The sequence below is a fragment of the Eulemur rufifrons genome, chromosome 3, assembly GCF_041146395.1.
Source record: "Eulemur rufifrons isolate Redbay chromosome 3, OSU_ERuf_1, whole genome shotgun sequence".
Taxonomy (NCBI): domain Eukaryota; kingdom Metazoa; phylum Chordata; class Mammalia; order Primates; family Lemuridae; genus Eulemur; species Eulemur rufifrons.
In genome coordinates this window covers 59335164-59444347 of record NC_090985.1, presented here as the reverse complement: position 1 = coordinate 59444347, position 109184 = coordinate 59335164, and the positions used below count along the sequence as shown (strand labels likewise).

Here is a 109184-nt window from a genome sequence, read left to right as displayed (position 1 = left end):
ATCGTTGCTGGCTGCTAGGTAGATTTCTATAGAACCCAAATTGACGTATTAGTAACAGCAACTAATGGCTGAATGCTCTAATTCTATTAGTAATATGACCCTGCATTTATATTTTTTCGAAAACGGGTTGAATATTTACATTCCACTTTGTAGGATTCCTTGACTTCTTGCAACATGTGTACAGCCAGAACTAAAAATGTGGTGGAAAGTTGATTTACTGGAAACATTCCTTCATACAAAACCTTTTTTTTTTTTTAGTTTACCAATTCCAGTTCTACAGCCAAGACGACTTCCCCTGCACAGTGAGGGTCCCTCCTCTAAATTCCAGCACCACTCTCCCAGCCAAACCCCCTCTAGGTGTCTCCTGCCCATCCCGTCAAGGACCATCTACTCTACTCCGTCTGACAGTTTGTTCTTGGTAGTGTTATGTAAATATTTAAGATGATTGCCAAATTTGAGGAACTCTCTATCAAATTTCTTTCATATTAGAATTATAAGCTCTCAGGGCATTTCACATTTTCTTGTGCAGTGACTAACAAATATTGCTCTTTGAATTGATGTCCTCCTTGTGGTTGTGTATTAAGTTTATATAATAATATTTTCATTGCAGCCTGTAAATTGTGTCAAATCAGCAAGGAATTGAAACCTTTCCCCGACATATTCATAATGATTTACTCCTCTTCATTAATTGGCTTATCAAACCATCTGAGAGCCTATTCATTACTTCTCTTCAAATTTTTCTCTTCTTCTTCATGAATTACTGCTTTTGTCCAGTCTGTATGTAGGGACTGTGAACACAGTTTGCTTCAAGTGTCCTCCTGCCTCAGTCTTCCAAGTAGCTGGAACTACAGGAGATTACCACTGAGCCTAGTTTAAGATAGCTTTTTATTTTCTTTTTCGTGGTGAGATTAAGGGAGTAAATTACATGCTGCACATGTAGTTCTATGTCACCACACCTGGGGACTTTGACACAACAGGTATTAGGAGTATTCCTGGAAGCCATTCCTACACTCCAGCAATAACTTAATACTGCATGAACCACACGAATATATCCCACTAAACACATACCTAAGTATCTCCCAACTGCATTTCTGCTTAGCCAGAGCCCAAAAGTGCCTATAGGCCCTGCAATTTAGTCAACCAGGAGAAGTCTGCGTGGAAAGAGAAAGCAGTCTTAATCAATTGTAGTTACTTTATTCTTTTTTCCTTTTCATTTGTACAAATTTAATTGATGGGGTACATGTACAATTTTGTTATATGCATAGATTTCGTAGTGGTCAAGTCAGGCCTTTTAACTGAATTATACACATTATACCCATTTGTAGTTAAAGTATTTTCATTTTGCAAACTTTGCAAAAACAAGACCATGTGAACATATTTCCAGACTGTCTCTCAGGGTCTTGGAAGGGGCCTGTACAGGGGTGGAGTGTATATTAGTTTCCTATTATCACTGTAACAAATTACCATAAATTTAATGACTTAAAACAACACTAATTATCTTACAGTTCAGGAAGTCAGAAGGTCGAAATTAGTTTCACTAAGCTAAAATCAAACTGTAGGCAGGGCCATATTCCTTCTGGAGGCTCTCTGGAGAATCCATTTCCATGCCTTTTCCAGCTTCTAGAGGCTGCCTACATTCCCTGGCTCGTGGCCCCTTCCTCCATCCTCAAAGCTAGCAGTGTAGCATTTTTTCTCTCCTCTGACCTCCATTTCCATCCTTGCATTTTCTCTATGACTCTCCTGCCTCCTTATAAGGACCCTTGTGCTTACACTGGGCACATTTGGATAACCCAGAATGATCTCCCCATCTCAAGATCTTCAACTTAATCACATTTGCAAAGTCCCTTTCACCATGCAAGGTAACATATTCATAGGTTCTGGGGATTAGGAGATGGACATCTTTGAGGAATTGTTAGCCAGCGTACCACAGGGCTCTGAAGCTTACACTTCATTCTATTAGGTACATCTGCTGCTTCTTCCTCGTTACCAAAATCTATTCGGTCCTGAGTTCTGATTGTGAGAGTTCCAATGGGGTTAGGGATAGAGGGGATACCTGTAATTACAACTGAAATAAGTGTTGCAAAGGAAAGAGGAAAGATACTATGAGGGCAAACAATATGGGACCTAATTTAGATAGAAGGGCAACAATGTTTTTGAATAAGTGATATTTAATCTGAGACTCAAAGCATGAAGTTACTTAGGCAATGAACAACAGAAGTGTTCTAGACAGAGGGGAAAGCATGTGTGGCCTATGAATGGTGAGGACAAGTCAGTGTGGCTGAATTGTACCTCTACCATTGATTCCTTAGCATTGATTCCTGGCACATAGGAATATTAGCTTTGTAGTTCTCAACCCTGGCAGCTCATTGCAATCACTGCAGAAACTTAAAAAAACACTGTAACCAGACCCTAGCCAAGATTGAGTCAGAATTGCTTGGAAGTAGGGCCTAGGCATCAGTATTTTTAAAAGCTGCTCAGGAAATTCTAATGTGCAGCCCAGGTTGAATCGAGAACCACTGTCTTAGATATGACAGAGAGAGTGAATGAATGAATTAATTAATAAATGAAATGAATCATTTGCTTTGGGTAGGGTTTTCTCTTAGGAGGTTTTCTTCTTTTAGGGAAAAGAAAGGTTTTGGCTACATTGTTTATGTGTTCCTATCCAGTCTTAAAAAATGCAGAAAGACTTTCAAAAACATTATAATTGAATGCTTATCAGAGGAGACTCAAAGTGATATAGCAATCACCCCAGTGTAACTACTCTTTGTGGAAAAGAGATGTGGTCAGAATACGGAGGTGTTTAAAAAATATATCATATCTACAAAATAAGAGGAATTTCTTGGTTTTGAGCTCTACTCTGTTCCAGTGTTTTGGGTTTTTGTAGTACTAATGAATGACCGTGAGAGGGAGACACACTCCTGAAAAGCATGGCTTCCACAGGTCTCCCAGCTGGCAGGCCAGACTAGCATGACCCAGGTGTTTTAGATTACACTGCGGGTTCCCAGGCCTAACAACTCAATGAGTGAACCACGGATATGAGACAAGTAGCACATATTTATCTATACCAGAGTTAGATTCATTTCAACCCCCCAATAGTTTTAAACATTTAAACCACCAGAAAAAATGAAGTGTGTATGTGTGCCAGACATATTTGCAAAACCATTTGAGGAAAAATTTGAAACTAAGAAAATCGTTTCCTTGGCTGGGCGTGGTGGCTCATGCCTGTAATCCTACCACTCTGGGAGGCTAAGGCGGGAGGATCACCTGGGATCAGGAGTTTGAGACCAGCCTGAGCAAGAGCAAGACACCGTCTCTACTAAAAATAGAAAAATTAGCTGGGCGTTGTGGTATGCATCTGTAATCCCAGCTACTCAGGAGGCTGAGGCAGGAGGATTGCTTGAGCTCAGGAGTTTGAGGTTGCTGTGAGCTAGACTCTCTAGCCCGGGGGACAGAGCAACACTCCTCAAAAAAAAAAAAAAAAAAAAAAAATCATTTCCTTCAGCCACTGGCACAGTTAGAAAATATGCAAGCAAATCTTTCAGAAATGGATCTCTCTCCTTTTGTTAACTGCAAAGTAAACATCTTAGATGTCCTTGAATTTCTGGAGTTACTAAAAGTTGGACCCCTGGAAAGAAAAAGGGTTTAGCTCCTTGCTGCAGCACCCATTTGTTGTTTTTCTTTGCATTTACCTACACATGCCAGAACCACACAGATTTTCACATATACATTGGATGAAATAATGTATGTGACAGGAATGTATATAGTGTCTATCCCTGATTAACCTTCCCTCTCAAACGTTAAGCAGCTGAACATTAGTAAGGTGACATCTTTTGCAAAGGTTTAAGCAAATGCTGTGCAAAGCCTATAAAGGTGACTGGTGGAATGCCGGGTTTGGTCAGAAGCAGAACTACTGCGAGTGTTATAGGACAACAGATTTACTCTAGGAATTCCACTTACACAATGGTGGCAGGAGTCCAGAAGTGAAGGTTTGGATGGGAGTACTGGAAGATCAGGTAAACAGTCACAAACTACTCTGAGAATTCTGGGAAACCAAGCACTTGGGTCCCGCTGAAGTGGGACCACGGAGAAGGAGCTGTTGCCTCTGTGGAGCTACTGCTGCTCTGAATCCTCCACGGGACAGCTGGTGTCTGGCCTGGGGCTCTGGTGGAAGCAGAGCCCGTGATCAGGAAGGGCTGGCTATGGAGTGGAGGGCTCAAGGACAGGCCAGAAAGTGCAGGCACCTCTGCATCTGCACATCGCTGCATCCGATTGTGGAAAAACCGTCAGAGGGTAGTAGTCATTCCCTTACTGCCTCCCAACTCTCATGCCAGGGCTTCCATGGGCTAATTCTAAACGGGAACACACAGGAGAAGGGATTCTGAGAAACACAGTCCACAACTTAGTCAAATTGACAAAAAACAAACAAAAATAATCCAGCACACACATAGGCTATTACAACTAATTTTGCAGATGAGAAAACTGAGGCCCATATAAATTAGGGTTATTTGCCGAAATGCACAGTGATAACTAGAGGCAGAAGCAAGCTCAGAATTCAGGTCAGAGAAATCATCTTCCACCTTTCTTTCTTTTCTTTCTTTTTTTTTTTTTTTTTGAGACAGAGTCTTGCTCTGTTGCCCGGGCTAGAGTGCTGTGGCATCAGCCTGGCTCACAGCAACCTCAAACTCCTGAGCTCAAGCAATCCTTCTGCCTCAGCCTCCCGAGTAGCTGGGACTACAGGCATGCACTACCATGCCTGGCTACATTTTTCTATGTATTTTTAGTTGTCCAGCTAATTTCTCTCTATTTTTTAGTAGAGACGGGGTCTCGATCTTGCTCAGGCTGGTCTCGGCCTGCTGAGCTCAAACGATCCTCCCACCTCGGCCTCCCAGGGTGCTAGGATTTCAGGTGTGAGCCACCGTGCCCTGCCACCTTTCTATCATGCTTCTCATCTTCTGTGGAACTTAAACACAAGTATTTCAAGGAGAAATTGTAGAAATATTTTATGCATCACTTCTGAGTTTCCTTTCTAGGCTAAGAATCGTCTATGGGTGTACCATCACCATGCATAAATGACACTATCTTGATTCTGTCATCTCTGGGCACCTGGGTTACAGGGGTTCTTTAGTGAGAAGTTATGCTTGTGACCACAGAACTCAAAATAACCGGGTAATGAGATATGAGCTGTTAGGCATTTGAAAGTAGTACACTACTTCCCCCTTATCCATGTGGGAGGTGTTCCATGACCCCCAGTGGATGACTGAAACCTCAGTACCAAACCCTATATATACACCATGTTTTTTCCTGTATAGACATACCTATAATAAAGCTTAATTTATAAATTAGGCACAGTAAGAAATTAACAATAAAATAGAACAATTACAGCACTATACCATAATAACAGTTATGGGAGTGTGGTATCTCTCTCTCTCTCAAAATATCTTATTGTACTGTACTTACCTGTTTTCAGACCAAAGTCAACCTTGGGTAACTAAAACCGTGGAAAGCAAAACTGTGGGCAGACAACTGTATCTTATTTGGGATGCAGAATATATGAGAACTTGGATTCCAAAGTTCCTAAGAAATGAATACCAAAGAGTACTGTTGCATATCATCAAAAAAGTCAATAACAACTCTTCAAAGTGTATAAGAAGTGACGATGTCCACATAGTTGGTCATTTATTTTATACTTCAAAACAAACACCAGAAACTCTTGAAGTTAATGGCTGTCTTAGTCCATTTTGTGTTGCTATAACAGAATACCCAAGACTGGGTGGTTTATGAAAAACAGGGATTTATTTCTTACAGTTCTGGAGGCTGGAAGTCCATTATCCAGGTGCTGGGGAGGGCCTTCTTGCCGCATCACCCCATGGTGAAGGCCAAAGGGCGAGAGAGGGTGAAATAAGAACAAAAGGTAGAACTCAAGCCTCATCAAGCACCTATCTATTCCTGAGGGTGCAACCCCCGTGACCCAACCCAGGGGTGGGGAACCTGAGGCCTTAAGGCCACGTGTGGCCTTCTAGGTCCTTAAGTGCAGCCTTTTGACTGAATTCAAATTTTACAGAACAAATATTTTTATTAATACATTTTTGTTAATCTTTCATCTTATTTTATTTTTTAAATGAATGTATTTATAATACCACAATATAAAGTAAGTTTCAATGAAATAATCCTCCCAGATTGACCAGCACAATTAGAACATTAGGAAGCCATAAGGGCTAAACCGACGGCTGCTATGCTCATGATTTAGTTCTAACTCCCCCCACCTGATTAGCACGACTACCACAGAAGTCTGGTTGAGAGTTTATGGGGGTCGAGTATGCCAGTCTGCCATCAGCTTTTGACAGTGGTGCACTGTGTTTCTTTCTGAAGTGGAATTTGTAAATAGTTGTACGGCTCAACAGTATTTTTAAATTCTGTCTGCTTAACAGCTCATCATGTCAAAGAAGATCAGGAGAATGCTAAAGGAAGAAAACAGATTTTTTAATGAGAATTGGGAATTGCAATATTGTTTCCGGTAAAGATAGATTATTTGCTTGCTTTGTGATACTGCAATATCAATACTAAAGAAATTCAATGCTCAGTAGCATTATAACACTCACAAGGACCCCAAATATTTTAAATTAGAAAGAGAGGCATGAAAGGTTGTATTGCAGAAATTAAAAGATGAAAAGGAAAAGCAAAGACAGTTCTTTCAAGCAGCAATAAGACTTGGAAACAATGCCACTAAAGCTACTTATATTGTAGCTTATATACCCCGAGAAAAGGGGAAGCCATTCAGTAGAAACTGTGAAAGAATGCATTGTCAAAGTTGTAGGATGCTTAGACCCTGATAACATTTCAAAGTACAAACAACTGCCTCTTTCAAGGAGGACCATAACTGATTGGCAGCATGAATTAGCCTTCAACCTAACAGAACAACTTCATGCAATATTTCAAGAGGAAAATATATATTATTCAATTGCTTTGGATGAATCGATTTATACTACTGACTAGGTGCAGGTTTTATACTTCATTTGGGTCATAACAGAAGATTTTCTTTGCTATGAACAGTTACTTCCTTTGGGCACTCTTGCAAATAGAACATGGGGAATAGATAGCTTCAAAAACTTTCAAGATAAATGTGAAGTTGGATTGAATTTGGTAAATTTAGTGAGTGTACGTACAGACAGTGCACCTTCCATGACAGGAAACATGAAGGGTTTATTGCACAGATAAAAGAAGTATTAACAGATCCAGATGACCTCATATTTTTTCATTGTATCTTGCATCAGCAAAATCTCTGTGCTAAAGTTACTTTTAAGTGACACTTTATAACAAGTTATAAGTATTGTTAACTATATTAGGTGCAAATGCAACATGACATTGTTAGTTGCCTAACATGCTAAAGCTGAAGGATGAGGTATTCAGTGTGGATTTGCCATATCATTTTTAAAGTGCATTGGCTATCACAGGGACAGGTGGTAGCCAAAATTTTATCTCTGTGAGAATAGATAGCTAAATTTTTATGAAGAATAAAATCAGCAATATGAATTACTAAAAGAAGATTTCTATAAGAATGCAGCATTTTCGTGTGACATCATGTCAAATCAAAACGACTTGAATATTTCTTTGCAAGGTAAAACTAAATCTCTATATCATATGTGGCAAAAAATCCAAGCATTTCAGAAAAAGCTATCTTTTTAAAAAACACTTCTTCTTCAAAAGGAAATTTCAGATGAACATTTTCCCCAGTTAGCAAAGGTCATTGATGAGTAGGATGATATATGCAAATCATTTGAAGAATACACAGCTTTTATAGACCTAGTAATTGGAGAATACAATGAAAGGTTCACTGACTTTGAGAATTATGACATCATACTCAAATTAGCATTTTGGCCTTACCTAGTTGATACTACCAAGGCACCTAAAGAACTACAGATGGAATTGATTGAGTTCTCATTAGATGACATTTTAAAGTCATTGTTTGATGCTAATAAAGATCCAGTTGAAATATGGAAAAATGCAGTAGAATGCCCAGGCGTTCAGCAACATGCCCAAAAAATGCTTTCTTGCTTTTCAAACATTTATTGCTGTGATTCTACATTCTCCTACCTGCCCCAAATCAAGACGCCCTTAAGGTCACAAATGACTGATACCCATCTAGAGGATCAGCTGAAATTGCAGACTTCCATGCTGCAACAAAATATTCAAATGCTTTCCAACAGAAAGCAGACACAACAAAGTCATTAAAAGGTTAGTTAACTTTAAAATTAACAAATAGTTTTCATGTTTTAAAATTATTAAGTACAGAGTAGTTAGATTTTTACAAAATAATGTACATTTTTAAGTATATCTAATTGAAGTTTCTTGAATGCAGCCTTATCTGAGTACAGCTAAATTAATACAACCTTCCAATGTGAAAAGGTTACCTACCCCTGATCTAAACACTTCCCATTAGGCCCCACCTCCCAATCCTGCTACACTAGGGATTAAGTTTCCAACACATGCTTTTTGGGGAGCACATTCAAACCACAGCAATAGCTTTGTAAATTCTCTCAGAAGCAGGCAAGGAAAGTCAACAGAAGATAATATCAGGAAAGCTCATAGTCCAGGCTAGTCTTGCCTTTCCTCCGTTCCTCTCTGGCCCTACGTTTCCTTTGTAATCTTTTAATATTCCCACTCCTTGAGACCAGGCTAGTTCAGGGCTTGTTAAGTATGGGCAAAGATAAAGCTAAGGCTTCATGCTGGTCCCAAAGGCCCTGGGATGTCTGCTCAGTTCAGATAATGGGCAGATGTGAAGATTCCAGCAATCTGTGTTGGTAAAGGGTTTACTTCAACCCTAGAATGGAGCTTAGCTCACCCTAGGGACTCAAACTGAACTGAAATTTTAGGCTTAGAAGAACCTTAACTCTCACATTAATCTCAAAAACAAATTCCTGGTGATCGTTCAGACAGAAGCAAAGCAAATCTCCTTCTCAGTCTTGGAACATATTCCAGGAACTATATCAGACCTGCCTCAAAACACTGATCCTGTGGTTTCATTTCCACCTTTACAAAATTGTGATGCCAATGACAGGGTAAAGCCTGAGGCTATTCTACTCTGACTTTTGAGGATATAGCCATACTCTGACAACTATTTTCTGCAAATATGACTAGACTAATACATCTTTTGACCTTACACTCCTGTCTTAGTCTGTTCGTACTGCTGTAACAAAGTACCACAGACTGTGGGTAATTTATAAATAATAGAAATTTATTTCTCACAGTTCTGGAGGCTGGCAAGCCCAAGATCAAGGCACTAGTAGTTCAGTGTCTGGTAAGGGCTTGCTCGCAGCAAGATGGTGCCTTCTTGCTGCGTCCTCATATGGCAGGAGGCGGAAGGACAAAAGACAATAGGCTGTTCCCCTTCAACCTCTTTTATAAGAGCACTGATCCATTCATGAAGGTGGAGCCCTCTGACTTAATCACTTGCCCAAAGCCCCCACCTCTTAAGACCATCACCTTGGGGTTTAAGTTCCAACATATGAGTTTTTGATGTGTGTGGAACACATATATCAAAACCATAGCAATTCCTAGGCCAGGCACAGTGGCTCATGCCTGTAATCCCAGCACTTTGGGAGGCCAAGGCAGGAAGATCTCTTGAGGCCAGGAGTTCGATACCAGCTTGAGAAACATAGTGAACCCCTGTCTCTACAAAACATTTGAACAATTAGCCAGGAGTGATGACATATGCCTGTAGTCCCAGCTACTAGTGAGGCTGAGGCAGGAGGATGGCTTGAGCCCAGGATTCTGAGGTTATAGTGAGCTATGAGGATGCCACTGCACTCCAGTCTGGGTGACACTGAATGAGACCCTGTCTCTAAAGCATAAAAATAAAAAAGGAAGAAAGAAAAGAAACCATAGCAACTCTTGACCAGTAAGAAAGGAAAATTTGTTAATATTTTTATAAGAAAATAAAAAGGTGGGTAAGTAATGCAAATTGCTCTTAGCCTGTGTATTTATTCTAAGGCAAACAGAATGAGGAAAGACTCTCAATGACTGCAAATGATTTTTATTTTGTAAAACCTAAAAAGTGAATTTTACATGTCTTCCAGCTCACAAGATACATTTTTTTTAAAAAATGGAGTTTGTTGTTTTTTTGTGTTTGTTTTGTTTTGTTAATCCAGCAGGATTTAAAAAAACAATCCCAGGTAAAGGAGTATGCAACAGGGCAGTTAGGTTTCAGGATTTTTCTGCAGTGAATTCATTGACTAAGATCTCAGACTATCTTCATTATGAACCCCCGACTGCATGCCACCTCTGTTTTAATTTTGAAAAATGAAAAGGGAAAATAGATGAGGTAAGAAAAAAGAGGATAAAGAACATCTATGACACAAACCCATAGTTAATTGCAGAAAAGTAACTCGTGCTTACAGTACATAGTTGATAGACACCCAGTTACCTATAAGAATCTTAGGTTTAACCACTGTGATTCATATTCAGTCCATACTTGAAAATAAACCTTAGTCTACAATCTTACTATTTTCTTCCTTAACATGGTGTTATACAAGGTGTGGAGAGTGGAATCATTTTCCCTTTGTGCATAAGTAGGTGTGCTTCTTGGCATATGTGCCTCCGGAGAATGCCATGCTCCACTAGCTATTGTGAGGCAATATCTAGGAGTCAACTCAATAGTTGATTTTTAAATAGAACTTGTCTCCAGGTGGTTGGCTTTTGCAACATATTTAAGAAGTTTAATAACTGCCATTTTACTTGTTTTACTTATCATTTTTGTTTTGTAGAAAATCAAGTTCTGAACTTCCCTTGATTTGGACCCAGATACAGATTTCCATTATCTCTTTCTCTGCGCACTAGACCCAATTACAAAGGGGGAGCTCCCCAGAAATTCTGCCAGGACCAGTTCCAACGAGAATAGAGCATGCATTTCCACAGCAAAGCCAAATCACAGTGGCCAGTTTTGGCATGCTCCTCCAAGTGCCTCCACTCCAGACAACTGCTGCAGCCTAGAACCCATCAAACAGTACGTGCTCATGTGGACAGATGGAAAACGCATTAGGAAGTATAGCCAACAGTGTGTTCCCACATTTCCAGGAAAGAAACAACATTTAGTGCCGGAGCAGTGCAAAATCACTAGGGCCAGCGGCCTTTAAATCAACTGAATGTCTAACCTCCTTCAAGATATCACACAAATAAAGCCCATCTGGTTAGTTAAAGACTTGCCCTACAGAAAAGCACATGGGTTAGGGCTAAAGACCGAAGCCCACCAACGACATCATGTGCTTTTCCATAGCTCTAATTTTTCTTACCTGGAAAATTGTTATGCAAACAACTTACTTATAAGAATACAACTATTAGCAGTCACAAAGTTACTTATAAGCCAAATACAATTATCCCTCAATAAAGTAGGGGGAAAGTACAATTGTAAGGCTTAAAAGCCATCTTGTATGGAATAACTGGTTAGCCATAGTTTTTCTAAGTTAACTCAGCATGTCTTATTTTTGTGTGGCAGCAAAACATACCTGCCTTCTTGGATTACTGATGAGAGATAGGACAGCACGCTCTGAAGGAGGGACATACTCTCCGCTGCCGTGCACAGCCCGGGGCCACTCCCGGAGGCCTGCCTGGTGGGCTGCCGCACACACACTGCAGGAGGAGGGACAACTAAACAGCATCCGGGAAAGTAGACTTGATCTATGGCTGAAGTTTTCTTTTGTACTTTTCCTTTTCTGTGTATCTTAGGATCAATTTGGCCACTATTTTCCCACCAAAGCTTGAAACCTATTTGGTTTTTCCACAAATTAGGGTCACTTAACTCTTCTCAAATTTACTTTGAGGGTGGTCTTAAGGTAATGTCTAACTGAAATATTTAACCTAAAATTTGCTTTATTGTGTACAAGGGGATGTGTGCAAGCTGCAAGCTCACCACACACTGACCTAGGACTGTGACCCCGCTCTGGGGAGGACATCAGCTCTTCAGACAAGTCTGCTCGTGCTTCCCTGCAGAGGGCCCAAAGGGGCTCAGATAACTTCATCAGCTCTCCCTCTTTTCGTATTATTATTTGTGTGACATTTTCAAACTCACATGTATTTGTCTGTGGGCAAGTTGTTTAAGCTAGTAATTTTAGGAGCATAGACAGCAGTAAAAACACTGCGCACATCTAGAAGGGGCGGGATTGATGTTGGTGACTGTAGATATAACAGGAGAAAATGTGGCTGGCTGGGAACCGTTTTTGCAGGCATTTGAGGAGTGCATGCATAGATGAACACCTACGCTGGTAATTTCCAAAGCCACGCCACACCCCTTAGGAGTTGCTAAGGATATCGACAGTGGCCTACCTGGTCTTCTCTAGTGCCCAGTGGCTGTGCTGGAGGGAGGGGCTGCCATCCAGGAGGTCATCACCTCCAGGAGTGCTGGGGGTCTCGTTCGCCATCTTCTCCCAGGCCCTGTAGCTGGGAAGCCCACTCTGGCAGTTGGAGCTCAGGCCTCTTACCCAATGATCAAGTGTTTTGATCCCGAAGTGACAAACTCCTACACTCCTTCTAGATAAAAATAGGCCCAGTAATTCCAAAAGGGACTATATATACATATCTATTATAAAGCTGCTTCTCTCACATAACTACTAAGGAATGTGTCATTTGACAAAGTAAGTTTTGAATTTTGTTCCCTACTATCCCAGTTGCTTTATTCTTCATGTTGTATACCATGGAATATGTGTCATCATGTGTATTTTTCTTCTTATATTCTAATACTGATGATAATCTCAATGTTTTGAAAAAAACCTATTAAATACAATGCTTCTGTTTTTGTCATCCTCAGTGAAGGATAAACTTCTGTATATATTTGGGGGATACTGCATTAGCATACGCATGTAACCTGATCCTTCTCACTTCTTTTCTTATCACCTAACTACTCCCTTAACCTAAAACTTTGCTAGCACAGAGCAGGGTTGCTCGCTGTTTCCTACACACCACACTTATTCTCCCATCTGGCTATCCTGCCCTTTCTCTAGAGTCCCCCCACTTTTGCCCCTACATAGCTCTACTCTTTCTTCAAAGTCCTCTTCCCCTCAGGGCTTTCCTGAGGGCCCCCAACTTCCTTTGACACAGAGGTCCACACTACACTTTGACACCAACTACATGTTGTCTGGGATTACTCATTCCTGCATATCTAGTTGAAACATATAAAAGTGACCACATTAAACTAGTTTTAACCTACAAAGATAGCAGTCACAGATGGTTCAATTTAATATATGCATCTTCTTACCCCAAATATGCATTCTTCTTGCATTCCTAGTGTCTATATAGCCACTTGCATTGTGTAGGTGTTTGCTATTAAAAAAAGATAGACCATGGCTATTCTTAAATTGGCAAAATAGTAGATAAGCTTCCATTTTAATCTGAAGACGATCCTAATCCAGCTAAACACTCACTATGGATGATTTGGGATATTTGTGATTCCCTCTGCAAAAATATTCTACTATAGCCTAAAATGCAAAACTTTAAGGTACTTGAAGACATAGCTATAGGCATTGGTTTATAAATATTATAGGGTCTTAATAGATTCTACATTTCAAAAAGATCACTCATAGAATTTTTGTCAGTAAATTCTACACTCACTAGAATATATTTCATATTTATTATATAATTAATAACATAACCCAGTTAGAAAAGAACATTAGAATATTGCATTTTCTAATTACATTATATAGATTCCTCTATCCCTCTTGTTTACTGTGGTCTTAATTTGCTACATAATTACATTAATTACCATGAGATAACTGAAACTGGATAGGAAAAAAATCTAGTGAGAAAGTATACACATTTTTAAAGCTAAGAGACTTATAAAGTATCTTATATGAAGTGCAGGGCCTTATTGCTTTCCAAAATAAAAACATCCAGAATAGCATGTTGATTATTGAACTGAATCCAGGAGCCTAAGGACAGAGTACAATGACAGCAATGGAGGAACACAGAGCTGGCAGCCTATTCCCCTGAGGCCCTCCATACTGGTAGGCTCAGGATTATGTAAGGAAACAAATCAGTATTTCATCACCTTCTTGCTCTAGTCCTGTGCAGATGGATCAGAGAAACCCATGTTTCTTTTCCTGTGATGCCACTTCTTAGAGCCATATTTCCCTCAGCTGAGGAGTCACGTCTTTAGAACTTGACCCCAAATGTATTTGTAATATTTTGTAATGAGTCTTTCATTCATGTAACTTCAGAACATACCATGTAAATATCTATTTTAGGGGGAAAAACAGAACGAGTTTCATATTAGTTGATTCAAACTTGCCATTTATGAGCCATTAAAAAACCTCTAACTTTGGTTCCTATTTCTTGCTAATCTTGATATTTACATGGACTGCTGAGGCATACTTGATGAATACAGTCTATTTTGATGCCAAAAAATGGGAAGAGGTCACATTTCTTCCACGGACGACAGGAAGCCCACCTCAACCCCCAGGTTCTTTCACTGTCTTAAAATAGCATGAGAGGACAATTTAAAATATGAGACTTTTCTTCAAAGATCTTCTTCCTTTATGGTCCCAAAAACACGGTCATCTTTAGCTATCTTAATCTTGCTTGTTCTTGGTAGAAAACTAGAATAGTCTTTCTGCTGTGAAGTAAACAGAGAAGTCAGAAATGTAAATGAGAGGAAATAATTTCCACAACAATAACAATAAAAAAAGTCAAGGTTGAAGCTGTATTAAAAGGGCAACAGGAAGGTTACATTTATTTAAGCAATAGTTACTTTAAATGGTTGGATCCTGTAGAAGCTTTATTTGGGGGTAGGTGTAGGTACACCTGTTAGGGCAAGAAAAGCACCCCTGCTGGTTTGCTGAGATAGATGTGTCCTGAGTGTCTTTCTGGGCCCTGGGATGTCACCCAGGTAATACTGAATTCTGCCTGTCCTGTCCTTTTCTCCTCCCTTAAAGCCATGTGACTTTCGATTTTGAACTTTGCCCAAAATCTTTGTTGTACACCCCACACAAATACAAACTGTAAAAAGGTATTATGCTTCTTTTAAAACATCTTAAGAAGTCATGTCACTTCAGTGAGTAGTTTGCCTTCAGTATTTATGAAATCTCCAAGACAGGGACATGGAGAGTAGAGAGTGAAAAAAAGTGTAGGCACCTCCACAAGCAGATAGGCTAAACATTTTTCTCTATGAGAGATTTGTTTCAATAGAGAGGCTCCATCACAAAGTGGTTAAAGGAGCAAATTCTATTTGTAAACAACAAATAAAGACTGCTTGGGTTCAAAAATTGCCTCCACTATTGTACTGGCTGTGTGACCTTGGGCAAGTTACTTAACCTCTCTGTGTTTCAGTTCCCTAGGCAGTGAACCAAGGATAATAATAGTTCTTAGGTTGCTATGGGGATGAAATGAGTTCTACATGGAAAGTAATTATAGCAGTGCCTGGCTCAGGATAGGCTCTGTATGACGGTTTGCTAAATAAATTGACATTCAATATAGTTGGACACCAGGCCCCCTGCTGACACGCTGGTCCTGCTGGGAGCATGAGGCAGGTGTGCCTGTGTGAGAGTTACTACTCACCTGAGAGGACAACTGAATGGATCGCAGTTGTGTCTCCCGTTGTGTTGTCCGTTGTTCTAGGACAGTGGCTCTCAAACTTGAAAATGCATCAGATTTATCCCACAGGCTTGTTAAACGCAGATTGCCTGGGCCCTCTCCTAGAGCCTCCGATCCACTAGGTTTGGGGCCTGAGAATTTGCATTTCTTTTTTCATTTTTTTTTTTTTTTGTTATTATTGTTTTTCAGACCCAATTTCTAATAAGTGATGCTGATACTGTGGTCCAGGTACCACACATTGAGAACCACTGTTCTAGGATAATGGTTTCAATCCTGATTGTATATTAGAACCACCTGGGGAGCTTTTAAAAATTCTATTACCCAGGCCCCTCAGACCAATTAAATCAATGTCTGAGGGTGGGGCCCAGCCATCAGTTTTTACATCTCCCCAGGTGATTCCAACATGCAGCCAAGGTTGAGAACCAGGGCTCTATTGCTGCATGCTGCCAAAATGGATGAATTTAAATGATGAAGTGATTCTCATCTGCATTTTGCAGATAACGAAATTGAAGTATGGTGCAGTGCGTCTCATTGGGGTGCTTGTTATAAATGCTGATTTTCCAAAGCCCCCATCCCAGATCGACGGCATTGATATTTGGGGATGAGGCCCAGGAATCTGTCTTTTAAGAAGCACTTCGGGAGTCCCTAAAGATGTGCAGCTAGTAAATGGTGGAGTTCCTATCTCCTCTCTCAGACCTAACCAGCCTGAAGTGTTGTTATTAAGAAAGAGAAAGCTTTGCTTTTGTTTTTACTTTTACCTTTCCCCCTGAGCTCATTCACTCAGGAAAGGACCGTATATACTTACATATTTATAAATACTGTACTTATGTACTAAGGACCTTTCTATACATACTAGACACTGTGACAGGTGCTGAATCCATAATAAATCCCATTCAAATGCTACTTAGAAGTCAACTTTATTTCACTCACCTACACTAGGATTTGGACATAGAAAGGAAGAGTTAGTAAGGTAGTTAAGGGCACGGTTCTGGGGTGAGACTGGCTGCTTCCTTCCACTATTGATTACTGCGCAAACTTGGGCAAGTCACTTAACCTCTCTGTGCCCTAGTTTCCTCAACCTATTTATAGGGTTGTGGAGGAATGTGTTAATTCACATAAAAGTGCTTATAACAGTACCTGGCACAAATAAGGGCACAAAAATGTTGTCTGTTTTGCTTTTTCTCTATTATTATCTGTACGGCAGACCTAAATGCACAAAACAATATTCTATAAACTTAAAAGTTGTTTTATACAGAGTACACTGCAGAAAACCTGTGAAACTAAAATATAGTATACTAAAATATACAAAGTAGAAAGAGAATTTTAAAAAAAAAATTCATGGGGTATAGAAGAAAATCCAAAGAATTTTGTGTTCCTCTTGGAAATTTTCTGTATAAAAATTCTCTTAGCCCTGCTGGGAGCTACAATAAAAACTACTATACTTCATGTCAGCCCTCCAACTGGCCCAACCTACATAGAAGAGCTTCTGAGAAACGGAATTCTGGCTTATTCTTGGAAGTAGAATGACTTTGGTTAAGGGGGGAAAAAAGGGCAGATTTATCAAAATTATAATGTATTGATTACATAATTTTACTCACAGACCTGGCTTTGATGAATGTGGTATTTGTTACTTTTGCCTTGTTCCGGAACTTCAATCTGCTAAATAGATTAGTAAAATGTCAGTGCAGCCCAGAGAAGCAAGCACACAAATAACCTATTTAACTAGCACATTTTCCCTTCCACAATAATCCTCTTAACGGTCCCACAGGCTGCCAGTCAGCAGGTACACCGACCTGTCATCTGTGCCCTCCTCCTTCACTCGCCGGGGTCTTGTTACAGAAATGGCGTCCCCAAAAGTCAAGTGACGTGTAATGTTTTACATTAGTGGTTACCTATGAGTTTTGTGACTTAAGAATGCTTTTTAAAAGAACTTCATATGAGATAAAATGTTCTTCTAAATTCTTAAATAATCCACGGAGCTCCAATCCATATACTGAATCAAAGCCAAATGGGGCTTTGGTTAATCAAAAGGAACCATTAATCAAATGAAGAATCAGAGTGAAGTTCAAGACGCTTGAATATACTTCATGTGCATAAGGTAAACTTAATACACCAGCAGGGTCCCAGCGGGAAACAGATGGTGCATTCCTGGGGTCAGTGAGGAGAGTTTTAGAAAGGAACCATTTAACTATTTAATGGAGGTGTGGGCAGGATTAAAGTAAATCAATGAAGGGATGGTGGGGCCTCTAGGGGCTGGCAATGAGGGGGCTTGGAGGACATTGTTACTACCTCTAGCCCCGAAGAGGCAAGGGGAACAGCCGTTACTGGAACCTGAGAGTAGAGGTAGCTATAACGAAGAGAGGTTGCCTGACAGGAGCCATAGCCTCCAGTGGAGGGATCCAGCAACCACAGGGACCCAGCAGAGATGGAGACGGAGAAATCCACACCCAATCTCCCTTTTCCCTCACCCTCCAATCTCCTGCTGGGTTTCCCAATGAGTCCCCTCCTATAGAGCAAGGTCGCCGCAGAGCAGGGTGAGGAGCAGGGTGGAGAGTGCATCTGGAGGGCACCCCTAGTAAACCTAGTAGACCCAGCTAGGTCTTCGGGGAAAGAGCTCTGAGAATTTTCTTAATGGGAAAGAAAAGAACTACTATTAAACAACTGTGCAGTTTGTGCATATCTCATACAGGGCACAGTGCTTAGCCCTCTACAATTATAAATGTCTCTGTACTAATCGCCTTCCGCAGCCAACAAATAAGCTCCCTGACAGAATGAAGGGGTGAATTAAGTTGTTTACTATTGCTTACTATAGAATGGACTATTTCAAAATATGTGGGATAAATAACTGCAAAAGAGCATCACCTTTTAATGATGATTAACTTTGTTATAAAATACATTGTTTTAAAGAGGTGTGCATAAAACTTCCTTTAGGTTAGTATTCTTAATACGAGTGTTCATATATTTGAAGCTATCTCAATAATTTTTAAAAAGTCAGTTAAGTCACATAAATGAGAAATTAATGCTCTGATGTCTTATGTTTTATGACTATTATTATTTAACAATATTACATTATAGTTGTCAATAGTCTTGTGCCATGAAATATAGAACTTCGGGGGGAAATGCTCAGCATTTTTCTCTCTTATTCTTCTTCCCTTCCCCTTCCCTATGCCAAAAGAAATAAAATAGAACCCACTACACATCTTAAGCAGTTTCTTATGTAATCAGTTTCCCTGACTTACTACAATAAGGCCTTAAATATTTTACATACTAGGAGGGATAAAGTTGGGGGGAAAAGTAAATCTTTTTTCATAATGCAATATTCCTGTACTTCCTCTTTCATTAATAGTTTCTGTTAATAATATAATCACATATTTCTGTACAGCAATTTTCCCCTGGCTCTCTAAAACTTTGTCCTTCTGCTATACTCAGACCATTCTCATGACTGCTGTCTATAGTTTTTCCATTTTCTGGACTGGACCAGCTTTTCAAAATGCTAACATTCCTGAGACATCAAATACTGCTGCCTTTGGTGTTTCTCCTCCTCACCTTATAATGGATACACATTTAAAAGTACCAGTTGCCTTATAAATGGTCTTACCTTGCCCAAAATGAAAGAAAAATGGAGAGAAAAATACATATGGTGATGGTAGCTGGGGATGGAGTGAGAGGTATAAGGTAAGCAGAAATTAGCCATCTCATTCCACCATTTTTTGAGAAAACTAATTTAGACGTCAGACCTACTTTTAAGAAAATTGAAGGAAAAATAAACAAACTAGGTATAGATTAATAGAAATATAAATTGTTTTTTAATTCAGAAAATTATTCACCAGCATATTCCTGAAGTACCTTTCATGTATTCAGATTATGGTTCAATAAACAAAATATTACACTTTCAGAAACTCCTCAGAAACACATCAATTGCATAAAATACAGCTACTTTCTTTCCTTGGTGGCTTTTAAAATTCTTTAAATGGTAGAGATTGTTGGTTGTCTACTCTATTATCCATTCTGCCCTTCTTCCTTAGTAATAACACCTAGTCTTATTTGGAGAGACAACACGCCCTACTATAATAAAAGACTACATTTACCAGACTCCCTTGCAGCTAGGTGTGGGCTTGTGTTGTGATTAGTTCTTGACTGATGAGCTGTAGGCAGAAATTGTGTGTGAAACTTCTGAGACTCCTCCTTAAAGAAAAGACATGAACCCTTGTTCATATGTTCTTCATACTTGCTGCCTGGAATGTGGATATAATGATGGGTGCTCCAGCAGCCATTTGGAGCAAAGCCACACACTGAAGATAGCTCAGCAGAAAGGTCTCTGGTGACATTATGGAACCACCATCCCAGCACTAGATTGCCTACCTCTGGACTTCTTTTAGGTGAGGGAGAAACAAACTTCTATTTTGTCTAAGACACTTGTTTTGTCTTGTTTTGTTTTCTGTCATATGTAGTTAAACCTGATCCTAACCAATACACTTTATTTTAAAATAAAACAACCCTTTATAATTCTGCTCCAGTTAAAGGCAACAAATATTAACAAAATTGATTTAGGTTTTTGTGTAGAGGCAAAGCTTTAAGAAAAATATTATACATTTTTTTCTTCTGGTTTATGGTTAATATTGCCTTTAAGAATTTAACATGATTTCTTCATAAACAGTTCAAGTCTTACCTTTCAAAACATTGCCTAAAACTAATGAAGCTAATTAACTTTAAGTTAGCAATAAATTTCTTCTTTCCCTCATTCCATCTTCCTAGGAGAAAACCAGTATGATTTAATCTGCTTCTAGGGACCATCTGCTTTAATATAGGGGGCTCATTTGGGTTATAGTTTCCTCAATTTCTCCCTCCTGCTTCAGATTCTTCAAGATTATAAAAATCTTGGACTCAGAATCTGCCTTGCAAAATAGAAACCTCTGTGTCCTAGCCCATACAAGCCTCTACAAGTGCTGTGTGTCAGTTCAGACTTTGTGTATTTACCCAGAAAACAAGAGACTGTCACAGTATACATTTATATGGTTACTTTAAGCCACTTTAAGTTGACTTTAGTCAACTGTACTCTATGAGGAGGCCCAGCATTCGGTATAAGTTCACACGGCTGAACTGTGGGTCCATTCTACCCAAAGCTTTGTGATGAAATTCCAGATTGAAATGTGGGCTATGCCTTCAACATCCACTTGAAAGCTCAAATTTTTAAGAGGAAGGGTCTGAATTTTTCTTTCTGAGAACCAAAATGAGTAAAGAAAGAAAGAGTTTTTAGAAATAAAACTTGTTGACTATTTGGATAAGGCAATACAAGAGTATTGACTAATATGCTGATTTTGCTATCTGTCAGAGATAAATCATGGTTTTCGATCTGCATGCAAATCTAAAGAATGCAGTGCTGTTGCTTTTCTTGAAAACTTGAAATAGATTGCTACCTTCTCCATTCTACTGAGTTCACTACTTAGCCATTCATTGCACAAGTATTTCCTGAATCAAGTAGCTTACGTTTTATTCATCCACATTTAAAGGCACTTCTCCCTTTTAATGAGATTACTTCAGTTAATTACTTTTCTCTTTATTCTCCTTTTTATATATATAATAATCAGAACCTAAGAGGCTCCATCCTGCCTAAGAGGTTGGATTTTATTACTCTTTTTTAAAAGAGTCTCCTTGATTTCTTTATTGCTTTGATTTACTACTGTCTAGTACATTTTGAATTGTGCAATCACTGAGAGGCAGTAAATTTATTTTCCCTGGAAAAATATTTTCAGTTCTAGAAGAAAGAGAAATAAGTATAAAGTACAATTATTTTCTTAGGAAAAAGCTGTAAAGATCAATGTTAACTAAAGATGCCATCCATCTCTTATAAAAGACTAAATTTAAATGAAAACATTAGAGAAGTTTCCAAATGTTTTCCATTGTATTTTTAAAGATCAGCATAACAGTCTACAAGAATTAAGTTTACAGATGTCAACCAGGCATTAGCATTTGTAATCATTTTAAAAGATCAAATTGTACTGTCTTATTTGGGACATGCTTAAATCATGATGATGACAGGCTATCTAAAAAGTTTAAAAATCTCAGTAATTTTTTTAACAGCCTGCCCACCCACCCTTTCAATGAGCTACTAGTCCTTTAATGAGTAAATGCAGACTAGAAAAATAAAGTTTAATTTTACGTTGAGAAAAAATTATAGCCGTTAGAGTTTCTTTGACTTGATGGCTTCCTCCAACTGCTAAAGGCGTTTTCAGTTGGCACAATGGAAGTATCAAGAGGCTGTGGATTCTTTCTAGAGACAAACTCTAGACCCTATTTACGATTATCCTTACCTCTCAAGATCCTGACTTCATGATGTAGCTTTTATGATAAATCTGAAAGCCTCCACGTGGGGGAAGGCAGAAATGAAATGATACAAAGTAGAGGATTAAAGAGTTCCCAGTAATTCAAAGATGCCTTCTCACTGGAAAACGGCTTGAGTGCTAAAGACAGGCTTCCTTCCCCCATGCCATTCTGAGTCCTGAGCTACCAGAGGGGACGAGGAGCTCGCTTCTGTGTGGTTAGGATTTCTCCCTTGAGGACCAGACCTGCTGGCCCAGGGAATTTATGAGTGTAGTTTGCTCTCCAAGTGTTAGCTGATGGTGGGAACTTAAAGTGAAAAACATACACAGCCAAGAGCACTTACCATTTCTGGATTCTCAGCAGCTAGTTTTACCATCTTTTCTGAGATCATCTTTTTCAAGCAGCTACTCAGCAAAAAAGCCTAAGAAATCCAGAAATAAAGAACTCTCAGCTAGAGAGATCTCCATTCTCTTCTTTCCCCCCTCATAGAACAAAGCAGAGTTTGAGCTCTGCCCTCCAATAGCATGCTTTCAAGAATTTAGATCTTTTTAACTTCTAGAAATTTGCATAAGCTGCAGTTAGCAAGTAACCATACATTTTCTCAATTACATAGACATATGTATGGTAAATTTAAAAAGGACAGATGAAAAATGGCCAGGATCTCTTTATTAATCTTTTCCCTCTTAAAACTCCCCCCTTGCATCCCATGTTTTCTAGTATTTCATAAGCAGATCATGTTTTATGAAAAACAAACAAAACTACTTATTATTGTCATCAAATAAACTGGTGATAGTCAATCCTATATTTAGTTATATACATAATTGAGACCTATTATTAGGCATAAATAGTAACCAGCTTGAAAGAATATATTAGCACCTTATTGCTTTTATTGAACTTAAAAAAACCAAATTCACTATTTTTCTTCACTTTCTTATTTTTCCAGTATCTTTAATCACTCTTTCAAGACTGGCAGTTGACTCCACTATCCCCTGTGGCTTAATCATCGTTGTGAGCACCAAGACGCACATAGCTGCACATCTTGTACACAAAGGCTGGGCTTTCTTGTGCCAGGCTCTTCATCTGTATGCCAAATTTTCCTATGATTTTCCCATTTGCTCTGTCCCCACTAATCCTTTTTGTCTCATCCTGCTCTTAGTTATTGACTTGCTGTTTTCTCCTTTGGTCCTACTCAGGTTTGTGATGACTGCAGCTCAAAGTTGAGGCTGCAGAGCCTTAGCACAGGCTATGCTCAGGGATGGCCACCATGCTGAAGGGGATGATGGAGAGGAGGAAGAAGAGAGAGAGCAAACCTGTCTGGGGTGGTACCCCAAGTAGAAAGCTCATAGAGGGGAGGACACAGAAAGCAGAATTAGAGGGAGAAAGGGCTACATACAGGCCTCAACATCTTGCAGGGCTGTAGAGCATGATAGGAATTAATTTTATTTAAGGGGAAAGGAGAGAAGAGAAAAAAGGAGCTGCCACCAATAAGGGAAAGAGTAACAGATGTGGAGTTTATACATAAATTCTGACTTCCTAGCTTTGCTAAGAACTAGGCCTGTTTATCTGTGCATAAATGTAACCCACACAAAACTAGAGAATGAAATAGTTAAACAACAAAACCCCGAGCTAATGCAGCTAGGCAGGATGTTTAATGGTGTTAAACAAGATGCAGACAGATTCCATATTCCTGCACAATGTACACAAATATGTAGGCTAGAACTCTGCTATAAACCAGGTCAGGTTTATTAAATACAAAAGGACTGAGCTTTTGTTTAAAGGGACTAGAAAAGATTTGGGCCCAAGCCCTCGTGTGTGCTTGCAAGGCATACAAGTCACATTGCTGCCTTTTGCAAAAGTAGCTCTTGGGTATGCATCAATAAAACTCACACTCCAAAGGAAATAAGACTTTACTAGGAATCCTTTGAAAGAATGTTTATTGTACTTCTTTATAGTGGCTTAAACTCATTTGCCACTGACTAGATTAAAAAACCATAATAAAATTCAATGGCACTTAGCATTCTGAGGAGGGGGGTGGCTGGGGGTGGTGTTACTTCCCAAATCTTTTTATGTCTGCACAAGTGACTGCAAATCTTGCTTCAGCAGACCTTCCTACCATTTTCCTAAGGATGTTTCATATTTAAGGTGAACCTGAGGACCCATGTCTTTAACCCAAGGATTTTAGTTTAGTACTTCATGTTTTTCAGAGGATGTTGATATCATGACCACAACTGTACTAGAAATATATTGAAAGAGGGTGTTCATTGACTGAAACCAGAATGCTCCATAGATTTCATCGTGATCACCAGGGACTCAAATTGAATATAATGTCAATGCAAATATTACTTTAATATTTTGATTCCATCTTAGACCATCTGTAGTTTTGATTCCAATTTGAAATAGCTTACTTCAGTAAAAAGAATTTCTCAATTGGATTTGGTGTTTAGAAAATTAGATTTTTTTTTTTTTTAGGATTTCTACTCCAATTTTAGTTATAAGCTTATGGCAGACATGGATTGTTGGCTACCCAACAGCCATTGCCCCTTCTTGTCTCCTACGAGACCCTGGTTTTGTTTGGGATGATAAAATGCTCAGCCCCAGGCAATGACTCATGCTTACTCTCAGCCAGTCATGAATCCTATTCCTCTTTGCTAGATGCTTGATTTGTAGATGCCCATGTAGCTAGAAGTGGTCATATGACCCAGTTTTGGCCAATGAGACATAACAGAAAGTCTACTGGGGGGTTTCTGGGGCCAAGCTTTTGCTTTCCAAATAAGAGAGATACAGGTTGAGCATCCCTAACACAAAAGCTGGAACTTCTGGAGTACTGACATGACACCACAAGTGGAAAATTCCACACCTGACCTCATGTGACTGGTAACAGTCAAAATACAGGCACACAATGCAGTTTGTCATTGCTGTTGTTTAACAGCTGGTACAGGTATTCTGGTGAGGCTACTGTGCTGCTGTTACCCTGAACACATAGTTTTTTCACTGTATTTATGGCCTGCTATATTTTCTACTGTTAAGTACTTATGTGTAAATAAATGTAAGAAAATGATTGCTTATTGGTAGCATATAAATTCAGAGTTGGGAATGATGGTGATACCAAATAACCATAGATTGTCCACATAGGTAGCTGAGATAGTGACACCTTTGCTTTCTGATGATTCAATGTATACAAGCTTTATTTCATGCATGAAATTATTAAAAATATAAAATAACCTTCAGACTATGCATATAAGGTATATATGAAACAAATTTCATGTTTAGACTTGGGTCTCATCTTCAAGATAACTCATTATGTACTGCTGTGGTCCCCAACCCCTGGGCCACGGATTGGTACCTGTCCATGTGTGGCCTGTTAGGAACCAGGCTGCATAGCAGGCAGTGAGCAGTGTTGGAACACGAACGAAGATTCATCTGTATTTACAGCTGCTCCCCATCGTTGGCATCACCGCCTGAGCTCCACCTCCACCCACCATCCGCCTCCCATACCCCCTGCGTCCATGGAAAAATTGTCTTCCATGAAACTGGTCCCTGGTGCCAAAAAGGTTGGGGACTACTGAGTATAACCATACATCACTTAATGACAGGGATACATTCTGAGAATTGCATTGCTGGACAATTTTGTCATCGTGTGAACAGCTTAGAGTATACTCACGCAAACCTAGATGGTATAGCCTACTACACTCCTAGGCTACAAACCTGTGCAGCATGTTACTGTACTGAATACTATAGGTAACTATAACACAATGATAAGTATTTGTGTATCTAAACATAGAAAAGGTACAGCAAAAATACAATATTATAATCTTATGGGACTATGCCATATATGTGATCTATTGTTGACTGAAATGTCATTACGCAGCACATGACTCTATATACAAATATTTCAAAATCCAAAAAAATCCAAAATCCAAAACACTTCTGGTCCCAAGCATTCTGGATAAGGGATACTCGACTTGTAGCTTTTTATCTGCTTGGAAAACGCCCTGAATAAAAAAAGAGTAATAGGAATGCCAATCTTTACTTCCAGTATTATTAATATTAAGTGAGATAATAAAATATGTATTGTCTAAGCCAGAGGTAAGCAAAGAAATCCAGCCCACCACCTGTTTTTGTAAGTAACGCTCTACTGGAACATAGCCAAAGCCATTTGTTCATGTACTGTCTATAGCTGCTCCTAACTGAGTTGAGCAGTTGCAACAGAGACCATATGGACCTCAAATCCTAAAGTATTTACCACCTGCTCCTTTAAGAAAAAGTTTGCAGACACCTGGTCTAAGCCACTGTTAGTTGCGTCTTCCATTACTTGATAACTAAATTCATTTCTAACTGATGTGAAGGCCATGGTGACTGGTAAACTACAATGAAACAAAAAGCAAAATAAAAGGTACTACAGTCCGAAAAGAGAGTGTGTGGCACACTCTGGTGCCCTACTCTAGTTGGGCTAGGGTAATGTGCCTTGTCCCCCCCAGCAAGCAAGACAGCATTTCAGCACAGAAGGTTTTCATGCTGCGCCCTGAGAACTTACCTGTTTGGTGTAAATAACAAACCACTGCCAGCGACTCTCCTCACTGTACTGAAATCTGAGCTCTAGGTTCTGGTTGAGAGTTCTCTGGGGCCCATCCAAATCCAGCAGGGTCCCCTACAGAGGAAAAGATATTACTTGATATTCAATAGAAATTCCAGTGCCTGTTAATGTGCCAGGTAAAATATCAAAATGAGTGAAACTGTCCTTATTCCTAAGAAGCTATCAATCTATTGAGGAGCCATGAAAGTAAATCACCACAGTTAGAGGCAGTAATGCTATAAAGGAAGCAGATATAGGTCTATGGAATTAAACAGAAGGGCCCTAACCCAGGGTAAAGGGAGGCTGGCTGGAGGGAGGGCCATCCGAGCAAAGTAGAAACCATCCAAGTTTGTTGTGGTGGTTCTGTTTTGGGGGGCGGGAGGGAAGGTGAGAGGTGGTTCCTGGTAGAAGAAATAGCAAGTGCAAATTCATGGAGGAATAAGGGAGCCTGGCATGTTGGAGACACTGCCAGGGATGTCGTGTGGCTGCAGCAGGGCTCCAGGCACGGAGGCTGGTGTGAGAAGAGGTTCAGAGAGGCAGGGTAGCACCAGATCCTGAAAGCTGGCTCGGGAACATCAGTGATATTGCTACACAGCATCTATTGCTCTTTTTCCTAGTAATGGAGTCTCAAATTCTCTTGGGAAAACCATCTCTCTCTCACTGTAGTTCGTCTATGTAGTACTGTCAGGGAATGATAAGTCAGAGGGTGACATATGATACAAGGTTAGGTCAATTGGACAAATAATTCTCTCATTTGATTCCAGAGGAGAGAGACCCAAAGAACAGGTCCTGATAGAAAGTTCCTGTTTCCTATACACCTTAAGCTCTTTTGGTTCCTGACCTTCTTAAGCTTCAGCTTTTCCTTTGAATCTGTAGGTTACTCTGAATCATTCCAACAAATCCCTTTTTCACTAGTGTTGGTTTCCATTGCTTGCCACCAAAGAGCCCTAACTCTTACAGGTTTTATAAGCTAAGTTAAGGATCTTTTCCCTACAGAGGGCAACAGAAATTCATTAAGAGATTTTAGCTGGACATGGTGGTGTGCACCTATAATCCCAGCTACTCAAGAGGCTGAGGCAGGAGGATTCCTTGAGCCCAGGAGTTTGAGAACAGCATGGCAACATAACAAGACCTTGTCTCAAAAAAAAAAAAAAAAAAAAAAAAAAAAAAAAAAAAAAAAAAAGATATTTTTGAAAGGTGGAAAATACTACAATTTGATTTATATTTTTAGAATATTGGTCTGACAGCATCAGTGTAAACAATGAATTGGAAAACAGCTGTTTTCAGACATTGAACAACAGATAATGCAGGACTGTCAACCCAGAGAGAAAGAAAACAAGTGAAGTGAGCCCCACAATTATCCCAGCTTACTGCCGGAAGGGGTTTTCAGGGTGTAGCACAAGGACCGGGAACCCAAACGGAGCCCAGAGGTCTTGCCGAGTTGAGGAGAAAGAGAAAAACCTATAAAGAAGTTGAAGTTAGAATTTACTGGGCAGAATACCAAGGAGTACAGCTTTATACATAGAGAGAGTTCCTCTCAGATATTTGGCTGAATAATTATCTGTGCATGTGTAGAGTAAAACCCCATAAGGCCAGAGAAAGAACCACTGGAAAGCAGTAAATTGAATAATTCCAGGAGCTCAAAAACAGTGCTGCAGAGTTCAGAGTTCATGTTTCCATTAGTCAGAATAGAGCGACAAGGCCAAGATGCTGGGTAGAGTCCTAAGAATGATAGCTAACGTGTAAAGGACTAAATTAGCTCTGAAGACTACTCTGGACTTTAAGAAAACTTAAAAGCAAACCTCAAAAAAGTAAAACTAATCCCAAGTAACTTAACTGCATGTCAGAACAAAGTCTAAAGGAATTCAATAAAATCCAGCATTCAACAATGGAAAATTCACAATGGTTAGCATACCACAAAAAATTACATGGCATGAAAAGGAGCAGGAAAATATGATGCAAACAGGAGAAAAATCAGTCAGTAAAAACAGATCCAGAAATGACAGAGTGATGGAATTAGTAGGCAAAAATATTGAAACAGTTATTTAAAATACACACCACACACTAAAGAATCTGGGAAAAATAGAAGCATGATAAGGAGAGAAAGGGAAGACATAAAAAAGACTTAAACTTCTAGAGATGAAAAACACAATTTTAGAAGTAAAAATGCATGGGATGGGATAAACAGCAATGTTAGATATTACATAAGAAAATATCAATAATCTTGAAGCCATAGCAGTAGAAACTACCCAAAATAAAGCAGACAGAGAAAAAAATGCTGAAATAAATAAAACCACAATGAGATACCACTTCACACCCATTACGTTGGCTGTAATAAAAAAAATCAGATAATAACAAGTACTGGCAAGGATGTGGAAAAACAAGAAGTCTCACATGCTGCTAGTGGGGCTATAAAATTGGGCAGCCACTTTAGAAAGCAGGCTAGCAGTTCCTCAAAGAGTTAAACATAGAATTATCATTTGATCCAGTAATTCCACTCCTAGGTATATACCCAAGGGAACTGAAAACATATGTCCACACAACAGCTTGTGCACACATGTTCATAGCAGCATAACTCATAACAGCCAAAAGGTAGAAACAACCCTAATGTCCCATCAATGGATGAATGGATAAATAAAATGTGGTACAACTATATAGTGGAATATTACTTGGCCATAAAAAGAATAAAGTGCTGATAATATGCTATAACAAGGATAAACCTTGGAAACATGCCAAGTAAAAAGCTAGTCACAAAGACCACATATTACATGATTCCATTAATATGAAATGTCCAGAATAGATTAATCCACAAAGACAGAAAGTAGATTAGTGGTTTTCCTGGGCTGAGGGGATAGAGAGGTAATAGCTAAAGAGTTTGGGTTTCTTCTTGAGATGATAAAAGTGTTCTGAAATTGATTGTGATGGTGGTTGCCCAACTCTGTGAATATACTAAATACCATTGAATTGTATACTTCATATGGGTGAATTGTATGGTACATGAGTTAGAACTCAATAAAACTGTTACAAAGAAAGACAATGATTATGTGGTATAGGTGAAGGAATATACACACAGATCAGCAAAACAGAACAGAAAACCAGAAATAAATCCACACAAATGTGCCCAGCTGATTTTTGACAAAGATGTAAAAACAATTCAATTGAGGAAAAGATAGCCATTTCAACAAATGGTGCCAGAGCAATTGGAATTCCATAGGCAAAAATGGGAAACTTATCCTAAGTTTCATACCCTAAATAAAAAATTAACTCAAAATGGATCAGGGACTTACATATAAAACCTATAACTATAAAACTTTTAGGGAAAAAATATCACAGGAAAACTTCAGGATCTAGGGTTTGGCAGAGTTCTTGGACTTGATACTAAAAGCACAATCCATAAAATGAAAAATTGATGAGTTAGGGTTCATTGAAACTATCTGCCAAAGACCCTTTTTAAGAGGACGAAAAACTATAGAGTAAGAGAAAATATCTGCAAGCCAGATGGCCAAGAAAGGATTAGTATCTAGAATACATAAAGAACTCTCAAAATTCAACAGTAAAAAGCCAGATAATCCCAATTAGAAAATGAATAAAAGGTACGAGGAGACATTTCACTGAAAAAGATATACACATGGCAAATAAGCACGTGAAAAGATGCTCAACAGCATAAGCCAGGAGGGAAATGCAAATTTAAATCACAGTGAAACACCATTACACACCTATCAGAATGACTATAATAAAAAACAGCGAGACCACCAAATGCTGCTGAGGATGCAGAGACTGGATCATTCATACATTGCTGGTAAGAAGGTAAAATGGTACAACCATTCTGGGAAATAGTTTAACAGTGTCTAAAAAAAAGTAAACACACAGGCTGGGTGTGGTGGCTCATGCTTGTAATCCTAGCACTCTGGGAGCCCAAGGCAGGAGGATCACTTGAGGTCAGGAGTTTGAGACCAGCCTGAACAAAAGCAAGACCCCATCTCTACTAAAAGTAGAAAAAATTAGCCGGGTGTTGAGCACCTGTAGTCCCAGCTACTCGGGAGGCTGAGGCAGGAGGATTGCTTGAGCCCAGGAGTTTGAGGTTGCTGTGAGCTACGCTGACGCCACGGCACTCTAGCCTGAGCAACAGAGCGAGACTCTGTCTCAAAAAAAAAAAAGTAAACATGCAATACCAGATGACCCTGCAATTCCTGCAATTGCCCTTCTGGATATTTATGCCAGAGAAATGAAGACTTGTGGAAAGACAAAAACCTGAACATGAATATTTAGAGCAGCTCTATTCATAATAGCTAAAAACTGGAAACAATCAGATGTGCTTCAGTGAGTAAAGGGTTAAACAAACTTTGGCATGTCCATATCATGCCTTACTGCTTAGCAATAAAAAGAGACAAACTATTGATACATTCAACAACCTGGATGAACTTCCAAAGAATTATGCTGAGCAAAAAAAAAGAAAAAAAAAAAAAAACACAGTCAATCCCTAAAGTAATTGACATTTTTAGAATACTCCAGAAAATAGCAGAAAGCACATTCTTTTTAAGTACATATGGAACATGTACCAAGAAAGATCCAATTTGTGGCCTATAGCAAGTTTCCATACATTTAAAAGGACTGAAATCACACAATGTATTTTCTCTGACCCTGCAAGGGGGCAAGAGTGGGGCAGGGAGAAGGGTTAGGAAGCTGCTCTGTCCACTCACGCAGGGAACGTTGAGACTGAGCTGTGAGCGTGGAAACAAAGGGAGATCTTTGAGGCATAACAAGGTCGGCCTCCATCAGCACTTACACGTGCAGGGTAAGAGTGAGGAGAAAACAGAGACGGTTTCAAGATTCCTGGTTTGGCAGCTGGGGGGTGGTGGGGGAAGCCCCACTTACCGAGACAGGGAACTCAGGAGGAAGGACTCCATGACTGGCACGAAAAGGGAGGACGAGTCTGCCTTTGGCAAAGGTTGTGTTTGAGACGTCCGTGAGACACCCAGTGACAATGTCTAGAGGGAGTAAGACACACTGGGCCTTTGATAGGGACCTGGCAATTGATTTCAGAGGATATGTAGGGGGAAGATGCTAGAACAGGCACCCCTGGAAACACTAGCATTTCGACAATGCTCAGAGAGGGAAGCGGCCCACAGCAATAGGGGAGGAAGGAGAGGGGGTTTTGAGAAGGGATAGCTGACAGTGTCAAATGCCACAGAGAGGGCAAGTGCTAGACCAGCTAAAAAGTCCCCAGGGAGCCCATGGATTTAACAGGTGGGCATCATAGTTGCTCTATTAGCTTTTGCCCTCTACTAGTTAACCTCGGTTTCCTGTGTAAAGAGGATGATCCCACTTAGCTCAGTGAGCTCCAGTGAGAATGTAATAATAGACGTGGCGGTGGCCAGCATCGCACCCGGTACAACGTAGCACTCCATAAATCTGACAAGGGTTTCTCTTGCAAGGAGCTGGCGATGCAAACATGATGCCAGGGCTCCCTAAGAAGAGCTCTGCTGGTCAGTGGCCAGTTTTGAAGGGTAGAGATCGTATCAGGACTGAGCACACAGTAAGTGCTCAATAAATGGTAGCTGTTATTACCACAGCCACCTTTCAAGCAGTAGAGAGGTCTGCCCTTGGAAGGTGGGAAGATTGGTGTCTCTGCTGCTCCAGAGGGGGAACCCATACCAGACTCCAGATAGGTTTTACTACTAGATGAAGTGTAACGTGGCTTAGATGCCACTCCACTCAGGGTACTGATTCAAACTGCAAACCTGTCTCCCTAGTGCCAACTTAGTCACCCAAGAGCAATAGGATTTTTTAAATCACACATGGAGACTTTAAATCATGGGCAAAGCAAGGTGCCAAGATACTCACAAGGAAAGTGACCTGCCAGCACTTCACCCTGTTCATCTGGAAAACGACGTCCTGGGTCCGGTCACCAGGCAGGGTGATGCAGCAGCTGATCTCGTTGTTGCCAACAGAGAGCACGGCTCCGCAGCCCGGTTCTGGGTAGTCACACGTGCAGGGATCCAGCTGCACATGTCCATAGTGTCGCACCTCCCAGGACAGCTCCAGAAACTGTTCCAAAAGCAGGGCAGGGTGAGGGGTAGAAGGAAGCAAAAGACCACTTGAAGCAGACGATAACCTCACGTCAGAAGCGACTGCCATCCTAGTAGAACACACGGAATCGAGTCACAGGGAAAGTGCCTTTTCTTCTGGACCATAAGAAAGAAGACAGCGCCCCTTGTGCCGACACTAAGCCCCGGGATGTTCACGGTGTGTCCTTCCAGGGCAGCGGCCACACCTGCCTCCTTCACCATCGTGCCCCTGCTCCTGTTACGGTGCTTGGCACATGGTGGTACTAACAATTTTTGACGAGTGAATGAAGAATGAAGAAAAGAGTGGAGTGAATAACTGAATGAGCAGACGTGATTCCATCACAGCGGATTATGAGAGCCAGGAAACAAAAAGTGGACATTTAAAATGTCGTCTTTTAAAAAATGAAGCCGAGATCTACGTAGGAGGAAAAGTAGCTCATTTTTACAGGCTGTTTTATGTGATGGTGGTATTGTCAGAGAAAGAGATTTTGGGAATGGCAATGAAATGAGAGCATGAGCAGGTCTGCTTTTTAGGTAGAATTCCAGAGAGCCCCCAAATGCCAAGGGAACACTTTTATGTTAGTTTTAAATTTTAATTCTTCCCGCTGCTTCTGAAGTAACCTAAGAACAGAGGACAGTTGCAGCTCACACCTGTAGTCCTGGCATCTTGTCCTGTTAATGTCTATTCAGAGCTCTTCATTTTTTAACAAAGTAGCATTACTATTGATTGCATTTAAATAAGCTGATACTGGTTTGGTGACCTCCACCTTGTTTTTCCAGCTTTCACCACAGATGGGCCTGGCCTAATGGCGTGTGAGAGGTGTGTGCAGAAAACAGTTCTCACTTTAGTAAGTGGTTAAATTGGAAAGAAGACCAGCCAGTGACAGCCTCTTTCCCGATCCTTTCCTGGAGCAAGGTAACTTACACCTCCTTTTCAAAGACTCCATGAAGCATCCTCTGATAACGTGAACCATGCCAAGACCTAAGTGGGGAGGGATGGCAGACTCTGGACCTTATGCTGGTGGGAGAAATATCCAAAGCTACTGTCTCTCTCAGCCCCGTGGGCCAGCTCCCTGCACTATGGCTTGGGCTTCAGCTTGGGCGATGCAGTAAGGTGCCCGGCCTCCCGTTGGGTCAGTGAGAAACACCAGAAATGACAGGTCGTAAGTACAGGGTACCTGTGTAGGGGTAGGGCAGCGGCTGAGTTATCTTGTCCCAAGAATATAGAGAGTAGCTTCGTCTCTTGCCACAATACTAACTTATTATATGGAATAAATTTGTTTATTTTATTGTTTGATAACATTTTTAAAAATCGTAATAACCTCTTGACTGCAATGAGCTAAAAGAAATGAAAGTGTTTAATTAAAACTGAAGCTATCTTTTGCAAAAGAGTTGATGATGAATAAGTAACTTATTTAAAATAATTGTTGGCATTTGCCATTCAACAAAGGGGTGTTGTGATATCACTAACTATATGAAAATCAGAAGACGGAAATCTGCAAGGATTATCTGCTTGAAAAATTAAGAAGAAATAAGAAGACTGTACCTGAAAAAGACAACTTAACATATATAGCTGCAGAAAGTATGTTTACATATTTTCATTTAGATTGGGGTTGGCAAACTTTTATGTAAAGAGCCATATTTTAAGCTTCATAGGCATAGGGTCTCTATTGCAACTACTCACCTCTGCCACTGTAGCAGAAAAGCAACCTTTGACAATACATGAATGAGCATGACTATGTGTCAATAAAACTTTATTTATAAAAACAGTGGCCCATGGGCCATAGTTAGCCTAACTCTAATTTAGATCAGATGACTCGTCTTTAAATTAATTTATTTTCAATTAATTATTAATTTATTTTCAATTAAATTAATTTATTTTCAATTCCAAGTTTTATTGTACATGTACATAAAGTAATAGCTATTAATGTGTTTGCTCCCTTAGCAGGAGAAGAATTTCACAAACAAATAATGCTGGATATATACCAGTACGCTCAGATGCTTTCAGAAAAAGTAAGCTAATTTCATAATGATTTAACTTTTTTCACCTAATTCATGTATTCAAGTAAAGTTTTAAGAAGAGCATTATAATGAATAATATAAATTTAGGTAAAACATTTATCACAGAAGATAAAATTTGTTTTGTGGAAAAAATACAAATACACATTTAGGGAAAGCATGGTAAAAATAATATTCTTACCAAATTAAGAAGTTTACAAGGCAGATTATGTGCTCAGAACTGGTTGTGGTATACACAGTTTGTAACTATGCCTGAAGTAGCAGCAATATTCTACCCATCAAAATAGAAGCTGTAATTGTAAAAATTTACAAATATACAGAAAAACTGAACTCCAAAGTTTTTGTGACAAAGCTGAGGTAGAACACCAGGGAGGGAAAGTATTCAATAATGGCAGTGTGTGCCTTTTTCCTTTTCCTTTTCTTTTTCTTTTCTCGTGGCCCATCAATAAAAATCTCAAAAGGTAAAAGGAGCCTTTGAAGAATTACTTTCTATGTCAACGTAAGTATAAATAAGTCCTCTAAATATTAGTTGTATGTTGTTCAAAATCAATGCTATAGTTGTGAACACTGGCAAAGTCAAAAGAATTTTAAAAAGACAACACAAAGAAGCCAAGGCTATTTCTTCTATTAACATGTCTTGTTTGTCAGACTCATATTCACTGCTTGGGGGCAGGAGGTGTGTGAGTTGGGACCACCCTTATGGAAGCTTTAAAAATGGATGTTTAGAAATATATCCTGAGGAATAACAGAAACACATACTCAAAGACAGCATGTTGGCTGCAGTGTGCAGGGACGTCAGCCAGGAACTGTACCAGGTGCTGTGACTGCACAGTGTGTATAAATTAGACACAGTCCTGGGCCCCATGGTGCTCTCTGCCAAAGTGATTTATAGCAGCAACAGCTAGAAACAACCTGACTTCCAATAATAGAAAAATGGTTCACCAAACGATAACACAACCATGAAATGGAATACTCTGTAGTCACTAAAAATTACGCTGAGGATCTATATTAATTAACTCAGGAAAGGACTCACTATATAATGATTGTATTTTTTAGAATCTTTAAACAATAAGCTTTTATTAATTCTATAATCAGAAAAATCAATGAAAATATTCTTATTTTTAAAGACTCTCACTTTCAGTGCTTGGTGGGTTTATAAATTATAGAAACAGCTCAAATCTAATGTTTCTTTAACTCCCTTGGTACAACGTTTGATTCACCTTTGTTGGATTGTCTTCTTTCTGCAGAGCCTCTAATTTCTGCCTCTGCACCTGTGTGGGTTTGGCCCATCCTTTTTCAATGTCCTGCATTGCCTTAAAACAACACAAATTGTAAAATTAGCAACCTTGGCAGAAATTAATTAATCTGACAAAAACATAGTTGTGTATGAAGGGCTATAAAAACAGATCCAAGTAGACATATATGTAAGGACTTAACATGTCAGAAAGGTTACTTTTTAAATTAGTGGGTTAGGAAGAACAACTAATTTGAGGACAATTGGCAACATTTGGCAAAGAAAGTAAACTTAGCTTTTTCCCCACACTACCCAATCAAGTAAATTCAGGACAGATCAAAGATTTAAATGTAAAAAGCCATAAAAGAACTAGAAAAAAATATTTTTATCTGATCTTGAGATAGGGAATATCTTTTTAAGATATAAAGACCAAAATGTCATAATGAAGGAATAGTAATATATGATTACCTGAAAATGTAAAACTTCTGCACATAAAGACCACCAAGAATAAAACTAAATGAAATGTCAAACCAGGGAAAATAACTGCATCATATATGGCAAAGAGTTAATCTTTGTATAAAGCAATAGGAAAAAATGTAAGCATTTGCAATAGGAAAATGGACAAAAGATATGTATTGGCAATTAACAAAAAGACCCCAAATGACAAATATATTTGAATCATAAACATTGATGTGGGAAAAAATTATTGATAAGGCCATAACTGTTATTGTTTATGCTAATGAAAAATTGTCAACTTATTGATAGTGGCAGACACATATATTATGTTTATTATGCATTTGGCAGTGTTCTAAGTGCTCCAAAACAAGTCAGTCCTTCCAGCCACTCTGTGAGGTAGGAGCTGTTATGATATGCCCAAAAATAGGTAAATGAGTTTGGGTATAAACAAATAATAGGCTATACTATCATTAAAAATTACATAGACTATTTAACCACATGGCAAAAGTCTGTGAATTATTGATAAAAAAATCAAGTTACAAAATAGGAGTATAGTAGTAGACCTTGTATTTTTATAAAACAAAAAATAAATATAAAACAACAACAACAAAAACCTTGTATGCATACTTATGAGTCAAGACAATGGATGTGCTTATAAATGAAATATATATGAAATAAACACGTCAACAAAGTTAACAGTTTGTGTGTATGGTTAAGATTTGGGGTGACATTTCATTTTTTGAGCTCTTCCAGATTTGCAAATTTTTTATAAGATGAAAACAAATTTTATAATTTTTTAAAAAATTAAAATGGAATATATTGTTGGGCCCTGTCTGGTCAGCTTTTGGTAACGGCCAAGTGTTCCCAAACTCCAAATCCTTAATGGGTTTCTCAGTTGTTTCCTAATCCATTACAGGTTTAAGCAGAACAACACTGGGCTCAAAGGCAGAAAGCGCCTGGAAGACAACTGCCCCCTGTGGAAGCTCATCAGAGTTGTGCTGGAGCGAAATGAAACATGGACATGACAAAGGCTGCCTGCAGCCTGCCTTCCCTGCTGTAGGCCCTCTTCCTGCGCTCTTCCCCTCACCTGCAGGCACCCAGCGCCCTTCCCCTTTAGCCGGCCTGGCCCCGGGGCAGCTCTGGCATCAGCGGTACATCTCGGCTGCATACACGCAGCCTGTGCTACTGTGACTTATCAAGATGGAACAGAATTGGCCATTGTTCCTCAGTTGGACTGTCAGTCCCTCAAGGTAAGACCCTGTGCCCTTCGCCTCAGTGAATCTTGTCCAGTGTCCTAACATACAGCAAACACTCAATAATTCTTTGCCAATTATCAGGTGCTTATTTACACCTTAGTCTGCAAGTAAGTCTATGTGGTACGTCCCTTAGTGATATTGGTAGGTTATGCTTTATCTCCGAGAGAAGAGACTACTCAAGAAGCTAAATACATTTTGGATACTGCTGTTCAGGTTGGGGGAAAAGGATTTAGAGAGAAGAAAAATAACTAATATTTGTTGAGAACTTGTTTTAGGTAGATTTTCTCACTGACTTTTTTCCAACTACAGTCGTGCCTATCCTTGGGGATACCTTCCAAGACCCACAGTGGATACCTGAAACCGCAAATGGTACCAAACTCTTTATATACTATGTGTTTTCCTCTATATACATGACTTCAATAAAGTTCAACTTATAAATTAGGAACAAATACTCTTGCACTTTGGGGCCATTAGGAAGTAAAAGCAGGATTACTTGAACACTACCAGGGCGATACCAAGACAGTCAATCTGATAACTGAGATGGCTCCAAAGTGACTAACAGGTGGGCAGCATATACATATACATAGTGGATACGCGGGACAGAGGGAGGATTCACGTCCTGGGTGGGATGGAGTGGGATGGCACGAAATTTCATCACACTACTCAGAACAGTGCACAGCTTAAAAGTTATAAACTGTTTATTTCTGGAATTTTCCATTTAATATTTCTGGACCATGGTGGACCACAAGTAACTCAAACCAGGGAAAGCGAGACTTCAGATAAGGGAAGACTACTATATTCAGTGGGATAGTAAAAATTACCACCAGTTTCTAGATGGGTAAATTGAGGTTCAAAGAAGTTATGACGTTTGAGATGATCCAGCAAGCAAGTGGCAGGAGTTAGATTAAATCAGCTCTGAGCACTAACCCCAAGCCACTGAATTCCTACCAGGCAGGCAGTACCAGCCCAAGGCTTTCTCCTTGCCACCACTGTTTCAGAACACACCACCGTAGAAAGGAATCATCAGCATGGGCATGAAGAACTAAACACCTTTTCTCTCCTGAACTCTACTTGATGTCAGAACCCTGTAAGGACTGTTAGCACAGGGCAACGGTCAGAAAGAAGGCACGGCTAAACAGGACTCATGGCGGTAAGTACTAACCGAAGACACGTCAGTCATCTTTAGGAGACCAGGATCCTCAAACACAGAGATTTAAATGTCTTACAGCACAGGTAACACAATTGTTTTTATGTCACTACCTTTGAAAAGAGTTGACCCTGATTATGGGTTCACAAGTCATCACTCAAATGCATTATATTTAGCACCTTGCTCCAAGTTGGCCCAGACACTGAGTCAAGTCTAGAAGAATGTCTCTACTTAGTTAAATGGCTCCTTCCCTGAAGACTGGCTGACAGGGTCTTACACAGAACCTAAGTTTAAAAATCAAGTGAAATAACATAAGCCATGGTTTTCATGAGCTTCAATCACACACTGCAGTGGCCTCCACAGAGGGCACAGTGGTGAGAAATGGGGAACATGTGCTTATCAAAGAAAGGCATTGGCCACTTGGTCTGGCTGGTTGGAGCGTAGCAGAGGAAGGCCAGGGACAAATGTGCCTGCACAGGGGCACTAGGCCACGGGCGTGTTAGGAGGCTAAAGGTCAGCCTCACTGCCCTCACCAAGCCACGAGCCCCAGTGTGGGGCTCAGCACCCCGGGAGGAAGAGGCACATTTTTCTAATTTGTACAAAGTCACCGTATGGGCCAGCAGTGGCCCTGCTGAAATGCAGGCCCAGAATTGACTGAGCCTCCAAATTTTTAGAGAAAACCCAGAAATGTATACTTTTAGATGCAATTTCTCATTTTGTTAATGTCACTCAATTTAAAAAAGGAGATGCTTGTGTAAATTTAACATCATGTTAAAAAAGAGAGAGAGAAGATAGGAAAAATGTTGGGGGAATCCAGTGACTCCTTGGACATCATCAGGCACATCGGCTTTTAGAAAATCAAAGGGTATCTTCTAATAGTTAATTATAATGACTCCATTATTTATCAGAATTCATAAGAGCTTTTTGTGTTAACTTTTTAAAAGGGTGGCTCCTTCTCAGTCATTCACGTATCCTTCAGGACACAGGAGGAGGGAGACACAGACTCTGTCCTTGGCCATTCAGAGTCTGGTTGGGGAGAAAGGTGCGTGAACCGTGAACTGGTATTAACAAGGCTGGGGGAGAAGTGCTGAGCAAAACACCACAGGCGCAGGGAGGGAGGGAGGAAGGCACTGTCTTCTGAGGAGAGCCAAGGAGGGCTTCCCGAAGGAGGCAGCAATTGTGGCCCTGACTCTCCCACAGAGCTTGGCCGCCTTTGGACTTCTCAGCACCTCCACTCAGGTTCAGGGAATAATCATCAGGATGGTGATGATAATGGTAAAGATTATTATGACAGCAGCTACAGTATTTTGAAGATTTTGCCAGGCAAAGAGCCAAGGTTTGAATAATAGTCTATTAAAGCTGGGAGAAACTTAGAGACTATTAGTTCAACCTCATCACTTAACAGGGAGACATCATGGTTCAGAAGGACGAAGTGGCTGGCCCAAGACCACACAGAGAGAGGGCTAGTGACAGAGCAGGGGACAGACTTCATTTCTGAAACTGCGATTCAGTGAGCTTTCTATGAAGCCACCCTTTTTCCAGCTGTGAAAAGAGGAAATACCATCGTCTATTTCTCTCTGGTTTACAACTCCTTAATGAAGACAGATTAAAAAGTCACAGCAAGTGTTACAGCTCTTTTAGAGTTTGTCTAGCAGGTTTTCCGGTCCTCACGGAAAACCTCCATTAAAAAAAGAAAAAAAAAAAAAGTCACAGCATGGGGCTGGCAGTTCTGACCTCGCATCACAATGAGAACCGGAGGCTGTGCCATCAAGACTGTATTCCCCACAGGAACAATGTCAGAATTAGGTGCTGTATTCTCAACCAAGGATGTGACGTGAAATAAACCAGACACAATGAATAATGTATCATAATGGCAAGGACACCATGGAGATGAGCTTTGGTGAACATTTAAAACGGTAAATTCTGCTCCAACTCACATAACATGGGTACACCAAACATGATTATGTACAGATCAAAGTGTAATGTGAAATGAACTCATGCTATATTCTGGCCATAAAAATATAATAGTGAATATTAAACAATCATTAAGTGATATTTTGATTTGCCTCTTTAGAATTTAGAAGAGCTTTGTGGTCTTGGTCTCTTAAAAAGTCCCCTAAGGAAGTGTGCGCTGGGGTTCTTTTCTCTGCTTTCTAGTAAGCCACAGCACCAAAATCCACCCACTGACCGTTTTGTTATACCCAAACTACTGCAGTAGGTGGTGTTGGTACCTTGTGCCCTTGAAAAGCTCATTAAAAGTAACGACTGACCCACCATCTCTCCCCTCTCTTCAAAATTCTCCCTCCTGAGTTGGAGGTAGCCTTGGCGGAGCTGTGACCTGCAGCCCTGCCTGCTGCTCGAGAACTGAGTGTGGGATGTTCTGAGGCAGCTCCCCGAAAGAAGTTTCTGAGCCTCCCTCCCAGAAGTGTCAGGCTGGGCCTGGGAAGCATCAGTCTCTGAGGATGCCAACGTGGTGAGCGTGAACACCCGGGGCAGCTGGGGAAGCAGGTGGAGAACTGCGGTGGGGTAACGTGGTGGGTGTGTCATGGTGTATCATTTCACCACTAGGCAGAACCTTCGCCACACCAGGCAGGGGAGGGGAACGGAGGCCAAGGTCTAAATTTATCTTTTTAGAGGCTGGAGGGTAGTGGTAGGCAGGACCAACTACATAATGTGCAGGGCCTACCTGTGAAAAATGAAAATGTGGGATTCCTGTTCAAAAATAATTAAGAATTTCAAGACGGTGACAGCAGAGCATTAAATAAGCACAGGGCCCTACGCAACTGCACAGGCCACGGACCCACGAAGGCGGCCCCCGGGGCAGGTATGGTGTGTGTTGGCTCAGGGAAAAGAGGATTATGCTAGTGTGAAATTCAGGGATCATGTGTGACTTTAAAAGATCAGGGATATCCTTTCTAGGTTCACATCAAATTAGCCTAAATAATAGACTTTCAGCTTCAATTCAGAGAGTGATTGTTAAAATAGAGGTAGAATTATTTTTTACCCCTCTCTCTAAATTCCTCTACTTCTTTTCTTTTGTTTGTTTTAATCATGGTAAGATATACGCAACATAACATTTACCACTTTGATTATTCGTGAGTGTACAGATCAGTGGCATTATATACATTCACAAAATTTTCCATCAGCACCCAACAAAAACTTATACCGATTAAATAATAACTTCTCCTTCCTGCGTCACCTCAGCCCTTGGTAACCTCTATTCTACTTTCTGTCTCTTGAATTTGCCTGTTCAAGGTATGGAGATAGAATCATCAACTACCACAATTTTTTTTAATGATTCCAAACCAAAATGGCCTGTATGCATGGTCTTCTGAGAATTCTTGGTGACACTCACCTGCATGTAGAGCAAGTCTACGGCCACTCTGCAGTCCGTCAGCATGGCGTCGAGGGATGGATCCATATACCTGCATCATTCAGGAGCGTTAGATTAATTCGCATGACATGGAAATGGGCACTCCTGGAAGTGAGTGCTTTCGAAAGCAGAGGCCCTCTCCCCTACGGAGCAGGGCCGCCTTTCTAACAAAGTCACACCCATATCTATACTTGCCCACCTTCCAGGTGTCCCTCCACCTCTTTTCTTTCCTAATTTCTTTATACTGTCAGCTCTTGCCTGGTGGGCTCTGAGAATAAAGATGCAAACAAAAAGAAGCTTTAGGGGAATAGTCCTCATCCCTGTTCACACTCAGCCTCCCTCTTGGCCTCCAGGTCCTGGATTCCCTTTCCCCTCCCCCAATACCTGGCAGAGTCATCTGCCCCATGTGGACCCACCCCCACATTCACCACCCTGCACCCAGGCTACCCTCACCGCCTGAGCTGCTCTGGTAACCTCCTCCTCAGGCTTTCTGCCTCAGTAGTGTGTCCTCAACCTCACACTCCACATCCTAACCGCAGTGGTCTCTCCCGAGTAACCCTTGAGCCTCTCACAGCCCCAGAGTTAGATCATTAGCCCTGCCTGCTTCCATGACCCTTTGACCCTTCGCAGGACAGCTCCTGTTCTCACTTCCAGTCCCCTCTCTCACCATCCGCACTCCCAGCACTGCCTTCCAACCATGCTTCCTCTCCTCTCTCCCTGCCTGGAAGACCACTGCCCGCTCCGACCTCCTTCCCTGACTGATCTGCCTTTCTCTGCAAACCTCACACAATGGCCGCTCCTCTGGTCCCTACTCCCCAGGGCTGTGTTAGCCATCCATCCTCTGTGCTTTCTCAGCACCCCGAGTTTATCCCAACCACTGCTCTGATCAAGTGTTCTTGACACCGGATGTGAAGACCCCTGAGCCCAGGGGCTGGGTCCTAACCCGAGTTGCCCCTCTGCATCTTGGCAGAGTGACTTGCAAATAGCAGGGGCTCCATGTCTGTCCAGTGGATCCAGAATCACCAGGATGAACTGAAATCAGTCACTACATAAGCATGGTAGCATGTTAGGAAGAGAGAGAAACTGTCAGGAAGGGTGCGCTATGGCTGATCTATAGCCAACCAGAAGGCAGAGGTAAGCGGAGTCACTACCCTCAGAAGTGTAGGGTGAATAGGCTGATGGGGTTGGCTTAGACCAGGAAAATCAGAGTTCCACACTGCATTCCGTTTAGCTATGTACTCACACATCTCAGAGGCCCCTGTATGCAGAGAATAGCAACTGTTGCACCAGAGAGTTAGAAAGCCCCCAGACCCATCCCATACTGGGTCTGAGAGGACAGGGCAGGCACCCTCTGGTCTGGAAGTAACCACATCATCCCTGGAGAAATGTACCCAGAGAATTCTCAAAGAAAAATCCTTAAGACTCCAACTAGACCTTACTGTGAGGCCTCACCTGCTGGGAGTCATGTAGCTTTTGGAGCTAAACCCCTTGCTCCCACCCAGCAAGGCCTCCCTCTGGAAAGAGGGCCAGGCACTTGCGAGATCCTACCCTGGTTCTTCTCTTCGAGGGTCCTGGTCCTCAGCTCTAACACAGAAGTTCCCACGAGCACAGACGATCTGCCTGGATCTGAGATGCTGGCTTATGATTGGGTAGATGTTTTACCTTGCACTTATCATATAGAATTTACCTATTTAATGAAGACATAGGCAAAGCCTAATTTCTTATTCAAGCTGCAAGGTAAGGAACAGAATCCTCATCTGTCCTTTGATCTCAGTTTTCAGGAAAGCTCATGAGCAAAAAAAAAATCTAAGCCCCAGGAATTTTCTTTGCTTACTATAATCATCATTATCAGCAAGATGACAGTAACAAACATGACCAAAACCTATTGGGCATATGGGATTACTTTATTTAACCGTCACAATAATCCTATGATGTAAACACTATTATTCCCATTTTATAGATACAGGAACTGAGGCCTAGAGAGCTTGAACAACTTGGCTAAGTTTATACAGCTAAAACTGAGAGAGCTGGGACTTAGATGCATATACTCTGATCCCAGGAACAAGCGTGCTCAGCCATCACCTTAGTGTAAGCAGCTTCCAGAACAGTATTGTCTAAACATTAAATGGAACTGAGTCCTTTTGTCTTTCTCAGGGTTCCATGCCACAACAGTACTCTGTCTATTTCTCAGAGTACTTCTGAACAATAATATATGAACTTCTACCTTGCTGGGAACATCCTTCCAAAATTCAAAGCCACAAACTGGGGCTCCAGCAAGGCCAAGTTAACTACTATTCCTAGATTTCAAAATGCCTTTTATTAAAGCTTCTGTACTCTGAGTACAGAATAACTGGTCTGGGTGGGAGTGAACCTAAGCAGCAATGTAATATAGCCAAGGTAATAAATGCTGGGGACTGCAGATTACAGGACTAGGGGTGGGTAAGTGTCCTTGTTCTCCACAGGACCCCTATTTCTGGGGGAAATGATAGTATTTTCTGCAGAGAGACACTTGTGTCCTAGGAATATGGGTGGCCCTGGTCCATAGCCTTCAGGAACGTAAGCCCAATACTTAGAGTTTAAATTCACTGCAAATTGGCTGAATCCACCCTTTGCCTTCAGAGAATGCCGCACTTCAACAGATGAATCACATCTGCTTGTAATAACCAACAAATTGATTCCATTAATGCAGTCAGTAATCCATTCCAAAGCAAACCCATGGCCAGCAATTCATTGCCATTACCTGCTTCGATCCATGCCCCCGGCCTGCCCCTGTTTTTTCAAGCCTTACGGTCCTGATTGCCTCTCAGTAGAGAAGTAGAATAGATGGCCACCATCCTCATTTTAATACCCTTGGAGCATTCACCTGAGACTGGGGAAAGTCCTCAACATCCTATTCTGTAGGACAAGCATGCTGGTTCATTTCACCCTCTCGTCTTCATTGCTTTCCCCATGACATTCCCCAAGTCTCTGGTCTCCAGCTGTTGGGCCACGGGCAGGATGTGGCGAGATGTCCTCAAAGGCCTTCTGTACTCAAGTATCTACTCACCATTTTCTGAGTCCAACTTTACAGTTCTCCACTTCAGAACTTCGGAGACTAGCATAAGGGAGTTCAAAGTCCGCCAATTTTTTCACAACTAGAGAAGGGGGAAAGGCAGTCTTACTGCTTGAAAAGCAAAAAGAGTTTACATGCAGAAGCTTTCAGATGAGAAAATAAAACATTATTGGAAAGAATAAAATCATGATAACAATATCCTCTTGCATTTGGATGTAATTTTTAACTTTCTGAAGTTCATTCAAAGAATAAATATTATTTGATCCTCATAAAATACCGGCCCTTCAAGGGGGCGATATGTCACACCATGCTATAGATGAAGAAATAGGTCCAGGGACATCCAGTGCTTTCGCCAGCACACCATAGCGCCTAGGGGGCGAGCCACTACCCAACCCTTTAATGTCCAGCTCAGAATCACCTCCCCACAGCTTGCTGAGGACATATGTAAACTACTTTAATATTCCTGATACCATTTCACAACTAAAAAAAAAAAAACTTGTAACATCTAGAAACACACTGTAGGGAAAAGCAAAATCTATGTGAATTGGAATATTTTTTTACACTATCTCATTACAACTTTTTTAAAAGAATCTAAGAATTTATTTCTATCATCTATTTTATAACAAATATTCCTTAACAAGGAGAAATCATGCTGTGGTGGGAGGTCCTGACACCTGGAGTCTAGCACTCCATCCCCAGGATGGTGTGGCATGGCTCGTGCCAGTGGCCAGGCCCAGGGTAAAGGTGAGAGGGACACCAGGATTGGGACTGGGGGTGCAGAGGAAATGCAGTTACTGGAATGGCTTGAGGTCTTGCTCAGGATCATGCTACCTTTCTGGAGCTGCTTGGCCCCAGCTCTCCCTGAACAAGGATGCAACCTCTCATTCCCCAAGCCTTTGCCCCAGGGGTGGAGAACAGTAGTAGGGACCACATTCAGGGAGATGACCAGCCCCTGCTGTGACTCCCCTACCTCCTGGGCCAACCCCCTGCTCACCCCTGCACACCCATCTCCTGGCTGCCCTCATTCCTTCTTTGATTCTTACCAGAGAGCTTGCCCTCCTTGCAAAACCGAATGAGAAAGAGGCCAAAGTAGCCCAAGAGCTCCCGACACAGTCCAATTTTGTGTGCCACCACCTTTAACCAAAGACAAGCAAAAGGGGAGAAGGTTAGGAGTATCCACTGTGCTTCTTGATATGCAGAATTGGAAATTGTTTGTGCACATCAATAAAAAGTGCTCTCATGGGTTAGTAGCACTCAAAGAAAGCTTTTTGGAATGTAAAAATGGTTCATACTTATTTTAGAAAATTTAGAAATATAAAAAATTAGATCAAGGAAAATAAAAATCAGTCCCACCACAATGGACAGAGACTGGTTGTCCCACCTTGGATGTGAACACATCTCCTGGGTCATTTTGGTCTTTATTGTCCCATGGAGGGCAGCAGTCTTCAGCAGCCATTCCCCATGAACATCTGTCCTGTGGTATCTACCCCAGAGCATGCATACTAATTTGCCCAGCTGTGGGCTGGATTAGAAGACATTCAGGAAAGGGCCACTGCACTGCCCAGCTGGCATACCAACGTGCACCTGCTACTGCCCACCTCTGACACTCCAGGCCTGCTTCTCTTTGATGCTTCCTGCGACGGTCAAGGGTAATTTACTATGACGTTTGCTCCATGAAAACCTCAGATGCCAGGCACGGGCTGCCTGCATTTCGCTTTCCTCTTTGACCTTTACATCAAACAGCTTTCATTTCGACACCAGTGGTTTCATTTTTACCATTTGGTCTTCAGGATGTAAACTTCACAATGTTGTACATCCATTCAGCTTCCCTTAGCAGGAACTTCCACACAACCACAGGCTATCATCTCCCTGCCACCCACCCAGTCTGGCCCCTCTTTAAGACTAGAATCTGGTAATTTCCTTGCACTCCCAGTCCTAACCTGCTAAATCACCTCTATAACACGCAAGGATCCGCCTCCCCAGCACTGTACAGGAGCGATGATGCTCTGACCACAGCTCCCAGCTCTCTAGGTGGCAAATACCAGGCTCAAAGGGGTACTTTTCTTGTCAGAGATCTGCAAATTACCCTGGAAGGCAGTCTGATTAGCTGGCTGGTATGAATGGGTGTTCTCAGCATAGCTTTGAAAATAAAGGTCCAGAAATAGTTTCACAGCTTTCACTCGACACGATTCCCATTCCCCTTCTTGCTATCTCACTTCCCCTCCACGCCCTTGCAAAACACCCAAAAGCAAAAGGCAGGGCTCTTCTGTGTGTGTGGGTGACTGTGTGGGGTAGGTAACAGCGCAGGAAAGACATCTTTCCTACAGTAAATCTGACCCCTGTCCACTCCAATCAGAGCTCTCTCTTTTCCATTTGATGAAAATAACAAGCTTACGTGCCAAGGCAGACAGAGAAGAGTAGGGACAAAAAGGAGGACAGAGAAGCCTTTTGGATTATAAAGATGTAAATACAAACACTTCCTTTTGAGAGCAGTGAGCGTCAGCAAAAGAGAGAATAATATTTTCTCTCTTAGCAAACGTTAGAGATGATTCAAAACACAAGCACCACCAGCAACACTACAGTAGCGCTATAGTTTAGCCTGTTGCTGGCCCTAATGAGCCTATTAAAAGGTAACAGGCAGGATGGGGGTGAGGCGAACTAGAAGAAGGAAGGTGAGCATGGCGGCGAGTATGCTTAAGATGCAGAAGATGATTTTTAATTAGAAAATTTAAATTATGGTTTTATGCAAGCTAGAGAATTTCCCAGCCCCTGCAAGGGACTTCACATCTGTGCCTGGCCAAGTGCTCACTTTACCTTTTATGGAAACTACCACTTCTAGGAGAGGATCTCCAGTTAAACTCACCTGAATTGTTGATGTCTGTGTCTTGGGTTTGAGTTTCTCACAAGCCAACGCGATTGGAAGAGGGAAAGCTTGTTTTTCTAAGACCACAAGTGTGCTCATCAAGTGCATGCTATCAATTTCAAGGGAAATGGACAAAACAGATGGTACTCTAGAGGTACTGCCCCACTCACCACTTATTCAGCACTGCCTCTGATTTCAACAACAATACCAATAATGATCAATAACCATATTATGGAACTTGAACTATTTTTATAATATTTAGACACTGTTGTAAAGGTAAAGTAACTTACCCAAACTCACACAGCTACTATGTGGCAGTACTATAGAATCCTGCGTCACTGAACTACAGGAATATGTTCTGAGAAATGCATGTTTAGGCCATTTCATTGTTGTGTGAACATCGTAGAGTGAACTTACACAAACCTAGATGTCTAGCCTACCACACACCCAGGCTATATGGTATAGCCTATTGCTAAACCTGTACAATGTGTTACTGTACTAATGTAGGCAATTGTAACACAATGGTGAGTATTTATGTATCTAAACATGTCTAAACACAGAAAAGGTACTGTAAAAACACAACACTATAATCTTATGGGGCCATAATTGTACATGAAGTCCAACATAGACCGAAACATCCTTGCATGGTGTATGTCTGTAATCTGAATCCAGGATTCATCCTAAACCCAGCAGATAGGAGACCCTAAACGACCACCACCACCATCCTCGCCTGCAGGTGTGTCTAGTTTGGCCAGCGAGCCCATTGTGAAAACATGACAACTAGGATGCCTTCAGGCAGGGCGGGAGCTCTCCAGTTCTGGGCAGTCCCAGCCATTTCCAAGTTATCTTCCATCCTGCAGCTGCACCGCTGAGCTACCTGCCTGGCCCTAGATGCATCTGAGTGTGTGGACCCCACGCTCCTCCTCCTTCATTTATGTGTCTGTCTCCTACTTTGTAGGTCCTGGGCAATCTAGGGAACTGTGTTTTTGTGGTTTTTATGTTGAGTGCTAACTCCATCGAGTATCAAGGGCCTTTGATGCTTTTTAGAAAATAATTTTTAGAAAAATTATTCTGGAAATCAGTATAGAAGATTAGCAAGACTGGAAGCAGGGAGACTAGTATAGGGGCAGCTGTAAAAATATAGGTAAGAAATGACAAGGATGGAGCTGAGATCGGGGCCTGGGCATGGAGAGGAAGAAAGGGAGAGGTGATGAGTATGAGAGGTTTGGGATCAGCAGGATTGGAGGATGGATGAGGAGGAGCCTAGCACTTCAATGAATGGCCTCAGCAATGAGGTGCTGCATTCACCATTCAACCACATGGGGAATACAGAAGCCAAGAAAAGTTGGGGCAGGGTATGCATGATGACTTTAGGAAGAAAGGACCAAAATAGTCATCCTTGGGCCGGACTAAGATCTAGCAAAAGGGTGTTTCCTAATCTGGAGATGCAAACTGCTCCGTTGAGGCCAGGAGGGCACGGGCAGGCTTGAACCTCCAGGCTGGAAGGAGGAGACAGACGCTTAGGCAAAGGCAGGCCTGGGAGTGCAGCACCCACGTGGGAGTGCTTCCGTCTCCCAGCTAGGAAGGGTCAGATACCACAACCCCAGCACGAGAACCTTCTGTCCTTGGAAAAGTCCTAGAAACTTTCCAACTTCTTCATGTTTATAACTTTTTATTCTCTCTTGTATGTTGTGCTGGAGGGTTAGAACTAAAATCCTCCAAAGGAAATGGGCCTGGGAGCCGGATGTGGGTGTGACAGATGGTTCCCCTCCACGGCACAGGGTCTTGACTTAGTCCTCAGGGAGCTGACGAAAACTCAGGCCTGGCCCTGTGCACCAGAATTAGACCCAGAGAGGCATTGGTTTCAGGGGGTTTTTTTCTGTGGGAGAAGAGAGGCCTTCAAGAAACCCCCTGTCACCCTCTGCCAGGAACTGTCACCAGCCCACCTGGGTAGGGCCTGTTTCAGACTCAGCCAGGCTCGCACCACTTCCTGCTCCCAACCACGGGACATCCCATAATAAAGCATGTTGCACATTCCCAGGCCCTATCCCTGGCTAAGTTCCAGGGAGGTGACAGCAGCTGTGGGACGGACCTAAGAGATCTCTGGGAAACTGGTGCCCACAGGGAGGGTAAAAGCAAAGAGCCCCTGGGGGACTGGCTGTCTCTCAGGGTCCTCAATAGGTCTCCCGGGAGATGCCAGCGCCTCTGCATCCACAGGACAAAACAACAGGCAGGAAGCTTCTGGAAGGTAACCATATCCTAGGTCTTGTTTTCCAAACAAAATTATTCCTAAATTCAGTTCTGGAGCTGGAGTTTAAACACAGTTTACCTCTAAGACTCTTTCAGCAGTATCTGATGTTAGAATTTCAACTTTAGTACTCCTTCCATTGGGCAGAAATACATCCAGAGGCATTTTCTTGGTAGCAATGTTAAACGTGTTCTGTAAGCAAAAGGAAAGCAAAATAAACTTCCATACCATCCTCCAAAGCTGCACACACCGCCATGAGTGACAGTCAGCAGTGGGGGTTTATTTGGGAGGGCAGAGTGGGGGTGAAGGGGGGCCAAAGCAAAACAATGACATGAAGTTTAAATAATTTTCAAATAAACAATAGAGTGTCCATTTTGGAGAAAAGGGTTTTGATAAAATCATGCACATACTTAAGTTTCAGAATTAATGCTCTCAGTTTTGAATAAAAGTCCGTATCTCAGATCCTTTCTGACACTAAACATCTGAGGCTTTTCCTCATGGCCCAGTTCTCCAATTCTTGGACAACAAGTGGGTGTCCAACAATTCAATTCAATTCTGACACGATTTACCTGGAGTTAGCATCTGATCCCACAATTTAAAGGGCTCAGTTCCATGAGGCTGGCCCTCTTCAGACACCAGCTGCAAGTGGGGTACCTGGGCCACCCACATTTCTGCCCAACCAAGTACAAATTCAGGGATTCCCATGACCCCTTCTCAGGTTCAGTAATTTGCTAGAACGACTCAGAACTCAGGGAAACAGTTTACTTATGACTACTGGCTTATTATAAAGGATACAGCTCAGGGACAGCCCGGTGGAAGAAGTGCACAGGGTGAGGGGGCGTGGAGCATCCATGTCCTCTCTGGCCACAGCACCCTCCCAGCACCTCCACGTGTTCACCCAACTGGGGCTCCCCAAAACCCACAGCTTAGGGGTGTTTGTGGGGGTTCCGTTATGTGGGCATGTTTGATCACATCACTGGCATTGGTGACCGAACTCAACCTCCAGCCGCCTCCCCTCCCCAGGTTGAGGGTGGGTGTAGGGCTAAAAGTTCCAACCTGCTAATCCTATCCTGGTCTTTCAGGGGACCAGTCCCCATCCTGAAGCTTCCCAGGAGCCCCCCAGCCAAAAATCATCTCATTTGCATAAACTCAGGTAAGGTTGAAAGGTATTTGTTAGGACTAACGAAAGATACTCCTATCACTAAGGAAACTCCTAGGGTTTTAGGAGCTCTGTGCCGGGAACTGGGGGTAAAGAGCAAGTGTGTTTTTATCATACCGCACCATGATATGCAGTAATTTATGATTCCGTTACAGCAAAAATCTGAACTGCACAAACTATGAGGCCAGCGCCGGGAAGCAAGTTTGAGTCGTCATCTGGTGAATGGGTGTCCAGCTGGGGGCCCGACACCCCAGGCCCACACAGCTATGCCCGGGCTCCGAATTCTGTTAGGGAAGGACAGGCCCTAGAGCAGTAGCAAATCTGGGGACCTGCACATTTCTTGGGATGGAGTACTCTGTACTGCTGACAGGCTAGAGAACTGTAAGGCCATCAGAGTTCAGAGAAGCCTGGGGCTGAGACGCTCCAGTTACCCCAGGGCGAGGGATCCCGGAGGAGGCGTGGCCTAGAGAGGCCAGTGGCTGCCCGAAAGGGGGGCCTCGCAAGGTGGTGGCATCTGGGGGTGGACAGTTCTCAGCATCTCCCAAACAGGATCCTGTCAGTCCACAGACTTGCTTCATCTTGGCTGATTAAGGTCACAGCCCTTCTCATCCCAGGTTCCCTGAGAGGATTAAAGCCTAATGCCCCACGGCATCCATTGTATGCCATGAGTTAACTTCTCTCCTAGGCATTTAGAACGGTACTAGTCATGTGACATCGAGGGAGAAGGGGGAGAGCAGCGAAATCATTTTCTGTGTTAGACTGCTACAGAGGCCAGAATACTAGTAACGCAGTGGGGGTGGGGGAGGGTGTCTCTTCACTGACCAGACTATTTGCACCCAGCCCAGGTCACCTCCTTCTGGTGTCAGGTTGGGGGAGGGAAGATCCAAATGGCCAATCAGAGGATTGTTTGGGGACCATGGAGTTGGGGCTCAGGTAAGCTGACTAGGTGCCTTCCCCCTCCACAGGCAACAGCTCCCCTCCCGCGGCCCTCCTGACCCCTCACAGACACAACAGATTAGGCCTTGGGCTTTGTAGGGACCAGGGGGTTCCAGCAACACAGTCCCCTTGCTCAGGCACCTCAGGACACTGATCACATTAGTGACAGGCTTATTTTTCCTAATTTTGTTATCAAAGGGCAAGCTTTGACTTTAAAATTGAATCCCCCCACATACATACAGTGACTAAGTTTCTACAATTCTGAATCTAAGTACTTCAGAAGAGAAAATCTAGATTGCGATGTTTGTAGCTCTCGAATAGTCCTCTGGCTTCTTGCTTGGGCTCCAAATCAGCAGACGAGGGACCCCCTGCCAGGTGTTCCCTTCACGCACCCAGTGCTAGGACAACTCACTACCTAGTGGCCTTTGAGAACCACTGGGAGCCCTTCAACAAAACGTCCAGGCTGCTGGCTTCCCTCCCCCATAGCCAGGCCCTGGGCCCCACGCAGCCTCAGGCCACACTTCCTTCACATCTTCACTTCTACTTAGAGCTTCCTGGGGCAGTTTTAAAAGATTTCCCTAGTTCTCCTGCAAACATGGTAACTGACCGGTGGGCCCCCAAGCTGAGACACAGGTAGTCAGGGGCAAGGAGTTTCCCCAGAGCGACTGTTCCACACGGGCCCTTTCCAGGGACATTGTTGCCTAGGTCTCGGGTCTTTAAAGGTTTTGGCCTGGACTCACAGACATCTGTCACCTCAGGGGAAAAATTCAAAATTAATGGGAAGAATGGTGTTGCTTCGTGATAAGATTCTAAAGGAGAGCCTGGCATTAATTTATGTTATAAAATCTCAATGCAGCTCCCAATCCAAACCATATTATATGCAGACTGATAAAATATCTAAGTTATAGAAATAGTTAAAAATGACATAAATGCATATATTTGCTAAATTCTTCTGCAAAAGAAAAGTGAGGAAGCAGATCGGACTGGCTGAGTGGGTCAGATTGCAGATGGCCCTGAAATCAGAGACTGGAGGATTTGATTAAAGAAGCAAAAGAGAGCCAGGGTGGTTCTGGATCCGGGACATGGAAGAATAGAAATGAAGTTATAGGAAGATCTGTTCGGCAGTGTGGTGCAAACAGACTAGGAGAGAGACTGAAGGAGGGGGAGACCCCAGAGAAGTTGGCAGCTGCCATCCACGCATGAGGTACTGGGCTAGGAACACACGACCCGCAGGGCAGACTGCTTGGGCTCCGTCACTCACTGCACGTGACCTTGTATGAACAGGTCACTTCCCCTCTCTCTACCTCGGTCCTTTGGCTCCAACCTAAGGGTGATAACAATGCCTACTTCCTTGGGCCGAGGTGAGAAGTCAAGGAGATGATGAGTGTGGAACTTAGAGCAGCACTCATCACAAACACTCAAAATGGTAGCCACACCATTCTGTTGTTGTTAGCAGTAGGAATGGGGAGGAAATGACGTGTCTTCGATTTGGCTTAGTGGCAACAGCTAAGAAAGAAAGGAGTCTAGAAAATATTCAGGAAAATATTCACATCCGATCACGTTCTGAGTCCTGCGTGCTTCACATCCTAAACTGTCTCAAGTCCCCCTACTTCCCTCCATCTGCCACCAGCACCTGAGACCCGGCGGACGTCTCCTCTGTCCTGGACTCGCGCGATGGCCTCCTAGGGGTCTCCCTGCTCCCATTCTTCCCCCTACTGAGCACTCCCCACACAGCAGCCAGAGAAATTTTTTTTTTTTTTTTTTTTGAGACAGAGTCTCACTCTGTTGCCCGGGCTAGAGTGAGTGCCGTGGCGTCAGCCTAGCTCACAGCAACCTCAGACTCCTGGGCTCAAGCAATCCTCCTGCCTCAGCCTCCCGAGTAGCTGGGACTACAGGCATGCGCCACCATGCCCGGCTAATTTTTTCTATATAGATTTTTAGCTGTCCATATAATTTCTTTCTATTTTTAGTAGAGATGGGGTCTCGCTCTTGCTCAGGCTGGTCTCGAACTCCTGAGCTCAAACAATCCGCCCACCTCGGCCTCCCAGAGTGCTAGGATTACAGGCGTGAGCCACCGCACCTGGCCTAGAAATATTTTTAAAACACAAACCTAAAAATGTCCCTCTCATGCTTAAAACCTTCCGATGTCCTTACTCTGCTCATGGGACACCCAACTCTTTGCCATCGGGCAGGGTGAGACAAATCGGTGGTCTCTGCCCCTCACTTTCCTCCCTTCTCCTCTTTGGTGCATCCTACAGGTTGCCTGGTCCAGTAGCATCTTCCCTCCCTTAGAGAGGGGGAGGGAGGAAGGGTGGGGTACTCGCCCTCAGCTGAGACTGCTAATCTTAAGGCAAATGGCCATTTTTACCACAACATGGAGAGCAGCATAAAGAATGAGTTGACAGAGAGGAAAGCTGGGCTGGGGACAGGGGTGAGAAGAAGGAGCCACCTAAACTCCACGACCTTTTTGTTAAGTGAGTAAATCTCCTTGTGATTTTGTCCTTCGCAATTGAAAAAGGCCTGACTCGTATGGAAGGAGTTGAGCTCCACCGTATCCACTCTAAGTGTTTATTTGTCGAATGTTCTTGGCTTTTTTATACTTAATTTGCTTAAAGCCAGGTTAGATGGCTGCTTAGATGCTAAACTCTTTCAGAGTAGGATTATGTGGTGAATTTATTTTGAAGAGTGCCCTGCACAAATCACATTTAATAATCTTCGTGCCATATTTCTCAAAATAACCCAAGTGAGCTGATAAAAATAATCAGCATAGTGACATCTAAAACAGAGCATCTAAAAATGGATCATTGATACATACAACCTCCGTCTCTAGCTCACCACTGCATACTTATCCTACAGATATTTTAGAAGAGCACATTAAGGTTAAAGTCTCCAATGTTCTGTTTTGGCATCGCCACACTGGTTTTGGTTGGGGTAACCTCCTCTCGGTGAAGAACCTCCACAAGAGAGGCAAAACGTTAAAGGGCCATCAACTCTTCACCGTTGCTTAGGGTGAGACAAATCGATTAGCAACTGGTCCTCACTTTCTTTCCTTCTTCTCTCTTGCACGTCCTACAGGTTGCCTCACCCAGTGGAATTCTGACTCACATTCTGTTTCAGCCTTCTCCACTTTCCCCAAGACTCCACCACGCCTACCGCCTCCCTCACTCCCACCCGTTAACCTCACCTCCCATAAGCCACAGAGAAAACATCAAGTGGGAACTCACTCTACTTCTGCTCAGGGTCCAAGCGTGGACCATGCCTGCAGCCTCGCCCAATCTTTTCCTTTGTCTTATATTCAATTTAGGAGGTGCCTTTTCCCCACTGCATCCCAGATCAAGTCCCACCCTCTCCTTTCTCAAGGACTTGGAGCCATTGGTTACCAAGGTCTCTCCTGCCCACCAGCAGGCAAACATAGTCAAGTCTCTCTCATCCTAAATAGCAGAAAGACAGAGACTTTGGGTGCACCATCTCAAAGAAAAGAAATCTGACCTGACTATAGGGAAAATTCTGTTTTCAGCACTGTTATAGGCACAGAAAGAGTTAGTCATATATATTTTAGAACAACTGGGCATATTTTTTTTTGTAAGTGATGCAGTTTTAACGCAAGGAAAAAAACAGGGATTCAAGAAAGTAAAGATAATCATGGATATTATTTGCTTCTGCAGTAAAAAATATTCCCATATTATATTAATATAACATATAGTAACTAAGGATTTAATTTTTAAAAATTGTGGCATTAACAAAGTTGGGGAGAAGGGAGGAGTAGAAGAGGTGATACAAGAAAGCTGAAATCATCATCCCCCATAACAGTCAGTGGATAGTATTTAAAAATTGAAGAATAATAGCCATGTGCTATGGCACATGCCTGTGGACCCAGCTACTTGGGAGGCTGAGGCAGGAGGATCGCTTGAGCCCAGGAGTTTGAGTCCAGCCTGGGTAACATAGCAAGACCCCATCCCTAGAAAAAAAATAAAGAATAAGAGATAGTCATAGATGCACACAATTAACTTCAATATTTTTAAGTATCTGAAGAAAAAGCTAAAAGATTTGAAAGTTCTTGCCTCAGGAGGGCCAAGGACTGTTATAATTCTTTTTAGCACTATTTTACTTTTAAAACAATGCATTTTGCTTTAATAAAAAAAATAGTAAAATATTGTCAAGAGGAGTAACAATGCCATCAAAAGATGTTTATGTGATGAGATAAAAGCAAGTACAAAACAGATAAAACATAGGTTTGGAGTGGTAATCAAAGAGGAAGTTGGCTCTATTTGCAATATTTGAATTTTACTAGAATGTTTTACTGTATTACTTATATAATTAACAAAATGTAAAAGCAATGTAAAAACACAATTAGGCTGGGCACAGTGGCTCACACCTGTAATTCCAGCACTTTGGGAAGCCAAAGTAGGAGGATCCCTTGAGCCCAGGAGTTGGAGGCTGCAGTGAGCTATGATCGTGCCGCTGCACTCCAGCCTGGGCAATAGAGCGAGACTCGGTCTCTTAAAAAAAAAAAAAAAAAAAAAAACCTCAAAACTAAAACCAAAAAAATACCAACTAGAGGGAAAAAGTTAACTTGGTAGAGATGGGTTATATAAAAAACAAAACATTAAATAAGCTGCCATCTTGATCTATGGTGCATCAGGAAGAAAAAGCACAATTCACTCTAGAACATTGAGAAAATTACATTTATTTTCAAGAAACTTCAAAATCCTCCAATACCATGGGTCGCCTGAACATATTTTAAAACATGTGCTCATTTCAAATTGAATTTAACCACCAGAGAAATGTTTTCACCTCTCAAGGAGATCAGTGTGCTTTGGCAATATTCTGCTCTGAGATGGAGGAACGCCTGACAGCCCTGGCGTTTATTCCTGAGGTTTCTTACCCCGGAAAACCCATGCGTGCACTCAACAACCGCTAAACTCCCATCACACGCGATGACAAGCCCTAATCATTTCTCTGCAAGGGGAATGGGAAACATTCTTAAGAGGAAATGGGGAAACAGTTACTTCCCAGAGCTCCCAAACATAGACACAGTTTTGCAAAACTTCCTAAATAAGTAAGTTGCCCCTAACTTCCCAGGTGCACAAAAGCCACTCCAAGTGCCTTCTCAGTCTTCTTCTCAAACATGTAGCTTCACATGGGCCCTAGAACACTGCAGTTGAAGAACCAGGAATATAAAAAGGTCTTTAGTCTAGACTTTGATTTTGCCTTTTCAAAAGTCTCTTTATCTCTAAGGTGATCACAGAACAAAAATCCAGAGCGGAGTAAGTCAGAGGAGGTCCAGATACACCAACAAGAGGGATCGGGTGAGCTACCCCCACTCTAGAAATATCTCCCACCATCCATGGAGCAGGGGGCTGAGTCCAAGCTCCCAAGCTAATTAGATGTGTGTCCTTGGGCAAATTGCTTAACCTAAAAAAGGGATAATAGTACATCCCTTAATAAGTTGTGAGGAATAAATGAGATACTGTGCCTGAAACACTGGGCCTTATATAGATTAAAAGCCCCGTTAGAGGCCCGGTGCGGTGGCTCACACCTGTAATCCTAGCACTCTGGGAGGCCAAGGCGGGAGGATTGCTTGAGCTCAGCAGTTCGAGACTAGCCTGAGCAAGAGCGAGACCCCATCTCTACTAAAAATAGAAAGAAATTAGCGAAACAACTAAAAATAGAAAAAAATTAGCTGGGCATGGTGTCGTATACCTGTAGTCCCAGCTACTCGAGAGGCTGAGGCAGGAGGATTGCTTGAGCCCAGGAGTTTGAGGTTGCTGTGAGCTAGGCTGATGCCATGGCACTCTAGCCCAGGCAAGAGAATGAGACTCTGTCTCAAAAAAAAAAAAAAAGGTTCCAGAAATACAACAGACAGATTCAACTGACTCAATTCCTGTCCCTCCCAACACCGCAGGCAGCAAGCAGCTAGCTTGCAAACACTGCCCATTCCCAGCTGAAAGGATGACCTGAAAGAACTGGCAAGAAAGGAGGAAAGAAACATGACCAATGAAAGGCAAAAAATATATACCTGAAAAACTGTGTCACTAGGCAGATGAAAATAAAGGATGTATTAATAAAAACATGGCTTCTCTGAACAAAGACCTCAAAGAACAAAGACCTCAAGAAACAGGCAAGATAACAAAGGCTAAAAACGTGAGCTGGCAAAGTTCATGGAACAAATAAAAGAGAAAAATAATACCATTACAAAAGTGAAAATCACATCAGGAGAGGCCAGGCGCCGTGGCTCACACTTGTAATCCTAGCACTTTGGGAGGCTGAGGGAGGAGGACCACTTGAGGCCAGGAGTTCAAGACCAGACAGCAACATATTGAGACCCTGTCTCTACAAATAATAATAATTAAAAAATTAGAAAATAAAAAAAAAGAGACATTGCAAAACGCAGCTGGGGACATAAAGCTTCGTATGAAGTTATAGTAAGAGGCAAAATATTAAGGGAACTAAAATCAGGTAAAAACCTTTCAAATTATCAGGAAAAAATATACAGAAAAATGAAGCTCCAAAACATTTATACCCCATGAGTGATTTTAAAAGCACTGAAAGCAAAACCCATGGTGAACCCCCAAAAGATGATAGAACTAAAGTCAACTTACCTTTATATGTACAGATATAGAATGATCTGCAAGATGTAAGTTTTAAAAAGCACTTAATCCTCAAAGCAACGCTAAGAGACAGGAGCACTTCTCCCCGTTTTACAGATGGGGAAACTGTGATGTGTGTTGAGTATGTGCCTATGCATGTCGAATGATGACACTTCTGTCAACAACATACTACATATATGATGGTGGTGCCATAAGATTATACCATATTTTTACCGTACCTTTTCTGTGTTTAGGTACACAAATATTTCCCATTGTGTTACAATTGCCTACAGTATTCAGTACAGTAACATGCTGTATAGGTGTGTAGCCTAGGAGCGATAGGCTATGCCATATAACCTAGGTGTGTAGTAGGCTAGACCTCTAGGTTTGCGTAAGTGCACTCCATCATGTTCACATAACAATGAAATAGCCTATTGATGCATTTCTCAGAATGTATCCCCATTGTTAAGCGAGACGTGACTCTGTGTGTGTGTATATATATATATATGTATGTTTGTATGTGCACGAAAATGTGTAGAAAGAGAATACATTAAATTGAAACAATCATTGTCACAGAGGAGGGGGACCATGGGGAAGGAAAAGTTACTTTTCATTGTATACACTTTTGTGCTCTTCAAATTTTACTACCATCACACCTCAACAACAAACTTTTCAAAGAAAAAGAAAGTATGTGTATATGTCAACCACCAAGTGTATGTGGAAATTGAAGCACTACACAACAGAAGACTCTAGGGCCATTCTCAGATTGAATAGACCAGTAAATATATCAACAGACTTTCACAAATCTGATCGCGGTATCATTCCTCCCCTCAATAAGGACCTAATTCAATAGTATATTATTGTGCAACTTCAATCTTTTCAGAGCTTTGCCACTCAGTCAAGTGCATACATGCAGGCATAAAAATGTTTCCATATATATAATTAGAATAAGTGATGTGCAAAACAAACGTACTTAGCAAAGTTTCAGCTTGGGGGAAGTGTCCAGTGGTTGTTCAGAGCAGCAAATGAAAGGCAGTTGCTGTATGTTATTCTGCTCATGCTGAATTTCCTCCATTACCCACTTACGATAAAGTTAGGAGCAGAAAACATACAAATAATAGGTGCGTATGGCCCAGAGTTCTGATGTCTACACCATGTCACACTTGGAAATCTCAGCTACAGAAACAAGATCACAGACTTGTCGTGGGATTGATCCTTTAGCAAGAAAAGCTGCAGTTCTTTTACTGTTACATATTCTCAGGTTCTCTTCCTCAGGGCCAGTTTTGAGATGTATGATTCTTAGGCTATAGAAAAAGGTATCTATACCTTACTCAGGATAATGGCAAAAAAATAAAAAAAAGAAAGAAAAAGAAAAGAAAAAGGTCTTTGCCTAATAAAATGAGCCAAAGGTCAAGTGACATACTTCATTTTCCATCTAGAATCTAAACCCCCAAATGAACAAAATAGGAACCACCCTTCAATCTACTCGAAATGAATATATTTTATCCGAGTCCAGGCTCTGTGGTGCTGTTGGCCACAGCACACACCTTGCTTGTGCACGCACGTATGATCAACAAAGACAGATGTCCTGCAGAGGAACAGTGGCCTCAGCAAAGAAGGGCAGGCTTACCAGCTGTACTAGTTTTAAAAACTCAACGAAGACGTCACTTCTCCACACGTTTGGGTCCGCGGTTACTGAAAAACAAGGACAGCAAGCTGGGTTAGCGCAAGCGGGGCTGAGCCTTGCCTATTCGTTGCCCTGTCCTCCAGAGATCCCGCCACACCTTGCCCGTGCACTGTCGCCTACCTGAAGGCAACGGAGGTTGTGGCCTCTCAGATATTGGAAAATCCACAAAGCTCGCCGTTTCCAGGCAGTCTTGACAACAATGTGAGCCCATTACAACCCATTCCAGTGTTCCCAGGAGTCTCACCTCATTCCCGCACACCCTGACTGCTCAGCACCCATCTTTGCTGCCTTAGCAGGATAACAAAGTTATTATGAAGAAGCAAAAAGATCCTAAAGCTTGTCTAGACTCCCAGCTTAGCAAGACACACTGTCATTTGAAAAATTTAAATCAACTGAGAAACAGCAATGGAAAGCACCTGTCTTTGAATGACAGGAGCTCTCAAGAGGTTACAAAAAAAAAAAAAAAAAGAAAGAAAGCGACGATGAGGCAGAGAGATTTAAAGTGTTTCATTCTTCTATACTTACAAAAATATTTTCGTCTTTAGTTTTAAAACTACTGACCCCAACAGCCAGGTGCTGAGGCCAGAGCAGAGCGGCCCACACTCCCACGTGAGAACTGCACACTCACAGGTCACCGCCCAGCCTGTGTCACCCCTCTTCCCGCGGGTCCTCCCCGAGACCCCCGCACTTTAGCTTAACTTACATACCTACTAAATGCTGTTACATTTCTTTCTTTCGTCTTTTCTTTTTGTTGTTGTTTTATTGATTTCATCGAATAACCTCTGCCGGCATTCAAAACTATCACTGACCGACTTGTTCACAGGTTGTACCTTTCCCGAACAATGCCATGTTTTGCAAAATAAACTAAGAAAGTGTCTGCGCCATGAGAAACTCTTTATAAAAGGCATTCCCTCTTTCTGTGGGGTAATTTCAGGGGGGGAAAGCCCTTGCTTTATTTTCTGCAATATCTGTGGCATATAGGCAAACTAACCTTATGGAATCTAGGGGATGGGGAGAGCTGTGAGGAAAAGTATTCACCCAACTAGTATTTACCGTGTGAGTATTAAGTTCCAGGTACTGGGCTAAGCACTTCATATATCTTAGCTTATTTTATCTTCATGACAAACCCCGAGGTAAATATTTTACAGATAAAGAAACAGAGGCTCAGAGCAGATAAGTATCTTACCGAGGCTCAGAACAGGTAGGCATCTCGCCCAAGGTCACACAGCCAGTGAAGAACAAAAATGGGGTTTGACCCCAGCTCTGATTTTAGGGCCTGTGCTCTCAGCCCTGATGCTAAACCACACTATCTCTTTACTTGACCTTGTCCAAGAGGGTACACAAGACATCCTGATGATACGGATAAAGAAGAGGCCTGGAAAAGTGATCCCTTAAGCTCTGTGATCATTTGTGATAAGGCCAGGTATTGAAGGAGGATTTTGCTAAGACATGAGCAAACGAACCAAGAGAGAATGAAAATTTAAAAGATACTACATTTTGAGCTTGAAAGAGCTTATTCAACAAGTCTAAAATGAGGTATAGTCTCCATTATAAGAAACGACGGGAAATGGATGGCTTCTTACCACGTTTAAAAAAATATGCAGCCATGAGAAATAATGAGATACATCTATAATTGCTGATATAGAATGATCTCTAATATATATATTTTAAGAGGAAAAAGTCAACATACAGAAGAAAAAACGTTTTTCTTTGGCTATGAAGGACATTAGTGTGATAGTTGGTAAAGTTTGAATAAGGTCTCTGGATAACATTATTGTACCAATGTTGACTTCCTGATTTTGATAACTATACTGTGATTATATAAGAGAGTATCCTTGATCTTAGGAAATACACAGAGAAATATTTAAGGATAAAATGGCCTAGGTGTGTAACACTCAAGCGTTTCAAAAACATTCATAAATACATTCATAATATATACATACACACAGGAAAGAGAATGAGAGAGCAAGTATAAAATGCTAACATTCAGGAAATCTGAGTGAAGAACATACAAAAATCCTTTGCATAATGTTTGAAACTTTTCTGTAAATCAAACTTTCAGAATAAAAGTTTTTAAAAAATCAGGTAGAGAAAAACCTGTAAACTTCAATTTGTGTTAAACAAAAAGGGATCTACATACACACTAGTGTGCACACAGATCGCTTCTGGGGAATACACAAACTGCCTGGGGGTCTGGGGTGGAAGGGAGACTACCTTTCATTGTATATTCTTTTATACAGTTTATATTTTTAAAAACATTATGTGTATAGACTTTTCTAATTTTAAAAACTTTAAAAGTAATTGTCAATTTTGCTATTTTTCCTCAACCCCCTCTTGTCTCTGAGAGCTTAATCTTGCCAACCATAGTTTTGCTGTGCACAGCATTTTCAGGACCCAGGCCACGGGCGAGGCTGTTGTACTGTAAGCCCCACGGAGGCCGGGGCAGGCCGCTGAGCATCCTTGGTACCTTAGCGTGGCTTCCTGGTAAGAACTGAGATGAGGTACCATCTCCGGCACTGCTAATAAAGACCTCTGATAGCTCCTGAGGGCTCTCCTGTAAACAGCTCATCTCATCCGTTTGTTCACTCTTACTCAGATAACCCATTTCTTTGACTTCCACAATCAAAGCCAAAATTCAGCACTCAAAGATGCTAAACAAAGCATTTTAAAAACCAAACACAAAGAACACATATTGTGTGATTCCATATATATGAAATGTCCAGAATAGGCAAATCTTTAGAGATAGAAACTAGAGAGTAGTGGTTCCCAGGGCCTGGCGGGGGGGAGGGGAATAGGGAGTGACTGCTAATGGGTACAAAGTTTCTTTTTGGGGTGATGACAATATTTGAAAATTAGATTATGGTGGTCGTTGCAAAATTACATAAATGTAGTAAAAGGCATTGATTTGTACACTTTAAGCAGGTGAATTTTGTGTTGTATAACTTATATTATAATAAATCTGTAAAAAAAAAATCCAAATACATACGATTCTGCAAATATTGTTCCAACTGGTCCCTCCTCTCATCAGCCATGGATGTGGTCATTGCCAGATAGTACTTTGGTGGAAAGGGTGGCAGGCAGTTTCCAAAGACCCGCCTCAGCTGAGAGATACAAAAACACACAGTTAAGGCAAGTAAGCCTCCAGTTCAAGGTTGATGAGATACTAAAGCCTCCTCTTAGGGCAAGTCTCATCCTAGCACTTTATTTAACCCTTCCTGGTGGTAAAAAGGAGAAAAAGAGGATAATTTGATTTTCTTAAGAAGGAATTTATATTTCAATATATGTTCTGGAGATGCGACATACCACAGACTGACAACTCCAGCCTAAATTTGGTAGAGTTGGGATGTATTTTTAATTTTCATTTGTTTTACAAGACTATCCCATTCACATCATACACTAGTTCCTTAATTCATTCCACAATAGTATCTGATATCAATGATGATAATTAGGAATTTGATTCCTCAACCCCACCTCCACCAGATCGGAACTTGACAAATGTTAACAGCTGTGCTATCTTAAGGTGGCCTTTAGCCACCTGTGGCTAATAAGCACTTGAAATGTGGCTAGTCTGAATTGAGATGTGCTGTAAGCATAAAATACAGCCCAGATTTCAAAGAAAAGAGAATGAAATATCTCACTGATAATTTTTATATTGATTACATGTCAAAATAATATTTTGGATATATTGAATTAAATAAAGTATACTAAAATTAATTCCATCATTTTTTTTTTTTTGAGATAGGGTCTTACTCTGTCACCCTGGCTAGAGTGTAGTAGCTCATAGCAGTCTCGAACTCTTAGGTTCAAGAGATTCTCATGCCTCAGCCTCCCCAATAGCTGGGACTACAGGCGTGCACCACTATGCCAGGCTAATTTTTCTATTTTTTCTAGAGATGGGGGTGGGAGGGGTCTCACTCTTGCTCAGGCTGGTCTTGAACTCCAGGTCTCAATCAATCTTCTCACCTCAGCCTTCCAGAGTGCTACAGGAGTAATCCTACAGGAGTGAGCCACTGCACCTTACCTCCATCTGTTTCTTTTTACTCTTTTTAATGTGGCTACTAGAAAATTTTAAATTACATAGGTGACTCACATTACACTTCTACTGGACAGTGCTGGTTACACAATTCCTATAGGCCGACATATGATCCCAATAGAAACCAGGTCAGGCCCTTCCCTCCCACCCATACATGATCCATGACCATGGTGGTAATTATTTTTATGGAACCTAAACAATGGATGCATAAAAAATAATTTTTAAGGTAAGAACCAACACTCTGTCTTCTTTATTCCAGCCCTACACTTACTTGCAGTGGCAGCTTGAAGGTAACAGCATTATGCTCTTTAAAAAAGGAGAAAGGAAACCACTTGGAAACCCAGTCAGGTTTTAACATGGTACCTTCAGAGCAGGAAGGCTGAAATCTTATTACTATAGTCGGGGGCTTAAAGAAAATGAAAGCAGGTATACGAGACATGAGGCTGCAAACAGACAAGAATTTTAATTCCATGGCCTTTGTCACAAATACTGTATATTTGCCAAATACTTACCTTATATAGGCCCTAATTTTAAAGTACATCCAGAATCTGACCACTTCTCTCCACCCCTACTCCCATTACTCTGGGCCAAGCCACTGTCATCTCTTTTCTAGATTATTGCAGCAGACTTCCAAATAATCTCTCCGCTTCCACCTTTGACTCCTTCAGTCTAATCCTAACGCAGCATCTAAGGCAATACTTTTTTTAAAAAAAGTTGAGTCAGATCATTCCACTGCTCAAAGTCCTCTGTGGCTTCCCATTTCACTCAAGTAAAAGCAAAAATTCTTATAATGACCTAGAACTGCACCATGCGATATGGTGGCCATTAGCCACCTGTGAGTAAATTTAAACGTAATTAAAATAAAATTTTAAAATTCAGTCCTTCAGTCTTATGAGCCACATTTCAAGTGCTCAATAGCCACATGAAATGTTGTAAATTGCTATTGAATTGGACATAGCAGATATGCAGCATTTCCGACAGCACAGATAGTTCTATTGCACAGTATTGGTCTAACATCTAGAAAGGTTATTAACTGCCTGCCTGTGGGCAAAATACAGCTTCATGATGCATTTTATGTGGCTGTTATTTGTTTGATTTTTAGAGAATTTGAATTAGATGCCAACACTTTTTTTTGTGATATAAAATTTTAAAAACTTAGGGAGGGAATACAAAATAGCACAGCCATTTTGGAAACATTTGGCAATTTCCTACAAAGCTAACCATAATCTTACTATATAATACAGCAATAAGTACTCACCCAACTGATCTGAAAAGCAATTCTACACAAAAACCTGGATGTGAAGGTTTATAGCAGCTTTATTCATAACCCCCCCAAACTGAAAGCAACAAAGATTTCCTTCAATATGTGGATGGATAAACAAACTGTGATATATCCATACAATGGAATATTATTCAACAATAAAAGGAAGTGAGCTATCAAATCACAGAAAGACATGAATGAGCCTTAAATACATATTGCTAAGTGACAGAAGCCAGTCTGAAAAAGCTACATACTGTATGACTTCAATTATATGACATTCTGGAAAAGGCAAAAGTATAGAGACTTTATAAGAAGATCAACAGCCCCAGGATTTTGGGGTAGGAAGGTATTGAATAGGTGAAGCACATGAAATTTTTTAGGGCAATAAAACTATTCTGTACGATACTATCTTTGTGGGTGCATGACACTGTGCATTAGTCAAAACCCATTGAACTTTACAACAGAAGCTTAAAATATTCAGATATTTTAAAAAATAATTTAGGAGGTTGGGGGAATCCCAGGATAGAATGCAGAATTTTACAAAACTATATTACAAATGTATGAAACCACCTCACTGAAAAGCATGGAGAAAAAAGGTGCTGACCTTAAGTAACTTTGGAAATGAATGGAGTCTGTAAAACTAAAGGCATAAGTACTGTACTCTAGTTGATAATGTTGTTTCCCTTGGGAGTATGGGAATGAACAATTCTAACGCTCTTATTTATGCATATAGAATTGAACAATTAAGTAAGTGAATGGCAGACAGTGGAAGTCAGGTTTCTCACTGTTGTAGTGGGAGTTTACAGATACTGGAAAGAGGCTAGAATGATCCCTGTAGCAATGCATTAGAGTTAGATACATTAATATGACCTACGTTTACCTTAATATGGACACAGATGGTTACATATAGAAATATTTACCAATATGCCTGTATGCAAGCATTAGTATACACATATATTTCCTTGCCTTGTTGGCTAAGGGGACCTAGAAGCTGCAACACTGCAGTAGCAATGAGCACAGCTAGTGCACAGAGCCTGGTTTCTAACACCGTCCTACAATAGAAGCAACCAGGGATCCATGGAGAAATGGCATCTTGTAGTTCCAGAAAGTAAGGAAGCACTCAAAACAACAACAAAAAAAATCAACAATGGGAGGATGTCACAGAGGCACGGGAGCAAACTGAAAGATCTCCCAAGGGCCAAAGATGGAGCAGTCTGAACAACAAAATAAAATAGCATTGAAGTATAACCCAAAACATAAAGTAAATATCCATGAGTCCTTACGGATATGATTATTGAAAGTAGGAAGGAATAGACAAATCTCCTGTGCAGAAGGACACCAGATAATGTACGTAGATACTCATTCCTCAGGGAGGGGGAGCATAAATCTCCACTCCTTAAGTGTGGGCTGCACATAGTGACTTCCCTCCAAAGAGGGCGCTATGGAGGGTAGGACATAATAACTTTACAGTAGAGAAACCTGAAAAACACTACTTCACCCAGGTGATGGAGGCCAACATCTAGAGTGATAAGTCTACTGGTTGGTGGCAGGTACCCTTGATATGATGTTACTAGAATGGCCCTTAACTTCTGGGGTCTTCATCCCCACATCCCATAACTCCCGTCTAATCATGTGAAAAACATAGGACAAATTTCAACAGAGGGACATCCTACAAAATATCTCAACAGTACTTCTCAAAACTGTCAAGGTCATTTTTAAAAATAAGGAAAGGCTAAGAAACTGTCACAGTCAAGAGGAGTCTAAGGAGACATGACAACTACATGTAATGTTGTACCTTGGCTAGGCTCCTGGAACAGAAACAAGGCATTAGGTAAAAAACTAAGGAAGTTTGAATAAACTATGAACCATAGTTAATAATAATAATGTACCATCACTGTAATAACATATCAATATGAGGCTGGGCGTGGTGGGTCGCACCTGTGTTCCCAGTGCTTTGGGAGGCTGAGGTAGGAGGATTGCTTGAGGCCAGGAGTTCAAGACCAGCCTGGGCAACATAGCAAGACCCCTGTCTCTACCAAAAAAAAATTGTTTAATAATAAAAAAAATGTATTAATACTGCTCCATTAACTGTAACAAATGCACCATACTAATGGAAAATCTTAACAATAAATAGGGTGTGGACTATGTGGGAACTCTCTGTATTATCTTTTCTGTAAACTAAAACTGTTCCCAAAAAGTAAAGTTTATTTTTTTAAAAAACCCTGATGTTCTGGCTTCTCTTGAAACAAATCCAAAGATCTGGAATGCATGGGTTCACACTCCCTGAGGCAACAATCTGTTAGAGAAGGCATAAGCAGTTCCACCACGCCCCACTATCCTTCTCCTGCTCCTCATCTCACTTATTTGCCTGACTTCGTGACATAAAACTGATTTTGAAAACAGAAAATAATAATAAAAAGAAAATCATGACCTAAAACTGACTTGGGGGAAAAAAAAGTCATAAGTTACTTGCCAGGCCCCTGTAAGTTTGCAACCTCTCCTCTAAACCTAGTATAAAATATTATAGCAACAATTCGGTTTCTTTTAAACTCAAGAAAATTTTTCTGCCATGCCAGAGACTGTCAAAGGCATCCCGTTGGAGTATCACCCCAGGCAGAGCTGCTCAAACAACCTGGGATTTATGCACCCCATCTCTGCTAATTCCATTAAATAGAAGCAGGAATTTGTCTTCTTTGCATGCAATTATTTCTTGATTAACTGATTAAGTGATCTGTAAAATGCAGTTGTCTTCTTTGGCATGTGTTCATAAATGTCACAGATGCTCCCAAATTGGTTCTAATCATAGCAGCCTTGAGTCAACAGGCTGCCTGCTTTATCCATCTGCAGGAGAACATCTTGGGGAAGCCCTGAGGCCAAGAGCTGGGAAAAAGTCAACAAGGATTTAGGTTCTAATACCTATCACACAGCAAAACCCTCCCAGCAGGTTTTACAACTTGAACTGACTTCTCAAGGAATCTCTCCCCACCCTTCTCTGAGTCCTGGTGTAAGGGGGAAGATAAACATAGTAAACTGAGTAGTTAAGTCTGTCAAAAGTCACCCACCAACTCCACAAGTTCAACTCCACCGAAACAGAACCTTTCTACGGGTCTCAGCACACAGTTCAGCGATCAAGACTTCTAGAGTACTGAGAATTATCTGGCACTAGAGTTCAGCCCAATCTCTCTTTCAAAAAAACTACTTAAAGAGATCAAAAGGAAAACACACCTATTCTGCTCTTCTATTATGAAGTGTTTTTTGTTTGGGGTGTTGTGTTTTGTTTTGTTTTGTTTTAAGACTATGATCAGATAATTTTTTTAAATCCCAGAACAGTCTCCTGCACCCACTTCCCCATTGTGCAGTTCTGGCCTTGTAACAAGAAGAGGCCTTTATGGGTCAGGCAAAAACGTCACCTCCTTTTCCCACCTCACCATACTCACAGCCCCCCACACCTATCCCAGAGTGGTGATGGCCAGGGACAAATGCAATTACAGACACAAACGGTGTCCTTCCTGTAGCCTGTTTCTAATGTTGACTCATTCATCCCGCCTCTCCAAGTGCCTTGCAATCAAAAACTCAGATTCACCGGATAAAGGGACACAGCTCAAATGGGTCTGAGTTGCGGCATCTAATACCAAAGAACAGTGGCCTGCAGCTTGTGTATTATCCCATTTGCTTCTCAAAATAGCCCTGTGAGGTGGAAGGATCATCATCACCATAAATACTGTCATCCTTCCACCTTGACACAGGAGTAACCCGAGACTTAGAGAAATGAAGTGACTTAAAACTAGGTCCTGGCCAGGCGCGGTGGCTCACGCCTGTAATCCTAGCACTCTGGGAGGCCAAGGCGGGTGGATCATTTGAGCCAGGAGTTCGAGACCAGCCTGAGCAAGAGCCAGACCCCGTCTCTACTAAAATAGAAAGAAATTATATGGACGACTAAAAATATATATAGAAAAATTAGCCGGGCATGGTGGCACATGCCTGTAGTCCCAGCTACTCAGGAGGCTGAGGCAGGAGGATTGCTTGAGCCCAGGAGTTTGAGGTTGCTGTGAGCTAGGAGGACGCCACGGCACTCTAGCCAGGGCAACAGAGCTAGACTCTGTCTCAACAACAACAACAAAAAAATAGTGCATGGGAATACTTATAGTAAAAAACTGTTTGTGTTCACCTGAAATGCAAATTTAACTAGGAACCCTATATTTTTATTTCCTAAATCTGGCAACCCTACTCAGACTCTGTATCTATAAAATGGGAGTGACAATGACAATTGCACTAACGAACTTACAGGGGCTTGCTGGGCAGCTGGAACAAAATTCTGTGCCTGGAACTCTCACGACAGAAAGGAGATGGTGGTTGCCTGGGACCAGGGGTGACTGGAGGGGATCAAGGGAAAAGATGACAAGGAGACTTTTACAGTGAAAGAACTTTTTTTTACATTGATTACAGTGGTGGTAACTGCATACATTTACCAAAATTCATCACTCTGAAACCCTAAAATTGAGAACTTTTATTACATTATTCCAAAATATTGTAAAAACATGTTAGTTTAGGACTTAATCATTTGACAATTGTTTTACTGATACAATTTACTTTGTCAGCTTTAGTAAAAAACCACATAATGTGATGGGTCAGATCAGGTTCTGGAGATCAAATCCTGGCTTCAACATTAACAGTATGACTTCGGAAAAATTGTGCCTCAGTTTCTTCATCTGTTAAATGGGACTAATTATAATCCTGGCTCATAAAACGATTGTAAAAATGAAGCTATTACCTGTAAAGTGCTTGGCACCAATCTTAGCACACTGCTTGCTAGTAATTGTTTTAAATTAATAACACCAGTAGCCACCCAAGATCTAAATAGTTTCTTTCATATGAAAAGGGGGAAAATGATAAACATAACGTGTAATGAAGCTGGAAACTGGATAAAGAAATCTCCACTTTAGGATTTAGAAAAATCTGGGACAAACAGGAAGTATTCATTAAAATCTATTGTAGACCCCAATGGGGCACCGAACAGAGGAAATTCAATATTTAAGGCCCCCTGTAGTGAATAACAATCAGTTTCTTCTCAAACAGAAGATCAAGAATAAAAGTTTACTCACTTTATGTCTCTGATTCTGGACCTACTAGGATTTGATTAATCTGTTTTTCTGAAAATAAGCGTTTTCCCGAGTCTGTTAGTTAAGGGGGGGCCTGTGAGTCAGCAAACGTTTACTGAGAATGTATTATGTGCCAGGCTCTGGGAGAAACTGGTCCCTGGTCTTCACAAGCACTCTGTGAGGCTGACATCCACAAAGACCTACTTGCTTAGTATTTCTGGTGGGAAAATCGGCCAGAGGACAGGTGAGGCAACCAGCCAAGAAGCGGTGCTGCCTCGCCCGCTGCGGCCTCCTGCTTTGCACCTGGAGACGGCCACCTCCCCTTTCCCACCTCCCCCTGAAGGAGGACAGACGAGAGTGGGAGATGATACCCTGACTTCTGCCTCCAAATGCCTAAAACAGCCATCCTTTCTCGTCCTTCGAGACCCCCCCTCTGCCTGCCTCTGCTGTCCTCACAGCTCCCCGAGTATGTTTCGCTCACAAGTAGCTTCTTGCTTTTCAGAAGTCTGAATCCATGCCCCTCTTCATTCACTCATTTGACAATCATTCCTGAAGACCTACTGGGTTGCAGGCACTAGTAATACAAACATGACCATTCAAGTTAACTAGTAAGCATGGTTGCAGGTACTAATAACACAAAGATGACCATTCAAATTAACTATTAATAGTAAGTAACCACATTACAACTGCTTTCTTGTGGATGCTAAAGACACGTAATCATACTTTGAAATGGACTTTTCCAATGCGCTCTGACATATGAACAAGAAGGCTCACTACAGTGACCATTTCAGTGGCAGAAAAATCGAACTGAGCTGTCCATCAACAGAAGATGGTTAAATGAAATGTGGTGTATGGACTCACTAGAAACCCACAGACTGAAAGGACTCTCACAGAGGATGTTAATAGCTGTTGCCTCTAGGCAAGGTTTTTCTGTCATCTCTACACTTTTCTTTTTCACTTTAGGCATGTGCTCTTCAGAATCTATAAATGAAAGGAAAAGAAAAGGCAAGGAAAGGCAAGGCAACAATTCATAGAGAAGGGGAAGGAGGGTCAAGTTTATTTCCAAACTTCCATTTACTCCTCTGACTCATTTTGAAGACTTATAACCCCTCCTTATAAGAACTAGAAAACCCATTAGTATAGACTAATAAATCAGTCTGCCTCCCAGAGAAAATACTGTCCAGACATCAGGGTGAGAAACTGGTGGGAGGCGGCCTCCTAACTTGATATGTCATCTGTTCCTTGGGTTCCCAGCCTGCCAGCATTTGAAGCCTATGAATAAGGCCATTTGAAAACAAAAGTAGAGACACACCTTTTTAAAAGAGGTAAGCTTAAGAAACTCTAGAGAGAAGGGAGATTATCTTTTTTGTTTTTTTAAATTTAGACGGGGTCTCACTCTGTTGCCCCGACTGCAGTGCACTGGTGCTAATGTAGCTCACTGCGGCACTGCAGTCTCCACTTCCCAGACTCAAGCAATCCTCCTCCTTTGGCCTCCCCAGTAGCTGGGACTACAGGTCCAAGCCATCATGCCCAGCTATTTTTAAAATTATTTTTTGTAGAGATGGGGTCTCACATGTTGCCCAGGCTGGTCTGGAACTCTTGGCCTAAAGTGATCCTCCCACTTCAGCCTCCTTAAGTGCTGGGATTACAGGCATGAGCCACCTGGGATTACAAACTGCGGCAGAAAGGAGATTAAATACCCCTGCACGAGATTCCTATGACTCTACACCTTGGTCTAGACTTGGTTTGCTTATCTTGAAGGAGGACATCGTCCTGGGGAACACTGGGCACTGAAATGGAGCCCACCATAGCCCCCGCGCCCTGCCAAGGGGCTGGCGGGCATCGTCAGGCTGGAAAGGGGTTGAGAGAGTCATCTGCTCTGCTTCCCCATCTCACAGCTGTAGGGTGATTAGGCGCTGCAAGGAGTATTCGTGGAGCTGTACAACAAGCAATTCACAATTAATCCTTGCCACGACCCTGTTTCACAAATGAGAAGCTTGAGGCTCTGAAAGGTCCAGGGTCTTGCCAGAGACACACTACCCGGGCCCTTGGCACACTTTTCCCCACCTGCTTCAGGTGGACAGGTTTGTACCCACCTCCGACTCGCTCACCTGTTCGTTCCAACCGTGCAGCTGGCTGTAGCGCACCTTGCAGAAAAGGAACCCGTCCAGGTACACGGAGTACAGCTGCCAACACACAGACACCCCGCCCCGGGTTAGCCCAGGAAGCTCCTGAGCATTGTCACCGGCCCCCTCCCTGGGCAGCCCGACCCGGCCCCTGGCGCACCACGTAGCGGCCCCCCAGCGCGTCAGGCCGCTGCTGGGACACCGGGATGCAGAAGTGCATCTTCATGACCCGAGCGGCGCCGGGAGCCCGGGAGCCCGACCTGCGGCTGCCACGCTGTCTGCAGCTCTGAGCTGGGCGGCGCGGACGCAGCTGGGCTGCCCTCGCCCGGGAGGGGGCGGGGGGGGCGGGGGGGACGAGGGGGGCGGGGGGGCGGGGGGGCGGGGCGCGGCCTGAGTCTCCGCCCCGTCCAGCGGCTGCTCAGGTCAGGGCCAGATGGGGGCGGGGCGCGGCCGCGGCCGCCTCACTTCTACCCCGCGCAGCGTCCACTGTTGGCATTTTCTCCAAGTAGGTGCCCTAAGGGACTTGAAAACAGTTTGTCCCCCATTACCTGCCTACACTGCCTGCAGTGCACTATGAATCAAGATGAAAAAAACCAAAAACAAACTACAAACATTAATCTAGTAATTACCCTATGACTAGCACGATTATATTAGGTTCAGTTTTTTGTGTTAACAGTTGTTAAATGTAACACTTAAGATATGTAACCCTGCTTTAGTATTTTTTGAACCCTTTTCTCCCTTCCCCTATACCAGAAACCTCAACAAATGGAAGTGGCTTGTGTTTGTCTCTGTCTCCGAGAAGCCCTGGTTTCAGACAGATGCCAGTGCCCAGTTAGCTGGGTTCACACAAACACTGTCTTCTCCGGACCACCCATCCCAAGTTCTGTCAGCAGTCTCTCATTTTCAGTTGGTGTGGAAAATAATCCTTCTAATTTTCTCGTTTCACTTAAACCAGAATAGAATTCCTCCTGCCTTGTCGTGGTCACTGGTGGAGAGAGCAGCAGGGTCGTGGGCCCGAGGTCCTGTGGCAGGCCCTGGGCTCACTCTCTTCCTCCCCTCCTTTAATCCTCACAGAACTCTTCCAGGTAAGCATTAGAGTGACATCCTACCAAGGACAAAACAGGCCTGGGGAGCAGGGAAATTTTTCCAAGGTCACAGAGCATTTTTTTCCTAGGTCTGAGTATTTAACTGCAGAATTTAGTCAGAATCATTGAAAGTCCTTTAAAATGCCCATCCTTGCTGGGGTAAGAGCTGAGTGCCGGCAATGGGCACCCGAGACCAGGGAAGGAGAACCAACACGTACTGAACACCTGGTGTTCCCTGCAAGTTTGCTGTGTGCCAGACCCTGAAGCACATTATGCCATTTAACTTTCACAGTAACCTGTGAGCTGGGAACCATGACATTTCTGCTCTTACAGAAAAGGGAATCGAGACTTAGGGGAGGCAGTGTCATGTAGTGGTTAAGGGAATGGCAACGGGAATTCACAGCCCAGCGTAGTGGCTTCTAATTGAGGGCCTTGGGCAAGTTAGTGGACTCTTTAAGCTGTAGTTGCTTCTTCTATGAAATCGTGTTAACAACTATACTCACTTGAGTGGAATTCTCAGCCCAGGGTAGACGGGCCTTAGGGTTTTTCTCCTGTCTATAGGCCATCTCTGATCTGGAGGGCCAGACTCTAAGTCCAGGGGCATCTCTGAGTGTTCAAGGTGTGGGTAAGGGCTGATCAGGTAGGCTTTGAGATCTGGTCCAATCTTCAGGGCAAAGTGAAGGATCCTGGCGAGGCCCAGAAGTGGCCTCAGCCTTCAGGGAACTTTCTTGCTCCTGTGGATGGCCTGGGCCCTGGCTCTGCCCCATGCAATGTCCACACAGGGCCACTTCCTTCCTGTCATTTGTTCCACCCCTGAAGCTAAACCTGACAGGAGGGACCTCTGTACAAGTCCCTGTCCTCCTCCATCGCTGGCCTCTGCTCTCCCAATCAGCTCTTAGTCACTCATTCAGTCAGTGAACATCATTGAGCTCCTTCTGTGTACTCTGCACTGCACAAGAAATGGCACTTGAGCATGATGAAGAGACGAGTATAGTAACAGCAGCTGACACTATTGGAGGCACTGCTCTGAACTCTTTATGTGAGTGAGGTCATTTAACTCTCACAACCGCTTGAAGTAGGGATTGATATTATCCTCATTTCACAGATGGAGAAACTGAGGCACAGGGCAATTAAGAAACTTGCTCTGAACTGCATAATTTGCAAGAGGTGGAGTGGGGGTATGAAGCGAGTGGCCTCCCTCCGGAGCCCATGCTCTGTAAGTTGCTTTGCAAGGGTGCCTTGGGAAATCTGTACCGTTACTTTGTAGTTATGCCCTTTACTGCTTTTAATTCCTAATGCAGTTTTAAATAAGTTTTTATGATACTCAGTTTAAGAATCAATTCTATATTGTTTCCAAGGGTGTTTTAATTTACTCTATGCCTGGCACATAGTCAGCATTCAATAAAAGCTTAACATTCCTTCGTTCAGGGAGTATTCATTGAATGACTCTTACGGGCCAGGCACTGCAGTGACGTTGGTGGACATGACAGTCCCCTAACATTGAAGAACCTAAGCCTAGTTTACAGATAAAAAAGAGGCAATTTCTATAGTGTGGCACATAGTATTAGAGACAAGTATACTTTTTACTGCTTAGTAAGCCTTTTAAGTATTATTTGCATGGAGCCTCTCATCTACTTTGTGTGTAATCTTTTTGGTCCTTGGATATCTGGTACCCACACTCTTTTGGGGATGTGGATAATGAGGTATGGCTCTGTCCTGCTGTGGAACTTTCCACCTCCCCCAAGTCCTTCACATCCTTGGGCCTCCGGGATGGGCAGTGCAGTAGGGACCATGAGGGAGCCAGCAAGGTGGTTCCTATAGACTGCTGCTCTTGTGTACGCTACAGGGGCCCATCCCGTGTACATTATGGTGTCTTTTGCTTCATCTTTTTTTATAGCCCAGGCTTTGGGAAGCTTACCCCAATGGTCAAAGCCATGGACCATATGAACAGGGACTTGAGCAAACATAAAAGAGTTTCCTGATTGGTGGACAGCTTTTTAGAGCATACACAGAAAGGGATAGAAGCCATGAGATGAGATGTGTAGAGTTAAGTCTTCCCACCTTGTCTATTCAGCTGTCAGTGTCCTCTTCACTCCCTTGAGGTTCAGACAGGTGAGTCAGAAAGGTAAGGCTGGAAAGCCTGGGCTGTGCATCTTTCTTTGTCTTGACTTTGCCTGCACTGGGCTGTGTTGAGTGCTCCAGCGTCTTTTGGAATTTGAGGAAATATACAAAGTTGTAGTATCCATGGAGAGCTACAAAATTGCAACAGTAGTTCTGAAATGTTCACGATTTCTGGATGATTTTTTGGTCCAGAACACCTAAACGTAAAGACTGACTGTAGTTGGTTGAATAGTGTCCTCCAAAAATTCATGTCTACTTGGAACCTTAGAATGTGACCTTATTTGGAAGTAGGGTCTTTGCAGATACAATAAAGTTAAGGCTCAAAATGAGATCCTACTGGATTAAGGTGGCTCTAAATCTAATGAGAGTGTCCTTGTAAGACACAGAAAAGGACAGCCAGGCACACACACAGAGAAGGCCATGTGGAGGTGGAGGCAGAGAGTGGAATTGTGCTGGCTCAAGCCAAGGAACAGCTGGGGCTACCACAAGCTTGGGAGAGGCAAGGAGGGGTTCAGCCCTAGAGCCTTTGGGAGGAGCACGGACCTGCTGACACCTTGATTTCAGACTTCCAGCCTCCAGAACTGTGGGGGAATTTATTTCTGGGGTTGTAGGCGACCCAGGCTGTGATACTTTGTCATGGCAGCCACGAGATAAACTCTACTGACCCTGTGACCACAGTCAGCTGCATGCCAGAGTACAGAGGGCTGAGCCCTGCCGTGGTGTGTATAGAAGGAGAATGAAACAGACAGAGAGCATCCCAGAGGAAAGGAGACGTGTTATATGACCAACAATGTCCTGAAAATAAGGACTGGCTAACTCTAGGCAGCGCTCACCATGGGCCAGGCATGGCTCTACGTGCTAACGTATGCAAACTCTTCTAACCCTTGCAACGACCACCTGAGCTCTGTGAATGTTATCCCTGTTTTCTAGGAGATGAAACTGAGGTACAGGGAAAACAATAACTCACCCAAAGTCACACAGCTTGTAAGAGAGGAGTCAGGACTCAAATCCAGGCAGTCTGGAAAGTTTCCAAAGTCCTTGCCCCTACTCATTTCTCCACGCAAAAGTAACTTTTCATTCTGTGCTTACTGAGGGGAAGAGCTCTAGCAAATCAAGGGCCCCCAGATTTGGGGGAGGATTCAGGAAGAGATCACTCTGTGGAAATGAAACCGTGGGGACTCGAGCTATTGCAGAAGTGACAATCAAGGGATGTGTCAACGTGCTACTGAGAAGCTCAGCTCCGTCCAAGGGCCGCTGTGTGGGCACCGCATTGGGTGTGGGGATTGGAAGATGAAGGTGAGAAAGATGAAGATGAAACATGGGACCAACTACAGCAGCCTCACAGCGCACGGGGAGGCAGACGCATACGCAGAATGCTAAACACCAGCACCGTGGGGAGTTCCTGGGCAGAGTGGCGCGAGTGTGCCAGGACAGCACACAGCGGGGACATTAACCCAGCCGGTGTGGGCGGAGGAGGGGGCGGCGGGAAAGGCTTTCCAGAGAAGGTGGTGTGCCTCTAGATGGATCACTCTGGCTAGTGTGCAGAGAATGAGGGGGGCTCCAGTGTAACTAGAGGCAGTCAGACCAGCAGGGAAGTTTTGCATGAGAAGAGATTGTAGAACGAAAGCTCTGTAAGGCACTCCTCAAAAACTGGGTGCCCTGGGGTAGGAGGTCTGGGTGACATTATCTGTGACAATCCCCCCTTGGAGGATCACAAAGTGCTTTAGTGTACTAAGTGCTCTGAGATGTCTGCAGCAAAGAAACCCGGAATTCTGTTTTAGGTTGTACCTATTCACACTGGGGGAGTAGTGTCCAGGAAAAGCTGTCATTGTGCGAAAGAAGACAGAGACCTGGGCTAGGGCAGTGTCCAAAAGGGTGAATTAAAAACTATTTAGGAGCACAGCACAAACTATTAATACATAATTAGTTAGAAATGGCTCCTGTCCTCAAGAAGCCAAAAAATAACCATTTAAGGCATTAGTAACTTGTCATTTGACCCTAGACTGCTTTGTAAGCCTTTCATGATGTATTGCAAAGTTCAGCTACTTACCCTGGATCCACATTCTAGAGGTTTCCGTTTCCTTTCTCTTGGATCCTCTCTTTGTGGGTGATGGTTGCTGCTGACAACTGTTCCCAGATGTGACTCTGCTCTGTCCCGTCTGGCAGTGAAAACTGAACCAGGGATTGTATTCTGAGGAGATGCAGGTGCAAGAGCAAACATTCGACAGTAATTCACCACATTCATGGAGCTCACACTGACAAAAAGATGGCATACCCCTGTATGCTGTACCTTGCAACAAATCACTATTTTGTTAAATTGTTAAAAAATTAAAAATGGGGAGGGGAAGTGACACAGGACTTCGATAGAGCCGGATAGGAAGTAAAGAAAAGGGAGGGAGGGGAGACCCAAGGCTGCCTCGGGGTTTGGGCGGGAGAGGCTTCCTGGGAGGCAGCAGGTGTGGGCGGGTGCGCTTGGATGCACTGAGAGGGACATGCTGGAGGAGGTCAGTTGTGGGGACAAGGTGGGGATTGGGAGCCATGGGAACACAGGTGAAGGTCAGGGTCACAGGAAAGGGTACAGTCCCCTGGTGAAGGCACGTGGGTGCGATAAGATGTGGGCTCATGCTATGGAGACTTGGTAAAACCCTGCCAGGCGTGCTCAAGGCAACAGGAATGGAGTGAGATTAGATCTGTGACCCAGCCAGTTTTACTGTTCCGGGAGTGTCTGGGAAAGGAAGTGGACTCCTCAGGGGCCTGGTGGGTGGAATGTCTAGGAAAGGGTTTCCAACCAGCCAGGGCTCCTCCAGGCTCTGTCCAAGGGAGGGAAGGACACATCTCGCAGACGGGAGATTCTAGCCCCTGATGTCCGAGGGCAGGGAAAGTCCATCAGGCTTTCGTCCAGCCAGGATGAAGTGTCACTCAAGACCATCCAGCTTTCTCTGCTGTGACCCAGTGCTCATGAAACAGCTTTCCAATTAGTGACTCGGGTTCCTGAGGGTGCCCATAAGGGGACAGTGTGCCAGAGGGCAAGTGCCCCTCCCCCTGCAGGTCAGTAAATCGGAGCCTGGCTGACACATTGGCTTCCTGGGAGCCTGGTGCGCATATCCTTTCTGAGCCTGACCTATTCCAAGTGCCCTGGCAGGCCGCTGGTGACTGCAGGAGACACCTTCCTTGACGCTGTGTGAGGCCTGGAGGAGGGCAGGCAGTGGGCATCCACTGTGGCAGTCCCTAAGGGCAGCACAGCTTTTTTGGGGGAAAGATGGATGGTTTCAATGAGAAGGATACAGAACAGATGACCTTTCTCCAAGAAGTGGGATAAAAGTGCACACATGCCATGAAATTATTACAGTCATATGGATGTCAATCCTGATTATGACATAAATACAGGCCCTGACCTTTAGTGTTCTAAGGACCACCCAAAGCATTCCCCAAAAGCTACAATGGGAAGAGGTTTTCTGTCTCTCAGAAGTGAATGCTTTTGAGGAAAATTTCTTCCAAGCTGTAGAAGAGTCTGGACAACAACCACTGCTACTTGATAATAATTTGATGATAATAATAGTAAGCACAGCTAATGCATTAAGGGTTTTCTCAGTGCCAAGCACCATCCACTCTACATATCTTGCACTAACTCATTTAATCCTCAAAGTGACCTTAAAGTGGGTACTATTGTTTCCATGTTCCATTTGGAGAAACAGAAGCACAGTGAGGTTAAGGGACTTCTGCAGTGACACCACCCTGATGTCCCTCCCTGATGGCCTCCTCTGGATGACCCCCCAGCCCCTCTGGGACACTCCACAGCCCCCTTCTCCTTGCTGCCTGGCCTGGCTTCCCGTCTTTCCTTCAGTGCCTGCTGGAGGTTGGTTCTTTACCTTTCATATGTTGACTCTCCTCGATGAGACGCCAAAGGGCCCGAGAGCAGGGCCACTCCAGAGATGCAAGGCTCGGATTTGCCAGGCAGCCGTTCTGGACCCACATGGAAGGTTCTGTTGAGAGCAAGGAGGATGTTTGCAGATAGAAGGCAAGTGTTCCCCTAAAACTCTGTGACATGCCAGAACACAAGCAGTGCCACCTGGCATCCTCCAAACCAAGTGTCTTTCACAAAGCCAAAAGGACACCATGCAGCTTTGATATCTTATGACCCCATACCCAAGCCTTTTATGCCCTTCAATCTTGTCAGTTTATAAAATTAACATCTGCTGATGTTTCTCAATATCAACATTAACCACTACATGTGATTCATTACTACTGTGGAAACATTCACAAATCTATAGCATTTTGTTTAGGCCTCAGCGGTGCTGCTCAGCCTTGACTGAGCATTGGAATTACCTGGGAAACTTTAAAAAATGCTGATGTCTAGGTCCCACCTTCAGAGATCTGGATTTAATTGGTTTGGGGTATAGCCTGGGCACCAGGCTATTTATACAGGCTGTCCCCAGGCTATGGACGAGACATGTTCCTAAGAATGTCTTTTTTTTTTTTTTTTTGAGACAGAGTCTCACTCTGTTGCCCAGGCTAGAGTGCCGTGGCATCAGCCTAGCTCACAGCAACCTCAAACTCCTGGGCTCAAGTGATCCTCCTGCCTCAGCCTCCCGAATAGCTGGGACTACAGGCATGCACCACCATACTGGCTAATTTTTTCTATATATTTTAGTTGTTTGGCTAATTTCTTTCTATTTTTAGTAGAGATGGGGTCTCGCTCTTGCTCAGGCTGGTCTCGAATTCCTGAGCTCAAATGATCCTCCTGCCTCGGCCTCCCAGAGTGCTAGGATTACAGGCGTGAGCCACTGCGCCCCGCCTAAGAATGTCTTTAGGTCGGATTTGTATGTAAATCGGATCCCTGATGAACATGACATACACGGTAATAATAATAATACTAACACTACTATAATGGCTCATATGTGGTAATAATAATACAGTGTAATACTGTAATGATAATAGTAATACCCCTGTACTATAATAATAAGTTACAGAAACGATTATGCTATTTCTTTTAATTCCTAGGCTAATAGGAATGTCACGCTTATTTTGATCTTCTAACCAAATCAGTAATAACCTTTCCGTTTCAATAATGAATCTGCTATGCTGCTTAGTAATAACTGATGCTTGCATCGGAGCACTGCCTTTCACGTGGTCCATTATTCTCACTTTATCTTTTGCAATTGTTCCCACAGTTGAGCGAACAAAGCCTAATGCTTTCCCACTGAATGTGGTGTCTGGCCTTTCTCCGAAAGCTTAATTATTTCTACTTTCATTACTTTCGTGTCCATTGTAATCATCTTTCTCTTCGCTGCAGGCTCACCTGGACTTGCAGTAGACTTTCACTTGGGAGGCCTGGTCATAGGGGGAAATACAGACTCACAAAACCAAATTAAAAAGTGAAGACGAAAGTGATGCTGTGCGTAAGCGACTGTGTAAACAACGAGACCAGCCATGAGCACAGGGATGCTGTGGCAGCGACCCGCTCATGCCACGCCGGCTTGTTTACTTGCCTGGAAGAAACTAGTTCCCAAGTATTAATTTAATTATTTAAATACAAAGCATCCTTATGGGGAGCCTTGGGAGCCCATTCATAAGTAGAGAACATGGTAAGTTGGGTCATCTGTCACCTGTACTCTGCAAGTGTGACAGCCACTGGAGCATGAACAAAACCTACCATGGTCCTCACATGGCCCTCCAAGAGCCCCCCCACAGCTCTTAGAATCCTGAAGGCTGATATTTTGGCTCCAGCTTGCTTTATAGGGGATGGGGTCTAGTCTTGGAAAAATGCCTCCCTGGGAAGAAGCTGTGTTAGAACCTCATCCAAACAGCTTGCTGGGACAAAACTGAAGTCTGTGAAACATTGCCTGGGATTTTATTCAAAGTCTTTTTCACCCATTTGTAGAATAAAGGTTTGTTTCATGTGCTGCTGGGAACCTGTTGAGAGATAGTGAGTGGATGCTCTAAAACCGAGCAGGGGTATTGGTCGGTAATAAAAGTAAGAGTTAACACGTAGTGAGTACTTACTATGTGCCAGGCACTTTGCAACATAATTCATTTAATCTTCACAATGATCCTATGAAATAGATACTATTATGCACATTTTACTGATGAGGAAACTGAGAATCAGAGAGTTTAAGTATCTTGCCAAAGTTGCACAGCTGGTAAGCTCCATAGCCAGGATTTAAACTTGATTGCATGGGCTCTGTAGTGTAATGTGGGACACTAGGACCGTGGTGGAGAATGGCCAGAGTGGACTTTCTGTGAGCACACAGGAGATGCTTGTGGGGATCGCTGTACTTTTTAAGAGGTTCTTTGCAATGGGTGGAGATCTCGGTTGGGGATGAGCCAGTGACTGCTGTTTGATCAACCTTAGTGGGACCTATTCTGCACCTATGGGCTGATAGGCTTGGGGGGATTCAGGGCTCAATACAATTGTTTCAAGATGAGTCTAATAGGCAGGAAATATGTCGATTTAAGAAAGATTTAGATTCATGTGCAGATTAGAGACCAGGATCGAGAATTAAGGGACATAAGGAGGCTTAGGGGGACATCACTGTTCTTTCCATTTGGGTGTCAAGGGGTACAGCAGGACATAACTGAAGCTATCCCATGGTACAGCTCTCAGAGACAGATGCCTACGATGGCCAGACCTTGGGCTTGAGGCATTTTAATTATTTTTTCTGGGCTGGGTGCAGTGTCTCATTCCTATAATACCAGCACTTTGGGAGGCCAAGGTAAGAGGATCACTTGAGGCCAGGGGTGTGAGACCAGCCTGAGCCCCCATTGGGACCCCCATCTCTACAAAAAAATCTTTTTTTAATTAGCAGGGTGTGGTGGCACATGTCTGTAGTCCTAGCTACTAGGGAGGCTAAAGCAGGAGGATCACTTGAGCCCAGGAGTTTGAGGCTGCAGTGAGCCATGATTGGGCCACTGCACTCCAGACTGGGTGTCAGAGTGAGACCTTATCTCTAAAAAAAAAAAATTTATTTTTCTGTTTGTTTACAGTTGATGACTATCTTTATCAGTCATAGCCAACAAGAATGTTTCTTGCTTTTCTGAACAAAGGTACCAATTCCAGAGATATCAGAAATATTTTGGGCCGGGCGAGCTGGCTCACACCTGTAATCCTAGCACTCTGGAAGGCAAAGGCAGGAGGATCGCTTGAGCTCAGGAGTTCAAGACCAGCCTGAGCAAGAGGGAGACCCTGTCTCTACTAAAAATAGAAAAAATTATCTGGGTTTGGTGGCATGTGCCTATAGTCCCAGCTACTTGGGAGGCTGAGGCAGGAGAATCATTTGAGCCCAGGAGTTTGAGGTTCCTGTGAGCTAGGCTGACACCCCAGCACTCTAGCCTGGGTGACAGAGCAAGACTCTGTCTAAAAAAAAAAAAAAAAAAAAAATTGAGTTTTTTTTTTAAGTTTTCTTATTGCAAAATCAATATCCATTCATTGTATAAAATTTAGAAAATACAGATAAGCCAAGAGAAGAAAGTAAAAAGCTTCCCCAACCCCAAGACGAAGAGTAACTGGTGCACATTTGGTACAATTTTAGTTTGTGTCTTTCCAGTCTTTCTTCCTCTGGCTTTATAAACTCCCTCTCGCCCTCAAAAAGAGGTCTTTCAATACATTGTTTTAGAGCCTGTTTTTTTCAATTAATAATCCCTCCCTCCTTTTTTCTCCTTATTCTGCTTCACTAGGTAAAGCCAGGCAAGCTCTTTGATCTATTGACAACTCTACTGTGTCATTTCTCAGTGTAATGAAAGAGTTAACAAGAGAAAAATTAAAACAGATAGAAAGATGTCAGGAACTATGGATAGAGTGAAAATATAATTGAGATCACTACTTGCTGAAGTGAACTATGCCAGTGGGAATGATGTTACTTAGATTATATATCAGTTATTATTAATTATTATTATTAATTACCATCTATTCAGCATTTACTATCTTCCAGATGACTAAACTGTTGTGCTAAACTGCTGTGAGCACGTAGCAATGCCTGTTGGGGCAGGGGTGGGGAGAGGTGGCATTTGCACCATATAGTTGCAGTACCCAGGCTCTTAATAACTGTCATCCTTTCTCATCTAAACTGTCCCCCACATGGTTAAGTCCCCTCTGTGACATCCATGTCAGCTGTTGCTTGAATGAGAATATTTCTAGGTAGGCATTTGTTCAGTGTTAGAAATTTCTGTTCCAACAATAGAATATCACAACACAGTTGGCACAATTTTTTTTAAAAATTGAGTTTTGAAAATAAATCACTGAAAATCAGGAACGTATGATTGTCACTGAATAGTGTGCTTGTATTTTAGAGTTAAAAGAGAGAAATAGCTCTTTTCTCGACAGTACAACTGGAAATGACCCAACTAACCCTTTTTGAAAGCACAGGGCTTTCGCAGAATGCTTTTTCAGAGAAGTTGTTTTGTTTCTGCTTTTGATTCTTTTTGGCTCCTTTTCTTCTTCCTCAGTTGCAAGGCTACCATGCGAATTACGGCGATGCCCCACAGCTCTGAAGCAGTCCGAGTGGGCCCTCCCCACCACTCCAAATCCTATCTTTTAAAGGGTCACGTAAAGAAGATTTTGTTTCTCCAGAAGAAACGAGAGCCACAGCTCCATGGCAGGGGATAAAGGAAGGGCATTTTCAGCCGTGCCAGGGGACACGGTACAGAGCAACGTGCTGGGGTACGCCCCGCCTGCCGAGCCTGTTTTACAATTCAGCTATCAGACTTTGATTTTGGCTAAGTAAACATGAACTTGGGGACAACCAGCTTTTCTGCATCTCTAGTCAGGGAGTTGTAGGAGCAAGGTTGAGCTGGTAGCTCCGGCAGTGAGCTGGCCAAGCAAGGTGGCCTGGTATTCAGCCAAGAGGGGAGAGACTGGATCTTCAGTGGACACCTATGGTGGGTTTGGCACTGTGCCTGGGCTCTGGGGACCTCGGCGGATGTCCCTGTGCTCATAGAGTCTGCCGGGGAAGCCAGGCGCTCAGCAAGGAAGAACACCAGTGGAATAGGCTCCAAGCATGATCCGTCCGTGAAGGGCAAGCGCAGAGGCAGAGCACGGGCTGTGCACAGGGGAGCAGCCCTGCGTTTGAGGACAGGGAAGGCTGACCTGGAGCAGGGACATTTCACTGAGGCCTGAAGTGTGAGGATTAGCTGGGTGAAGAGGCAGTGCAGAGGGTGAGAATGAGGGCAGCCTGGGCAGAAAACCGGCCAGTATGAGAAGCCTTGAGTCCCCTTGGAGAAGCAGACCTGAGGCCGGTGACCTGGAGGGGAGGGTCCGGGGATACTGAGCATGAGGGGTCGTGCAGGCCACACCAAGGCTTTTGTTTTGCTTTGTTTTACTTTACAAATCCTAACTCACATAATCCCCCAAATAACATGTGAGATCGCCATTATCCACTCAGTGGTACTAACAAGGTAAAACAGGCTCTGAGAAGTGAACGAATGTGCCCAAGCTTTTGTAGCTGAAACTCATAATCATCACTCATCCTTGTATGGCATTTGACCATGTCACCCCACTTTATCCCTATGAATCCTTAAAAATGTGTCCATTTTAGAGAAGAAGAAACTGAGGCTCAGAAAAGTTTTGTTCAAGATGACATAGAGAGCATCAGAGCCAAGATTTAAATGCTGAAGTTCTGTTTCCAAAGCGTTCTCTCTCTCTCTGCCTTAGCAGTGGCTCTCAAACTTGAGCATGAGAAAATAAAGGAGCTTTTAAAAAATGCAGGGTCTCTGGCTTCACCTCCAATTATCTGATTCAGTGCGGCCTTGGGCAAATCACTCAGCTTCCTAATCTGCAACAGAAGTCATATATTCTTTTTCTACAGTGGGAGATCAGTAAGATAGTGCCTAATCCAGAAAAGTTAGAAATGGCATCACAAGCATGTATTTGGTGGCGTGGAGGTTATCAGTTGGATGCAGGAAAAGGCTGCCTCCTGACAGGGAAGTAGTGGAGTGAGGCCTGAGACTACTGTTTATCTACATAAATCTTGTAGAGCTAGTTGACTCTTTAACCTATATGCAACTCTAACCTTGATAAAAACTTTAAAAATAGAAAACCAAATAAAATGAACGGTTGAACTACATAACCTCTAAGACCCCTTCCTCCTCTGTCATTCAGTGCCTTGTCAGAATTTCTGATTAAAATTCAAATCCAAGAGAGGTATTTCCCTTTGTGCTAGTACTCTTGGAAGAACTGGTTAACAGCTGACCACCCTGGAGTTTACATCCCCTTTCTTGAAAGGTGACAAGGAAGAAAGGGGAGGGCATAGGAGAAACGATGTTTATTAAGCCATGCCTTAGGCCTGGACACTGTGCTAAGCACACTTACGTCTTCATCTCAGCTGTCATTGAGACCCTGGGAGGTGAGGTGTTATTATTGTCCCAAGTTTAAAGATCAGGAAAATTACCCAAAGATTTTTTTAGAGACGAGGGTCTTGTTCTTGCCCAGGCTGGTCTCGAACTCCTGAGCTCAAGTGATCCTCCCACCTCGGCCACCCAGAGTGCTAGGATTACAGGCGTGAGCCACCATGTCTTGCCACCTCTTATTTCTGCCTTTCTCTCCACGTTGGTTGCATTTGCTTCTTCTACAGATGGGTGCTTCCGCGAAGTTGGGAAAGAGGAGTGAGAGGAGCTCCAGTTTCCGGGCAGTTACAGCCACTCATATTCCAGTGCTGCTCAGTGGGGGAATGGGAGTGGTGCTCCCTAGAGGGCATCTGGGAAATTCAAAGGGATGGTTTTGGTTGTCACCACAGTCGGAAGCTACTGCTTGAGCTTAACGCTAGACATGCTGCAAAGCATGGGACAGTACTACACAAAGAAGAATGGTCCTGCATCCCACACAAATGTATAATGTCCCACTGGACATTTATGTGGGTGGAAAGCCTATTTATAATTAATTGAGCCTAGACTTAACCCCATTTTTTATATAAGCAAAATATTTCTTGTATACTTTTAATATACACTGACATGTCTATGAATACTACCATGTATAAAGTGAGGGAAAATTGTTATTTTCTTTTGTTTGAAATTTTACCAAGGGCTGTTCACTATTCACTGTTTCAGAAATCACATGATCAATGGCAATGTCACTCATGGAAGTGGAGGCGTCACACAGCACATCTGCACAGAGCTCTGCCTGCCGCTGTCACACTCATGGTGATTCGCATGTCTGGGGCAAGCATCTGACTCTCTCTCCAAGGGTTCTAGTGTAGGTATACCCATGCATTTATGTACTGATGCATTATTATTTTATTATGTGCTATTTTTACAAGTGATTTTATTCTCTTAGAAGCTATTTTAATTTCTCTTTTGTATTACGATTAAGGCATCACATTGACTTTTTAAATAACCTGTGCATTATCTATGAATTCCCTTTCAGTATATTAAAAGTGTAATAACAAACTATTTGTTTATAAAAAGAAAGTGTTAGATGTGAGAACCACTGTCTTAGAGGAAGAGGCAGCCCACTCTCTACTAATGAGCATTAACTTGCCACCTTGTAAGAAAGACCCAGATGGTCTAGTGTGGGTCATACCCCATTCCAAGGAATTGCTCTGGGTTAGCCTGGCCAGCTGGGCACCCTTGGGGCAGGGGGCAGAAGGGTGGCAGAGGAGGCAAGACCCCAAGATACATAGTCCCCCCCCCAAGGCCACATGGAGATAGGGAGGGGGTCTCCAAAAGGAAAATGGAGTGCTGTCGATACAAGAAAGTGGAAGGGAAGCTGGACAGGTCAGAGTGACAATTATGCACAAAAACCAACTTAGAAACTTCAGTAATGGAAAGGTGTTGGTGAAACATTGCCCACCACAGCCTGCAGGGCTTACAAAGCAAAGCTAAGACAAACTGGATTGCTAAGGATGAAGAGAAACAGAAGGTTATCATGAAAATACAAGAAAAACTGCAAGAAAAAGCCATGATCCCCTCTAAACAACATTGATGATGCAACAATAACAGAGCTTCTTGCCTAAAATCGGCAGGAATTCCAGCTCTGGCACGCGCCAGCACGGTGGGAGACGCCACGCCAGCGAGCGGGTTTGGCTGCACGTGGAGTCCGTCCCCAGGAAACAGGAGCAAAGCGCTAATTCTGGTAATCCCTGACTGCATACGAGCAGTTGTGCATAATCATGGCACTCCAGGGAATCCCATCCACTCACCAGAACCAAGCAAAGGACTTGCATTATTGTTACCGGTTGGTGTTCCCCGTGGACACACCTTATGGGCTGCAGACTGTTATTTTTTTATAAAAACAAAGCCTCAGGAGAGCTTCATAAATATCACTTCTCTCAGTCGGATTGTGCGTGGAAGTAGGGAGTGAACAATTGAGCCTAGAATATTGATATTCTAATTTGCTGATGGAGGGGCTCTATGTGTTAATAATTGATTTTCCTTTATTCAATAAACATTTATAGAGCATATTCCATGGCCTGGCACAGGACCTGATACAACGACTTGAGACTCATAGCCAGTGGGAGGTTCATGACCCACAAACAGCTGTGCCGAGTGTCACAGCAGGCTCTTTCCCGGTCACTTCACCCCATGGATTCCTTCCCTTTTCTTCCTGGACCTGCCAAGCCAACTCTTGCCACAGGACCTTGCTTTTGGCTGTTCTCTCAGCCCTAGACATTTGATGGGTCCATCCCTCTCTTCATCCAGGTTTCTGCACAATTGTCACCTCTGTAGAGAGGCCTTCCCTTCCCTGGCCACCCCAGCTGAAAAACCCCTCTCTCCTCCCTTCCCAGCCCTTGTTCTCTCACTCCCACCTTTTTCATCCCCTAACCCAGTTTGATTTTTCATCAAAATATTCTCATGAATAAAGGTGGGGTGGCGGGGTGTGGAGGCTCATCCCTGTAATCCCAGCACTTTGGAAGGCTGAGGCAGGAGGATTGCTTATGGCCAGGAGTTTGAGACCAGCCTGGAAAACACAGCAAGAACCCAGCTCTATAATAATTTTTTAAAACAAATTAGCCAGACATGGTGTGTGCCTGTAGTCCCAGCTACTCAGGAGGCTGAGGCAGGAGGATGGCTTGAGCCTGAGAGTTTGGGGCTGCAGTGAGCTATGATGATATCGCTGCACTCCAGCCTGGGTGACAGAGCAAGACTCTGTTGAAAGAAAGAAGGAAGGAAGGAAGGAATGGGGAAGGGAAGAAGAGAGGAAAGAAAGGAAAGAAAGAAAGAAGAAGCAATCTGGGGGGAAAATATTCTCAGTTTCTGATGTTAACGATTACTTCTTATTGAATATTTTCTGTTTATCTGAAATTGCTGTATTTTAAGCACATTAACTCTTAATTCTCCCCAAAATCTTATGAGTTGGTACTGAACTTGCTGTTATCAACCTCTTTTAAAAAAAAAATTAATAAGGTTTACTTTTTAGAGCAGTTTTAGGTTCACAAGAGAATTGAATGGAAAGTACAGAGAGTCCATTCACACACTTCCTGTTCTCCCCACAACCTCTGCCACCAGAGTGGCACTTTTATTGCAGTTAGTGAGTCTGCACCGACACATCATTGTCATCCAAAGCCCATGGTTCACGTTAGGGTTCACTTTTGATGTTGTATATCCATCATCCTCTTTTGACAGATGAGGAAACTAAGGCAAGAGGGTATGGACTCCAGCTGGCTCCAGTCCAGGCTCTTAACCACCAGGCTCTGTAGCTGCTGTCCATGTTGTTGCGAACCCATTGACTTTATATGGTTGCCGACCGTCTCCCTTCTAGAATGTAAGCTCCAGCAGGACAGAGATTTGTCTGGTCCACAGTGCAGCCCCGGTGCCCACGGGAGTGACTGGCACAGAGCTAACAGTCAAAAAACCCTGGAGGAGTCAATGATGATGGTCAATAGTCCTGCCCTGGTCCCCGGGATACTCCAAGACCCTAAAAGAGTTTTCCAAATCACCATATGATTAAAAGGACTTGGGAAGCTATGACCTCACACTCAACAAGAGCCACACTTTCTAGCGACAGATCTCAACCCTGGCTGCATAGTGAGAATCACCTGGCACCTCAGCCTCACCCCAGATCGGTTAAGGCAGGGCTCTGGGTGGAATCCAGCCTCAGTGTTCAGAGTTCCACTGCCGATTCCACTGTGCAGTCAAATTTGAGAACCACGTCCATAGTTGAATCCAATCAAGTGGTGAAGCAACCTGGGTGGAAGTTATAAAATATTGCCTCTCAAATCTGGGGATAAACAAAGGATCTAGCTCACAGGCCCACTTAGAATTGAGGCTCTATCTCCAGAAAAATGTACATGCGACTACAAATCTGTAGGCTATTTCAGATGGTTTACAAATTCCCTACAGCACTCTCCTGGGTTAAGAACCCCTAATATAAACAATAAATTTCAGACCCTGGAAAGTGTTCTAAAGGAATATGAGTTCTCGCTCTTTGAAGGGGTTTTTGAAAATAAGGCTGAGTTTTATAAGTTTGGAATTGTCTAGATATGGTTCAATTGGAAGGAGGGAGAGTGAGGACCCTCAATGTTTCCCAAACTTCCTGGCTGTGCACCTGAGTCACCTCAGGCAGAGATTCTCAACGGAGGCTCTACAGACATTTCCCAGGGTGACTGTCATGGAGGCCGACCTGCGCATTGTAGGACGTGTAGCAGCGTCCCTGGCTTCTACTCATTTGCTGCCAGGAGCACCCCTCCTCCAGGTGTGACAACCAAAAATGTCTCCCCACATTGCCAAATGTCCCCTGGTGGGGGCAAAATCACCTGTAGTTGAGAACCACTGATTTTTTTTTTTTTTTTTTTTTTTGAGAGAGAGTCTCGCTCTGTTGCCTGGGCTAGAGTGCCGTGGCATCAGCCTAGCTCACAGCAACCTCAAACTCCTGGGCTCAAGCAATCCTCCTGCCTCAGCCTCTCAAGTAGCTGGGACTATAGGCATGCGCCACTACGCCCAACTAATTTTTCCTATATATTTTTTGTTGCCCGGCTAATTTATTTCTATTTTTAGTAGAGACGGAGTCTTGCTCTTGCTGAGGCTGGTCTCAAATTCCTGACCTCAAGTGATCCTCCTGTCTTGGCCTCCCAGAGTGCTAGCATTACAGGCGTGAGCCACCATGCCCAGACTTATTTTTAAAGAGCACAAAACTTGTCCACACAACAACTTGTACACGAATAGACATAGCAGCATCATTCATAACAGTCAAAAGGTAGAAAGAGCCCAGAAGTCCATCAAATGATGGATCGATAAATAAAATATGGATATCCATAAAGTGGAATATTATTTGCCTGTAAAAAACAATGGGGCATTGATACATACTACAACATGGATGAACCTTGAAAACATGGAAAGTGAAAGAAGCCAGTCACAAAAGATCACAAAGTATATGGCTCCATGTATATGAAATGTCCAAAATAGGTAAATCTGTAGAGTCAGAAAGTAGATTAGTGGTTGTCTTGGGCTGGGGGGATTGGGAAGTGACAGCTAATAGGCACAGCGTTTCTTTTTGGGGTGACGAAATGTTCTAAAATTAATTGTGGTGATGGTTGAACGATTCTTTGGATATACCCAAAACCATTGAATTGTACACTTTAAATGTGTGAATGGTATGGTATGTGAATTATATCTCAATTAAGCTGTTACCAAAAAAATTAAAAAGTAAATTTGCTACATCATGCCACAGCCACTCCCACCCCAGGCCTATTGAGTCAGGTTCTCCAAGGGACAGGCCCTGAGGATCAAGCATGTGACAAAAGCCCCTCAGGTACCCTGATGCAGCTGGCTGGCCAGTGTTTGGGAAGCTCCACCAATCCTGTGATTCTCTCCAAATCTCAGACTGAGTGATTAAAAAAAAAAAAAAAAAAATCTACCTTTGCCCTCTAGTCAGAAGTGGAGTATGAATTAATAAAGACCAGAAAGATGCCCATTGAGATAAATCACGGAGTTGTCACTTGTCTGTGTGCAGGAGTTGTTTCTGATCTTCTGGCGTCTGGTGATGGAATGGAAAATCCCACAAATTATGAACTGGCGAGCAATGCCCCCCTGTGGACTATTGCAACAGGAAGCCTCAGCGTTTGCATTGCTTTTAGGTCTTTCAACCGAGTATCTTTCCTGTCTGCATCAGTTTATGGTCAGTTCATCTGTCCTTAGAATGCTACATAACGGAGCACATCTTAAGCCTTGAAAGTATAAGAGAAGAGAACACACCTTAAAAGGTGACATTTGCAGAACTGGGGGAAGTTCAAGAACAGATTTCCTGAAGGTAAATGAGATCTGGTCACATCTTTTTCTTTCAGGGTTCCAGCTGCATCAGTGCCCATCCCAGCTGCTGGAGCAGGACACGGTGGTGTTGCCACAGCATCCTGATTTGCCCCGATGGCAGGGGACCTGAGCGCCCCTTCCTCTTCCTTTGGTTGTCCCCCTCACTGGATGTGCTGTGACCTCAAGTGCTTCCCGACCACTCAGCCAGACCTGGGCTCCAGTGCTGGCTTGCCCGGGCACTGTGGCCTGTTACTTTCGTGCATTATCCTAATTAATTTTCAAAACAATCCTGTGAGAGAGATGCTGCTCTTAGTGTCTTCACATGAGGAAACTGAGCCACCGAGAGCTTAGGTCAATTGTGCAAGGTCAACTGGGTGTGAAAAGCACGTGCCAAATGCATGGCACACAGCTGGGTTGTACTGTCATTTGCCCCTTATTCTCCAAGTCCTCCTTCCTAGTCTGTTCTTTGCTGATAATCTAACTGATCTTGTGGGGTTTTTTGTTTTTGTTTTTATTTCTTTTTTTAGGGACAGGGTCTTGCTAATTTTCTATTTTTATTTTTTTAGAGATGGAGTTCTCAACATGTTGCCCAGGCTGGTCTTAAACTCCTGGTCTCAAGTGATCCTTCCACCTTGGCCTCCCAAAGTGTTGTGATGACGAGACTGAGCCACCATGCCCAGCAATTTAACTGATCCTTGGTATGTGTTTACATTTTCTAATTACTCACTGTATTAGCACTTTCAAATAACACATTTGCATTTTAACAGGGGTTTTCTAGCAAACAGACCATAAACTGATAAACTGAATCCCTGATGCTTTCCAGTGCTATGGTTTATGTGGGAGTGAGAGGGTATATGGTTTTGGGCAGGGGCTTTTTCCAGGTGGCTCTCCAAGTACCACCTGGGCACATAATAACATTTGCTCCAATTTGCTGGACGCCTCTCTGCTGCACAGCTGATGTATTTTATCTCTGTTAATCCTCCTAATAACCTACAAGGCCATTATTATCCCTACGTTCCAGCAGAGGAGATGAAGACAGGCTGAGTGGCAGTGAGCAGCGAGCTGACATTCACACTGGGGTCGTTCTGGCTCTCAATTCCGTGCTCTTAGGGGTGCTGTCTTGCCCCTTGTGCAGCCTTTCTGGGGTGAGCTCCCTGACAGTAGTCCTGAGCACTTCCTGTCTTATTATTTATGTTTATGCCACACTCCCTATCAAACCACACTCTGAACCTCTCAAGGGGACTGAATCTTATTTACTGTTTCCTGTAGCATCTATGTTGCCCACAGTAGGGGCACAATGCATGTGTGTTGCATGACTAGATGGCTGGTTAGATGTGTTGCTGCAGAGATGTCCTCAGCATTCAAATGAAGCACTTTACCCATGCTCCAAATGCCTGCCAGCAGGTCAGGAGCACCTTTCCTGTGGCAGATAACAATGGGCATCTGTGCAGTCTAATTGCAGTAGGCAAATTGCAGTACCAAATAGAATTTTTAGCTTGCCTCGAGGCCAATTTTCTTTTTATTTCAGCGTATTATGGGGATACAAAAGTTTAGGTTATGTATATTTCCCTTGCCCCCCACCTCCTCCACCCCCGAGTCAGAGCAAGGCCAATTGTTTTTTAAATGTCCTAACCTAATATCTCTCTAGTCTTGCATCTCTAGCCCAGGCCACCGGGTTAACTTGCCTTAGCCAAGGATCTTTCTGTTGCAAGTGACAAAACCCCAACTCAAACAAGCTTACATAAACCGGAGATCTATTGCTTCCACAACTGGGAATGTCCTGGGGAGGCTTGGAGAACTGAAGGAAGAACTCCTGAGCTCAGGGGCCTGGGGATGGAGTGAGGGACCTCATCCGGGCAGGACTTCTTCCCTCTCTACTTGCCAGGTATTATTATTATTATTACTATTTTGAGACAGGGTCTCACTTTGTAACCCAGGTTGGAGTGCAATGGCTCACTGCAACCTCCAACTCCTGGGCTCAAGCACTCCTCCTGCCTCAGTCTCCCAAGTAGCTGAGACTACAGGTGTGCATCACCACACCTGGCTAATATGTCTATTTTTTGTAGAGACGGGGTCTCACTATGTTGCCCAGGCTGGTCTTGAACTCCTAGCCTCATGCAATCCTCCCACCTCGGCATCCCAAAGTGCTAGGATTACAGGCATGAGCCACCGCGCCCAGCCTGCCAGGTATTATTTTACAGACAGGTGAGCACCATAAGGCAGGAAGGATAGGCATCTGCAGCCCAGTGCCTGCCTCCTTGTATCTTGTGATCGCAGAGGAAAAGAGAGCAACTCTCTTCCGCCTTTGATGTGGGAAATTCTGGGGAAAGGCTCCAGTCGGCCCAGTGTATGTTGGGTACCCACTGCTTGGATCAATTCATTCACTGTCAGTTATTCAACAATGATTATGAGCAAAAATGACACCGTACCTAGCCTCATGGAGCTCATAATCAGTGGGAGAGACAAACATAAATCGATTGGCCAACAAGTGCAAAATTGTACTGTGGCATGTGCTTTGAGGAAGAGATAGATGGTACGGGGGAGTGTACACGGAGGATTTGACCTTGGAGGTTGGGAAAAGCGTCCCTAAGGAAATGATGTCTGAGCTAAGATCAAAAGGATGAGTTACCTAGGTGAAGGGTTAGGGGAAGGGTATTTTGGGTGGAGGGACCAGTATATACAAAGCAGCAGGTCGATACCAGAAACTGGGGCTCCAGGAATGTCTGAGCAATAAAATGAAAAGAGCCAGCACAGTCCTGCAAGGGCAGAGGAGAAAGGAGGAGGGAGTAGTCCATGGGGCTTGTGGGCCACATTAAGGAATTTTGTCTTTACCCTAAGGCCATGGGGAGCCAGGATCAAAATCGGGGATGAGTGGAGTGACACAGTCGTATTCGTCCTTTGAAAGAATGACTCCAGCTGCAGCAGGCTGTGTGGAAGTGGCCCAGAGTGAATGTGCAGACATCATTTAGGAGGCCACCCAGGTGTTCGGGAGATAGATGGTAACAGCTGGGACTAGGGTGTGGGGTAGGGGGACAGGAAGGAAATCAAGGAAGTAAAATCGGCAGACCTGGAAGCTTGGATATGGCAGGGGAGGGACGGAGAGGTTGTGGCCAGAATGACCCCCAGCTTTCTAGCTTCCTTGACAACGTCCAAAGGGATGCAGGACTAAGTGTGGCCTGGCTGGGTCACGTTCTCACCCTGATGGATGGGATCGGGTACTGTGACTCATCAAACTCACTAGATTCACCTGGAGTTGAGAGAAATTTTCTGAAGAAAAGGGGGTACTGTTACGAGGAAAAGAGGAGTGGGGAAACAGGCTGAGCAGACCCCAGCTATACCGGGAAGACACAGCCACTGCAGAGATAGCATAGAGGGTCCAGTCTTGGGCCTCCAAGGCATACTGGCAGCAATTGCCACATTTGTATTGGCCATTAATCAGCAGTTTGCATATGCCATGGGGCGAGGCACTGAGGGACACAATCCTGCTGCTTCAGGAGGCCCCTGGGTGAGGTTTCCTATTGTCACGTCCACAGTCATCAGCACGCACCAGTAGGGGCACTGTTACTCTTCTCAGACACTTCTCTGCCCCACTAAGGTGCCAACCAGGTGGCATCTTGGCCCCAGCTTGAATCAGAGGTTAAGAGGCCAGAGGGATCAGTTCCAACAGTTTCAGCCCATCTGAGAAGTGGCAGAAGGAATTAAAGTCATACAACACAGGAACATGCAGTCCCAGTTTTGCATAAATACCCACAAAGACACACGCTCACGCACCTTTGGCATTCTTTAAATCTCTCCCTGTTATGTCACAGAGACCTGGATCTTAAGAATAAGAAATGCTCTTTGCTTATCTTAGGTATTTCTTTCAGTGGCAGCTAGAAGTCACTGGCAAATGTGTTAGAATTATAAACCAAAATGATAAGCCAGGGAGGAGGTTAAAATAACCAGAACTGGTCTTTCAAGGTTCCCCAAGGTACTCAGCCGAACTGGTTGTATTAATGACAAAGTAAAGAAGTCAAATTGCCCAGGATGTTTGTCTAAGAAAATGATAGTGTCACTTTTCGGGTATCTAGTGACAAATGCAGACTCGCCAGGGTTTGCCAAGGGGCAGCGGTGGCCGCGGGCTTTCTTGTGGAGAGGATGTGTGCAAAGTCAAATGCTCCTCCATCTAGCACGTCAGTTTGTTTGCTTGCCTTTTTTTTTTTTTTTTTCCCGAAATACTGTTTTAAAAAATATGTTGGAAAGAGTTCAAGTAGTCAAGAAGGGAAAGCAAACTCAGGGAAAGAGAAGATATTGTCCCACAAAGTAACAAAACAGGAAAGTCCTGAGTATTTGTCACAAGGGTTCAGAATAATGGAACTGGTTGCAATCTTCTCTAAACTGTAGAAATATAGGGCTTAAAGTATTAAGTAAACTGATGGCACTTCCCAGTTGGTGGTTTCTGTGCTTCCTGTGGAACAGGTCTCTGGACCCAAGCCCACCGTCAGGGTTGGCAGCTGCCTCCAGGGAAGTTCTACCTTACTCTGCTTAGAATTAGTAACTAATGTTTACGGAGAGCTCACTGATGGCCAGGTGCTCCAAGAGCTTTGCATAATGGTTATTTCCATTAAATCTTCAGAACAACCTTCAAACTAGCCCCACACTTGTCCCCATTTTAACACGAGGACACTGAGCCCTAGCAAGGAGACATACATTATTCGAAGCCCTACAGCTGATAGGCAGTGACACTTGGTTTTGAACCTGGGCAGTCTGTTTCCCAAGTCTGCCAGCTGAGCTATTGTGCTAAACTGTGCCTTCCAAACTTTCTGTTCTACCTGGTTACTTCTTGAATTCTGGATCTGGCTTCAGTCTGGGCCAGGCGGAAGGTGGGGTTGGTGGGCATGATGGTAACAAAATCTATATGAAAGGGAGGGTTGGGGTAGGGGTTTTACCTTTGTGCTTCACTTCTGAGTTGGCCGTGGTGAACCCCCTCTGTCCACATATGGGTGATAGGTCGCTGTGCCCAGTGTTGGCTGCTGCTGCCAACAATTTCCCAGCACGCTGCTACCAAGTAAGGCCAGAGGGGCAGAGACTCTTGTATCCTACCCAGTAGCTATCATCACCTTTGTCCTTAGAAACATAATTTTATTTTTCTTAGGCAATGGGCAATGGGCTCAACTAAAAGACTATGTCTCCCTACCTTCCTTGCCCATAGCCATGGAACTAAGTTCTAAGCAATGAGATATTAGTAGATTTGTCCTGAGAGATTTCTGGGACTAAAGGGAACTGACAACAGGAGGTGAATTCATTTGCCCCTTTCTCCTTCCTGATGCCTGACATGCAGCTAACACGCTAAAGCCAGTTTGCACAGTACAGTCTACCACGTAGGGGAGCAGTGCTTCTCAAACTTTAGTGTGCATATGAATCACCTAGGGATTTGGTTAAAACTGCAGACTCTGATTCAGTAGGTCTTGGATATATTTCCTATTTCCCCAGCTCTGTTCACTGAGGGAGCTTAGGTGTAGTAACCCCCTCAATATATATGAGCACATCTGACACCCAGATCCTGGCTTCTCAATGCCATTTTGCACTAAAAGAAACCATTTCTTGGAGAAATGGCTAATTCCAGGGCTGGAGCAGGAAAAGTGTAAGAAAAGACTGGAATATCTTGCACCATAAAGCCAAGAAGTACTTGGAGAATAATGAGACATGTCAAAAGGACACCAGAAGCCAGCTTGAAGGAACTGCCACTAGTCACATCAGGGACAATTTGGGCACTAAAATTGATAACGATAGTAACAGATAATCACTCATTGAATAAAATAGGAAACCATAAAGATACAAGTAAGTCAGTGAATAAATTTTTTTTTTTTTTTTGAGACAGAGTCTCACTCTGTTGCCCGGGCTAGAGTGAGTGCCGTGGCGTCAGCCTAGCTCACAGCAACCTCAAACTCCTGGGCTCAAGCGATCCTACTGCCTCAGCCTCCCGAGTAGCTGGGACTACAGGCATGCGCCACCATGCCCGGCTAATGTTTTCTATATATATTTTTTAGTTTGGCCAGATAATTTCTTTCTATGTTTAGTAGAGACGGGGTCTCGCTCTTGCTCAGGCTGGTCTCGAACTCCTGACCTCAAGCGATCCACCCGCCTCGGCCTCCCAGAGTGCTAGGATTATAGGCGTGAGCCACCGAGCCCGGCCTCAGTGAATAAATTGAATGTTTGATGAGGAACCAGATATTTACATAGTTTCGAGATAATTCCCCACAAAATATTTATTAATTACAAGAAGAAAAACAGGCTGGGCGTGGTGGCTCACGCCTGTAATCCTAGCACTCTGGGAGGCCGAGGTGGGAGGATCGCTCAAGGTCAGGAGTTCGAGACCAGCCTGAGCAAGAGCGAGACCCCGTCTCTACTAAAAATATAGAAAGAAATGATCTGGACAGCTAAAAATACATAGAAAAAATTAGCCGGGCATGGTGGTGCATGCCTGTAGTCCCAGCTACTCGGGAGGCTGAGGCAGAAGGATTGCTTGAGTCCAGGAGTTTGAGGTTGCTGTGAGCTAGGCTGACACCATGGCACTCTAGCCCAGGCAACAGAGCAAGACTCTGTCTCAAAAAAAAAAGAAGAAAAACAGCAACTTTACAATGTCAGATACCGACATAATCAAATGTTAAAAATGAACATCATCAGTAATGGCATAAGATAAAGCCATGGGCCACCTGACAGGATGTAACGAGAATACAGCATCAGTCCTGTGATATTCCCACCAAAAAATGTATAATCTCAATCTAATAACAGGGAGACATCAGACAAACCCAAGTTGAGGGATAGTATATGGAATAACTGGCCAATAATGTTTGAAAAGCCATGAAAGTCAAGGATAGGCCAGGTGCAGTGGCTCACACCTATAATCTTAGCACTCTGGGAAGCTGAGGCTCAGAAGTTCGAGAGCAGCCTGAGGAAGAGCAAGAACCCATCTCTATTTTTTATTAAAAAAAAAAAAAGAAGAAGAAGAAAGAAAGGAAAAAAAAAAAAAAAGTCAAGGATAGACTGAAGAATTGCTCCAAACTGAATGAGACAGCTCATGTTTAGACACAACAGCTACATGGGACTTCTGATTTTGAACTAGATCATTTTGCTATAGAGGAGATTACTGAAGCAATTGAGGAAACTAAAACGAGGTAGGAGGATTAGATGGTAGTAATCCTCCTGGTGTTATTGCATGGTGTTATTATGGCTATGGAGAAGAATGTCCTCATTTACAGGAAAGCAATACATGCTCGAGGTGTTGAGGCATCAGCTTGGCAACTTACTCTCAAATGGTTTAGAAAATAAATTCTTTGTACTATATTTCCAACTTTTCTATGACTTCTGTGATTGTTTCAAAGTAAAAAATTCAATTTTAAAAATAACATGCTCAGTACTAAAATAGGACATTTTGATTCAGCTACTCTGTTTCAGGGAAAATTTGAAGGCTTAGAAATGGGCATGGTTGTTTTGATTTGTCCATATCAAAGTCTCTTGTTTAAAAATGTAAAATCTTAGCCGGGCATGGTGGTGCATGCCTATAATCCCAGCTACTCAGGAGGCTGAGGCGGGAAGATCCCATGAGCCCAGGAGTTGGAGGCTGCAATGAGCTATGATCGTGCCACTGCATTCCAGCCTGGGCGATAGAGCCAGATCTTGTTCCTATAAAAATTTTTTAAAAACAAACAAACAAAAAAATGTAAAACCATTCTTTAGGATGCAACAGACACTTCTGAGTTTTACTTAAAATTAACTCCTCTCAATCTCCCCCACATCCAATTCTGAGGGACTTTTACTTTCTGCTAAATTCGGAATTGGGTTTTTGTTTGTTTGTTTTGGTAGAGATGGGACTCACTATGTTGCCCAGTCTGTTCTTGAACTCCTGGCCTCAAGCAATCCTCCTCCCTCAGCCTCCCAAACTGCTGGGATTATAGGCATGAGCCACCATGCCTGGCCTGAATTGGTTTTTAAGAGGAGCTAATATTTTTAAAATAAGAGGAAGGTCAAAACAATAAAGACACTTTTAAAAAATATGCTATAACTGGGTTAGCTTCTAAGGTTGTACTGCTTGGTGCCTGTCCCTTTACACTCTGCCTCCAATGATCATAAAGGAGTTTATTATTATTAAGTATAATTAGCTTTACATTACTGAGAACACAAAGAGAGGACATAAATAGCACAAACTGCCAGGGGCAATGGCTTGTGCTTGTAATCCCAGCTACCCGGGAGGCTGAGACAGGAGGATCACTGGGGTCCACGATCCACAGTTGCAGTGAGCTATGATTGTGCCACTGCACTCCAGCCTGGGCGACAGAGCCAGACCCCATTGCTTAAAAAAAAAAAAAATAATAATAATAATAGGATGAACCATATAAGAAAAAATTGATACACTGGACTTTATCAAAGTTAAAATCTCATCAAAAGACAGCATTAAGAGAATGAATAGGCAGGTCACAGAATTGGAGAAAATATCCAAGACCTTTATATGACAAAGGACTTATATCCAGAACATATAAAAACCTTCTACATCTTAACAACAGGGAGACAAAACCTCAATTAAAAATAATTGGACAAAAGTCTTAACAGATAGTTCATAAAACAGGATATATGAATGGCCAATAAGCAAGGAAAAAGTGCCTGGAATTCCTAGTCATTAGTAGTTGGAACCTTTAAATGAAAAGAGGCTTAGGAGACGTGTTGACCAATAACAATAACTAGAACTTACTTAAATCCTGATTCAGACAACCAACATGGAAAAAAAATTATAAAACAATTGGAGAAATATGAACACTGACTGGACATTTTATGATATTAAAGAATTCTTCATTTCTTATAGCTGGGATGATGGTATTGTGGTAATAATTTTAAAAGAGTCTTTGTCTTTTTTTATTTTTGTTTTTATTTTTTTATTTATGTATTTTGAGACAGAGTCTTGCTCTGTTGCCCGGGCTAGAGTGCCGTGGCGTCAGCCTAGCTCACAGCAACCTCAAACTCCTGGAGGCTCAAGCAATCCTCCTGTCTCAGCCTCCCGAGTAGCTGGGACTACAGGCATGTGCCATCATGCCCAGCTAATTTTTTTCTATACATATTTTTAGTTGTCCAAATCATTTCTTTCTATATTTAGTAGAGACGGGGGTCTCACTCTTGCTCAGGCTGGTCTTGAACTCCTGACCTCGAGCAATCCTCCCGCCTCGGCTTCCCAGAGTGCTAGGATTACAGGCATCAGCCACCACGCCTGGCCAAAAGAGCCTTTATCTTTTGTAGATACTTTCTGAAATAGTAGTTATGGATAAAAAGATACAATGTTTGAAATTTGCTTCAAAATAACCTGGGAACATGTGGGTTGCGGGGATATAAATGAAAGAAAATCGGCCAAGTCTGAAAGTTGTTGAAAATGGGTGATGGGAACATTGGATTAATTACATTATTTTCTCTACTTTTGTATACGTTTTCAAATTTCCAAAATAAAAAGAACAAATGGCAAAACAGCAAAAGATAAAAATTGAGAGGAGAGGGGAGAGAGAAAAGAGAAGGCAAAGTGTAAGATCACTGAGTATTAGTTAATGCATAGCAATCAAAAGATACCACTAAAAATTAACAGACCAGACAATAAAAGGTTTAGTAAAAAAAAAGTAACATAACTAGAGCAAAAATATACTTTTTCTTAAATACCAAAAGAAAATTTTTTTTTTTTTTTTTTTTTTTTTTTTGAGACAGAGTCTCACTCTGTTGCCCAGGCTAGAGTGAGTGCTGTGGCGTCAGCCTAGCTCACAGCAACCTCAAACTCCTGAGTTCAAAGGATCCTCCTGTCTCAGCCTCCCGAGTAGCTGGGACTACAGGCATGCGCCACCATGCCCGGCTAACTTTTTCTATATATATTTTTAGCTGTCCATATAATTTCTTTCTATTTTTAGTAGAGATGGGGTCTCGCTCTTGCTCAGGCTGGTCTCGAACTCCTGAGCTCAAACGATCCGCCCACCTCGGCCTCCCAGAGTGCTAGGATTACAGGCGTGAGCCACCGTGCCCGGCCTCCAAAAGAAAATTTTAAAAATAGCCAAGATGATGTACCACATAATGAAAAACACAAGCCTAACATTACGTATCTAGCACTTACAACACAAATTAGTGTAATGGAGATGAGACCAAATACAGCAATAATATTAGTAAATGTGAACAGGCTTAATTTACCTATTCAAAGAAAAAATTTTTCTAGTTGGCTTATAAAGTATTAAATGAGTCAAAGAAGGACACTTGTATAAAGACACAATTCACAATGGATATACATATACACATACATATATATTTTACTTTATTCAAAATACATACATCTGTACATATATGTGTACAAATATCCTATGTAAATTACACGTGTGTGCGTATGTAGGTATATGGAGATTTATATCTTCATCCTAAAGCCAGCATCTTATTCTTAAGGGTGAAACTCTAGAGGCATTTCCACTAAGGTTAGAAACAAGACAAAGAATCTTACTGTCTCTACTACTGTTTAACATTACACACAAGGTATTTAACCAATACAATTAGACAAAGCAAAGGCATAAAAATCAGAAAAGAAAATGTGAAACTATCTCTATTTGCACATGACAAAATAGTACACCTGAGACCCTAGAGAAAAAAATGATAAAATGAACTCAATAAAAAAAAAAAATCAATGTAGCAAGATATAAAATTAACATACAAAAATCAATTGCCTTCGTATACACAAGTAACCAGGTGGCACATATAATGGAAGAAAAAGCTCCATTTACAAGAGCAACAAAAAGCTAAAGTATTTGGGAATGAAACTTAACAAAGAAATACCCAAAACCTATATGAATGAAACTATAAAACACTCTTGAAAGATGTGGTAGGATATTTCACCTTGGGCAGGATATTTCAACTTCCTTAAGATTTCAGGTCTAAATTAAATATATAAATTTAATGTGATCCCAATATAATTACCAGGAAGAGCTTTTTTTTTTTTTCCTGGAGCTAGACAAATTGAAACGATCATATAGAAAAATAAATGTGCAAAGATAGCTAGGGAAACAATAAGAAGTAAGGACTCTGAGGAGATACTAGGACTATAAGATATTGAATCACGTTATAAAGCTGATACAATGAAAAGAGTACGGTTCTGGAGCATGAACAGACAGACTAATGGAATAGAGTAGGAAGTCCAGAAGTAGACTCAACTACAAATGGACATTTAGTGTATGATAAAGGAGGTGTCACAAGTCACCAAGGAAAAGATGGACTTTTAAATAAATGATATTTACAACTGGATAGCCATTTGGAAAGATAAAATTAGATCTGGCCGGGCACAGTGGCTCATGCCTGTAATCCTAGCACTCTGGGACACTGAGGCAAGAGGATCACTTGAGGCCAGGAGTTCAAGACCAGCTTGAGCAAGAGTGAGATCCTGTCTCTACAAAAAATAGAAAAATTAATTGGCACAGTGGTGCATGCCTGTAGTTCCAGCTACAAGGGAGGCTGAGGCAGGAGAATCACTTGAGCCCAGGAGTTTGAGGTTGCTGTGCGCTATGATGACGCCACTGAACTCTAGTCCAGGCAACAGAATGAGACCTTGTCTCAAAAAAAAAAAAAAAATTAGATCCATTCCTCACACTATATACATATAAGAATAAACTCCAAATAGATCAGAGATCTAAACATAAAAAACAAAACTCTAAAAATAATGGAAGAAAATGTAGGCAAATTTCTCCATAAATGAGTGTAGGGAAAGTCTTTCTCACTATGACTGAAAATCCAAATGAACTAAAAGAAAATATTGATAAATTGGACTACATTAAGAGAAAACTTTTGCATGGCAAAAAAATCACAATAAACAAAGCTAAAAGGTAAAATACAAATTGGGAGAAGTATTCCCAGCATATATCACAGAAAAATGGTCAACATCCCCAATACAGCATATAAAACAGTTTTTAAAATTAAGAAGAAAAATTATACATTAAGCTAATAAAATAAATTTTGAAAGGCCTTTTTTTAGACTATGTATGAACTTAATTTGTTATAATAAATAAACAATTGTCCTTAATGTGTTAAAAAAAAAATTAAGGGGAAAAAAAGACCAAAAACCCAATAAAAAATGGGCAAAAGGCATTAACAGATAATTCACAAAAGATATAAAATTGGCATATGTATATGTTCAGCTTCACTCATAGTAAGAGAAATGCAAATTAAAATTACCCTGAGCTACCTTTTCTCACCCATCAGAGGGGGGTAAATTCACAAACAATATGCTCTGTTGACAGCACTGTCACGTCTCTGGGGGGATGCAAAATGGTGTGGAAGGGAATTTGGCAATATCTAGGAAAACTACACAGGAATTTATCCACCACCTAGCAATCCCATTTCTAGGAATTTATCTGAAGAAAAAATTCCAACAATAAGCTTTTTAATATTTTACATATTTAAAATATAACTAATAAGACTGGGGGAAAAAACAGCAAAGAAATCCAACTGTATTTCAGATAAATATCATAACCACTCTAGGGGGACGGGCAGGGGAAAACTTATTCAAATAACTTTTGAACATGCTCAGTCAATATGCAAACACAAGTTTTGAACTCTTTGTAGTAGTCTGGTTTTGTAAAGGTCTGGGTGCAGCAACTATGACACTACTGTATGCAGAAGGAAGTTTGAGTCCATGTGTAGATGCTGTTGGGAGCCAGGGTTCTGCTGCGGGAGAGTGGAGATACAGACACGGCATGGGGGGAAGAACAGAAGAATGCTTTAGAGGTGGACTGGGATTTGAGTTATCAGTATGAACTCCTGTAACTCTCACATCTCCTGACTCTGAAAGGGCTTAGAAGCAATGTCAAATCAGCTGCAATGAGCACACCCTAATGCCTTGATCTTGGTTTTTATTCCTTAGAGAAATGTCTGGTCCCAAAGACTGGGGTAAGGAGGGTATAAAATAAGCCTCAAATATTTTGTGTAGCCAAGGAGCAAGAAATTGTTCAAAAACATGATGGGGGGCCAGGCACAGTGGCTCAATACCTGTAATATCTCAGAATTTTGGAAGGCCAAGGTGGAAGGATCAGTTGAGGCCAGAAGTTCAAGGCTACAATGAGCTATGATCCCACCACTGCACTCCAGCCTGGGTGAAAGGGAATAAAAAAATATGATGGGGGATTGTTAAATGCACACAAGACCCAATTTAAAGGCGCTTCCACTGGCCAAATTTGAGAAAATGTGAGCATCAAACTAAGGATATAATGGATTGTAACCCTGGGTATAAAACAGAAATTCATGAGTTTGTACTGATAATCAATCAATCAATCAGTCAATACGTGTGGGGAGGTGCCTTTCCTTGTACCAATTGATACGTGTGAAGGGAGTTGTGAAACTGGAAAACCACCATTTTCAACCATTCTAGTAAAGGCAAGTTCAAGCAAGAATAATTAATGAATGCTAAATGGGGGGGGGGTTGATGAGGAGCAAAATATTTGTATTATCTCTAAGGGTCTCTCCACAGATTGCTAATTAGTTACAGAAGGTAAAACAGTAACTTTACAGTAGAAAAACCAGACCAAAGTGACCACCAAATCTTATCCAGCATGAAACTGGAAAAAAAAAAAATAAATAAGAAAATAAGAAAACAAAAACAAAAAAACCAAAGTGATCACCAGTGAGGAATGGATGAACATAGTGTGCCTCTGGATGTAACACCTTAGGGGAAGGATGCAACATTATTTGGGTTGGGAATGCATCACCTGAAATCTAATCTTAAAGAAACATCTGACAAACCCAAACTAAAGAACATTTATAAAATAAGGGTCAATTTCACATAAGCGAAGAAAAGGTCTAGGGACCGTTACAGATTAAAGAAACCAAAAGAGAAAACAACAAAATGCAAAACATGATCCTGCATCGGAAGAAAAAAAATTCCCTAAAAGACATTATCAGAGAAATTGACAAAATTGAGATCTGAGGCTAAGTTTTGCATCAATTCCTGAATCTAACTACTATAACTGTGTAGAAGAGAATATCTTTGTTCTTAGGAAATACACAAGTAAGTATTAAGAGGTTAAGGGAAATGAAATATGCAATCTATCCTAAAATGGTTCAGAAAAAAATATATATGAAGGGAATGAAAAAGCATATGTGGCAAAATAATAAACATTGGTGAATTTGGGTAAAGGGTATGTAAAAATTCTCAATACTATTCTTGTAATTTTCTGCAAGTTTGAAATTATTCCAATGAAAAGTAAAAAAAATAAAAAAGTATGCCATCTCTCAAGTAATCAGTTTCTAATTTCAGAAATTCATAACCTGTGAAAAAATAGTATTTGATGTTTGAACCATTCATTCAACAAGTATTTACTGAATACCTACTATGTGCCAAGCACTAAAGCTAGAGAGAATTATCAGTCATGCCCCTACCCTTATGTGCTCTTACAGAGATAGGTCTGGCTCCCCTATCTGCTTTTTCCATTTTGCTGAAGTCACCCCCAGCTAGGTTCCTAACATCAGGGGTGGATTTCAGTGCAAATCCCTGAATCATCCTCATTGTAATTGTCATCATAGCTGTAGCCTCTTTCTCCTTCCTCAAATAGCAAAAGCGCTTCCTAAAGTTTGAGAAAAGGTGAATAAAGAGAAAGGAAGTTATATGTGGGTTTGTTTTAAAGTCACAAAGTATTAGTAATAGTATACATTTCAAGACATTTTATTAATATAGCGATAGTCCACATTTTAAGACTTGCTCTGATTCTAAAGAGCTTTTGAAGACATTTTCCCTTTGTTTGAGAATCAATATGAAAACATTGATTGTCCTGCAATTATCAATGTTACATTGTCTCTGGAGCTTCTGGCCTTGTTTCAGTGCAATAAATCAAGTTGTGGTTTGCTGGTGGCCTTAGCAGAGCAATTATCCCTGCAGCACATAACATCCTGCTTGCTGTCTTATTGTGAGGTCTAGTCACAAGCTTGCTTTTTTCCTAACAACCAAGAACGAGAAACCCAAGTTTCCATCATCAATACAATGGACAAATTGTGGTATATTCATACATGGAGTACTATACAGCAAAAGCACTAACTGCTGCTACACACAATATGGGTAAATCTCACAGACGTAATGTTGGACGAAAGCAGCCAAGGACATGAGTCCGTATGTCTGAATTCATTTACATGAAGCTCAAAACAGCTAACACAAATGTACCAGTGATAGAGGTAGAAAGAGTGTCTCAAGGAGCAAACATTAACTGAGTGGGGGCACAAGGGAATCTTCAGAGGTGCTGAAAATGCTCTGTATTTTCATATGGGTGATGACATGGGTATAAACACTGGTCAAAAATTATAAAGCTATCCTCTTTAGATTTTTATACTCAGCTGTATATAAATGATACCTCGATAAAAAAATAAAAATTAAATAAAACTTATGCAAAAATAAAATCCAGGTATAGTAAAAACAGAGGTTAATGTTTTAAAAGCCCAAGGCAAGACAAAAGGCGATGGTCCTGAACTGCCACGTATCAAAGATGTGATTAGAAGGAAATGCTCCAAGAGCAGCTTGTTTATGGCATGCTAAAAGTCTTCTAGCTGCATTCACATGTGGTAAATAAGACCATCTCTCCACAAGGCCAATGGTTTGTTTCTTCGAGGGAAGAGCTGGGACACCAATGTTTACACTCACGTGGTACAAAACACGTATCAGTCATTTCCATCTGAGATGAGACAAAAGCTAAGTTTAAGTGACAATTTAAAAATCTTTTAAAAGTTATCATCCATTAATGTAATTGGTAAAGAAAATAATTTAAAAAATTCCTATCTGCATAAAGAATTAGCAAGAGAAATAAAAGTTAATAGCACAGACCCTGTAGTCAGAGAGCCACGTGGGCTTTGCAACTTAACAGTCTGGTACTCATCCGAAAGAAAACATGCCCCATTTGTTGGAAATTTCTTCTTTAGCAGGAGTAATCAGTGTTTTATCCGATACATTTCTTAATAATTGTTGAGAAAAGGTTAACATCTTCCTAATTGGCACAGAAGTGTGATACAAGGTCAGATCATTAATTCTGCAGGTCTTATAAAAAAACTTTGATAATTGAAAGGTGTTAAGTCTATCTATCAATTCCAAGAGAACCTAGAACAGGAATATGAACAAGCTCAGAAAAATGATCACAGGGTTGCTAAAGGGATGTTTGATATTCCCAGGCAGTCCAAGATGCTCAGAGGAAGGAAAATATTCTGATTTAGAATTTTATACCCAGCATGGGTAAAGACGTTTTTCTTCTAAACAATGACTTTCTCTTTCCTTTTGGCTGCCTTAAAATGTGACTACAGAAAAGCATCTTCTGTTTTGGCTTCCTATTGCATGCTTCAATAAGCATAAAAACTTGCTGTGTTCCACCTCCCATCCCTCAGGCCGAAGGTAGTCCAAGTACCTGAGATTTTTACAGACATTTACTTTTTTTGTAGTTTACAGGTAGTTTACACAGGGCCTAAGAGCATGAACTCTAGAGTCTGTAGGCCTGGATTTAAAGCCAGCTCCACCACCACTTACTATGTGATTTCGAGTAAGTCACTTCTTAAAGCTTGCTTCCTCATCTGCAAAATGTGAATATATTACTGAACCAATCTCATGGGGTGGTTGTAAGAATTAAATAAAATAGTGCATGTAAAGGTTTCACTTGATATGTAAACATGTAACATATGCTCAATATCAGTCCTAATTATTGATTCAAAGACAGGCATTTCTTTCATTGT

At 42.4% G+C, this 109184-nt stretch overlaps 1 protein-coding gene and 1 non-coding gene across 2 annotated transcripts; one reads left to right on the top strand and one right to left on the bottom strand.

The window, feature by feature from the left end:
- Positions 1-14500: 14500 nt before the first annotated feature.
- SNX31 (sorting nexin 31) lies at positions 14501-73300 on the bottom strand. The gene is made up of 14 exons (XM_069466169.1): positions 73235-73300; positions 73060-73134; positions 63542-63656; positions 60499-60563; positions 50265-50375; positions 46116-46206; positions 45067-45154; positions 42003-42072; positions 35775-35867; positions 32312-32515; positions 26429-26542; positions 22238-22315; positions 17176-17232; positions 14501-14596 (listed from the first exon to the last, which is right to left on the bottom strand). Exons 1-14 carry the CDS (start codon positions 73298-73300, stop codon positions 14501-14503), a joined length of 1323 nt encoding a protein of 440 aa, XP_069322270.1.
- LOC138382107 (U7 small nuclear RNA) lies at positions 40269-40329 on the top strand. The gene has a single exon (XR_011233270.1). It is a non-coding gene; the product is annotated as a U7 small nuclear RNA (small nuclear RNA).
- Positions 73301-109184: the final 35884 nt, after the last annotated feature.

Coding starts and splice junctions, on each gene's coding strand:
- SNX31 (XM_069466169.1), bottom strand. CDS start 73,300: ATGAAGATGCACTTCTGCATCCCGGTGTCCCAGCAGCGGCCTGACGCG. Junction 60,564..63,541: donor GGAACAATATTTGCAGAATC/GTATGTATTTGG, acceptor CTTGTTTTTCAG/TAACCGCGGACCCAAACGTG. Junction 35,868..42,002: donor TAGACTTGCTCTACATGCAG/GTGAGTGTCACC, acceptor TGTTGTTTTAAG/GCAATGCAGGACATTGAAAA.